This window comes from Condylostylus longicornis, unplaced genomic scaffold (genome assembly GCF_029603195.1).
Source record: "Condylostylus longicornis isolate FDR11 unplaced genomic scaffold, ASM2960319v2 ptg000184l, whole genome shotgun sequence".
In the NCBI taxonomy this organism is placed as follows: Eukaryota; Metazoa; Arthropoda; class Insecta; order Diptera; family Dolichopodidae; genus Condylostylus; species Condylostylus longicornis.
This window is the reverse complement of record NW_026578152.1, coordinates 278,651-422,829: the sequence shown is the minus strand read 5'-3', so window position 1 is coordinate 422,829 and position 144,179 is coordinate 278,651. Positions and strand designations below refer to the sequence as shown.

At 29.4% G+C, this 144,179-nt stretch overlaps 1 protein-coding gene across 1 annotated transcript; it reads right to left on the bottom strand.

Annotated features, from left to right (window-relative positions):
- Nucleotides 1–73,728: 73,728 nt before the first annotated feature.
- LOC129616344 (hybrid signal transduction histidine kinase L) lies at nt 73,729–130,217 on the bottom strand. The gene is made up of 5 exons (XM_055531963.1): nt 129,955–130,217; nt 128,948–129,105; nt 74,205–74,537; nt 74,040–74,147; nt 73,729–73,943 (listed from the first exon to the last, which is right to left on the bottom strand). The coding sequence occupies exons 1-5, from the start codon at nt 130,215–130,217 to the stop codon at nt 73,729–73,731; spliced, it is 1,077 nt and encodes a 358-aa protein (XP_055387938.1).
- Between the last annotated feature and the right edge of the window lie 13,962 nt (nt 130,218–144,179).

Below are 144,179 nucleotides of genomic sequence, written 5' to 3'. Positions count from 1 at the left end.
GCCAAGTTTCATGAATTTATTAATTAGTTTTTGAAATATTTAAAATAAACTCTTTGAGTTGTATGGCAGATCCCCTTATCCGAATTAGTCCAATTACAATAGGGTTCGTCCTTGGCATAAAAGAAAAAACTTGTGAAGGTTTGGTGTCGATTGCATTATTCGTTTTTGAGTTATCGTGCGATCGGACGGACGGACGGACTGACGGACATGTCTAAATTGACGCAGAATTTGACGTTGAGCAAGAATATATATATATGTCCACACCGAAGACAATTAGTTACAAACTCCATACCTAAGTTAATATACCCTTCACGAAGTGCAGGGTATAAAAAAATTAAAACCTCCTTGCAAATCTACGTGTTTAATCTCTACACTTTTGATAATGACTACAGTAAAGAAGTATTCCAAACTTTTTGGCAGTTATGTAAAAAGATGCACATACGACAAGATTTATTTTATTTTTTTTATTTAATACTTTATCCTCTATATCATTACATAGTTTGCTTAAAATAAGAAATTAAGAAATATGGCATTGTTACTTTATTAACGATGAATGTTGCAAATTATTCTAATTACACATTTTTGCAAAATCAATAGTGGATAAATTTTATTTTTATATGTACCACCCCAACAACTTATGCCATATTGTAACTTAGAATGAAAAATACCATAGAGTTTTCTGCTAGCAAATTCTATCCAAACCATAAAAATTACGTAAGGTAGAGCGCAAATAAGATTTTAGAGCATTTGTATGTCCTGACCAATCCAATATACTATCAATAAACACACCTAAATATTTGAATTGATTAACTACTTCTATAGGGAAGCATGCAGAGTTACAACAAACGGAATGTTTATTTTTGTCACTAAAGTTATTATCACTATTCATAAAATCATTTTCATAAAATCATCCAACCAAATGAATGAAAAAAAAGATTAATATCAAAAAGTTCCTTTTGTGTAAGATTAAAAAACATTAATTTTGTTTTATAACTAACAATTAGCCTATGTCGAAAGAACCAATATCTTAACAAGCTAAGATCTTTATTGATCGCACACGATAAATTGAGTGGACTATTGCAAGAATAGGAAATGGCAAGATCATCAGCAAAATCTGTCAAATTACCCTCAAACTCCAGATCAAAATGCGAATAAGAAACAGTATAGGTCCCAAAACTGACCCCTGTGGGACCCCCAACCTAAACATTGAACAATACTAAATTTGCTACCTATTTTGACTCTTTGTGTTATATATTCTAAGTTAGATTTAAACACTAAAATATTTCACCCTATTCTTCAAATGTTCATTTCATGTTTCTTCCACTAATATCTCTGCTTACATAATTTAGTTTGCAGAAAGCTACTACTTACAGTACTAACATGTAATTGCTTACGTTGCGGCGGTTAACTAAGGTTTCTTCAACTCATGAGAAAATAAAACGAAAATTGATAAGTTGTGCAGAAAATTGATATACATTTTATACAGGTATAACGATGCTTACACGCTTAATAAATGCGTGTATAAGGTTTAATTACGTGCCTGACATTTGGAAAGTAGCAGACATAATCATGCTGCACAAACCTGGCAAACCTATAGATAGGCCGACTTCTTAGAGACCAATCTCATTGTAGCCGATGATTTCAAAACTGCTAGTGAAACTTTTATTGAAAAAACTTCAGCCTATAATTGAAAGTAGAAGGTTAATCGCGAATCATCAATTTGATTTTCATTCAACCGATCTATGGATTCATAGAAAAACTGACTTAATAGAAAATTCACTGGAAGAAAAAATAAAATATTCTATCATATTTTTGTATGTAGCCCAGGCCTTCGATAAAGTTTGGCATTGTGGATTAATAAAAACACTTAGGTAGCAGTATGTTAACCTGCTCGAATCTTACCTGACTAATAGGGTATTTCGAGTTAAATAGGAAGAGGAGTACTCTTCGCTTAGGGATATCAGATCGGTGGTATCGCAGGGGAGTATATTGGGTCTGATATTATACTTGCTATACACGTGTAATATTCCTGACTCGGAAGGAGTGACAACAGCTACATTTCCTGATGATGCAGCAGTTATCGCGAGTGACCAGATCTCAGATGAACTAAAAAGTGGAATATAAAACTTAACGAGGTGAAATCAGTACACGTGAATTTCACTAACAGGAAAATTTACAATTCATTTTCGGTTCGGATAGATGGCGTCTTAATTGCGTACGCAAACACGGCGAAGTATTTGGGAATGACGTTGGACCCGCAGCTCAGGTGGAAGGATCACATAAAGAAAAAGAGATCTCAACTCGAAGTGGAATACAAAAAGTTTGAATGGCTTTTGGGAAGGCGTTCTAAGTTGACAATATGCAATAAAGTTTTGATATATAATCAAATATTTAACCCTGTCTGGGCTTACCGTATTCAGTTATGGAGCTGTGCTGCATAGATTCGTATTTAATCTATTCAAAAATTTAAAAATAAGGTATTACGAGACATTGTAAACGCTCCTTCTGTAATGTGTATATGTCTGTAATGCCGATGTACACAGGGATCTAACGATCCTAAGTGTCACAGACGAAATTAAAAAGTAAGCAGCCAATCATAAAATCCAATCATGTCTACTAATTTTATAATTCATTTTGAGGACGCTGTTTTTTAGTGGATTACAGTTCTACACTCTTGCTTTTCGTCTGGCAGTGTCTTTCGAGATTTGTCACCCTTCGGTGAAAAAAAAACATTTTATATACGACATTTTCTCGTTTTATTTTTTTTCTTTTTCTGTATGTTGTTTGTTTTTCGTTTTCTTGTTAAAAAGTGTTTTATTATTTTTATACTTATGTTTACTATTAAATCAAAATGTATATTACTCGTACGAATATATAATATGTGGATATATTTCTTGCTAATGAAATTGATATTTTTAAAATTTATAAAAAATTGCTTAAAAGGCCAACATGCAGAAGCCAAAGCCAAATATCCTGAAGATTTTACCACAAATTTTTAATATTGAGAAAAAAAATATATTTTAATTTAGATAATAACTTAAAATATTCTATAATTTGGTTGCGTTAAAAACCAGACACAAAAGGTGCAAAAAATAAAATTTGAAAATTGTCAATTTGACATAAAGGTTATATGGGAGTGTAATTTATGTTAGCTTCATTTTTTATTAAGAAATAAATGGGCTCTGGCTACCCATGTATTACATCCATGCGAAAAAGCTTGTTTTTTTTTTTTAGTACTTTTCCAAAAAAGTTTTTAAAAAAGTGCTTATTAATTTCACTCCGTCGGTCCGTCTGTCCGTGTGTCTGTTTACAAAACTCCTACATCCTTGAAGATAAAAAGCTGAAATTTTATATGTACCTAAACCTTTACTAGAAACTAGAACAACATTTTCACCTATCTCGCCCCTCTAAAAGTTATACCACCCTTAAATCCTAAAAACGGCATTTTTTAACTATTTATTGCAGTGAAACAATAATTATTTTTCAAATTTTTCAAAAGCAGCAAAATAGATGCTGGCTTCTTCTAATGCAACATATTATTTTTGAACTTTAAAAAAACAAAATGGCCGTTAAAATTTACCATTACCTAAAACCCGTTTTTTCCAAATTTTTAATATTGTTTTTCTTCTATACTGTAGGTTACACCCAAGTAACAATTTCCAAGAGTAATAACCTAAAAAAATTTACCAAAACTCTCATATCACATTCCAATACTCTCATAATTTTTTTTTCTTTTTTTTTGTTTTTATGCAACTCTCGTAAAGTTCTTATAATAAAGGCTTAGCACTTGTAGTGTTAAAAGTTTCTTTCAGCACTTTTAGCAACCCATAAAAAATTTTAATTTTCATAAAGTATTTTTTATAAGATGTCAACTCTTATAGAATTTTGTTCTTAAAAGAATTCCTTTATAAGTCTAGTTGTTATGCACGGCCATTTTAGTATAAATATTTATTGTACAGAAATTAAATTTAAATTAATGAAATGCAAAATTATAGTTTTTTTGAATATAATAAAGCTTTAGTTGTAATTTATGCACATTAGTATATTTAGTTTTTGCTTAACAATTCTTAAATTTAAAAATTTATGTAATTTATGTATAAGATATTATAGGGTCAAAAAATATGTATAAAAATTTGTTAAATTCCAATTGTTTTTAGTTGGCGTTGCTTTTTTCGAAGTATAATATTAATTTTTATTAATAAAATTTTAATGCCAGCAACTCTTTGATTTATAATCATGGCAAGAAAATTATTTTAATATCCCATATCTATAATTATATGATATTAAACTTTTGAAAACAAATATTTATTGATTACATATCATATACGTAAACATATGTATATTTCCTTTCATTTTTGTTAAAATAATAATTATTAAAAGCGGAATAGGTATATTTTCTATAAAGTTCGAAGTAAGACTGATAGAATAAATATACAATGCATTACTTTCTCTTTCTAGTAACACTGTTATAAATGACTTGTGAGAGTTTTTGTATACCAAAACTGGTATGAGAGTTATATGCTTTAAAAACTTTTTTAATGGAAGCTTAACTCTCATGACAAGAATTAATAACTCCAGTAATTGCGCTCTTTTTTTCTTATAAAGATCTCATTAAGGTTTTTAGTGTTCTACAAGAAATTATAAGAGTGATATTCTTAAAGAATTCTTAATATAGCTCCACATGAGTCTTATGAGATAAAAATTGTTACTTGGGCAGGAGTCTGAAATTTTAGCAGCTCTTAAATATTTATAAATAGTTTATATTTTTTCCCATCTCCCCCCTCAAGTTGTCACCACTCAAAATTTGTAAAATTTGAATATTTGGCAACTTATATTTCCGAAACTGCAAGCTTTTTCAAATTTCTATAAAAGCAAAAACCTTACGGTAAACTCCATCACATTAAAAAATATAATTATTTTTCTTAACTCACACAATTACCCTTTAAAACCGAGCATTATGTCAACCCTTTTTCAAATATATTTTTGCTTTACTTCAAAGACTGTATAAATCGTTCATCCTATGTATACATATTCCTAGAAATAGTTTCGTATATGAATGAAAATAGTTCTAATAGTGTGGTAGGAATACATAGATTGTATTTAAAAGCAGTATTCTCATTTGTTGAAGGGAAAAGTGATACAATACAAACCATTGATTTGGTCTACTTTATATTTTATTTTAAAATTGATCTAAAATTTTGCCTTTAGGCACGATATTGCTGGAATTTTTGGTATTGTAATGAGTGTAATGTAAATGTATTTCATCTTGAAAATTAAAGGTCACATGTTGCTAATGCAGAATCTTGAGCAATAAACCTTAAAAGAATTTGTTTTAGTTATTTTTTTACTCAAGGTTTTCGTGAAGCCATATATTATCACACATATTATTAATTATCAACTATAACAATGTAAAAATTAGACGTAAACATAAAATGCTTTATGTTCAAACACGTTATTAAAACGGACATATATAATATTATTAAAAATTTAAATAACTCAAAAATTGGAAGAGTTGTGGCAATATATAAGTCTGGTGAAAAAGAAGACGTAAATAATTACAGAACAATATGCCTTTTACCCCTACTAGTTAAAATTACCGAAAAGGTAGTTTGGAACCAATTTAACCAGTTCCTAGGAGATGCTGATATTTTATCTAAAACACAGTATATAATCAAACAAAAGTCTGCTACCGAGGCTGAACTTTTCGATAAGCAACGTACAAAAGTTAAAAGACAAAGGTAAATTGTGTCCCTTTTGTAAGTCTTTCAAAAAAGCTGTATAGTTTCAAAGTCAGAGGTATGACACATAAATGGTTTAGTTCCTATTTAACTGGATGCTCGCAGTACACAGATATAAATAATGTAAGAGCAGCTTGGAGACCGAAAAGTTTGGTGCACCATAAGCAAGCGTACTAGGTAAGTTACTCTTCATCAAGTCGATCCTTCCCTCTTCGCAAAAGATATATGCATGGTTTTTCACGCTAACAATTTCCAAGATTTAGAAACTAACATGAATAAGGATCAGGGTAGAATTAATGATTGGACTACGCTAATATTGTAATTAGTTAACACTACTGTAATTAGTTAACACTAATATTAACGTATATAGGGTAATGCTTACAGCATACAATTTCTGTGCAAGAAGTCCTAGGTTCGAATCCCGAAAAATACGATTGGCCAAATGAACTTTTATTGTTTTTAAAATGAAATTAAAAAAGCCTCACCCTTGTAGATCAATATCATAGAATTCTTATAAAATTTTGTTCTAAAAATATATTGTAAAACTATTTTATTATCATTAACACATTTTGCAGGCTCATTAACACATTTTGCAGGAGATCGCGAAAAGAATACACAAACAATGTAGATTTTATTAAATCTTTACAATTTTCTTAAGAAAGTGTTTACTTTTTGTTATAACTCACACTTCGAAATATCAATTTACTTTCAATATTTATAGCTCCAAAAGTAAATAAAAATTGACCATGCAGGATGTAGTACCATTTTGTAAAAAGCGGTGACAAAGCATATTGGGCGGGGTGAAGGGGGAGGGTGGGTGGAATTCTTGCTTTTTCTGCGACCCTAGAGGCAAAACCCTATCTAATGCCTTTTGTCCCATGAGAAGCTATATATATATAATGTAAAATATGGTGGTTTTTGATGAGTTATACGAAATATGAATAAAATATAGAATTATAAAGGAAACTTCAAGGTACTGCGTAGACTGGTGGGTAGCGTTATAGTCTTGCCTGGATATTGTCGTATTTTTCTTTTTCTGGATTATTAAAAAAATTTTTTTTTATTTCGTTCAAATTATTTGTTTTGTTTTATTAATATATTACAGATAACTATTATTATAAAAGTTTGCAGAAAATTTTCAAAAACATATTGTTATGGTAGTTTGGAAAAATTCCCAAAAATTTTAAGTACATAAATATATACATATGTATGTATATTTATTTTAAAGCTTCCTAAGTAATTTTTTTAAGCTTTCTTTATGAATTGAATAATACTGAAAACTGTGGTTTGCTTTTTAGAAACAAATTTCAAACCCACAACTACTAAATCATGAGAGTAAACGAATAATTAGAAATAAAACTTTAAGTACAAACATACAAAATTATGAATGTACACCTATGTATTTTTACTGACCGTATTGTGTAAACAATAGGTAGGTTATGTGATGGCAACAAATTTTGCATATCGAGTTTTCGGTGGGAACGTACTTCTCCATAGTAGGGAAGTGTAAATAAACTATTTTTAGCAATCTGTCGGTCTGTCGGTCTGTCGGTCTGTGTGTGCACGCATGTATCTCAAGTTCGGCTGAACCGATTTTGATGAAATTTTATATGTAAGTTCGCTTCCACCATGGCACGGATCGATCAACTTTTGGTATATATCAGGCCTCGGGAACTGCACTCTTTAGCGGGCCTGTTTTACATTTTTGAACATTTTGAAGAAAATATTCAACCGATTTACTTGAAATTCTATATATAAGCGCAGCTCGACCGTCCGCAAAAATTCGTATGCTTTGGAAGAAATCAGGCATCGGCAAGTAGACGTTTACTACGGGCCAAATATACATTTTGTGTATATAAAGAGAAATAATCAACCGATTTCATTGAAATTTAATATATGAACTCCTCGTATTAAAACAATGAACATATAAATTTTTTTAAAAGATCAGGGCTCGAAAACGGATTTGCGGGCCGATTTTACATTTTTCACCATTTTGAAGAAAGTATTCAACCGATTTACTTGAAATTTCATATTTGCTCGATCATACGCAAAAATTCATAACTTTTGGAAGAAATCAGGCATCAGCAACTGGGCGTTTACTACGGGCCAAATATACATTTTTGTGTATATAAAGAGAAATAATCAACCGATTTCATTGAAATTTAATATATGAATTCCCCGTATTAAAACAATGAAAATGTAAATTTTTTGGAAAGATCAGGCATCGGTAACTAGACGTTTACTACGGGCCAAACATACACTTTTGTGTATATAAAGAGAAATGATCAACCGATTTCATTGAAATTTAATATATGAATTCCTCATATTAAAGCAATGAACATATAACTTTTTTGGAAAGATCAGGGCTCGAGAACTGATTTGCGGGCCGATTTTACATTTTTCACCATATCTGCGGAACGAATTGATGAAATTCCTTGAAATTTGATATTTGAGTTCTGGTTGTTACCGAAACTAACTGGCGAGCATTTCAGGGAATTCGGGTAGCACAAAGCGAAACTCTTCTAAGAGCCAAATTTACATTTTTCTAAGTATGTTAACTATAAGCTTACTAATGTCCTAAAAATTGGAAAGAATATTTAACAGACATTTTTATAATATTCTGTAACACTTTCATTTAACTAGACAATACACAATGCGGTCGGTTATGTGCTGACCACATCAGATTTTTTTAAAACTGTGGGTGAACATATAGAAATAAATTTTTCAAATAAAGAAAAGGTTTAGGTAAAAACAAAATAATAATTGTATTCCAATACATGCTCGTATATGTACATATGAATGTAATTTTTCAAATAAAGAAAAGGTTTAGGAAAAAACAAAATAATAATTTTATTAATAAATATATGTACATATGAATGCATTAGAATTTAGCATTTTTCAGTTTTTCGCTTGAACAATAAAAATAAAATTTTAACTACATTCGTACATAAATTCTGTATGCATATTTTTTTAAAGCTTGCTGACAAAGCATAATATTCCAAACAGTAACAAATGAAGCGTTAATATTCAGATGTCACAAAGCATCTGATGTTTTTGATAAAAGCTGACATTTATTTACGTTAAAATTATTTCGATTTTTCGAACTAAAAATATGTGAGATCATTATATTTTCAAATATTATTTATTTCTGGGTTTGTGTTTTTAATAATAACGTAAAACGTATAATTTATTTCTTGGTTTGTGTTTCTAATTATATAAAGTATAAAAGTAAAACGTGCTTTTGTTATACAAAAATTTTTTCAGAAAATCTTAAAATAGAGCTATTTCGGGGCTAAAAAGTTCTAATGTCGAATTTTTCTGGGACCCTAGATTTAAAACCCTATCTAATGCCTTTTGTCCCATGTTTCTAGCCCTTCTAGAACTACCCGTACTTTTTACCACCTGAGAATTAGCTATATATATATATAATGTAAAATAGGATGGTTTTTGAAGAGTTATACGAAATATGAATAAAATGTGGAATTATAAGAGGAAATTCAAGATACTGCGTAGCCGGGTGGGTAGCGTGATAGTCTCATAACCAGAAGGGTATTGGATCGATGCTTGCCTGGATATTGTCGTATTTTTTTTTTGTTTTGGATTAGTTTAAAAATTTTTTAATATATAACAGATAAATGTTATTGCAAAAGTTTAAAGAAAATTTCCAAAAAATGTTGTAATACTAGTTCTGAAAAATTCGTAAAAATTTTGACTTCATAAATATGTATGTATATTTTTTTTGAAGTTTTCTAAGTAATTTTTTTAAGCTTTCTATATGAATTGAATAATATTCAAAAATGTGGTTTGCTATATAGGAATAAATTTTAAACTCATAATTATTAAATCATGGGGGTAAACATACAAAAATTAATTTTTCAAATAAAGAAAAAGTTTAGGCATAAATAAAATAATATTTTTATTCAAATATATGTATCTACATATGAATGTATTCGAATTGAACATTTTGAAATTTTTTGTTGGAACATTTAGAAATAAAATTTTAGTTACAAACAAAGATACATAATTATGAATGTATATTTAATTTTTTACATTTTGTCCAAATATATGTATGTATATATGAATGCAATTTTTGAAATAAAGAAAAATTTTAGGCAAAAACAAAATAATAATTCTATTTAAATACATGTATGTATATATGAATCTATTAGAATTTAGCATTTTAGAGTTTTTCGCTCTAACAATAAAAATGAAATTTTAAGTACATAGTACATAAATTGTGTATCTATGTTTTTTGAAGTTTGCTGACCAAATATAATATTCAAAACTTTAACAAATGCAGCAGTAATATTTAGTTGCCACAAAAAATGTGATGTCTTTGATAAAAGATGACATTATTTTATTTAAGTTTTTTTCGATTTTCGATTATGCGTTTTGCCTTCAGAATGATTTTAACCGCTTCTACGGCTTGAGTTTTCGGTGGGAATGCACTTCTTCATAGTAGGGAAGTATAAGTAAACTATATTTAGGAACCTGTCGGTCTGTCGGTCTGTGTGTGCGCGCCTATTCATATAAATATATTATAAAAATGAATTATATATATTATAAATGAATTATATAAATGAATAATATATATATTATAAAAATAAATATAAATATATTATATAATAAAAACGCTTATTCATTATAAAGGAAGCTTTCATTAGGATAATCCATAAGAAAAACAATAAAAGTGACTTGTCAAACTATCGTCCTATAGCTAAACTGTCGGTAATTCCTAGGGTTTTAGAGCTGGTGGTATATGACAATATTTATTTCCATTGTATGCCATTCATTAGTGCGCGTCAGCATGACTTCTTGAAAAATAAATCCACGGTAACTAGTCCAGTGGAAGCCACAACAGTTTTCTCAAATAATATGGAAAATGGGTATCAGACGGACGTAGTTTACATAGACTTTAGCAAAGCTAAAGAGTAGCACATTTGTGCTACTCTAGGCAAAAACGGCCATTTTTTTTAAACTATACTTTGAATGGCCAAGCTCTTAGTCGAGTTGATTCAATAATGGACCTGGGCGTTTGCTTCGATAGCAAGTTATCATTTATAAACCACTATAATCATGTCATATGCAGATCAAGCTCGATGTTAGGTTTCATTAAACTCTAGTCAAAGGAGTTTAACGATCCTTATGTCTTAAAATCACTGTACACATGCCTGGTCCGTCCTCATTTTGAATATGCTTCGCAAGTATAGTCACCCTATTACGATATACATATTAATATAATGGAGTCAATTCAAAAATATTTTTTGAGGTTCGCACTGAGCCTTCTTTCTTGGGAAGACCCCATCATTCTTCCACCTTACGAGCACAGACTCAAATTAATTGACCTACCCACATTGGGTAAAAGACGTGACGGCGCGGATTTGTTATTTTTCAGCTTATGAAAACTGACTTAATCTCCCCCGACATTTTAAATAAAATATATAATATTTACCTATAGTTAAGTATAACCCTTTGCTTTATTTTAACAAATTCTTGTTTTAGCTTTTCATTGTCTATATTCATATTTAATGAAATATTATTACTAATAAGTTTTATTTTGTATAATTTTTAAATTTAATTTTTAAGTCAAAAATTTGTTTTGTCTAAAAAAATATGTACATATCTGTATATTCATTCTTTAATTTTAAGTTATGTAAAATGTTTGAGCTAAACATAAATAAATAAATAAATAAATAAATTTCAATTTCATATTACATATAAAATTTCATCAAAATCAGCTTAACCGATGCCCAAAAAATTGTGCTTAACAGACACAACATGACGGAAAAAAGTGCTTAACAGACATTTTTATAATATTCTGTAACATTTTCACTTAACTAGACAACACATTGCGATCGGTTAAATGCTGACCACATCAATTTTTTTTTTAATTTCATTCTTTTAATTTTTACAGCTTTTTATTTCATCTCGTGACGTGAAATTCATATAAATACAATGATTCCAGCTGCATATATTGCAGCGAATTTTAGACAATGTGTGCCCGTTATATATCAATTTTGCCTGCTCTTGCTTAAATTTTTGACATGTTTGTCCTATTTAAGATTTTGATCTATATAGATACCAAGATATTAAGAAGATATCTGGGTATCTATATTAATCAAAGAACCAAGATATTAACAAGGTTTATTTTAACGTTATGATACTTTTTTATAGGTCTTTTAAATACCATGTAGCACGTTTTTTGGGCATTTATGCAGAGCTCATTTACCTGCAATCCGTTTTTTACCAATTTTTGATGTCGTTTTTCTTCTAGACCCCAGGTTGTAATAGCCTGAAATTTTTCCAGCTTTTAGACACTAATAAATAGTTTATTTCGTTAGAAGAAAATTTTTTTCCATCGAGGGGTGGCGATGTCAAGTTATCGCCTCTTGAAATTTGTAAAATTTGAGTTTTTGACACCTTATGTTTTCGAAACCGCAAGCTTTTTCTTTAAAATTTTATAAACGCAAAAAGCTAACGGTAAATTCCATGACAATAAAAAATATAATTATTTTTCTTAACTCACGCAACAAACCCTTAAAATTGGGCATTATGTTAACCCCCCTTTATATTATCTTTTGCTTTATTTCAAAGACTGCATAAATCGTTCATCCTTAATATATGTAATAATAGAAATAGTTTCGTTTATGAATGAAAATAATTTTTGTATTTAAAAGCAGTATTTTCACTTGTTGAAGGGAAAAGTGCTACACTACTATCCATTGGTTTGACCCAACTTTATTTATTTGAAATATTGTATTCAAAAGGAGCATTAAGCTCTTTATAAGTCTGTTTATAATACATTTTTTAATTTTTTTCTTTTTTGTTTAATAATTAGCAGAAAAAAGATACAATTTTAATTTAAACTGGAAAATGCGACAGATTTATAGTAAAAGAAAATCTTAACATGATACTAAAAGTAAAATGAAAATTATTTTGTGTATATGTTTTGTTAGCAGTTGTTGAAGTGTCAATTTAACAGGAAGTATGTAATGTTTTTTATGATGTTCTACGTACATAACCATTTTAAGTTTTTTATTGCTTTATTTTGTGCTATTTGTAGCTGGTCTAATACTTGTTAACTGTTACTTGTTACTGCTATTAGTAGTTGGTCTATATACCCAGATTTGTATAGCGTAGTTAGTTGTACTGTGATACATGGAGAAATATACCTGGTATTCCTTCCTTGGATCTCTAAGTTACATCTGATACGTCACCTTTAATATTATTGCAATGACTAAATTGTTTTCTATTTTCTAAATAACTATTTGTGTTCAATTCCTTCAACTACATTTTCATACAGTATTCGGAGTAAGATTTTCTTATCTACGGAGTCAAAAGCCTTTGCCAATTCAAAATATTTAATGGCTATATTTTCTTTATTATTTTAATTCAATTGAATCGAATTTATTAAGTCAAATATTGCAGCATTTGTACTAGATTGTTTTTTGAATCCATGTTGAAATGTATTTGCTAGCATATTCTGTTTTAAATAATGGCCAAATTGAAAATTTACATATGTTTCTATTGTCTTACTGAATATAGGAGATATTACTATTTGCCTAAAATTTTCGATATTGTCTGAGTCTTCGTCTCGTTTGTAGATCGCAACGACTTTGTTAATTTGGAATATATTTGGCCTTTTATGTTGTTTACTTGATCCATAATTAAATCTGCGATGATATTTGCTAGCTCTTCATGAAAATTTTTCATTAATTTTGTTGAAATTTCATCAGCTCCACTTGCATTTGTATTTTTCAATTTATTGACAATACCTATTACATCTACTTTACTAATAGTGTTGAATTTAAACTTGTGGTCGAATTTAAATATATAGTAATTAGAGTTCAAGTTTCTAAATAAAATATGGTCAATACATGTTTTACTTATTGATCTAGTGATTTTATTCATCTTAAACATAAAGTCATTAGAGTGAATTTCAGCTTTATACTAATTTACATGTCAGTCAGTTCCATCTCTAATATTAAAACTATAATTTCCTAAAATTAAGCTATTTTTTGTGGGCAGCGAATCCACATATGCTTCTAGTCGGTCAAAGAAATTGTTTATTTGGTGAATTGAATTTTCCAGTGGTCTATATATTACGCTGATATTATTTGGAATTTTGTTAATTATTATATTAAAGTTTATAAAACTACTGTATTTGTTACAAAATGCACTTGGTAATTTATATGCTATATTTTCATGTACAAATGGACACACACATCCCCACCTATAGAATTCTTCCTGCGAGCAAATACTGGAGTGGAGTGTGGAATTTTAATCGTATAATTATTTTGTTCCAGTATCCAAGTCTCAGTGAAAATTAGAATATAAAAAGTGGATTCTAACGCATCTAAAATGTAAGTTATACTATCTAATTTATACCTGAGGCTTCTCATATTTAAGTACATAATTTTTAAGGAGAAACCACCATCAATTTGTATTTCCTTAACGTTACTTATATTTGTTTTTATATGTGTTTCAAATGACAACGTAATATCATCCATATCTATTTTAAATAACATCACTAAATTGTTTTTCATGCAAAATAGTAATGATTTTGCCCTATGATGTTTTTCTAATTAATAGTTTGCCATTATTTACCCATACATATTGTATAATTCCTACTTTTTTATAATCTTTAGCTTTTTTATATATGAACTAGTCGTGCGTGCTTGCATTGCAGGCCTTGCAAGTATTATCTAGTTTTGAAATTGTGTTCCATTCTATGGCTAAGATATTTTAAGTTTACTTTATTTTTTTCAAAAACACACCCGTAATATACATATAGATATTTTTTTTCCTAATAAATAATAAGATAAAACTTAAAATAAGAAAAGTTCTAAAAATAATTGCAAAAAAATACATAATTAAACAAATAATTAATTCTTTTAAGATCTCATACCTTTTGAGTAATTTATTTTAGAATCTCGCTTTGAGTTATGTCGCATAAAATCGTAAAATACCTTTTACATTAAGCACTTTAAGCGATATACAACTGTATACGCATAAAATAATTCGCTTCTAAAATGCATGCAATTATGAATTTTGAGTTTATAATACATGCGAATAAAACGCGTATTTGTAGAATGAGTTAACACTAATCCTAACGTATATAGGGTAAAGCGTATAGCATACGATTTCTATGCAAAAAGTCCCATGTTCGACCCCTGAAAGATGCCATTTGCCATATGAACTTTTTTTATTGATAATTTTATTTTTTTTAAATTAAAATTGAAAAAACTTCACCCTTACAAATCAATATCAGCGAGTTTCCGTTTCCGTTAAAAGTTTAACGCAATAGAATAACATTTTCTTATAAAATTTTGCCCTAAAAATATATTGTCAAGAAGTTTAATGTACACTTACATATGTTTTGCTTACTAATACATTTTGCAGCAGATCACGAAAAGAATATATAACTAAATGCGCACGTACATACTTATTATAGAACAGTGTAGATTTTATTAAAACTTTACAATTTTCTTAAGAAAGTGATCAATTTTTGTTATAACTCACACTTCCAAATATGAATTTACATACAATATTAATTATATAACCAAAAGTAAATAAAAAATTACCCTACAGGATGTTGTACCATTTTGTAAAAAACGGTTACAAAGCATCTTGGGAGGGGGTGAAGGGAGAGGGCGGGTGGAATTCTTGCTTTTTCTGCAACCCTGGAGGCAAAACCCTATCTAATGCCTTTTGTCCCATGTCTCTAGCCCTTCTAGAAGTACCCGTACTTTTTGATACCTGAGAAGTAGCTATATATATATAATAAAAGAATGTTTAAGTAATATAAAAAGTAATATATAATAAAAATTAAGTAATAATAAAAAGTGATATATAAGAATGTTTTGGCGCGTTAAAAATGTTTTTGATTATTTTTTTGTGATTTTATAGCTTTTAAAAAATTATTTTTACACAATATACCCTGGGCTTCGTGAAAGGTATGTGAAGATAGTAGAATCAAAACCCATACATTTGCAGATTAATAAATTTTGAGTAAAATGGAAAAAACGTTTTGTGGGTAATTCAGCACTCATATTTCAAATTATATTATTTATACTCGTTAAAAAAATCAGCTTAAACCTTTCTGTAAAGAAATATTTAAGATAAACACGACATTTTGAACAAAAAACGTAATTTAAGAAAGCAAATGTGAGGTTTTGTTGCAACTATATACAAATGTTGGGTTTTGTTGCAAGTAAAGTTGCAAATAATGGTTTTTGTTGCAATAATTTTGATCAGAAACAAAAGCCAAAAATTTTTTAAGGTCAATTTTATTCAATTTTATTTAAATTAAACATTATGGTTGTGGTATATAAAAAGCTGTAAAAAATTGTAACTCTTTCTAATGTTGTAAGAGATTCTAAATTTGTTCTGAATTCGTTTGATAAGAAAGAAAGTAAAGTACAAATAATTTATTTTAAACGCTGGTATAGCTTTATTTGGTTAAGTATAGCAGAATTATAAATGAGTAAGTTTTCTGTTGTAAAATAAGCTTAATATTTAGTTCCGTTTCCAACATAATCTACAACTTTTGAAAGTACTATACTGTTACATGAAAAATATTATAGTTTTGTAAGTGTTTTAAAGTCTACAGTGCTTTGGGAACAGGATCTTTGAGTAATTAGTAATTTTAGAAAATTCAGTAGAAAGCTGATAAGAGCTTCAAGAAAAATGTTTAATAAAAAATTTGAAACTCTACATAGTACTCTTTTTCGTATTTTAGGTACTCTTAAAATTTTATACTTATAAAATTTTTAGGAATTTTTTGTAAAAAAATCAAAGTACTTCGAAAACTGAACTCGGCCGACTTTACATTTTTTCACATCTAAAAAAGTAAATAAGCGTAAATAGAATGTAAATAGAACAACGTTCATTCTGATTTCATTGCGATCCAAGATTTAGTTGAGATTCTACGGTTAGTAAAAAGGATTCTAAAATAATCTAAATGTAGGATTCTAAAATAATTGAAATTTTATAATAGAGAAGATTCATTTGCAAAATCCATTGCTAAAGCAGCGTTATTTGATTTGCTGAATAAAATTCAAATTTTTTCCCTGAGTTTCCCTTAGCTGTCTTGCTATATCTATTTTTATCAGATAAGCCCTTTAAAATTTAGCATTTAGTTTCCGAATTCATAATTATTATGACTTAATTTTAATGTTGCAAAATTCATACTATTATTCCTATTCACTTTTCTATAAACATAAAACTATCGAACTTTTCTTAATTATCAAAAATTTTACGTTTAATCACAATCAATCGATTTAATCACAAATTCGAAGGCTTTTCAAAATATTAATTTATCCTGCAGACTTTGCCAATAATTGCTAAATTTTCTGAATGCTAATAATTTCTTAATTGTTTTAGCTGTTTAAAAACTAGAAATAGCATGAACATTTGAAAGTTATGCAGAAGTCATTTTATTAATTTGCTAAGGCCATAAAATGACTTGAGAATAAGTTACATATTCTCAAAAGTCTTATTGATCTTTGAAATATGTCAATTAACATCATGTTTCATGATAAGAATAAATTATGTCAAGTTTTAAATTGACAAATAATGTGTTTTGAAACAATATTTTACATCTACTAATACTACAATCCAAGGAAACATGGGATTTTGTTACATTTTTTGTGTTGCAAATAAAGGGTTTTGATACATTTACTTACATACAAATGTAGGGTTTTGATTCTACTACGACTTTTTAATCGGTTGTTTTTAGTGAAATAGCAAGGTTTAGCAACATGTTTATGATAGAAAAATATGTATTTTCACAAGAGGAATAAAACCCTATCATTAGTTTAATTTTTTAAAATTTTGCAAATATATGGGTTTTGATTCTACTATCAAATTATTAACTTTGGCATGGAGTTTGTAACTACTTGAAGTAGTCATCTGCGGTATGGACATATATATATATATAATCTTTCTCACTGCAAAATTCTTCGTTGATTTAGGCATGTCCGTCCGCCCGTCCGATCGCACGATAACTTAAAAACATATAATGCAATCGACACCAAACTTTCACAAGTTTTTCTTTTGTGCCAAGGACGAAGCCTATTGTAATTGGACTAATTCGAACAACGGGTTCCGACAGCTGCCATACAACTCATAGATTTTATTTTAAATATTTCAAAAACTATTAAAGGTATAAATATGAAATTTTGTATGCATGTGTCCAATATTATTTTGTTTCAGTATTCAAGTCTCAGTAAAAATTAGAATATGAATAGTGGATTCTAATTCATCTAATATGTAAGTTATACTATCTAATTTATATATAAGGCTTCTAATATTTAGGTACATAATTTTTAGCAAGAAACCACCATCAAATTGTATTTCCATAACGATACTTATGCTCTACATATGCTCTAAAAATTTTAATGGTATGTCAGCACCAGTTCGGATGTCTGCCATGCATTTTCAAAAGCAAATTTTTTATATTAAGAAAAATAATAAAGTCAGATTCATGAAAGTTGGCAGTCGTGTGTCCAATTTTAGGTCGGATATATTTCTGAAGTTTTAGTGAAATTGCTTGACAGGTTCAGGTACCTACCATACAACTCCAAAAGTTAATTGTAAATATTTGGAAAAATAAACATGTGTTCAATTATAGGTCAGATATATTTCTGAAGTTTGGTTGAATTGCTTGACAGGTTCGAGTAGCTCTCATGCAAGCTCAGAAGCTTATTCTAAATATTTGGAAAAATAATAAAATCAGATTCATGAAACTTGGTAGTTGGGTGTCCAATTATATGTCAGACATATCCGTGAAGTTTCTATAGAATGGTTTCACAGGTTTGAGGTATTGCTATACAATAACGAAAGTTGCAGGGTATAATTCAATCGGTTTATATCGGCTGAAACGTTTTTACTTGTTTAAATTTTAATTTCTCCTTTGCTTCAATAATTTTTCAGAATTATTAATCAATTTTGCTTTTATTTTTATGTGTGGCTTTTATTTTTATCAACCATTTTGTTGGTGTAATTCTGACGTTGATACAATCAAATTTTTTTTTGCTTTGAATGTGCAGTATAAGTATTAAATCATGATCTTGTTTGATATCAATGTTCTCGAGTTGTAAAGTGTACATATACATACTTACATACTTGTTTATTATATGTCAATAGAAATCATCATCGCCTAACATTTTTCAGTTCAGAAAGTTTTTAAAAAGAGCAAAGTTAAAAATGGTTGTTATGTCAAAAGTTAAAAAAAACAAACCATTAACATCGTTGCACAAAATTTTATGATAGAAGTTCATTTAAATACTTTTATGACTTTTTTAATTTTTTCAAAGAAAAGTAAGAGTAAAAATGCATTTTAATATTCTTTTGTGAGTTTCATTCGAGCTTTTTTCATGAAACATATGCGATGTATCAAGGAAGCATATATCATACAGAATAATATAAAGCAATTTTTAAAGTGGGCACAAACGAGTAAAGAATTAGTATGTTAAAGCACTCAAATAATAATAAATAATTTTCTGTGGTGGTATTGCGTTTAACCACTTGTTTTAACTCTTCCCAAATTGTATTTTTAATAATCATTGTTAGAGTATTTTTACAACAGATGACACATAAATTAGTGCATTTTACTAAAATTGGAATATATGGAATGATTTTGACATTGCTGCATATATTCACATCTGCAAATTTCTGCACCCTTGTATAAATGCATTGAATTTGAGAAATAACACGTTATATATAAGGTATCCAAGAATTTGAAATTTTTGTGAATTTTGTGATAAACTAAATAAACACTCAAAAGCCATTAATCATTTTCCAATTTGTTGTTTAGTAGATAAATATGCACCCACATTGTAAACATGTTGCACTTCACTTAAGTTCGAGTATAATGTTATATGTATTTTTTAAAAACTTGATAAAGCGACAAATCTATATGGAAATAATATACTTATGTTGATTGTTCAGTGCTTTTATTTTAATGTTCTTTTTACTTTATGAACAACTATTCCTCGAGGTATGAAAATGCCAAAAGTTTGGCAACATATGTGCAAATATTTTACAGGTGTTAACAAATGAAATTGTAATATAGTTTTGTTTTAGAAATTTAGAGTTATATTTATATACTCGTAGTTTTAGTCTTTGAATAAACCTGTTATTGCGCGATACTTTATCCTTCTTTTTATGTTAAAAGTTTTGAACATTTTTTCTGCAAATATCAAACGCTAATCTAAAATTCCTTTTTTGTTTCACGTTTTATTGTTTTGAATTTATATATTTCTATTACTACTTTCATTACAATTTATTTTATTTATTTTATTTCTTAATTTAGGTTCAAAATTTTTTTATAAAAATAGTTTTAGGTTTTTCATAAAAAGTTCATATATTGCTTTTTATTTTTAATTTAAAATTAGGGTGAAATTCTTTTAACGGTAATAAAATAATTTAAGTTAAAAATAGTCGAAATAAAACAAATGAAAATGAAAATTACTAAATTACTAACAAAATTCACAAACACGATTTCGCAAACATTATTTCATACTATACAGGGTGATTCAGCAACAAGTTAGGAGCCATATAACATCGTGTAAAGTATAGAAAATGACTAAAATTTTTGTTCGAAAGATAGTGTTAAATCGTAGCTTTAAAACGGTTTTACAATTCATAATTTAGAATCCTCAAGCCCAGGGACACGATAAAATCTAAAATAAATTTGTTTCTCAGAACCAAATTTTCGAAAGTTTGTTTCTCCAAACGTTTAAAGTATTGGTACCTTTTAGGAGTTAATTTTACTTTCTTAATTTAGATATCCTATAATGATAGCTTAGTATGAAAATCTTGCATTACGAAGTTAAATAATAACATCAGATATGTACATATTTTCTTTAGCATTTTTTCACATAATATTGTGTGCAATTTATTAGTATATATTGATCTTTCCATGCAGTAAAACTGAAATATTTATAAAGTAAACTGAAATATATATAAGTGTGAAAAACTGATTGGATCTACTAAATTATTCAACAAAAATCTACTAATCTATTTAACACAATTGGATATTATAACAAGGGAACAAAGATTAAAGGAATTAAAGAGAATATCTACAAAGTTCCAAATAATGTTCTGGTCAAAATCTTTTAAAATGAGCGTGTTGTTACAAATACATAATTTTGAAACATATGAAAAGTAAATATAAGAAAAATAAAAACTTCTAAAATATTTGGAAAGTTCAACTTTGAAATAAGCTGCAAGACTTGTAGTACAAACCAATGCTGAAAAAGCGCGAATGTTCTTGTAAAAGCTAACCAAATACTCATAGAGGCTTGATATCGCAGGAAGATCGAACTAAAACAAGAACTGCTCCGAAAGAATACCCAAGTCAAACTACCGTATCCTCAGCTTTGATGGCTTTTGCAGGGATTAGATAGGTTGCTACGGTTATGGTAATCAAGATCACAAACTGGCAAATTTAGCCAAGGACTACCATGGCCCCATTTACGTTTCTCTTTGTTTTTTACTTTAATGATAAAACTTCTTATGATAAGTTTTATCTAAATTACTGTGTAATTTAAAATCATTTTTACTTTATAATTTACATTATAGACAAATAAAACAATATTTATTTAACTTCATGAGAACTTTTCATAAAAATGTTTCCAATTCAATCCATTAGATTCCACCCGCATAAGATTTTGTATTTACAAAAAGGAAAAAAAATAAATTAATCTTCAGTAAAATTCAATTTCACAAAAAACGTTAAACAATAACTTATTGCCTTGTGAGTTAAGCATGAAATAGTATAAGATTACGAAATGTATTATTAAAAACATTTAATATAAATAAACTTTTTCCTTTTTATAACGCTACATACACTCTAAAACTTTTATTTAATTTTTTTATGGTAAAAGTCACTATTTTTTTACGTCATTCGTTACAGAATTTGTATCTATTTTTATAATATTACAAAAATAAAAAAGTATGACGAGGGGGAGAACAATATTTTGGGAATGGTATAAATTTGTTTAGATTTTACTTTTAACTTCTAAATTGAATTTGGTTTGCTGAAATTTTAGTTTAATGTTTAACAAGAAAAGTGATATTATTTAATATTGTTTTCTATTTCAAATTTAACTCTTAATTATGTACATTACATTAAGAATGATTTCCGTCAATTAACAACATTAATTACACACATAAGACAAAATTTTATAGGATAAAATTACATATGTTAAAATTACATGTAGAACTTTATATATACCATACATTTTAGTAGTATATGAAATAATATATAGAATACAATTATCTCAGTAGAAAAATTACACTTTTATGTCTTTGTTTAAAACCAAATATGTACTAGAATATTTACTAGCAAAGTTGGGTCAAACCAATTGTTTATATTGTAGCGCTTTTCCCTTCAACAAGTGAAAATACTGCTCTTAAATACAATCTATGTATATCTACCACACTATTAATATTATTTTCATTCATAAACGAAACTATTTATAGGATTGCATATATTTAGGATGAACTATTTATGCAGTCTTTGAAATAAAGCAAAAACTAATATGAAGAGGGGTTAACATAATGCTCGATTTTAAGGGTTAATTGTGTTAGTTAAGGAAAATAGTTATATATTTTAATGTCATGGAATTTACCGTTAGCTTTTTGCGTTTATAGAAATTTGAAAAAGCTTGTGGTTTCGGAAATATAAGGTGCCACAAATTCAAATTTTACAAATTTCAAGTGGTGATAACTTGAGAGATGGTGGAGATGGAAAAAAATTTTCTTCTTACGAAATAAAGTATTTATTAGTATCTGAAAGACCTTTTCAGGCTCTTACAGACTGGGGTCAAGAAGAAAACCACATAAGAAATTTGGAAAAAATGGATTGTAGATAACGGTAAATTTTAATGGCCATTTTGTTTTCCTAAAGTTTAACTATAGTATGCCGCGATAAGAGAAGTAAGTCACTGCCTTTTAACGTTTGCAAAATTTGAGAAATGCTTATGGTTTCAATGCAATAAATAGTTAAAACTTGGCATTTTTAGGGTTTCAGAGGGGTACTACTTTTAAAATGAAGGAGATAGATAAAAACTTTCTTCTACAGAAATAAGTTTCTAGTAAAGATCTATGCACACATAAAATTTCAGAAGTTTCGTAAACATGTTCGCGGACGGAAGGACGAACAGAGTGAGACTAATAAGCACTTTTCTTCAAAAATTTTTTGGAAAAGTGCTAAAAATTAGACAAGATAGTTTCGTTAGCTACTTTATTCTCAGTGAACGTTTTTAAAACGTTCTATTATTTTAGTACAAAACGCATTAATTTTTGCGAAAAAGTAATATTGGGATATTGGAATAATTGGAATGGTATTACCATAATATGCTTTAGACTCATTATCAGGTAGAAAGTTGATTGATAGAGCTATAAAATTTAACATTATATATATATAGCTACTTTTCAGATGTCAAAAAGTACGGGTACTTCTAGAAGGGCTAGAGACGTGGGGCAAAAGGCATTATATAGGGTTTTGCTTCTAGGGTCCCAGAAAAATCTGGCATTGGAACGTTTTAGCCACGAAATAGCTCTATTTTAAGATTTTCTGAAAAATTTTTTGTATAACAAAAGCACGTTTTTCTTTGAATATTTAAAAGTAAATAGATAATACTTATTTATTCAAGCACATTTTATTACGGGTTAACATTGAACACCTTTAATTTATAAAGGTGTCAAAAAGTACGGGTACTTTTAGAAGGGCTAGAGACTTGGGACGAAAGGCATTACATAGGGTTTTGCCTCTAGCGTTCCAGAAAAAGTAAGAATTCCACCCACCCTCTCCCTTTAACCCCTCCCAAGATGCTTTGTGATCGCTTTTTACAAAATGCTACTAAATCCTGTGGGGGTAGTTTTTATTTACTTTTGGTGGTATAAATATTGTATGTAAATTCGTATTTGGAAGTGGAAGTTATAACAAAAAGTTATCACTTTTATAAAAAAATTGTAAAGTTTTAATTAAATCTACATTGTTTTATAATAAGTATGTACGTACGCATTTAGTTACGTATTATTTCCGCGATCTGCTGCAAAATGTATTAGTAAGCAAAACATAAGTGTAGATTAAATTTCTTGACAATATATTTTTAGGACAAAATTTTATAAGAAAATGTTATTCTATTGCATTAAACTTTTTACAAATAGGGTATTTTCAAAAAAATATATAGAACCGAAAGTCACTGATGTTAATCTATAAGGGTGAAGCTTTTTTAATTTCATTTTAAAGACAATAAAATTATCAATAAAAAAAGTTCATCAGGCAAATCGCATTTTTGAGGTTTCGAACAAGGGGCTTTTTGCATAGAAATCGTACGCTATACGCATTACCCTATATACGTTAGGATAAGTGTTAACTCATTATACGTTCACGCGTTTTATTCGCATGTATTATAAAATCCAAATACATATGTGCATAGATATTAGTAGAGAATTATTTCATGCGTATATAGTAATTTATCGCTTAAAGTGCTTATTGTCAAAGGTATTTTACGATTTTATGTGACGTAACTCAAAGCGGGGTTCTAAAATAAATTACCCAAAAGATATTAGATCTCAAAGGAACTAATTATTTGTTTAATTATGTACTTTTTCGTAATTTTTTTTAAGAACTTTTCTTATTTTAAGTTTTATCTTACTATTTATTAAAATAACTCACACACAGAATAGAACACAATTTCAAAACTAAAGACATAATACTTCCAAGGCTTGCAATGCAAGCGCACACGACTAGTTTTTAATGAAAATTAAAATAAAATTCTATTAGTAATTTTGTTCATATTATTTTTCATCGTATGGCACTCTTTCCATGTTTAATTTTGTCCATCTTCTTGTTTATAGCCGTATGAACATATGTTCGAAGGATGTACTAAATTTGCCTTACCGATTGTAACGCTAAGAAATAATGGTCCAAGATATAGACTAAAGTATACGTTTTTGATCGGCGTCGAATTCTGAGCTGATTTAACTTTGTCTGTCCGTTCTAACGATAACTCAAAAACTAACTAAACTAAGTGCACTAATTTTAAAAAATGATTTATTATAGTAAATTCTAGAACCTTAGTTAAATTGGTTACGATCGAGATACGGGTTCCGACACATACCATACCAGTTCCAAATTCATTTAGCTGTTGTATTGAAATTTCATGCAAGCAAATAAATAAGTAGGGCCAATGTATTTGATAAAAGTCGTTGGAATTGCTTGGCGTATTTCGGTAGCTGCCATAAAACTTCAATTGTACTTTGGCAATGTCTTCAAAAATTTTGAAAACACAGTATAGAAATTTTGTATAAATTAATATGCTAATACGGCAACTTAAAGTCACAGTGTGTCTCATAGTCAGTTATGTCATATTTACTGGCACGAATTCGTACGGGTATCATACAGAGTTGACACGGTTAACTCTATTTTTCTCGTTTTATTTAAATTTTTTAATAGATTTTTATATAGATAATACTTACATATATTAAAATTGTGTTTTTAAAAATTTCTTTTGAAACTTTCGCAGGCACAGTTAATATTGATAAATTTCATCGATTTACCCAAATGCATTTACCTCTGTAAAACCACCATATCGCTTTCTTTGTACTTAATAGATTTTACTAAATTACAATATTCGAGTTTGATGTGTGTTGTGACCGTCTGTGAACTTGAATGTAATTAACAAATCTGGACGGCGATATGTGAAGGTAAGAAACTGTAAGAACGAAATCATGCACTAAGATCTTCTAATTTCTAAAATTTTTAATTAAATAGGTTTTATGTGTCAAATGGAACTTCATAACTTCTACCGAAGTTAAACTAAAAATCTACTGAATTTTTTTGAAAATTGAACTTTAAATTATTGAAAATTTGAAAAGTTCTTGTTAAATTTTTTTAATTAGAATTTTTTTTAGAATGTTATTTTTAAGCTATTTATTTTTAATAATTAATGTATTTGTTTTTTCTTGTGTTGAATGTTAAATAAATAATGGCTCGGTTCGATTATTTTCTTTATTTGAACGATAGTTAATCACTATAGAACGTTATAACTTTAAGCAAGCAATATATCAGCGCATCTTATGCGTATTCATTCATTTGTCACGGACTTACTGTAAATGTAGTCGGCAAAACAACCATTTTCTCCAATTTATATGGATTCACATTGCCATAATTAACAATTTTATCACGTAAATTAATGTACCCTTATGAATTCCAATTCATTGTATAATGGAAAAACTGTCGAAATATTAAGATATGACTTGCAGCGTTTTTACGAATTATCAATCGATAGGAATAATAATTCATAGCACTGACTTCCATAGGCGTTCGCTCATCTCTTTGTGGATTTCTCAATTTATGTTGAAATAATATAAATCTTTTCTTTCCCAAAATATATTGGTACATTGTACTGCGCTTCAAGTATGACTTAACGGCGGATTGGGCCGCGAAATATCCGGAGTAAGGTATGCTTGTGGTAAGAGTCCACTAAAATCCAATAGAAATCCAGACGCGACGGACTCACAATGAGCAGCCCTCTGGTCTGCGACTGATCCCTGAGGGCAGCAGAAATTATAAAGGCTGCCTTACACGAGGGAATTATTCTCGAAGGCTAGGAGAAGAAAACTCCGAAATAAAACAAATCAGATGCACTGAACAAAACACAAGGATTGTGTACCCCAGGTGGCAATCCAGTAATTATGGAAAATCCACACTCTTCGGAGCCTCGTCTCATGAATTCTGAGGGAGACGGTTCATAGAAGATCGCCATTGATAGCCCAGATCTGCAAATTACAAGCAGAGAATGTAAGTTTAAAAAATCAAATAAAATCTGCATCAACACAAAAGAAGGACAAAGATACGGAAGTTGAGGTATAAGAAACTGACGAGGAAGAACAGGCTAGAGATACTGAGTGGATCCTAAAGTAGAATAACGCAAAGAGGCGAAAAATGGAAAGGTGTCCTGAAATAAATTCAGAGAAAACAGTTAAAAAAATAATGAAACCAACCCTAAAAATCCAACTCCGGTTATATGGAGTAACATTAAAATCTACTTCTACATAGTTAAGATATTAAAAGAAGAAAAAATAAACGTTAGGGTCAACATGATGAACAATGACCAATTAAAAAAAAATGTGGAGAATGACAATGAATACAGATTGCTAACAAAGGCTATAAGTATGGCTAGACTGGAGTGGCACATGTATGAGAATAAACTGACAAGATCAGTTAAAGTTATGGCTAGAAACCTCCATCCATCGTGTGAGTCCGAGGATACAAAAATCTAAAGTGAAAAGCAAATAACCGATCGCAATGTGTATTGTCTAGTTAAGTGAAGTGTGTTACAGAATATTATAAAAATGTCTGTTAAATACTTCTTTCCAATTTTTAGGACGTTAGTAAGCTTATAGTTAACACACCTAGAAAATTGTAAATTTGCTCTTAGTGGAATTCGCTTTGTGCTACCTGAACTCCCTGAAATGCTCGCCAGCTAGTTTGGGTAACAACTAAAACTCAAATATCAAATATTAAGAAATTTCATCAATTCGTTCCGCAGATATGGTGAAAAATGTAAAATTGGCCCTAAGATCAGTTTTAAAGCCCTGATCTTTCCAAAGAATTAATTTAATATAAAATTTCAATGACATCGGTTGATCATTTCTCTTTATATACTCAATTGAACAATGTATATTTGGCCCGTAGTAAACGTCCAGTTGCTGATGCCTGATTTCTTTCAAAAGTTAGGAGGTTTCGCGGACGATCGAGCAAAGCTTTTGTATGAAATTTCAAGTTGAATATTTTCTTCAAAATGGTCAAAAATGTAAAACAGGCGCGTTAAAAAGTGCAGTTTCCGAGGCCTGATATATCCCAAAACTTGACCAATCTGTGCCATGCTCGAAATAAACTTATACATAAAATTTCATGAAAACCGGTTCAGCCGAATTTGAGATACACGCGAGTCATGTCAGTAAACTCAAGTAAAGTCAATTCGAAAGACGACAGCTTATTTCCGTCGTCTTTCTTTTATAAAGTTTAACAAAATTTTCCGTTAACTTAAAATAATAAAATTCTTTCCCATAAATTTCATATTTCTTATTTCATATTATAAATTTGCATAATACAAAAAAACTCATATTCAACAGTAATTACTTTCACATAAAAATAAATTGTTTTCACATAAAAGCTAAAATATCAAATTACTAAAATAAAATTAACACACTTAAAGTAATTACTGCTGACTAAATAATTTTATGCTTCCAAGTACCTTAAGTTAATAAATTCATTTTTAAAATCAATTATTATTAAGTTTACTCTAGAGTAAGTCGGTTAACTGTTATTCCGAAGAATAAAGTTAAATAAAGAAAATAAAGATCGAAATTCAAATTTTCCATTTTATTTTTAAAAAATTAATTTTTTATTACTATGATATAATAACCACATAATTAGCGCAGAACGGTAATTCTGCTATCCAAAGATAGACAGTTTAGTAATCGAACCTCACTAAGTGTTATAAATTTAAATTTATAGACAACTTAACAATTTAAACTAAAGTTTAAACTTTGCCAAATTTTTTTTCAATTTGTAAAATAATTTAAAATTTTAAAATAGTTATACTTAATCATAATAAATTTAAACCTGAAAAAGTTAAAATAAAAAAAAAATCGAATGCCAAAAGAAAAAACAAAAATAAAAAGTGAAAGAATATTAATTTTGGAAACAAAATTGGCGTTAAATAGTGATAACACAAATGATAATAGGAATAATGATAATCAAATTACTCTAACTGCCAGTAATTTATTAAAAGATGCTGAACGTACCCACTAATTTAGAGGAGGTGACGACTACGCTTTGTCGTCATGTCGTCATTTCTAAGAGAGGTTGATACTATATTACCTGTATTTAACAGTAATCATGAGCTAAAGCAATATGTCTTTCAAAGAACTATAATAAATAAGATAAAAGGACCAGCCTTAGAAGTCATAGAAACATGAAAGAAATCTTAGTCAACAACTTCGGGGTCAAGGAGAATTATCATCAGCTGTACCAAGAGGCCCTATCTATAAAGGTTCAATCTGTAAGTTCAGTAAGTGAATTTTTTAATAAGTTAAAAGTTATATTAGGAAAATTAAATGAGAAGTATGAATTCGATGTAAATAAACCTAAGGGAATTCAGCCCTAAAACAAATGAATCTGTAAAACAAATGAATTTTAGGAATTTTCTAAAATAATATAGATGCAAATTTGGTGTCTATAATAATAAATAAAAACATTCAGAGCTTAAGAGAAGTCTACAATACTTTAACTAGTTTAAATTTAATAAGAGAAAGAAATTCCAACAATAACTATGGCAATCGGTTTGATAATAAAAATAAAATTAGTAATATTCCAAAAAATAAAAAAAGCTTTAATTCAAATTCAAATTGTAATCAGAGAAATTTTAATTTTCCAAATAATAATAGATATTTAGGACACTCTAACAACTCAGGACAGAGTAGATTTAATCGTAACAATAACAACAACCATATTAATAATTATAATAATAATAATATTAGTTTCAATAATTCTGGACGAACAAGATTCATTAATAATTATAGAGCTAATCAACAAGAACCGATGGAAGTGAACCATGTTCAGGGTGAGGTAAATTTTCTTGCAGCTGGGCAAAAACGAATTTACCGATAGTAGAACTAACACCATAAATAGAACTATATATGTCAATAAAGAAATAAAAACAAATTTGCCTTTAGAGTTTAATGAAGATGCAGAAATGATCTAGAAACTAGTTAAATTTGACAATAAGGATTTTCATGGCATAATAGGTCAGAATCTTCATAGGTTTCTAAAAGAAATAATTGATATGGAAAATGAGTTCTTACAAATAAATAATATTAAAATTAAATTTTTAAATAGTTGTCCTTATAATATAAATGAAATTCACCAATTAGATTACAGTAGTATAAATAATAATGACTTTGAAAATTTGACAAAATCTCTAAACTCTGAAGAAAAGACTCATTTAAATAAATTACTAAATAACTATAGCGATCTCTTCTTTAGAGAGGGAGACCATTTAACTAACACTACAGAAATTCAACATCAAATCATAACAACTATTGACAGACCGATATATTCTAAAATATACAGATACCCGCAAATACATGAGAAGGAAATATCGAAACAAATATCCGACATGCTTAAGCAAGGAATAATAAAAGAAAGCAACTCACCTTACAATAGTCCCTTATGGATTGTACCGAAAAAAGCCGACAATTGAAGACAGAAGAAGTGGAAAATTGTGATAAACTACCGTAAACTTAATGAAGCGACGGTTAACGACAAATTCCCCATTCCTAACATCGAGACTATATTAGACAAACTTAGCAGGGCACAATATTTCACCACTCTTGATCTTGTCAAGGGCTTTCATCAAATTTTGGTAAGGGAGGAAGATAGAAAGAAAACAGCCTTTTCTCCCCAGGGGCACTATGAGTATATAAGGATGCCCTTTGGCCTGAAAAATGCACCAGCCACTTTTCAGCGCCTAATGAATTCTATTCTTCGAGATTTTATAAATAAAATATGTGTCGTCTATCTCGACGATATATTAATTTTCAGTACAACTCTAGCAGAACAATTAATAGTACAAAGTTGATGTTTAATAAATTACGCGAATTTAATATTAAGATTCAATTCGATAAATGTGATTTTTTTCGAAAGAAAGCGAATATTTGGGCCATATTCTAACACCCGAAGGAGTTAGACAAAATCCCAAGAAGATTGAGGATTTGTAAAGAAAAATGTAAAAGTAGACACAAACGACTCTAACTATATAAGCTCTTTTGAAAAATTAAAAGAACTGGTTACTGAAACACCAATACTCAAGTACCCTGACTTTAACAAAAAATTTAAACTTGAAACAGATGCCAGCCAATATGCTATTGGTGCTGTTCTCCAACAAGACAGCCACCTAATATGTTTCGCCAGTAGGACCCTCAACGAACATGAAAGGAAATACTCGGCAACTGAAAAAGAACTATAAGCATTTGTGTGGTCGACTTACTTACTGACCATCAACCATTAAAATGGTTACACTCGAAAACACAGGGTAAAGACGTTAACCCAAGACTATATCGTTGGCTACTGAAACTAGGGGAATGTAACATTAATATTGATTACATAAAGGGTAAAGAAAACAAAGTGGCTGATTTTCTCAGCAGAATAATTAATGAGACTCATGAAATAAATGCAATCGAGACGATTGACTCGGAAAGGGGGGGTGACGAAGATACAAACTCTTTACACAACAACGTTGACGAAACCGAAACAGTACATTCTCAACAAGAAGACCTTAATGACCACATACCAATACTGGAGACGGTTGTGAACCGATTTAAAACACAACTTATTTTAACAGATCAAAAAATTAGAGAAATGGAGACAATACATAAGAATAGAAAAATTTATATAAATTCGCAAGACTTACAAAACTATCTATCCGACATTCTAAGAGGATACATTAGATTGGGTAAAATAGGAATTTACAAAGGACCTACCTGACCATAAATATAACATTTTGCAACAAAAATTAAGGGAACTGTTTAGAGACATTAAGGGAATAAAATTTGTCAAATGTTCATTCCATGCAAAAGACATGAAGACAGAAGACGAAACTTACAGACAAATATCATGGATTAGAGACTGGACATACCGGAATTTTGGAAAATTACGAGGGCTTAAAACGACATTATACTTTCTGAACCTCAAAGTTCTTATTCAAAAATAAATTAACAATTGTGACACTTGTAATAGAGCAAAGTATATCAGGAATCCAGTAAGAGAAAAATTCTAATTCACTGAAACTCCTGAAAATATCAAACAAATTATACATATGGATGTATACACAAATTCTAAATCAAATTTCCTTACCTTCTTAGACAAATTCTCTAAATTTGCAACCACTTACTATCTCGAGGACAAAAACAACCAAACTATAATTGAAAAATTAAGGGAATACAAATCACAAAGAGGGCATTTTAAAAAATTAGTAACAGAAAATGAATTTCGTAGCATAAATATAAAGGACTTCTTAAGAAAAGAAAATATAGAACTTCATTTAGTTAACCAAATTTTCATATCGGGAATTCTGACATAGAACGATTACACAATACACTTAGCGAAAAAATTAGAATATTAGGAATTGAAAATAAGGACCTTAATATTAAAGAAAAAATTTTTAAGGCTTTGTAATGGTATAATAATAGTTAACATTCTACAACCAAGGAAAAACCAATAAACATTCAGGAAGGTAAATGTGACATAAAAAAAATTTGTAATAATATCCTTAAAGAAAAAGCTAGGTCTCTAAATAAAAATAATGCTAAAAGAGAAAATTACCAAGATGATAGAATAGAAGGTTATATAAAAAATTATAAAAGTGTTAGGCACAAAGAACAACCTAAATATATAAAACATGCTCTTGATAACATTCATTCTTCTAATATTAAGAGAAAATCAAAATTTTCAGGTAAAATTAATCTTCAAAATGCTATTGCTGACAATAATACTGATATTTTTCCAGGGACATCTAACAGTAGAAAAAATTAATAAAGAACTTGGTTACTTAGAAATAAAACTGGACAATGTATAATTAGTTAAAACTTATGATACAATTTTACATATAGTTAATATTGAAGAAATTTCGAATATTTTAAATACTTTTGAAGCAAACATAAATCTTGCTAATTTAAACGAAAGGGAAAACACTTTACAATTCCACGTACAGACAATTCGTACAAAATTAGAAACACTAATTCCACACAGACAAAAACGTGGCTTAATCAATTTCATAGGCACAGTACACAAATGGCTTTATGGAACAATGGACAATACCGACAGATTAGAAATCGAAAACCACTTAAATGTTGTAGCTCAAAATAATCATATGGCAATAACCAACATTAACAAACAAGTAAAGATTAATCAAAATTTTAATGAATCTTTCGTGAAACTTAAAGAAGCAATAGAACAAGGCAGAAATACAATTTCGAGAAAATTTAACATGATTCGAGAACATGACCAACAATTACTTACACAAACAATTTACACTGGCTATTACACTATTAAAATTAAAAATCTTACAAGACAACATAGGACACTTACAAGGTAACATATAATCGGCAAGATCAGGTACAATATACAGTAGTGTACTAACAAATGAGGAAATCATTGAATACGATATTGATTTTGACAAATTACAAAATATTAAATTAGGGGCTCTAATAGATGACAAAAATAACTTAATCTTCGCCATAAATATTCCAAAAGAACTTATAACATTAACAAATTCATAACTAATACCAATGACCGATAAAACTAACAGAGAATTAGAATTTATTCCAGAAAACATTGTAAAATTTAATAATAAAACTTTTACCTATGTAAAAAATACGGATTTGAAAAATTTAAAATTCTCAAGCCATTACCTAGTTTTGGAAATTGAAAAAGGTTTAGTAATTACCAAGAACCAAAATAATGTAAATCTTTCTAGTAATTGTGATGAAAGATCTTTTCTTCTCAAAGGAAATTATCTAATCAATTTTAATAATTGTTCTATAAATATAAATAATTATTCAATAAAAAACGAACAAAAAGAATTTAAACATAGATTTTTATTACTAGATTTAAAAGATAATATTACAAATCTAAACAATGAATTAAATTTTAATATCATTATCCTAAGTCAAATTGAAAATCTTATTAAAATTACAGAAATTAAGTATAAAAGAAAATCATATTATATATATGAAATTATAACATTTATATTTATAATTACTATTTTGATCATAATTGTAGTATTTGTTTGGAAGCACAAAATTTTTAAAATTAAAATTAATATGACGACTCAGCAGAGTCTTCAAACAAGGGAAGGAGGAGTCATGTCAATAAACTCAAGCAAAGTCAATTCGAAAGACGACACCTCATTTCCGTCGTCTTTCTTTTATAAAGTTTAACAAAATTTTCCGTTAACTTAATATAATAAAATTCTTTCCCATAAATTTCATATTTCTTATTTCATATTATAATTTCTTATAATATTTTGTATTATTTGCATAATACAAAAAAAACTCATAATCAACAGTAATTACTTTCACATAAAAAAAAATCTGATGTGATCAGCACATAACCGACCTGTGAAATTGTTACAAAATAAAAATGTCTGTTAAATACTTCTTTAAAATTTTTAATACATTAGTAAGCTTATAGTTAACATACCTAGAAAAATGTAAATTTGGCTCTTAGTACAGTTTCGTTTTGTGCTACCCGAGTTCCCTGAATTGCTCGCCGGTTAGTTTCGGTAACAACCAGAACTCAAATATCAAATTTCAAGAAATTCCATCAATTCCTTCCGTAGATATGGTGAAAAATGTAAAATCGGCCCGCAAATCAGTTTTCGAGCCCTGATCTTTTCAAAAAATTTACATGTTCATTGTTTTAATATGAGGAATTCATATGTTAAATTTCAATGAAATCGATTGATTATTTCTCTTTATATACACAAAAGTGTATGTTTGGCCCGTAGTAAACGTTTAGTTGTCGATGCCTCATCGTTGCAAAAAATTTACATGTTCATTGTTTTAATACTAGACACACGAATGCCAAGTTTCATGAGTCTAACTTTATTATTTTTCCAAACATTCAAAATTACCTTCACGAAGTGCTGGCTATAAATATCATACTAATAAATAAAGTTGGGTCAAACCAATGGTTTGTATTGTAGCACTTTTCCATTCAACAAATAAAAATACTGCTTTGAAAAGCAATCGATGTATACCTACCGTATTATTAAAATTATTTTCATTTATATACGAAACTATTTCTAGGATTGCATATTTTTAGGATGAACTATGTATACAGTTTTTAAAATAAAGCAAAAATTAATTTAAAGAGGGGTTAACATAATGCTTGATTTTAAGGGTTAATTGTGTGAGTTAAGAAGATAATTATATGTTTTAATGTCATGGAATTTACCGTTAGCTTTTTGTGTTTATAGAGATTTGAAAAAGCTTACGGTTTCGGAAATATAAGGGGTCACAAATTAAAATTTTACAAATTTCAAGTGGTGATAACTTGAGAGATGGTGGAGATGGAAAAAAATTTTCTTCTTACGAAATAAAGTATTTATTAGTATCTGAAAGACCTTTTCAGGCTCTTACAGGCTGGGGTCAAGAAGAAAACCACATAAGAAATTTGGAAAAAATGGATTGTAGATAACGGTAAATTTTAATAGCCATTTTGTTTTCCTAAAGTTTAACTATAGTATGCCGCGATAAGAGAAGTAAGTCACTGCCTTTTAACGTTTGCAAAATTTGAGAAATTCTTATGGTTTCACTGCAATAAATAGTTAAAACTTGGCATTTTTAGGGTTTCAGAGGGGTACAACTTTTAAAATGAGGGAGATAGATAAAAACTTTCTTCTACAGAAATAAGTTTCTAGTAAAGATCTATGCACACATAAAATTTCAGAAGTTTCGTAAACATGTTCGCGGACGGAAGGACGAACAGAGTGAGACTAATAAGCACTTTTCTTCAAAAATTTTTTGGAAAAGTGCTAAAAATTAGACAAGATAGTTTCGTTAGCTACTTTATTCTCAGTGAACGTTTTTAAAACGTTCTCTTATTTTAGTAAAAAACGCATTAATTTTTGCAAAAAGTAATATTGGGATATTGGAACAATTGGAATGGTATTACCATAAGATGCTTTAGACCCTTTATCAGGTAGAAAGCTGATTGATAGAGCTATAAAATTTAACATTATATATATATAGCTGCTTTTCAGGTGTCAAAAAGTACGGGTACTTCTAGAAGGGGTAGAGACGTGGGGCAAAAGGCATTATATAGGGTTTTGCTTCTAGGGTCCCAGAAAAATCTGGCATTGGAACGTTTTAGCCACGAAATAGCTCTATTTTAAGATTTTCTGAAAAATTTTTTGTATAACAAAAGCACGTTTTTCTTTGAATATTTAAAAGTAAATAAATAATATTTATTTATTCAAGCACATTTTATTACGGGTTAACATTGTACACCTTTAATTTATAAAGGTGTCAAAAAGTACGGGTACTTTTAGAAGGGCTAGAGACTTGGGACGAAAGGCATTAGATAGGGTTTTGCCTTTAGCGTCCCAGAAAAAGCAAGAATTCCACCCACCCTCTCCCTTTAACCCCTCTCAAGATGCTTTGTGATCGCTTTTTACAAAATGCTTTTAAATCCTGTGGGGGTAATTTTTATTTACTTTTGGTGGTATAAATATTGTATGTAAATTCGTATTTGGAAGTGGAAGTTTTAACAAAAAGTTATCACTTTCAGAAAAAAATTTTCATTCGTGAAGTTTCATACTTTAATGTTCTACTTTAAATTTTATTTTTAAATACGTCGGATGCAGGAATAAAAAAATCTACAAACGGATTTGTATCCACTTCAAAACAATTTCAATATTATCATTTCCACATACTATTTCAATGTTATCATATTATGATATGTAAACTGCGATTTGCTGTTGGGAATACTCCTAAGACCTTTTTATCGACAAGACAGTTTTAAACTCAAAAATTTGGGTTAACTTTAGTATCTATAGAGTTTAGTTGAAGTTAAAATAATTACAAAACTTTTCTGTAAAATGACCCCATAGATTAGATGACTAAGTGAAAAAAAAATCGTCAATAAGCAGATTTGAAATAAATTTTATAAAATCTTGTAAAGTTTCGCATTATAAAATTTGATGAATAATAAAGTTAATGTTTCAAGAAGTGCATTCGATCATTGTAAATTGCCTTCCCTGACTTATTTAATAATGCCTAAATTTTGCTCAAATACGATTTGCAAAATTAAGTACATAGGTATATACGTATGTATATATATACCGCAGTTTTTAAATATTTTTACCCCTTCAACGTGTAAACCCTGAAATTTTTAAAAAGTTTTTTGCATAACTTGTAGTTGTAATTAAATCATAATGAATTTATTCTTTTTCGTTGTTTGTTTTACACAAAACAAAAACAATGTTCTATTACATCCTTATCTTTAAGGATGCTTAACTTGTAAAAAATATTCTATTAGCGAGTTTGCGCATGAAAAAATTTTGGGTGGAGCAATTTCCGCTAGTTAAAAATAAATGCTTGTGCAACATATGTAATTAATGAGGTACCGAAATAACTAAAAAAAATTGAACAACCAAAATTTAACAAATAAAAATTTTAATGGAACAAACCAAGCTTTTTTATAATGTGTCAGTTATTGGATAATAAGAAAAACTAGTACGATGGAATTTTCGGGAAAATCCTTTGAGTTATTGATGCTTATTAATTATGGATATCCCAAATAATTGTAAATTTTTATTTGTCGAAAGAAAATTACCTCTAATTTCATAATACAAATTTTTAAATATGTTATTCAGTTGTTTCGTATCTTTAAAAATTGTAAAATATTTTTTCGTTAATAAGTCACGTACATGGAAAACAGTTCTTGATCAGTTTTTGTTTAAGCAATAAAAATGTTTATGTGTACAGAAATCTCGCGCTTTGTTTATTTTCACATATTAAAATATTGTTATTTATAGATAAAATGAAAATCATTATCATCTTCCATTATTATACCCTGCACTTCGTGAACTCACTTTGGTATGGAGTTTGTAATCACTTGAAGGAGTCATTTCCGGTATGGACATATATATATATACACATATATTCTTACTCAGATATCTTCATATATACAAGCTTTCACAAGTTGTTTCTTTTGCGCAAGCGACGCAATTTTGATATTGTAACTAAGCCAATTCGGATAACGGGTTGTGGTAGCTGTCATACAACTTGGAGAGGTTTTTTTTAAATATTTCAACAACTAATAAAGACAACAATATCAAATTTTGCAAAGATGTGTCCAATTACAATCTACATATGTTCTGATGAAATGGCTGCACTAGTTCAAGTATCTGCCATACAACTCAAAATTCAAGTACTCTGCCATACAGCTAATTTTAAATATTCAAAAAAATAATAGAGTTAGATTCATGAAACTTGGCAGTTGTGTGTCCAATTATAGTTCAGACATATTCGTTCATTTGGTATAAAACAATCAAAACTAATTCTAGATATTTCAAAAACAAATTTCAACGACTTATACCGACTGAAAATGATTTGGTTCAATATTTAAAAATGTTGGTAATTTTAAAGACACACAATGCAGCTGTTAATAATTTCAAATTTAAAATTTAACTTTAAAATTTTTTTCCCCTTAGTTTTTCGCTAAAACTGAACAAAATCAGCCTTCATTTTCAATTTGATTTGAGAAGCTTTTTGATCCAAATCCAAAATTCTTGGCGCATGGATTCAATTTGCATATAATTTCTCTAAAATTTTTTCAGTTAGTTAAAGATCAATGTTCCTCTTCATTGAACATATGTAACTTAAAAAAAAAAAATTTATTTCCTACAGTTTTGGAAATTTTTCCGATTTTGATGTCATTTATAAAAAGAACTTGAGTTTTGTTATATATATGCGTTAAAAATTTGAGTTTCGCTTCTTTACACTATGCAAGGAAACTATCCGCCCTAATGATATTTTAACTATTCATACGTTCACATTATTATCTAACTGCATTTGATTACACGGAAATTAATTTAAAAAATTTTTGATAAAATTTTATACCTACTTTTTGAAAATGGTTTATTCTTCCTGCTTATAAAATACCGTATAGAAATTTTACTATTTTTAAATTTTTGTAAGTCTGAAACAAATTTTTATTAAAATTTTTATTTTTATTTAAAAAGGCCAGTCTTTTGCTATGAGGGTTTCTTCCCACTAAAGGCTATTATAACAAAAGCCTTCCGTTATTAATTCGTTAATTATTTTAATTAACTATTCCTTCATTTCTAATAAAAAAAATAAAGACTCAAACTCTTATTTTTTTTTCAATTCTGAAATATATCACACTTATAATTTTTATCACAGAATTATATAATTATCAAATAATTTAAATAATAATATTGTTATCGTTTCTTGAGAATATCTGAAAAGTTTTGTGCATTGTTTTACATGATTTTTGAACAGATTAATAATTATTTATAGGATGTGAGAAAAAAACTTTTACTGACAAATATAAAGTATACATTTCCTGAAGCAATTTTAAATCGCTTAAACTATCCCATAATTAAATGACACAATCATTTAACAACAAATAAAAATGTTTTCACCCGAATCTGCTAAACTATTTCATAGAAGTTTCTTGGATATATTGAAACTGTGATTGGAAACATGATTTACCTTAAAAAATCTTTGTTTTTAAATAATGAAAAATAACAAAAAAAATATTAATTTTATACAACATTTAACAATACTTTAAACATTTCAAACAATGTTCTTTTAGGGGTGAAAAAATTCGCGGAGGTAAATACAAGGTCTTTTCGCTTCAAAATTGCTTATCTGATTTCCTAAAATTTTTGCAATTTGCATCAGCATCCCTTGATTTTTTTGATCCAAATTATATAAGCATTTTCAGTTTTCTTTGTGAAAGAATCGACAAATATTTAAAAAAGTCCACATTAAATCTATAATTTGAATTAAACATTCTTATAATCTATAATTTGAATTAATTTCTTATTTTCTTTCATTATCTTATTTATTTTAAATTAATGGCAATTATGTATACTTTTAATTAAAAAAAGAAACTAATAAAATCCGCAAGTTTGAAGTTCTTTCCAAATAATATTAAAATGTTCTCCTAACATCCGCATTATGTCTAAATAGAGTAAATATATTCAATTTGCTACTTATGAATATGCATAATAAGAAGAAGTGGCCGTTTTCACGCTCTATTCGCTGTAGTATAATTTTTATTTTTAGTAAGTATATGTATACTTTTTAAAGGTCATAATTTAATTTTATTTTTCAATATGTGACATATTGATATGAACAATATGCGACATATTGCGAGAGCAAAAACCTATGAATTGACCTGTTCAATTTGTCAATTCTTTTGAAACAATAAAAACTAGCAACATGAAAATAATATAGACGCAAGTATATGTTTTCAATCATCGTCAAACTTTGACTTAATTTCGATATGTCTGTCAGTTCGCCCAGCGGTAACACAAAAACTAATTAAGCTTAGTTTACTAATCACAAGTGAATTACTATACTAAAACTTTTTCTATCCTATCTTCGCACTAAAATCCTGTTAATCACATACTACCTCTTTTTCCGAAAACCACGAATAATATCTAGTCTGTTCGGATATGATCGCGATTCGTACTAGATTATCTGTCAAAAATTTAGTATTTTTACACTCACAATAAATCATTGCGCTTCGCACTAAATTTAAAGTAATTAAAGAAGTTGAAGTAAATAAAAAAGTTAAAGAAATATTTAAATAAAAAAACTATAATAAATTAGCATATTTAAGGGCGGCAAAGGCACGCATCTTCGATCATTGCGGCATCTGTGGACGAATTTTTTTATGTAGTTTTTTCTGATTATATTTTAAACTATATTAATTAATTAATCAATGATTAAGTAATTAATCAATGAGTAATAATGTGATATGAGAATGAACTTAAATTTTACAAAGGTCTTGCAGTTCTGTATGTCATGTTGCTTTAATCTAAACCTGTATAACATAATTATCTGGCATGAATATATTAATGCTCTGCAAAAATACATTCTTATTGAATTAAAATACTCGTCGTATGTACATTACATTCTATATGTATAAGTGTAAAAACCCAACCAATGCTGTGAAGAATATCGGCGGACTATTTTCGTTGTTAGCCCATAACTACAACAATCCGACAAAATCAAGTGCCAGTAAAACAACCGCACACTTATGGAAACATATGATGTCAAAAAAAAACGGATAGTGGTAAAATGGGATTTTAGGTTATTTCAACGCTAAAGGTAAACTCCGCGGTGGTCATTCTACTTCATTCTAGACAGTCCCATTTATATATTATTATGCATGTTCTATACGAATTTTGAAATTTCGCCGTGGAAAATCGCTCTTGTTTTGTTTTCAATTTAAATCTTATCAACATGTTATAATGTCGTATTTCGCAAAAATTACGTACACCAAAAAAAAAGTGACCAAATGAAACATGACAATTGTAACAGATAAATAAGTTATTGCCTATTATGTAGTTACGGCGCACATTCGACAGCATGTAGGAAATAGTTCCAATAATGTCAAAATTTGTTATATTCATGTCAAAGTTTGAATTGACTCCGTTTGTCGAGAAAAGGAATGGTAATATGGTATTGAATATCTATCTTTCTCGTTGCTTTACTTAATTTATTAATTATATTATGTGTATAAGAATGTTAAAAAATTTTATGTTCACCTATTCTGCAAAAGAATTAAATGCTATTTACTGTAAACTTGTAATTGTTTTTCTATTCTAACATAATATAAATATAAGTACTTGTAATTAGTGCAGAGCCATTTTGGTTATTTAAGTTCATAAATAAAAACAACAATTAAAAGAAGTAACAGAACTATTTTACTCTATTCTCTTCTTTAAGTGTTCATTTCATGATTCATGCACGAATTTCTCTGCTAATTTAATTAGTTTACAGAAATCTACCATGTATAGCAGGCATATCAAACTCATTTATCATCGCGGAACATTAAATTCTAAATATTCTAATTAGAATATTCTTATTAGAATAGTCGGAAAATTTCGAATTTACTTAACTAGTCTTCTGTTTACAAATATAAGAAAATGGAACTGGTTCAAATATGATGATAGTAGAATCAAACCCCATATATTTGCAAAATTTTAAAAAATTATACTAATGATAATTTTTTATTCTTCTTGTGAAAATACTCATTTTGCTATCATAAACATGTTGCTAAATTTTGCTATTTCTCTAAAAAAAAAACAGATTAAAAAGTCTTAATAAATAAGAAATTTAAAATCGACCCCTGGTTCGAATTTTGAGGTATATTTTACATAAAATACGAAATAAAGTACTTCAAGTTCAAGTTTTTTGTTGAACTTTTTCTTAAGCTCTTATCAGCTTTCTACTGAATTTTCTAAATAGTTCATCAGTCAATGACCCTGTGGGTAAAGCACTGTAGACTTAAAAACACTTACAAAATTATAATATTTTTCATTTAAGGTTGTACTACTTTCAAAAGTTATATATCATGTTGTAAACTGAACTAAAATATACATATTAAACTAAGTTAACAACAGAAAACTTACTCATTTATAATTCTGCTTTACTTAACCAAATAAAGTTATACCGGCAAAAACAAATTACTTGTACTTAACTTTCCCTCTTATAAAACAAGTCCTGGACAAATTTATAATCTCTTACAATATTAGAGAAAGTTAAAATTTTTTACATTTGTTTATATACCATAACTGAAATTAATTTATATTATTTTTCAATTGAAATAAAATTGAGTAAAAGTATTTGATTTACAAAAGAGTTGCTGTTCACTTTTCAAAATTGTGTATTTTTGGCATATGCATAGGTTTGGTCTTTGGATGTGTTACAAACCCCCGCAGAACCTTCATTACAGTTTCAATACTTTCCTGCTGATCTAAATCAATATTTGTAACAAAATTATAAGAATAAAAATTTCACAATATTCAAAAATAGTAACGTTGGCCTCGTGTTTCACTTGCCTGATGTATGGTATATAATTATACATTATACAACAATCAATATTAAAAATAATTATACCACATACACACGTAATCGTTTACGCTGTGTATTAAGCTAATGCTTATTCAACTTATGAGAATATGAAAATAAAACAAAAAAAATCTGATGTGGTCAGCACATAACCGACCGCAATGTGTATTGTCTAGTTTAGTGAAAATGTTACAGAATATTATGAAAATGCCTGTTAAATACTTCTTTCCTATTTTTAGGGCATTTGTAAGCATTATAGTTAACATACCTATAAAAATGTAAATTTGGAACTTAGTAAAATTTTGCTTTGTGCTACCCGAATTCCCTAAAATGCTCGCCAGTTAGTTTGGGTAACAACCAGAACTCAAATATCAAATTTCAAGAAATTCCATCAATTCGCTCCGTGGATATGGTGAAAAATGTAAAATCGACCCGCAGATCATTTTTCAAGCCCTGATCTTTCCAAAAAATTTATATGTTAATTGTTTTAGTACGAAGAATTTATATATTAAATTTCAATGAAATCGCTTGATTATTTTCTTTCAAATGGTCAAAAATGTAAAACAAACCCGCTTAAAATGCAATTGCCGAGGCCTGATAATAAACTTACATATAAAATTTCATCAAAATTCCCACTGAAAACTCGATATGCAAAATTTGTTGCCATCACATAACCTACCTATTGTATACATAATACGGTCTGTAATAAATAAGTTGTACAGAAAATTAGTATATATTTTATACGATATGAATACAATATGATAAGTACAGAATTGAGAATACATATTTTTAGGGGTATGCAATGATTAATATGGTTGTTTTATTGGGTAAAAGTATGCAATATTTAGAATGGGCTGTATGTAATACTAGTGAAGGGATTGTTGTCCTGGTTAAGAGTAGGTAAAATTTTAAGCTTTTAAAAAAGTCAAATGTTTGAAAAATTTGGAAAGCTTGATGTAATATTTAAAGCTTTTTGTCTTGGGTAAAACATTTTAAATTTTAAAAAGTTCTTAAAGCTTGAAAGGTAGGTTTAGAAATAGTTTTTTTTTTAAATATTGATTAAAGTATGCAATATATAAATTGAAGTATACAACATTTGTAGAGGGGTTGTTTACCACATTATGAGACGTAATCGCTTTCTGAAAACAATAGTTTAGGTTTACACTATGTAATTTATTAAAAGCTTTTTTTTCTTTTTAAGGCTTATGTGGTGTAATTGCTTCATCTGAAAACAAAAAGATTTATGATAAAACACAATGCAATATTTTACAACAATCTTATGTGATTTATATTTCATATTTATATTTAAAATACATTTCTTATGATGTAATTTCTACATTTAATTTTGTAAGGCATAATGCCCCCAAGCATATGTATTTGCCTTATCACTTAAAATATATCTTTTTCCACCTGCATTACTTAAAGCTACATTATTAAGATTTTGAGTATAATTAGTGTGTAGTTTAGATGTGAAAACCTTCATATTTCTATATATTATTAAAATGTTTAGTAAAGCGGATTTGTAATGTTCTAAATTTAAATCATCAACCGTATACCTCTTAACTCTTTTCGCTTTTTTAGTATTTTTATTTTGTAGAATTTCAATGAAATACATTTTCGACCTTAAACCTACAAATTCAGTTATTACTTTTCCACCCATTTCATCTTTAAATAGACCTAATACTTTTTTATTTACTTGCGGAAAATTAAATGGGTTATCTTTTTCATAATTTGATGTGTCAAAAAAATCTGTTTAATAGATTTGTATAAATAAATATCTGTTAAATTTACCTTCCTAGGTGCCAAAAAGTACAGGTACTTCTAGAAGGGCTAGAGACATTGCACAAGAGGCATTAGATAGTGTTTTGCCTCTAGGATCCCAGAAAAATCTGACATTGGAACTTTTTAACCCTGAAATAGCCCTATTTTAAGATTTTCTGAAAAAATTTTGTATAACAAGAGCCCCTTTTTCTTTTATACTTTATATTACTAGAAACGCATACCAAGAAATAAATAATACTTTTTATTATTAGAAATAAAAACCAAGAATGAAAAATACATAATATTCGAAAATATAATGACCTCACATATTTTTCGTTCGAAAAATCGAAATAAACTTAAATAAATGTCAGCTTTTATCAAAGACATTCAAGCTTTAAAAAAATGTACATACGGAATATATGTACGTATGTACTTAAAATTTCATTTTTATTGTTCATATGCACATACGTTCATATGTTCGAGCGAAAAACTCTTAAATCCTAAATTCATATATACATAAATATATTTGAATGAAATAATTATTTTGTTTTTGTTTAAATTACATTTTGTTAAATTACATTCATATGTACATACATATCTATATTTGAATACAATTATTATTTTATTTTTGCCTAAAACTTTTATTTATTTTAAAAATTTATTTATTTATATTAACCCCATGATTGAATAATTATGTGTTTCTGTATGCCAAACCACAGTTTTGAATATTATTCAATTCACATAGGAAGCTTAAAAAAATTAGATGGGAAGCTTTAAAAAAAATATACATACATATTTATGTACTTAACTATTATAACAATATTTTTTTGGAAATTTTCTTTAAACTTTTATAATAATATTTAACTGTTATATATTAAAAAAAATAAAACAAAAAATTTAAACAAAATGAAAGAAAAATTTTTAAAATAATCCAAAAAAAAGTAAAACGACAACATCCCATGCAAGCATTGACATAATAACTTTTTGGCTATTATTCTACCACGCTACCCACTAGGCTACGTACTACCTTGAATTTCCCTTTATAATTCAATATTTTATTCATATTTCGTATAATTCTTCAGAAACCATCCTATTTTACATTATATATAACTCGCTGATATTGATTTGTAAGGGTGAAACTTTTTTAATTTTAATTTAAAAAAATAAAATTATCAATAAAACAAAGTTCATCTGGCAAATCGCATTTTTCATGGTTCGAACCTGGGACTTTTCGCATGGAAATTGTATGCCAACGCTTTACCCTATAGTATTAACTAATTATACATTCATGAATTTTATTCGCATGTATTATAAAATCCAAATACATACATGCCTACGTGCATAGTAGTGAATTATTTTATGCATATGCAGTAAATTATCGCTTAAAGTGCTTATTGTCAAAGGTAATTACGATTTTATGCGATATAACAAATGTTCTAAAATAAATTACTCAAAAGATATTAGATCTCAGAGGAACTACTTATTTGTTTAATTAATTATTTTTTAGAGCATTTGTTATTTTAAGTTTTATCTTATTAAATATTAGGAAAGAAACATATTTAAATGTATATTACGGATGTGTTTTTGAAGAAAGAAAATAAACTTAAATATCTCAGACACAGAATGGAACACAATTTGAAAACTACAGACCTAATACTTGCAAGGCTTGCAATGCAAGCAAACACGACTATTATCATTATAAAAATCATCTGTGGTGATTGTGTAAACAAAACTATCAACGTCTATATAATAAAGCTTTAAATTAATTTGAAACCTTAGTTTCATAGAATTATAGGGAAAGTTATACATTAAAATTTTCGATTGATTTAAAATTGTAAAACCTATATAGACTGGTTTATTGTAATTTGTTTTTGTTTTATTTAATTCTACTGCTGATTTCTAGTTTATGATATATTTCTAGCTGATATTTATTATAAATTTAATAAAGTTGGGTCAAACCAATGGTTTGTACTGTAGCACTTTTCCCTTCAACAAGTGAAAATACTTCTTTTAAATACAGTCTATGTATATCTACCACACCATTAAAAATATTTTCATTCATAAACGAAACTATTTCTAGGATTGCATATATTTAGGATGAAAGATTTATGCAGTCTTTGAAATAAAGCAAATATTAATTTTAAGAGGGGTTAACATAATGCTCGATTTTAAGGGTTGATTGTCCGAGTTAAGAAAAATAATTATATTTTTTAATGTCATGGAATTTACCGTTAGCTTTTTGCGTTTATAGAAATTTGAAAAAGCCAAAAATTCAAATTTTACAAATTTCAAGAGGCGATAACTTGAGAGGAGTTGGAAATGGAAAAAAAATTTCTAACGATATAAACCCTTTATTAGTTTCTAACAGCTACTATATTTCAGACTCCTACAACCTAGGTTCTAGATGAAATACGACGAAAAAACGGATTTTAGGTAACGGTAAGTTCAAACGGCCATTTTTTTTTTTTTTAAATTTAACTATAGTATACCGCGATAGGAGAAGCAAGCCACTGCCTTTCTGCCTTTTGCAAAATTTGAAAAATGCTTATGGTTTCACTGCAACAAATAGTTAAAAAATGGCATTTTTAGGGTTTTAGGGGTTGTTGTCCCCCTTCTCTAGAGGGGGGGAGATAGGTAAAAATTTTGTTCTGTGGAAATAAATTTCTAGTAAAGATCTATTTACATATAAAATTTCAGCATTGGAATTGAAATAGCATTAACTTTATTTCGGTGTATTTAAGCATTCTTGTATTTTATATTATTAAGTGCTCTTGTATTTTTAAGATTATGTTTTCTAAAGCGTCCCTTAGATCCTCAATATTTAATACATTAATCATCTGTGTTTGAAATGATTGATTGATATTTGAACATCTTTATTTATTTTGATATATTCAGCAAATAACTCAGCATTCATTTTGAAACATCCATGTTCTACCAAGCAATCTTCTAGCAGTGTAAAAATATTGGAATAATTAGTCAAAAGAAAATCCAAGGGGTATATAGTTGACTCTTCCTTGTTTTCGGAGAACAATGTTTTAACTCTCCCCATGAAACAAGTTTCTGTTAACATTTTCAGAAACTTGAGTTGCAGCATCTTTCTTGTGGAAGAATGAACGCAAAATTGCATTCCTGTTTACTACACTGGTATTACATTTGCTGCTGAAGTGTGATTCCATTTTGGTTTTGTTTTTTTTTTTTTAATAAATTCAGCTTTATTGTACATTAAACTAATTACACTGGTAGCTTTACAAAACAAGAATTCAGTATTAATACTTTTGTTTTCTCAAAATATTTTTTTGCTTTGTCAAAACTGTATGTATCATTAAGGAATTGGAAAATGGTATTATGTGTGAACGTGAAAAATGACGTTAGGAGATTCCCTATTATAATTGCATTTTTGTTTTTATTTAGGAATAATGTGAACATTTTGAAAGTTTCTCAATTATGTAGCGTTTAAAATAAATTTTTTTTCTGATAATGACAGGTATAAAATTTGTTGAGGTTCGATTCGTTGTATACAATTGTGCAGTGCTTGCAGCTTCATTAGATTTTTTAGCTTGATAGCGATCATAATGTTTTGGATTGATTGTCTTAAACATGGTGACAAGTATTGTATTTGTTCACAAAGGCAACAACAATTGAAAATACAGGTGTACGGTAGTGATATTAGCATATCTGGTAAAATTATAATGAATGTAAACCGAAAAAAACCTAAAAATTTTTCATCTGACTGTTCGTTTGCTGATGAAGCAGATTGGGAAATTATTGAAAAAAGTATAACAGATGTAATATTTGATGAAAACAAGACAACAGAACGAAGGTCAAATACACTTGACTCTATGAATAAAATAGTGCAGAACACAAATGAGGAAGATAATAGATCGTTATTAAGAGAGAGATTTGAAAGCTCTATAGATTTATTGATTTCTATAGAGAATTTTAATTCAAAAGCTTGATTACAATTGATGCTGTGTATAAGGAAAATTTGAACTACATAGAGTTTGAAAGTTCTGATAATGAGAAAAAAAGATACATGTCAACTATACTCTTTAATTTCAAATTAGTAGAAAAAATCACAAAAGCACATAAAAGAGAGCAATTGAAGAAAAATCAAGTTGAATTAAGATCTTAACATTTAAAGTTAAAATATAGAGACGTAAACATCATTATCATTAGCTGTACATGAAAAATTTTTCTTAAGCACATGAAATTATTTTATGTATTAAGTTTTCTAACAATTACAATTTACTCTGCACCTACCCCGAATATAAGATTAGATGAGTCAGCTTACGGAAGTGCTGATTTCAATATAGTTCTACCTAATAATGAAACTATAAAAATAAATCTATCAGTGCAATTTCTTAAGTATGTGGCTGATACTAGAGCAATCGACAGCAACAGCAACAACGGAAAAAAATAACACCTAATACATCTTTTCATCCAGAAAATTATCTAAAAGCTGATTCAGTTCCGCAATATGTAACAGTAGCAGAAGCAATCGAAGCTTTTAAAATAGATTTAATTGCAAAATAACTTGCTACCGGTGGATTAATACAAAGTACGCATGTGTTCTACAGACATTTTAGATTAGAATATGGAGAAGATGATGGTATTAATACACAATGTTCATATGATTCCAAACTTTCAACAAGAAACATTAAAAATTAATTGTGAAGAGTATGCCTTTTAATACGGACCATTAATCTTCAGCAGATACTATATTAGATTTACGTAAAGTAAAGCAAACTTATCACATGGAGATATCTTAAATAAAAAAATTATCATTGTGTTTTCTGAAAATATGATTCTAATAAAAAATGTCAAAAAATAAATTATATCTGTTTTATTTATCCAAGAACTATGAGTTGATATTTAAAAATTGATTACATTCCTTGCATGACACTATTCAAAGTTTTATTCTTTATTGGGATAGCCCATGCATGTTTTGGAAAGGTATCAATCACATTTAATAGAAATCTGGATCCATCATTTTCTTTAAATCATCTTTTTCATCTCTTGCATAAGCTCCCATTTCAATTAAATCAGCTTGCCACATATCATCAAGACTTTTCGTCTTGGAAAATCTTTTCTCGCTGGTTTATGCAATTCCTCAACAATCTCTCACTTACGAATTTTTTCAATAAACAAGATATTGAAAGAGAATTCCTTTTTAATTTACTTCCTATTTCTGGAGAATGTAATGAATCAATAGGGAAGGGGTGAGTTTTTTATCGCAAAAATTATAACAAAACAAAATGCCTTTATGTATATCTTTTATACCCTGCACTTCGTGAAGGGTATATTAACTTTGGTATGGAGTTTCTAACTACTTGAAGGAGTCATCTGCGGTATGGACATATATATATATTCTTGCTCAGCGTAAAATTCTGTGTCGATTTAGACATATCCGTCAGTCCGTCCGTCCGTCCGATCGCACGATAATTCAAAAACGAATAATGCAATCGACACCAAACTTTCACAAGTTTTTTCTTTTGTGCCAAGAACAAACCCTATTGTTATTGGACTAAGTCGGACAACGGGTTCGGGTAGCTGCCATAAAACTCAAAGAGTTTATTTTAAATATTTCAAAAACTAATAAAGCTATAAATATAAAATTTTGTATACATGTGTCCAATTATATTCTACACGTGCTCTAAAAATTATAATGGGGTAGCTGCACCAGTTCGGGTGACTGCCATACAACTTCAACAGCAAATTTTTTATATTCGGCAAAATAATAAAGTTAGATTCATAAAACTTGGCAGTTATGTGTCCAATTATAGGTCAAATATATTTCTGAAGTTTTAGAGGAATTGCTTGACAGGTTCGGGTACCTGCCATACAACTCAAAAAGCTAACTTTAAATATTTGGAAAAATAATAAAGTCAGATTCATGAAACTTGGCAGTCTAATGTCCAATTATAGGTCAGACATGTTTGTGAAGTTTCTTTAGAATGATTTCACAGGTTCTAAAACGTTTTTTCTTGTTATAGATTTTAATTGTGTGAATTTTTTAATTGACTCAGTAAACCTTTTATGCGTTTTTAAAGTTCTAATAGAAGCAATATCATAAAACTTTCAAAAGAACTATTTTCTTTTTTTTGGTGTGGTTGTGAAATCGGTTTCCGATTTTTCTTTGATTTCTGGTTTGATATAATCAACCGGGTGTTGGGATTTCATGACATCCGCTAGTTCTTTAATTATTAGAGTTGGTTTAAATGTCTCTTCTAAATTATTCAAAACTTTTTTATCCATATCACTTATAGTAAATTTAACTGCTACTTCTCTAGATTGAACTGATCTGTAGCTGTTCAGTTGCTGATCGATTGCTGTTCGGTTGCTGTTCTGTTGCTGTTTGGATGTTGAATGATTGCTTTTCAGTTGCTGGTCGTTTGCCTTTTTGTTACTTATTTGACGAGCTAATGCTATTCACCATATATTTGTAACCTTATGATGTGATTAAAATTCTTTCTACAGCGGCCGTTATTTAAAGTTTTATCTTTTTTAATACGTAGAAATCGTATGTATCATCCAAACAACTTAAACATAAATTTTTAAAGTTATCAAAAGACATATTTGTGTTAGCATGATCATTATAAATATATCTTAAATTTAAATCATCTTGTTTTAAAGCAATAATAAAATTTGTATTATCTCTTATTAAATGCTAAGGAATTCTGATATAGGACAGACATAAATAAAAATTATCCACATCTTGATGTCGCACTATGCAAAAGTAGTTTCTTATATTATCCTGTTTATCACACTCAACATCATCAAATATAAATATTGAACTTTTTAATGGCTCTTGTGGATCAATTACATCTGAATTATTTAAAAATTTATTATAACTCAGCCCTTTTATAGGTTTTATTATTTTCTTTAAGTGTTCATACTCTGCTTGATGCAATGGTTTTGAGTATAAAGAAGATTGTGAAATTTAAGACCTTTTGTATCTAACAACATACTTAGCATAACATTAGTTTTGCCACAATTAGATGGCCCCACAATTAATGCTCGTACACTAACTGGAAATATTTCTCCATGTTTCCAATTTCTTTAATTTTTTGATTCTTTATCGTAATTCTTTATATAAGATATATCGTACGTACTTTCAAACTTCAAGTTAAGTGCTAATGAAAATTCATATAACTCTATATGATTTATTTAACTTAATCCATTCAGGCTTGAACTGCAAAATATGACTACTTATAAACAAAAGCAGGTCAGTTGTAAAAAATAAATAAATTTCCGTTTGAAGCACATCTACCTGTATATAATTATTGTAGACCACGTACAAAACTTAAAAAGCGATTAAATAGTGGTGACAAAGGTGTTAGTCAATTAGATGAAATATGTAAAGAGTAAGATATTGCATATTCATAAAGTAATACTACAGAAGATCGACATTTTGCTGAAAAAATTTTAGGCGAAAAAGCTTGCTCAAGATTTAAAGCAAATTTTGGTGAACGAGCTAGTGCATTATTAGTTACTAACGCAATGAAGCTAAAGTGAAACTTGGGATGGGTTGTTCACAAAAAATAAGAAAAATAAGAAAGAAGAAACTTTTAAGCAAAGTTATTCAGGAAGCTAAAATAGCTATTAAGGGTTATAAACCTTAAGGATGTATAAACCACTCTTAAAGGATGTATTAAAAATTGTTCTAAAGGCCGCAAAAAACCTAAGCGGGAATCGAAAATCTATTAAGCTCCCAAAACTTTATAGATTTCAGTTTCTAAAACTTCTTTATAGATTTCAGTTTTAGAAACTGAAATCTATAAAGTTTTGGGAGCTCCTGGAGCTCTCATAGGCGGTGTTGCTGGATAGCCAAAGCTATCAATAATGCTAAAAGTGGTACAAAGCTATTAGATGAAAATAAAATATTCGTAATAATAAGACTATGGAGGCTATTACTTTGAGTGAAAGAAGACCATATAAAAATAGGCTTGGATTATACTTAACATCAAAAAACCTATAAGCTTGTTTATAAATAGCATTAACCCAAAAGAGCATTAACACATGTAGATATAAACGATTTTGGAAAAAAATATTTACACTATTCTCGTGCCGTTTTTATGAGAGATAATCTTCCTAAAACCCAACCATGGAAAAGTGAATACGAATTATAAATTTGGATAACTCAATCGGAGATGGTACTCGTTTCGTAGCATATTATAAAAATTTAAATGATATAAAATATATTTATAGTTTTGCGAATTTACAACCACCCATAGAAGTCATACGATATTTAGGTGATAAACTTTCATATAACTACACCATATATCAAAAATTCGATACATATAATTGGGGTCATTTGAGTTTGAATTTCTTATTTTATTCAAAATGTCGTAAACAGTAGAAGAAAAAATAAAAACATATAAAAAATTTTTATGATAAGAAATAAAAAATAATATGATGTAACTCGAAAATCTGCTTTGATAGATGAAGTTATCCTTTCATAGCTATATATAAAGAAGATACAAAATTATTTTTTAATGTATTAATTAAAGTGATATCATGCCATTAACATTAACCTTAAGTGGCACCTTTTCCGTTCTAACAGCTGAGTATTTTGCTGCTATAGAACTAACTCTGTATAATTCTGTGCCAAATATTGATGAGCAAAATAATAAATTTATTTATGGGGATAAGGTTACAATATTCCTACAGGTTCTTATGAAATCGAAGATATCAAAAAATTTCTTAAAAAAGAGTTGGAAATACTTAATAAAAAGGTGGAAAAAAAGAAATTAATAAGAAAACCTAATAATAATACATTAAAATGTGAAATATATTCAAATGAAGATATTGATGTCACACAAGAAGGAACAATTTTTTGGATTGCTAGATTTTGGTAAAAGAAAGCCAAAAGCAAAGAGATGGCATTCGTCAGATGCACCTGTTGACATAAATAAAATTAATATTATACGTGTTGAATGCAATATTATTCAAGGAACATATATTAATAATCAGGAAGCGCAAATTCTTCATGAATTTCCTATCGCTGTAGCTCCTGCCTATAAAATCATTGAAGTTGCTAAAAATCTTATCTATTTACATGTATCCACTAATCGCGTCAGTTCAACCACTGTAAAACTAGTTGATCAGAATAACAATCTAATTTATTTTCAAGGTGAGACTATAACAGTGCGATTACACCTGAAACATAATCAAAATGATACTATATAATAGCATCGGTAAGCAGTCATTATTCAATAACACATCAGCGTTGAGGCATAGCAGACAAACATTAATAACATCAACATTTAAAATCAATCGGACTTAAATTGAAGAAAAATTAAAATGGATAATTTATTTTCGAGTCCTGTAACCGATGAGAGCATGACAAGTGCTGAGTGGTGCACATATTCAAACTCTTTGAATTCATTTAACAAAAGCGATATTATAAGAAACAAATACAGAATCAAAATTTGAATATCTTACCATCCACTAGTATACTTTATATTGAAGGTACACTTCCAAAAGCTGACACAACTGAAACTTCAAGCGCAAAATTTTTCAAGCGAAATAGGATATTAACGGTAAAGAAATTGACAATAATCGAAATATAAGCATAACAACATGTTTGGAAAATTACATTTCACTTAATAGAAATGAAAGTAACCGGCATGAATGCGGTTGCTCACCTGAAAAATCGATTAAATTAGAAAATTTATTTTTCAATTATTGCATTCCATTACGGAAACTTTTGGGATTTGCTGAAAATTATAAAAACATTATACCTAATGCAAAGTATGAATTAATCTTAACACGTTCATGTACTGACATTAATTCTTCAACTTGCATTGAGTTTGCTGAAATTTCTGCAGTACCAACAATTCAATTATTTAATGATCAATGAAAAATAGAGCATATAAATTTGGCAGATGCAATTTGTTCTTTCAGTTATTCTATTTACAATTATCAATATTAAAAACAAAATCAATATGAACAAAATTAAAAATTATTTTTCTAAGAAGGGTAATACTAATGATCAATTAGCAAACACTTCAACTGATTCCACAAATTGATGGAAATAAGATATAAAAAAGCAGATCAATCAACAAGCAAAATATTTATTAAAAATGGGTTATGAATTTTATAAATATCTATCAACAGTAAAACATATTAAAAAATCTGATGTGGTCAGCGCATAACCGACCGCAATGTGTATTGTTTAGTTAAGTGAAAGTGTTACAGAATATTATAAAAATGTGTGTTAAATTCTTCTTTCCAACTTTTAGGACATTAGTAAGCTTATAGTTAACATATCTAGAAAAATGTAAATTTGGCTCTTAGTAGAGTTTCGCTTTGTGCTACCCGAATTAAAACCAAATTTCAAGAAATTCCATCAATTCGTTCCGTAGATATGGTGAAAAATGTAAAATCGGCCCGCAGATCAGTTTTTGAGCCCTGATCTTTCCAAAAAATGTATGTGTTCATTGTTTTAATACGAGGAATTTAAATATTAAATTTCAATGAAATCGGTTGATTATTTCCCTTTATATACACAAAAATGTATATTTGGCCAGTAGTAAATGCCCAGTTGCTGATGCCTGATTTTTTCCAAAACTTAGGAGGATTCGCGGACGGTCGAGCAAAGAAATGAAATATGAAATTTCAAGAAAATCGGTTGAATATTTTCTTCAAAATGTTCAAAAATGTAAAACAGGACAAAAAAGAAGGTCAGTTCCCGAGGCCTGATATATCACAAAAGTTGATCAATCCGTGCCATGATGGAAATAAACTTACATGTAAAATTTCATCAAAATCTGTTCAGCAGAACTTCAGATACACGCGTACACACACAGACCGACAGAGCGACTAAGGTTGCTAAAAATAGTTTATTTACACTTCCCTACTATGGAGAATTGCATTCCCACGGAAAACTTGATATGCAAAATTTGTTGCCATCACATAACCTACCTATTGTTTACACAATACGGTCGGTAAATAGATGATTATATTTTTATTTATGTCATAATAAAAATAAATAATTATGTTTTTTAAAAAACAATAAAAATTATTTCCTTTTCCCTCCCAAATCTACAAAGCATCTAGAAAAAAAACTAAAAAATCATGCAGAAAAATAATTGAAAAGAAATTTTTTTTTGCTTTTTTAATATTAAAAACTTAAACATAATGTTATTTTAGAATAGAATAAAAAGCTGAAAAAAGAAACTGAAAATAGTTGAAAGACATTTTTTATTTTTCAATATTAAAATTTAATTCAAAAAATTTATATTTACAATTTATAATAGTAAAAGAATACCTAAGTTCTTTGTTTTTAATTTTTTTATTTAATTTTTGAGGATGTTTTTCCACATAATATTGTGGCATATAAGTGTAAAATTCCTGAAATTCTATTTTTACTATTTCCTTTTTTTCTCTCCGAGTCCTTGTATAAGGACTTTTGTTTCGATAACTCCAGAATTTGATAGTTCACTCCTGGTTCAAAATCTGTTGTGCTATAATCGCAGCTACAACTACATTCGCTGTCCCTCCTTGTCATTCTTATCCTCTTTAGTTTTTTGTTTTATTTATATTTTATATTTATTTATAATATATGCAGTTCTAATGTCAACTTGTTGAATAATGATTAAATTTTCTAATTTCTTCCTCAATTTATACGTGAAACGAAAATTGATAACAGGAAGAATTTTTTACTTTTTCTTTAAAAATTAATTCTACATCTAACCTTTTGTTTTCAGAAAGCAAAAACGCCTTGTAACGTGGTACTGTGTTACCAGTATTAAAAAACTAATTCCAAACCTGACATTTCGTTTTCAGGAGGCAAATACCTCTCATAACGTAATGTAGTTTTGTCAATGTTTAAAAAAATAATTCTAAAAATTCTGAAGAGATTTTAAATTTAACACTTTCCATTACCTCCCAATATAAAAGACTTAAAGTCTTGCATACTTTTAAATTTAGTAAAAATTTAAATTTAACGGCTTTCCTTTTACCCAAGGCAAAAAGCTAAAAATATTACATCAAGTTTTTCAGATTTCAAAAATATTTTAAATTAAACGTCTTATTTAAAAATCGTTTATATTTTACGTACTTTTATCCAAGACAACTACCCATCTACAAATATTGCATACTTCATTTTACATATTACACACTATATTTTAAGTAGTGCATACTTCATTTTAAAAATTCTATACTTCAATTTAAATATTGGGCACTTTAATTTAAATATTGCATACTTCATTTTAAATATTCCTTACTTCATTTTAAATACTGCATACTTCATTTCAAATATTGCATACTTCATTTAAAAGATTGCATACTTCATTTTTAGTGCTACGAAAAGCTTACTTCAAACCAATACAACAATCCCTTCACTAATATTGCATACTTTTTCGCAATAAAACAACCATATTAATAATTGCATACCCAGTAGGGTCACATTTCAGCTTACTTTTATCCAAGACAACAACCATTTTCGTCATTTTATACCTTTAGAATGACACTTCCGATTACTTTTACTGAAGACAACAGCAGTGTTACCCAAGACAACGACCACATTACTTCGTTGCATATTGCTGGGATGACACTTCCGGTTTAGAACCCCCATATTCTAACTACTAGCATATTAGAAGCGTTAGTGTTTTTACTTAGGGAGTTAGGGTTCTTTATATAGAGTAACTCGAATATGTACTAAAATCGAAGAATGCCTTTGATGTTGTAAACAAATTTTTAGACTTTTTTATGACAAATGTTTCGAAATATATGTAATATGCTGACTACAATTAAATTTCCATATTTCATTTAGGATTTGCAGGCAAGGATATATTGATTTTTTTTTAAAATATAGCATCAAATGTTCGTGACAAATAAACAAAATATAAGAATTTGTTTAGTTTTCAGAAAAACAAAATAAGTGTATGTAACATTATGTAATATGAGATATGCAGTGTGACAATATTTATACAATATACAACAACCTTCTAAAATATAACCGAATAATGCTAAAATAAAAGTTTTTTTCGGCACTTTCACAATAATTTTGACATAAAAATACAATAAAAATATGCACTGATGTAACACTTATTCTTTTCCGAAAGATTTATTAAATGCCACAAATTTTTAGTCTAGAAAATACTTAAATGCAGCCAATAGTGCGTACTAAAAATTTTTCGGAAAGTGCTAGTGAGAATATTGAGATACTTTCGGAAGCAGCCTAAATGTCAAAACAAAATGTAAAATGTGGGCAGCTGTTATAAACCTTCAAAAATTATTTGACTAGATCTCAGGAACTATAAAAGCTATTGTACTGAAATTTTACGCAAACAAAATATACTATTTGGAATGTAAAATTTAATAAACTGGAATCACATATTTAAAGCAATGAAAGAAGCAGCTACATAAGTCGTTGGACATAAACTTAGAGCAAATATAATAATGGTATGATATTGAATGTAAAAGGATTAACGAAGCCAAAAATTAACCCTGGATAAAGCAACTATCACACAATACAAGAAGCAAAACTTGATTATGACAATAAAAGAAAAGAAGCCAAAAATTTATTGAAGAAAAAGAAGAGAAGCTACCTGCGAAAGAAAATTATTCTGTTACATAAAATAATCAGAATCATTCTAAACAATTCCACAAAAATAAAAAAGACCTTACCACTCCATTTCAACCAAGGATAATTATGTGCAAAAATAGACGTCGAAATCTTAGATGTGTAATTAATAAACAACGATATGAGACCAAGACACACTGCTAAGAATTAATCATCCAACCATAGAAGAAATGCAAGTAGCAATTGAGAAAATTAAAAATGGAAAAGTCAGCGGACAAGATTCAATCATAGCTGAACAGATAAAATTGGGTGGAGGTGATCTACATACGAAAATTCATGAACTGATCTCTTCTATATGGAACTAGTCGTGTGTGCTTGGAAGTATTATGTCTGCAGTTTTCAAATTGTGTTCCATTCTGTGTGTGAAATATTTTAAATTTGCTTTTTTTTCTTCAAAAACACACCCGTAATATACATATAGATATGCTTTTTTCCTGATAAATAATAAGATAAAACTTAAAATAAGAAAAGTTCTTAAAAATAAAAACAAAAAAGTACATAACTAAGCAAACAATTAGATCCTTTAAGGTCTAATATCTTTTGAGTAATTTATTTTAGAAACTCGCTTTTGGTTATGTCGGTAAAATCGTAAATTAACTTTGATAATCAGCACTTTAAGCAATGAATTACTGTATACGCATAATAATAATTCTCTACTAAAATCCATGCACGAGTGCATTTGGATTTTATAATGCATGCGAATAAAACGCGTGAATGTTTAATGTGTTAATACTATAATACTATATAGGATCTCAGGTTCGAACCCTGAAAAATGCGATTTGTCAGATGAACCTTGTTTATTGATAATTTAATTTTTTTTGTTCTATTTAAAATGAAATTAAAAATTCTTTACCCTCGCAAATCAATATCAGCGAGTTTCCGTTCTAAATATTTTTTTAAAAATACCCTATTTGTAAAAGTTTAATGCAATAAAATAATATTTTCTTATTAAATTTTGTCCTAAAAAATATTGTCAACAAATTTAATGTACACTCATGTTTTGCTTACTAACACATTTTGCAGTAGATCGCGAAAAGAATACATAACTAAATGCATACGTACATACTAATTATAAAACAATGTAGATTTTATTAACTTTTTAGAGTTTTTTTAAGAAAATTAACTCACAATTCCAAAAATGAATTTATGTACAATATCTATATCACCAAAAGTAAATAAAAATTGCCCCTTCGGGATGTAGTACCATTTCGAAAAAGGCGGTCTTAAAGAATCTTGGGAGGAGATGAAAGGAAGGGGAAAGGTGGAGAAAGATGGAATTCTTGCTTTTTCTGGGACCCTTGAGGCAAAACAATATCTAATGGCTTTTGTCCTAAGTCTCTAGTCGTTCTAGAAATACCCGGACATTTTGACACCTGAGAAGTATCTATATACACACAAAATATGGAATGTCTCCCTCACACCTGGTTTAATAATATAATCTTCCCAGTTCACAAAAAAGGCGATAAAAGAGACTGTAACAATTATTATCGAGGCATCTTTTTGCTCAATGTGGCCTACGAAATGTTCAATGGCCTACGAATGAACGTCTTATACGAACATGTTAATCTATTGGCAGATGAAATTATTGACGAATACCAATGTGGTTTTAGAAGAACAGATCCACAGCTGACCAATACTTTGTACTAAGTCAGATCTTTGAAAAGTCGCAGGAATATTCAAAAGATATTCACTGCCTATTTGTTAATTTTAAACAGCCCTATGATAGAGTCGACAGAGCAAACTGATATGACTTATTGCCGTAACACTGAAAAATAACACTGCGAAGGTATTGATTCAAAGCAAGTTAACCAGCCCGTATGTAACAGAATCTGGTGTAAACCGAGGAGATGTCCTGTTCACACATATTTTTAGCTTAATGCTCCATTATACGATCAGAGAAATTGTCCCCGGTGGTACAGTTTTCATAAAGTCGACATGGGTGATATCGTAATACAAGCAGGTTATATTGTACATCTAAAAGAAACTCTCATTCAATAAGTCGAAAATACTGCAAACATTGGCCTTGAAATAAATGAGTCAAAAACTAAATGTTTTGTCAAAAGTAGAAGGGTGAGAAATTCACGGAATATAAACATAGGAAGTTATACATTTGAAAATTAGCCGCACGTTAATTATTTGGGTGTTTGCTTTTCAAATATAAACGACTCTGCTGTACCAGTTAAAGAACGAACCAATGCGGCTAAAAAATGTTATTTTGACCATACAAAATTATTGAAGTTAAAAATACTGAGGAGGTCCACAATATTATGTCATGTTATGCTAAAGGTTTGAAAATTAAAAGGTGCCGATTGCAATCTGCTCCTAATATTTGAAGGGAAAATATTAAGGAGAATATATGGACCATAAGGTGTATATATAGAATCAGGTTCCACATTATCCGAATACCACGGGAAAATATAATAAAGAAAATAATTGCATATCGTAAGCAGGGAACAAGGGCAAGAGGAAGGCCAAAACGCAGTTGACTAGACATGGAGGAAGCAGATGTAAGAAAAATGGGAGTGATTAACTGCAATACCTTAGGGCTAGAACGTGCGAAATGGAAGAAGTTAGGAGGGGACCCTTTAATTCACAGAGGGCTGTAATGCTAAGAAAGAAGAAGATTTAATAAAATATTTTATTAGAATGTATATGTATGTGAAATATATTATTATCAGTGTTGTTTATTAGTTTATGCGGTAACTGACATTATGTATAAACAAGCAATGTACAAGAAAACAAACGGTTGTTTCATTTAGTGTGGCAATTATCATACAACTATTAAAATCATTATTTGCACGGACAACTCTATCATTTATGATTTAAGGTTGATTTTCTGGTCAAATTTGCAGCGTAAATTGATTAAAAAAAAAATTGTAAAAATTCTAACATTCTTTATCTATGCAGGTATATTTTCGCTTTAGATAATTAGATATAGACCAAATATCGCAAAATTTTTTTTTACTTTCACTCTAACAACTTATTAAGAACAATAGATTATATTTTTAATATATTTTATAAATTTTAATTCACACTCCTTCCTGTACATGGGAAGAAATCAGCAAATAGAATCTCAGCCAAAAAAAGTAGGGCTACTATGATTAGGGCGCATATTGCAAAAAACTTGTCTCGAAAACTGTACAACTTTTTTGACAACAGATTTCGTGAGGCTCAAGGTCCCCTAGAGTAAACTGATGGAAATAGCAGAAATGTGGCGCACCTTGAGCCCAAAATATAAAATTGCTATATTGAGTGACTTTATTGCTTTCAGAAAAACTACTGGAAATGTAAATTTTATTACTTGTAATTCAACAACTTTGTTTATTGTAATCTATTTATTCAGCAAGCATCTTTTCTACCAAAGGAACAGCTTTGTTGCCAGAAATTTGTAGCACTACAACATTATATTCTAGTTTGTTGTCATCGTTTTGCAAACCTTATCCGTCACCATTTATTTAAACTTAAATTTTTACAGCAAAATTTTAATAGACTTATTGTCTAACCTTGAAAATATACAAACATTGTAAATGTACGATTCCTTTGCAAAAATCCTTTCAAGCATGATTTTGCATACGAGCAAAATTAATTTTTCATTCAGTTTGATGGTATCATACCGCAAAAAAAAAAGGAAATTAGAGTGCATTTTACACAACAGATTAAATTTTAGCCTAATCTGAATTTGATGAAAATCTCATATGTAATTGAAATCTGAAATCAGATTAAATCTGATAAAATTGATCGGATTATTATCAGATTGCGATAAGCTGGTCTTTATTAATTTACATATTGTGAAATTACATACTGCAAATATTTAAAATATACCAAAGTGTTTGACATTAAGTCAAACTTATGTCAAGGTGTTTGACATTAGGTTAAACAAATATTTTAATGTGTAAATGCGTATCAAATTTTATGTGATTGGATTGTCTGACGTGAATTGGCCTCTAAAAATCAAATCAAGTATCAATTTCGAAAAGTGGTTGAATATTTATACTTAAAATTAATTGTGAATAAAAAACCGACGAAATCATTTTGCCACTATTCGTCGCATTCGCTTTTGAAAAAGTTGTTTTCGTAGATATGGTGAAAAATACAAAATCGGCCCGCAGATCAGTTCTCAAGCCCTGATCTTTCCAAAAAATTTATATGTTCACTACTTTAATACGAAGAATTTAAATATTAAATTTCAATGAAACCGGTCCATCATTTCTCTTTATATACGCAAAAATGTATATTTGCCCCGCAGTAAACATCCAGTTGATTTCTTCAAAAGACACCTGATTTCTTCAAAAGAAGTTTCGCGGACGGTCGAGCTGAGCTCATATATGAAATTTTAAGTAAATCGGTTGAGTACTTTTTTCAAAATGTTAAAAAGTGTATAACACTTCCACTAAAAACTGCAGTTCCTGAGGCCTGATATGTTCCAAAAGTTGATCAATTCGTGCCATGGTGGAAATAAGCTTACATATAAAATTTTATCAAAATCGGTTCAGCAGCACTTAAGATACACGCGTGCACACACAGATCGACAGGTTGCTAATACCGAAAACTCGATATGCAAAATTTATTGCCATCACATAACCTACTCATTATATACATAATACGGTCGGTAAATATAATGAACAAGTAAAAACGTTTCAGTCGGTCACCTTTCGTTATAGTATAGCAATTACTCGAACTTGTGAAACCATTCTACGGAAACTTCACGGATATGTCTGACCTACAATTGGACACCCGATTGGCAAGTTTCATGAATCTGACTTTATGATTTTTCCAAATATTTAAAATTAGCTTTTAGAGTCGTATAGTAAGTAGCTAAGCCTGTCAAGCAATTCTACTAAAACTTTCCAAATATATCTGATCTATAATTGGACAAATTATTTTTGCAAATATTAAGAATAAGCTTTTGCACTTGTATGAGAGCTACTCGAACCTGTCAAGCAATTCACCCAAAACTTCAGAAATATATCTGTCCTATAACTCGACACACAACTGCCAAGTATCATGAATCTGACTTTATTATTTTTCCAAATATTTAAAATTAGCTTCTGGAGTTGTATGGCAGGTACCCGAACCTGTCAAGCAATTCCAATAAAACTTCAGAAATATATTTGACCTATAATTGGACACATGACTGCCAAGTTTCATGAATCTCACTTTATTATTTTTCTAAATATTTAAAATAAGCTTTTAGACTTGTATGGAAGCTACTCGAACCTGTCAAGCAATTCCACCAAAACTTCAGAAATATATCTGACCTATAACTCGACACACAACTGCCAAGTGTTATGAATCTGACTTTATTATTTTTCCAAATATTTAAAATTAGCTTCTGGAGTTGTATGGCAGGTACCCGAACCTGTGAAGCAATTCCACTAAAACTTCAGAAATATATTTGACCTATAATTGGACACATGACTGCCGAGTTTCATGAATCTGACTTTATTATTTTTCCGAATATAAAAAATTTGCTTTAGGAGTTGCATGGCAGCCACCCGAACCGGTGTAGCTATCCCATTAAAATGTTTAGAGCATGTGTAGAATAAGATTGGACACGTGTATACAAAATTTTATATTTATACCTTTATACCTTTGAGTTTTATGGCAGCTACCCGAACCCGTTGTCCGAATTAGTCCAATTACAATAGGGTTCGTCCTTGGCGCAAAAGAAAAAACTTGTAAAAGTTTGACGTCGATTGCATTATTCTTTTTTGAGTTTCCGACGGACGGATGGACGGACATAGGTAAATCGACGCAGAATTTTACGCTGCGCAAGAATATATATATATATGTACCTTTACGAAGTGCAGGGCATAAAAAGTACTCATAATTTTTTAGTTCATTCGTAAGCTTTAAAATTTTAAATAAAAAAAGCCTACTCGTAACTTAGCTTAATGGCATTCTGCGCAATGCTATGCAACGAAAAGTTAAATAAGAAAACGAAGAGTTAAATTAAAGCCCAAAAAAGTCGAACGCCGCCAGAAATTGATAAAAAGCAAAATAAAATTACATTTTTTACGTGGATAATTAAATCCATACGGTTTGCTGAATATGTATTGAAATGGAGCATATTACATAGTTCTCAGTTATAGATTTATATTATTCTTGATCAAGTTCATAAAAATAATATAGTAATATCTTTGCTACTCTATGCGAAACGACTCAAAGCGAAGCTCATACCTGATTTTTGAGAAAATTTTTTTTTAACCTAATCTTTTTGAAAAAAATGGAATTGACCTTACCAACTACGTAGTACCCGTACGAATATTTTTAAAAAGCTATGTGGCATATTTTAACAAAAAATTTACTGTCCACATTTTTCAAAATTATCAAAACTGGTCTTATTTGGTTTTAATTTAAAGTGAGTAATTTTTAAATTTGAATGGCAGCTATTGTGAGAACTTGAACAGCCACTACCCAATTGTATAGAAAAGTGACCCTAACACAATACACTTCTATGCGAAGTAAAAATTTCAACATGATTTTAGTAAGTTCAGTTGTATGTTTATGGCATAATTCACTTGTAATGTGATTGTTCTTATATTTTTATATACTTAAATATTTTTTAAATAAGCAAATGTATCATTTACCAAGAAAATATTTCACAATATACATAATTTTGCATTTCCTTATTTTATTTATTTAAGTTTATCTCAAAAAGTCAACAAAATTATAAAAGAATAAGAATTTTTTTTAAATAATTGACATAATATTAATTTAAAATTGTACAATAAAAATATTGTTACTACTTAAAGAAAGCAATAAAACAATGACAAAATGAAAGAAACAATTTTTAACTATCATTAAAGAAAAGCTTTTTTGTTAAATCTTTTTTCAGTAAAAAGTCAAGCCCGTGTTTGTACGATGAAAATGATAGTTCCTTTATATTCTAAATATAAAGATCCCATATTTTAGTACTATGAAAATGATAGTTCCTTTTCATAATACAGAAATTTATCTTAACTTAGACAGAGAGATCCGAAAAAGATTTTGGGAGCGAGACCTGCAACTAAGAGTTAGTAATAATTTTATTTAAAATACTAGGAGAAATTTTCAGATTTCACAAGCTGGAAAATAAATAACACATCCGCGATATGAAGTCTTTCTTTCTTGGAAGAAGGATGATCTGGTTTTTCAAAGGAAACACTCCATCCTCATAATATTTTTTTTCTATAGACTTACTCCGAAGTGGAGACCTTACTTGCGAACCATATTCAAGATAACGACGAACAAAAGACAAGTAGAGGGATTTAAAAAAATATCTAAAAATATAAATGATTACTTGTTACCTTGGCCCGAATCGAATCGACTCTACATTGAGTTTGGTCATTTGATTAAACTATAATTTGTTAGAAATGGCTTTTGCTTTGTGATGTAACATATTAGTTCTTAATTATTCATATTGATTTAATTTGTTAATACCATTTTAAAATGAAATCCCGTAATAAATAGAGCTTATTTTTTTGGTGTTTTTCATGTCTTTGGCATAAATTAACATTTCACTCGATTTCATCATGGAAGCAACATCATTAACAGAAATTACGAAGAGCAATGATGCCAAGTGGCTACCCTGACCAACACGATAGACTCCCACAAGGTAGAATGATATTACTGAACGAAAGAGAACTCTATAGTTTCTTCCGGTAAGATATGAATTCATCCAACACAAAAACTTAACGGCTTCCGAAAAGGGGCGTTGAAATTCAACTTAAAAATCTTAGGAATTGTCGCAAGTTTAGAAGTAAAGCGTTGATTCACTACAAAATTTTTAATGTTCTTCTTATGAATAGGTCTTAAAAAAGCTTCTTTCAAAACGAAAGGGAAAATACCACAAGTGCAACAATTATTAAAAATGAAAGCTGAAGGGGGCTCGAAGGAGCATTTACGTACAATTATTTCAATAACATCTGGTCCTGGAGGAAAGCTAGGATCTGATTTAGAAAGATAGTTTTTAACAGAGTTCCTGAGAAATTTGGTAAAGATGCTTTGAAGATATGTAGTTATTAATGGGCCAAAATTATCCGCGTTTATTTGAAAGGAGAAAAAAGTAAGTTCAGGAAAAAAAACTACGAAAAAGACTCAGAAATTGTGTGGGAATTATCAAAGTAATTAACAATTTACTTAAATTTGCAATTGCTTATTTTATTATTTTATACGAAAAAAACTCAGAAATTTTGTGGATTATCGCTCAAAAATCCATTGAAATTTGAAAAAGGTTGGATAATTGTCGCATATCCTCTTATAATTTATAAGCGTTGAAAATAATGTAAGATTATACACAGGGTAACTTTTAAGGCTGTATTAAGAGCCATATGGTATTCTTTGGGCCATTAATTTTGGAAAATATAAAAACAACTCGGTTAGGATGAACATTTGCATAACAGAATAAATACACCATTTTAAACTATTGTTGTGCATTTTTCTAAATCGTTGAAGTTAAAAATTTGTATTAAATAAGACTTGCTGTACTTCAGTTTTCCCAATAACTCAAAAATCAGATCAGATAGCAAGATAACTCTGGCTCAGATAACTTAACCTCAGTTGACAAGTTTTCCAGCTGTGCCAAAATTGAAGAACGGTGCAATGCTACGTCACCAAGACAATTAACGTTTTTTAAAAATGTTAAAATTCCAAATATTTCGAACTTTAAAGTCATGTGGTTCCGAAATCTAGATAGATTATAATTGATGTAGATTTATTTGAAATAAAAGCTTTTCCTATTTACGAGAAAGCCTTTATTCTGAAGTTTCGAAATTCTATTTAAAAATGCGCCTATCTTACACAGACACGGAATTATAGTTAAAATTTCAAAAAGTAAAAAAATTTCTAGAGATGGAATTTAAGTTCCTATAACTCCGAACCTGTTGAACTGTGAACATCGTCTCTATATAGAAGTTGTGTCTACTCATGAGGACCTGTATAATGGTATAAACCATGCTACGAGGCACCTTATATAACGTTATCTGAAATTTTTAGAATATAATAGTCATACCAGTCTTTTTCTACCAGTTTAACTTTATCATAGTATGGCAATTAATAATTTTAGAGGAAAGGTATTTGCACCACAGCCTTTTTTTTTGTTGGGAAGCTTCCTTAATTCCGACCAGAGGTAGTATCTCTACTGGGTTAAATTATTTAAACGCAGCCTATAAAACCCATAAATGGTTTTATAGAACTCTTACTCGTCATTAATTTAATATCTGTAGCATTAAATACTAAAAAGAATTCGTAAGAAAGAAGGAAATATTTTAAGATCGAGAAATTGGCCTTTTTAAAATTAACACGGTAGAAAAATGCTTCTTCAGTAGATGTTTGACTATCAATGCAGTAAGAGAAACGTATCAGGAGATGCAAATATCCATGTTAACCACCAGATCAGGAGTAGTTACAGATAAGCAATTACACCAATTAGCAGAGAAAATTAAATCTTTATATTATTGGACCCAAAAGAAATCCAGAAGAAATGCTGTACGTTTCGAATTTGTTAATGTTTCCATCAACCTTGACACATAACTTGTTGCCATGAAATTTTTTGTTGCAATAACTATTGAACAGAAGCAGCTTATTTTTAGTATTAGATATAGTGCAAATTGAGTTGCCGCATTGGTGATTAGAACTAATCTTTTTTATGAAGGTGTTGTTCAAGGAAACGATTCAAAAATTTAAATAAAAAGTTTATTATTTTATTTACACTATTTTACAATACTATCTTCCTTAGATCTTGTGAGTTCTTTCTTTTCTTTTTCAATAGTAATATACCTTTATGGAAACTTAAAAGAATAATTAGATTTTTTCTTACAATTTATACGAATATTGGCTTGTGGTGTAAATACTATAAAGAATATGTTAATATTAAAAACATTTTTTGATAAATTAAATATTTTAAGAAATTCTTAAAATAACGCATTTACTTCGTTGCTTAAAAGTTCTAATATCAGAATTTATTTATTTTTTTATTTATTTATTACAAAAAAGTTTGAGGGCCCCAGAGATATACATCTTCTTTATTATACTTTAAAAAAGTAAATCATTTAAAAAAACCACAATACATTGTCTGTTGTAGCCCCTTAAAAAGTTAGCAAATAAAAAAATTTACCGCAAGTCCCTATCTCACAGGTGAAATCCTTAAATGTAATAAAACTCAATAATAAACAAGTAAAAACGTTTTAGTCGGTATAAACCGATTGAATTATACCCTGCACCTTTCGTTATTGTGTAACAATTACCTGCACATTCTTGAAATCATTCTATATGTAAAATAAGCTTTTGGAGTTGTATGGCAAGTACCCGAACCTGTCAAGCAATTCAACTAAAACTTCACCAATATATCTGATCTATAATCGGACACACAACTGCCGAGTTTCATGAATCTGACTTTATTATATTTCCAAATATTAAGAATAAGCTTTTTGACTTGTGTGGGAGCTACTCGAACTTGTCAAGCAATTCCTCTAAAACTTTAGAAATATATTAGACCTGTAATTGGACACATAACTGCCAAGTTTCATGAATCTGACTTTATTATTTTGCCGAATATAAAAAATTTTCTGTTGGAGTTGTATGGCAGCCACCCCATTATAATTTTTAAGAGCACGTGTAAAATATAATTGGACACATTTATACAAAATTTTATATTTATAGCTTTATTAGTTTTTGAAATATTTAAAATAAACTCTTTGAGTTGTGTGGCAGCTACCCGAACCCGTTGTCCGACTTAGTCCAATAACAATAGGGTTCGTCCCTGGCACAAAAGAAAAAACTTCTGAAAGTTTGGTGTCGATTGCATTATTCGTTTTTGAGTTATCGCGCGATCGGACGGACGGACGGACATGTCTAAATCGACGCAGAATTTTACGCTGAGCAAGAATATGTATATATATGACCATACCGCAGATGACTCCTTCAAGTAGTTACAAACTCCATACCGAAGTTAATATACCCTTCACGAAGTGCAGGGTATAAAAAAGCTTTAAAATATTAGGTATTTTCTTCTACCAAAGAAATTAAACTTATCTTTCTAGTTATTCAAATTTTAAAAAAATTCGATGCTTCAAAAATGATCAAATTGGAATAAAGTTATTTTTGTGCTCACCGTTAAATATGGACTGATTCATTAGGACTCGCCGTGTTAAAATTATGTACATTAATATACAATTTAATGAAGAAAGGGAAATTAAAAATTAGACGATAGATAAATAGTCATTAAGTTGCAAAATATAAAAATTTCTATCCATATGCCTGCAGTAATTATTCTATGAGTAATAATGTGATATGAAAGTGAACTTAAATTTTACAAAGTTCTTGCAGTTCTGTATGTCATGTTGCTTTAATCTAAACCTGTATAATATACATATTTGGTATGAATATATTAATGTTCTGTAAAAATACATTATTATTGAAATAAAATACTCGTCGTATGTACATTACATTCTCTATGTATAAGTGTAAAAACCCAACTAATGCTGTGAAGAATAGCGGCGGACTATTTCCATTGTAAGCAAATAACTACAACAATCCGGCAAAATTAAGTGCCAGTATTTTGCATATAAAACTGTACACTCATGAAAACAGATGATGTCAAAAAAAAACGGATAGCGGTAAAACAGATTTTAGGCTATTTCAACGCCAAGGGTAAACTCCGCTGTGTTCATTCTGCTTCACTCGAGACAGTCCAATTTATATATTATTATGCATATTCTATATGAGTTTTGAAATTTTGTCGTGGAAAATCGCTCTTGTTAAATATATTACAGTACACTTTCAGCGGTATGTAGGAAGGTGTTCTATTTATGTCAAAATTTAGAAGTTTGCGTTGACTTCATTTGTGAAGAAAAGGAATGTTAATATGGTATTGAATATCTATCTATCGCGTTCTTTTGCTTACTTTATTTACAAAATGTGTATATGAATGTTAAAGATTTTATGTTCAACTATTCTGCAAAAGAATTAAATGCTATTTACTATACGCATGTAAGCATAAACATGCACATCACATAAATAATTTTTACCGACCATATTGTGTGTACAATAAGGTAAATTATGTGATGGAAACGCATTTCTCCATAGTAGGTAAATAAACTATTTTTAGCAACTTGTCGGTCTGGCGATCTGTCGGTCAATGTGTGCACGCGTGTATTTTGATGAAATTTTATATGCAAGTTAATTTCGACTATGGCGCGGATTGATCAACTTTTGGGATATGTCAGGCCTGGGGAACTGCACTTTTTAGAGGGTCTGTTGTACATTTTCGATCATTTTAAAGAAAATATTCAACAGATTTACTTGAAATTTCATATATGAGCTTTGTACGACCGTACGCGAAACCTCCCAACTTATGGAAGAAATCAGGCAACTTCTGCACGTCAGCAACTGCACCAAATTTACTACGGGCCAAATATACGTTTTTGCCTATATAAAGAGAAATAAACAACCGATTTCATTGAAATTTAATATTCAAATTCGAGGTGTTAAAACAATGAATCTATAAATTTTTTGGAAATTTCAGAGCTCAGAAACTGATCTACGGAACGAATTGATGGAATTCCTTGAAATTTAATATTTCAGTTTTGGTTGTTACCAGAAGTTACTCACGAACTTTTCGTATAATTCTGATGGCACAAAATGAAATACTACTAAGAGCTAAATTCACACTTTTCTAGGTATGTTACCTAAAAGGTTATTAGTGTCCTCAAACTTGCAAAACGCATTTGGATAATCTTATGGAATATTTTTTACTAATCTACACAATATACATTGCGGTCGATTATGTGCTGATTACATCAGATTTTTTTCTATTCTATCACCATATAAATATAAGTGATTCCTTTACTTTGTTTTGTCAAGCCAATTAAACTAATAAAATGAATAAATATTACATAGTAAATTCTTTGAAATATACATTTACTAAACATTCAAATTTTTATCTTGAAGTAATTGAAAATCCATATAATATAATTATAATAATATTTTAATTTAGTTCCAAATTTATTTTGGAAAAACTATTAATTTATAATAAAACTAAGTAAAATAAACCCACATTACCTATTCAATAAATTTATATCAGTTTCTGAAGTAAAGGCAGTCAGTTGTAAAATCCAGACATAATTACATATGTATAAAAGTAAATACAAGCACCGTGATATATGGATATATTTTATGAACTTGGTTTAGGAACTATTATCGCTATGACCGAAAAAAAAAATTTTAAAAAATATTGGAATTATAACATTGAACATCGAAGCGAATTAAAAAAAAATCAACCACATTTGAAAATATTACTTTGTACTATCGTATAATTTTTCGCATTTTTTTTTTTATCATTCACATACATACTTACATATGAAATTATGCAACTTCATATATAGATAACACTTGACATAAAAAGCGAGTTGCATGATGAAAAAAGTTAAGAACAAATACCTACATTACTGTGGATATACATAACGTATAATTTCATACATTACTGTGTGTGAAATCATATTGTGCGGGTTCATTTGTTCTTTTTCTTCTCTTTGTTACTCTTTTTCAAAAAATTTTGGAAAAAAATTGATTATTAGTTTCACTCTGTCCGTTCGTCCGGGGACGTGTTCAATTAAAAACTTCTTATTTAAAATGGAAAGCTAAATTTTCATTTGTACATAGATCTTTACTAGAAACTTGTTTTCGTAGAAGAAAATTTTTACCTATTTTCCATTTGAAATACCATTTTTTGATTATTAATTGTAACTAAGCTGTAAGCATTTTTGAAATTATGGCAACGAAAATAAGTGAATTTTAAAAAAATCAAAAATTAATCTTGGCTCTTAGATTTAAACATTAACTTTAGCCCTGTTTCATTTCTTTTTCCTCATTCCGCATAACGTTGTGTGCAATCCTTGAAATATTTCAGTTATGAATTTAAAGCAATTGTAACAATGTAGATTGTTTTTAAAAGCAGTATTTTTACTTACTTACTTACTGAATTAAGAAAGAGGACAAACTTGCAAACCGTTGGTTTTACTCAACTTTATTTATTTCTTTTGCTTTGCTGTGTAACAAAATCAATATCCGGTGCAAATTTCATCGAGGCCATAGTTTGGTATCTAAATTTTAAAAAATTTATGTTTTTTATTATATGTGTGTAAAAACTTGTATTTCATTTATTCATTTACTTCAAGTGCAGCAATATAGGTATAAATGTAAATAAATGCGTTCGTTTTGTATTATTTACTTATTATTTGCTATTTCTTCACATATTTAATTGTGATTTATATTTTATGATTTACAAAGTGTTTCAATCTGCCGGAAAGAAATGCAATCATATTTTGTGATAAGAGATAATTATCTATTTAAAAGCAACAGCTTATATATTAAAAAAATTAAAATTTCTTACTGTTAGTTAAAATTCTGAAACTAACATGAAAATAACACCATATTTATTAGATTCAAATATTTGTTGCCAAATCTAATGTATTAATAAATAAAGTTGGGTCAAACCAATGGTTTGTATTGTAGCACTTTTCCCTTCAACAAGTGAAAATTCTGCTTTTAAATACAGTCTACGAGTATGTATACCTATCACACTATTAAAATTATTTTCATTCATATACAAAACTATTTCTAGGATTGCATATGTTTAGGATAAACGATTTATGCAGTCTTTGAAATAAAGCAAAAATTAATATAAGCAGGGGTTAACATAATGCTCGATTTTAAGGGTTAATTGTGTGAGTTAAGAAAAATAATTATATTTTTTAATATCATAAAATTTACCGTTAACTTTTTGCGTTTATAGAAATTTGAAAAAGCTTGCGGTTTCGGAAATATAAGGTGGCGAAAATGCAAATTTTACAAATTTCAAGAGGCCATAACTTGAGAGGGGGTGGAGATGAAAAAAAATTTTCTTCTAACGAAATGAATTATTTATTAATGTCTAAAAGCCGCTAAAATTTCAAAGTTCTACATTATGGGGTCTAGAAGAAAAATGAGATCAAAAATTTGGAAAAAAAGGACTTTAGATAACGGTAAATTTGAACGGCCATTTTGTTTTTCTAAAGTTTAACTATAGTATATCGCGCTAGGGAAGGCAAGCTACTGCCTTTCTGCGTTTGCAAAATTTCAAAAATGCTTATGGTTTCATTGCAACAAATAGTTAAAATAGGCTATTTTTAGTGCTTTGGGGGGGTATAACTTCTAGAGGGGGGAGATAGGTAAAAATTTTGTTCTACGAAAATAAGTTTCTAGTAAAGATCTATGTACGTATTAAATTTCAGCTTTCTATCTTTAAGAATGTAGAAGTTTTGTAAACAGACACACGGACAGACGGACGGACGGACGGACGGACGGACAGAGTGAAACTAATAAGCACTTTTTTTCAAAAAATTTTTGTTCAATTTAGCACAAAAAGTGCTAAAAAGAACAAAAATCTTAGCAGTCCACAGAAATTTTTGATAAAAAATTAAATATTTTACGACCCAAAACTTTATGAAAATAAAAATCGATAATTTGAGGGACTAACTACATTTAGTAAAATAATACTAGTAATTAAATGAAATAAATGATATAAATTTCAAACAAATTTAAATTTTGGTTAAAAATTCTATGAGACATTTCTCGCTATAAGATTAACTTTGCGAGTGAGTAATATTAAAACTCACCTGACGGATTCGCTTTCACTGTGGCACGAAAACTCAACAAACTTTATTTTTTATTAACAGACAAATAAATAAATATTAATAAATAGTGAGAGTAAATAAGTATATACTCGCATACAGCAGCTTCAATGCAGTACAGGGTGTGAAGAATTGGACACATACGAACTGGAAGTAATAAGCAACATTTTCTTTTTCTTTTCTTCTGAATTAAATCAAAATTTGAAGAAGAAATGAAGCATTTTTTTCCCATCCTGTATACAAAAATAAGTGTATTCCTCATAATGTATTACATATTGCATAATCAATAATTCAATCGACCCAATAAAGAATAAACATAGATATTTAGTTTGTTGGCATAAGGTGTTTTGGTAAACATAAAGTTGGAAAAAATTCGATAATGAAATGAAGCTACCTGGGAATCTTTAAGTCCTAATCTTTCAGCTAATTTCTTTCTGTCCGGTTTACTAATATATTTTTGCTGTTGAAAACGTCTTTCCAAACCTTTTCGCTGAGAGTCTGAAAACAAATTACGTAACAGCGATCATTTAACAATATTTGTGAATTTGAGAATTTTAACCAAAGGTATTTCTAAAACTTGCTAATATACTCTACCTGAAAAAACGGCCCTTCTCATCATACCTCTGCGAGGTTTCCCTCTTGACGAATGTGCCCACGGAAAACCTTGACCTGGAGCTAAGGGGAAAACTTGTGGCCCACCAACTGAAAAAGTATTTGAGATAAAAATTTTTTTTGTGCATTTGTATTTAACACATTTACCATTTAAATAAGGGTTCCTGCAATGTGCGAGAAGTGAATTTAAATTAGTATGACTTAAACCATGAACTATAAATGGTGACGGCCTACTAGGCAATGGTTTTGCAATGATTTGCTTCCGCTTTTGTTGATTGTCATCACTTAAACTATTTCCACTTTCTGCTACGTGTGTGTTTCCAGCGTCAATACTATTATTAATCAAATTACAGCTTGATGGTGCAGTTAATTGTTGACAATTATTGTTATTTGAACTTAAAAAGGCAGGATGAGAAAATTGTGTGTGATGCATGAAACTTTGATGTATATAAGGCCAAATATGTTGTGGTTGAATAATTTCTAAAATAAAAGAAAATTCTTGTTAATAATACAAACACTTATATGTTTTTAAAATTACGATTGTAATGTAATTTTGTGATAATGTTGCGCAAAGTATGCAAATACATAAATGTTATTTAACTTGAACCAATATATGAAGCAGGTAGCTGGAAAGTGCAATTGCGATTCCAGTAGACAAATCAAATGAGAAAAGTAAATGCAATGACTTTTGCTAAGGTATATACATGCTTCAATTAAATTTTTACCGCCGGCATCTTGAAGGCAAACAGATATGAAAGAAGAATTTTTGCTGTCTAACAAAATTACTTCATGCAGAAACAAAAAAGGCCTTGTAAACCATATCCACAATAGACGTTGCAAATTTTAATTTAAATATTATTGTAATATTTTTTCTGTTTAATTATGAATTTTTATGTATGTTATATAAAATAAAAAATATAAAAATCATATTAAATTAAAAACATGGCAGCTGAAAAGTGCAGCTGCGATTCCAGTATGAGACAAAGCGAATGAGAAAAGTTAATGCAATGACTTCTCCTAAGATATATACTCGTAGTTCAATTAAAATTTTATCACCGGCATCGTGAAGGCAAACAGATATGAAAGCAAAATTTCTGCTGTCTAATTAAATTACTTCAAGCAGTAGCAAAAAGCGGCCTTTTTTCTGTTTTATTATGAATTTTTGTGGAGATTAATACCTTAATTACTTTATTTTACTAGAAAAATTATTTTACTTTATTTTAATAAAAGACGATATTTCAATATTATGTAACAATGATTTTATAAAATTTCTATTTTAATTACTGATCACTCTACTTGCGTATCAGCATAATTGTTATAGGTGCAACGTGACCGTTCAAAAAATTTTTGTGTGAACTAATTTTGAAGGTAGATGTGTTCACGATTTCACAATTTTTTTAAATAAATTTTTTTTTGTGAAAAATATGAATTCGTCTGAATAATGTGCAACGTTGTTAGATATTTCCTCTTTAATTAATTTTATTTTGTATTGTAATTTTTGTATGAACAGTTTAGTTGTACTTTGTGTATTGGGCTCTTTATATTTTCTATAATTTGGTTTGTAATTTGTGTTAAGTGCTTGAGCCTATCTTTGAAAGTAGTGTTTATTAGAGTAGATTTGTTCGTTTTCATTTAATCATCACGAAGTCATCGTGATCGGGTGATTTTCATCTATTTCCATGTACTTCGGCGGCAAATATGAGTACACAGTGTGATTCTGTATTGATTTGTTAGAAAGAAGTGTTTCCAGCTGCGTCACAGCCTCCCCAATTACGGTTACATCTGTCACGTAGATTACTCTGCACTTCCCCTCTTCCCTTTTCGCTTCTACGAGTTCTACAGTAAGCACATAAGATCCGGTCTAATCTAAAATTTGCATGTGCGATATGCTTCTGGTCATCAAAAATCTGAAATATAAAGTGGTAAGAAAAGATAACGAAAAATTTGAATTATGGAAGTCACATAAAGAGTGGAATGGAGAAAATAAGAGTTGATTCGCTATATTATCCTGACCTTATATTAGATTTATGCACCATTTTTCTCGATGTTGTAATTACAGTGGTGTTCCTATTTTCTTTTACTTCATGGTGATGTTCTTCTATCTTCCCTTTTATACTTAACCGTTAATTTAGTGTCCAAACTCTTATTATGCCTAACATAATTGATTTCATCTATGTCGTATTGTTGAAAAGGTATCTATTTTCTATTATAATAATTTAAATCAATTTTTTTTCTGCTTATTTTTTTTGATGTTCATCGATGACAAGTCCTTTTGAATTCCTCTGGCGAAATATTTGGTATTCTTCTCAGAAATAATTTCGATCGGTGTTTCCCTTGTAACTGAATGAATAGTATGGTTATAAATAGAATGGTATGGTTCACAGCCCGTTGCAACAGTTCTTAAAATTTTGTTCTGAATTTTCTGCTTTCAGGCAACACATAATTTCTGCAGATGTTGAATGTGCTCCTTTAATTTTCGTCCGTTTGACTCCCTTCTATATGGTGGTACGATGTACACCTTGACTTCAAACTCATCCTTCGTCATTGCTTGATCGAAGCTGAATTCAATAACTTTTAATTTTGGATTATCACAGTCTAATACCAGCTGAACGAGTCGAATATCTTTAGTTGATCGGCTTTTTATAATTTTCATTTGCAGGAACTTGGTGAGTTTATCAATTGCAGTGATGGTTAGCTTTGATTCTGTTGAGAAAATATCGATGTTTAAAGTATGTCCTACGAAGGATGGGGTTGGTGTTTCTGCTATTTCAGGCTTATTGGGGTGCCTATCATATTTATTTTTTTTGCAGATTGTACACATTGCAACTAATTTTTTAATTGTGTTCGTCATTTTAGGAGAATAACAAATCTAGATAATTTATACCCTATTATCTGCGGCATTTCTATGAGCGCGTTTATGATTTGCAATTATAATATCATATTATAATATTTTCGGATTCATCGGTTTTATTTTTCACCATTATTCGAGTGAATCTAATTTTATAGTTTTCAAAGTGTTTGGTGTAAATTCTTTGAACCTGCCCCATAGTGGCCTCATCCGTCTTAATTGCATTTATAATATTTGGATTCAAAAATTTCTTTAAAAAATCTATCAAACCATTTTCTGAAAACTGTATTTGAGGTATGTCTATAGTAGTTTTTTAAAACTTTTTACTAATTTATAGTGATCGTTATTATTATTTGTATATTATATACAAATAATAGTGTAGCTGATTATTATTTGTATATTATATACAAATAATAATATTGTAGTTTAAAAACGTTTGTTGGTGTATCTATTGATTGGATATAGTTGTGAGATTAGCTTTCTGCGCTCTGTTGGTTTGCGGGTAAACTAAATATCTGCGAATCTGGTGCGAGCATAGAGAGTTATCGACCATGACTTTATCCAGTTTATACCTGATTTAATGGTTATACTGTTCTACGATAGCTTGCCATTGCTTTACTTTGCTATTGGAATTCTTATTACTCGGAGCATATGAGGGAGGCTGATGATCGGTTTAGATTATAACTCTCCTTGCTCCATATAGGTAAATCCTGCGAGAAGGCAGAGACCACTCAATTGCTAGATCTCCTCTTAGCAATTGTGTCTCTTAAAAGGTCTCCTCCCCTGAGATAGGACTGCTGCGATCGCATGGTTTGAAGCACCCGTCGTCAACTTAAAATCATTACTGAAATCTGGGTAGTTAAGCATTACTTCCTCCGAGATTAAGGAATTATTTCACTGCATTAATTCTGCCTTTTCTTCGTCGTTTAGAGTAATTAGTGTATTTCTATATTGAGATTTGAACATACGTCCACCTTCTTTTCTTAAAAGAGATATCAGAAATTTGAGATTTTCGCGAAATGTTGTATGAATCTTTTGTAATACCCGGACATTCTTAGAAAGGATCTTACTTCTTTTAAATTTTTGGGTATCGGTATGTCGCATATGCTTGCACTTTCTTCGTATTGGTTTTAAGTTCTTTCTCCGATACGAATAAATCCCAAGAACTTCATTCTTAAGGGATTCAGATTTATCCAGTTGTACTTTCATATTCGCTTTACTCAGTGTATCAAATATGACCTCTAAGCTCTCAAAAAGTTTTTCTTAATTCTCTCCCAGGATGATTATATCGTCTATAGAGACGCAACACCTTTTACCGATGTCTTGTCTACGAATGTCATCGACAGAAGGTTTTCATCGGGATCAGCAAACAAGATGGTATACTTTTTCACGAGAAGATCAAGTCTTTCTTTTTGGATTGAGTTTAAATAGGATGTATGAATTTCTATGTTATTAACTGTTTGTGTATCGTACTGCTTAAAAGGTATTTGTATATTATTTATTAATTTTAGATAGCTTTTGTTAGTATAGATGATTTGGGTTATTACTCTTGTTCGTCATATTATCTAACTTTAAACTTAATTGAAGTGCTTGGAGCAGACCTTGCGATTCCTTGATTCTAAACAATCTAGGTAAATCGCTATGCTAAATACTTCATAGTTAAATATGCCTCTTGTGACAAATCCATGCTTTTCAAGAATAAACGTTAGGTGTTGATATACTAGCATGTAGAATTTCTGTATTATTCTACTCCTTAGCCTAAACCTGTAAGTTGGTGGTCTAGTGTTCCAATATCACTGTTGTAGCAATTGTGTAGATTTATACATTTAGCCATTTTCCCCCAATTTAATAGGGTAATGTGCCCTCAGCACCCTGTCAGCGTTCCCTATTATCTTCTTTCTGATAGCACTCCTTCCTACTCCTTCCTTGTTAAAATCAATTAGGAAATCGTCCTACTCTTCCAATTTTTCATCACTACACTCTTTAATTCATTTGCAATTACAATTTATTTTTACACCCCTCCATTGTAAATTCTTCTTGCTTCATGTTTTATTAGTTCTCTAATAGATTCAGAGATATTTGCGCCTTGCCCATCGAGTACATGTTCCGGTTCATTTTAGTTCACGATTTGGGGTTCTTTGTCAAAATCTGCATTATGCCTGATGCGGCTTAATTTTGGCCTCAAATTTTCGAGAGTGGATGTCATTACAAATGGAGTTGAAAGCGCTCTCGGTTTCATATCAGATGCTTTCGAGGGAAAATAGAAGAGATTGATTTTGATTTTTTATGTTAGAAGAAGCCGAAAGGTATAAAAAATTAGGGACAAAATAATCAAAGACTTAACGGCAATTTGGTTATTGGAAATTCCAAGAGAGATTATGACTCTATTATAATGATTTTTTGTAGTTTAAAAACCTTGAAGACTTTGTTGTAATTTTATTCAGTGCACGTTGTAATAGTTTATTATGGAGATTTAGAAAAAATCTTTGTTTTAGGAACATGCCACACAGTCTAAGGTATGATTCAAAATTTCTCACTTATTCTTTCCTTACAAAATTTTGCTTATTGTTTTTAAATAAGTTACAAATGATTCTGTAAATTGGTAATTAAAATTCTAATTATATTGAAAAAATTATTTGATGCAAAATAAGAATGAGTTGAACGTTTCGTAATTTTGTATTTTATCAAAAATATTTAAAATAATTCAGAAGTAAACGAAAATTTTTTTATTTTCTTGTAAAGTAGTTAATATTTATATATGAAATATTAATTAAAACAAATTGAAAATAGCTGTAAATTTTTCTATTTTTTTCCCATTTAGTTTTTATAAAAATCAAATTCAATTCTGTTGTTAATATTCTGTTTTCTCCTCTTTTTTTATATAATTGTTTCAGTTATTATAAAATTTTATTTCTTCGTTTATTACAATTTTTTATATAATTATTAGCATTTTTAATTATAATTTAAAATTGTATAGAATTGGGTTAAATTTATTTTATAATCAAAAAAAAATTCTTTTGTAATTTTCGTCGGACACTACAGAAGATGTTTCAAATTTTCATGTATTTCATATATTTTTTAATTAATTTTTAGCACTTTTCCAAAAATTTTTGAAAAAAAGTGCTTATTAGTTTCACTCTGTCCGTCCGTCCGTCCGTCCGTCCGTCTGCCCGTGTGTCTGTTTACAAAACTTCTACATTCTTAAAGATAGAAAGCTGAAATTTAATACGTACATAGATCTTTACTAGAAACTTATTTTCGTAGAACAAAATTTTTACCTATCTCCCCCCTCTAGAAGTTATACCCCCCCAAAGCACTAAAAATAGCCTATTTTAACTATTTGTTGCAATGAAACCATAAGCATTTTTGAAATTTTGCAAACGCAGAAAGGCAGTAGCTTGCTTCCCCTAGCGCGATATACTATAGTTAAACTTTAGAAAATCAAAATGGCCGTTCAAATTTACCGTTATCTAAAGTCCTTTTTTTCCAAATTTTTGATCTCGTTTTTCTTCTAGACCCCATAATGTAGAACTTTGAAATTTTAGCGGCTTTTAGACATTAATAAATAATTCATTTCGTTAGAAGAAAATGTTTTTTCATCTCCACCCCCTCTCAAGTTATGGCCTCTTGAAATTTGTAAAATTTGCATTTTCGCCACCTTATATTTCTGAAACCGCAAGCTTTTTCAAATTTCTATAAACGCAAAAAGTTAGCGGTAAATTCCATGATATTAAAAAATATAATTATTTTTCTTAACTCACACAATTAATCCTTAAAATCGAGCATTATGTTAACCCCTGCTTATATTAATTTTTGCTTTATTTCAAAGACTGCATAAATCGTTCATCCTAAACATATGCAATCCTAGAAATAGTTTTGTATATGAATGAAAATAATTTTAATAGTGTGATAGGTATACATACTCGTAGACTGTATTTAAAAGCAGAATTTTCACTTGTTGAAGGGAAAAGTGCTACAATACAAACCATTGGTTTGACCCAACTTTATTATTTAATGAGTTTTAATTTCTACAAAGCATCGGAAATGTTGTGCTCAGTAACGTATTATAAATTTTATATTTTTTGTTCAAAATCTATGCAACTACAAATTTGGAGGATTTTCCTGTCGTTTTTATACCCGGCACTTGAAGGGAACATTCACTTTGGTATGGAGTTTGTAACTACTGGAAGGAGTCGCCTCCGGTATGGACATATATATATTCTTGCTCAGCGTAAAATTCTGCGGGCAGCTGCCATACAACTCAAAGAGGTTTTTTAAATATTTCAAAAACTAATAAAGATATAAATATCAAATTTTACAAAGATGTGTTAAATTACACTCTCCATATGATCTGAAGATTTTAAGGGAATGGTTGCACTAATATCCAATTATATGCCACATATATCCTTAAAGTTTCAATGATATGACTTGACAGGTTCGGGTAGCTGCCATACAACTCCAAAAGCTAATTTTAAATATTTGGAAATATAATAAAGTAAGATTCAATCTATGTCAATAAGTTTTTTTTTATTCTTGTTTCGCTCCTGGGGGGAGCATAAGGCTGGTGCACGATATTGTAGATAATCATGAACACAAGTTTCTTACGTCTTTTAGTTTTACTATGTAGGTGACGAGCCTATCGTAGTTTTATATTAAATATTTATTAAGGTTATTGATATTTACTATTTTATTTTTCTGGTATTTTTAATATTGGATATTATTGAAATATGGCAATTAGTTAATATGTATAGTATCATGTAATTTGTATAAAGCTATATAATATTGAATATAATTTTTAGTGACTTGACTGGGCTTTGAACCCGATACCCTTCTGTTAAAGGACCAGTGCAATAACCACTGCACCATTGGCCAGGCGATGTTAATAAGTGTCCAAATTTAATAGATTTCTTCATAACAAAACAGATTGCGAAAAATTTAACTATGATTTAAACTCCGATCATTCAGTGGTTATTCTTGAACTTAAGGAAAATATTGTAATGAAAAGAGCGAAGCCATCGCTGACAAATGAAATTACAGATTGGTCAAGATTTCGCTTAGAGGTTGAACGACAAATAGATCTAACGAAAAGAATAAGAACGACCCAGCACACAGATGAGGAGGCCGAAAACTTTACTAAAATTATTCAAAATTCGGTTTGGAGTAGTTCGAAAATTAATGCTATTAGAAGGGGAGGCATTAACTATCCCCCACATATACTAGCAAATGTAGGACAAAGCAGGCGGGCGAGAAAGAGGTGGCAGCAAACGCGTGATCCTATTGATAAAACCAGATATAATCGTGAATCGCAGCAACTAAGACGCTGTAGTAGAAAATACAAGGAGGATTCAGTTGCCAATTATGTTCAAAATTTGACGGCGTGTGAGAAAACCAATTACTCACTGTAGAGGGCAACAAAGAAAATGAAGGTACCTATCAAACATCTCGCTAACAAAGGTGTAACGTGGGCAAAAACTGACACGGATAATGCAGATGCGTTTGCGGATCATTTGGCCGATATATTCTGCCGCATAACAGCCAGGGCGTGTATGAAAATGAGGAATCTGCTTTTGTTGAGGATAGAGTGACTATTTCAATTGTCACTGAAAGAAATGTTATAGAAAAAATCGGGTCTCTTAAACCTAAAAAGACCCCGGGATTTGATTAAATAACGGCTGATATTTTGAAAAAATTACCCATAATGTAAAATGACGCTAACGCGCCTAATTAATGCGTGTATAAGGTTTAATTACATGCCTGATATTTGGAAAGTTGCAGAGATAATCCTGCTGCCCAAACCTATAGACAGGCCGACATCTTATAGACCAATCTCATTGTTGCCGATGATTTCAAAACTGCTAGAGTAACTTTTATTGAGAAGACTTCAGCCTATAATTGAAAGTAAAAGGTTAATCACGAATCATCAATTTGGTTTTCGCCGGAACCAATCGACCATAGATCAGATTCATAGAATAACTGACCTAATAGAAAATTCACTGGAGGAAAAAACAATATGTTTTATTATATTTTTGGATGTAGCCCAGGCCTTCGATAAGGTTTGGCATTGTAGATTTATAAAAAAACTTAGGCGATTACTACCAAGGCAGTATATTGACCTGCTCGAATCTTACCTGACTAATAGGGTATTTCGAGTTAAACAGGAAGATTAGTACTCTTCGCTTAGGGATATCATATCGGTGTACCACAGGGGAGTATATTGGGCCTGATATTATACTTGTTATACACGTATGATATTCCTGAATCGGAAGGAGTTACAATAGCTACATTTGCTGAAGATACAGTAGTTATCGCAATAGGACGAAGTATAAATGAATCTACACAAAAATTATAAAAGGCCAGTGACGAGATCTCAAAATGGATTAGAAAGTGGAATATAAAACTTAACGAGGTGAAATCAGTACACGTTAATTTCACTAATAGGAAAATTGACAATTCATGTTCGGTTCGGATAAATGGCGTCTTGATTCCGTCCGCAAACACGGCGAAGTATTTGGGAATGACGTCGGACGCAAAGCTTAGATGAAAGGAGCACATAGAGAAAAAGAGTTCTAAGTTGACAATATGCAACAAAGTTTTGATATATAATCAAATATTTAAGCCTGTCTGGGCTTACGGTATTCAGTTATGGGGCTGCGCAGCGCAGTCTCATATACAATCTATTCAAAGATTTCAAAATAGGGTATTACGGGACATTTTAAAAGCCCCTATTTATGTCCGTAATGCCGATAGTCACAGACGAAATTAAAAAGCAAACAGCCAATCATAAAATGCGTTTATCCAATCATGTCAACATCGAGGCGGCTCGATTGGTTGACAATCAAAACTTTGTTAGGAGACTTAAACATACGAGACCTCTCGAGTTAGTTTAAAGTTTGTTATCTGGAACAATGAGTACTTAGTATGCTATTGTGCCGGCTCAAAAGCTTGTAAATAATCAAAAAGGTTAGAGCAAAATTAATAGTTAGTCGTTTCCGATTAGTTTTATAGTTTATTTTGAGGAGGGTGTTTTTTAGTGGATTAAAGTTCCACCCTATGGCTTTTCGTCTGGCAGTGTCTTTCGAGATTTTTCACCCTTCCTCTGGGTAAAGAAAAAAAAAATAAATTTTATTAGTTCCAAAAAAAAAAAATAAATTTTATTAGTTCTATTAGTAATTCCATATTAGTTGTATTAGTAAATTTAATAAATTTTCTATAAAGTTTAAAGATTCATAAGCACTATTACTCTGTCGATTAGACACTAAATTTTCTGTACTATGATAACAAAATAAATCGTAAGATTATATAACCATTCACATTAAGCACTAAATTTTCTTTATTAAGATTAATAGGATAGATAGTAAGATTTTATTACTACTTAGATTAAGCACACTAAACAGAAAATATTACGATTGATAGATAGATCGTGTAAATAAGAAAATTCTATATTCTACTGTTATTTCATTTATTATTTTTACTATTTTTTTCTCCGGCTGATCGGCAAGTGGCTTTATTTTAGATCTTCAATTTCACGTAATTCAATAATTACTATTGTGTTCGTTTATTCAATTATTACCGACCGTATTGTGTAAACAATAGGTAGGTTATGTGATGGCAACAAATTTTGCATGTCGAGTTTTCGGTGGGAATGCACTTCTCCATAGTAGGGAAGTGTTAATAAACCATTTTTAGCAACCTGTCGGTCGGTCAGTCTGTCGGTTTATCGGTCTGTCGGTCTGTCGCTCTGTCGGTCTGTGTGTGCACGCGTGTATCTCAAGTTCTTCTTAACCGATTTTGATCATCTTTTGATCAACTTTTGGGATACATCAGGCCTCGTTTACTACGGGCCAAATATGCATTTTTGCGTATATAAAGAGAAATAATTGACCGATTTCATTGAAATTTAAAATTTGAATTCCTCGTATTAAAACAATGAACATATAAATTTTTTGGAAAGGTCAGGGCTCGAAAACTGATTTGCGGGCAGATTTTACATTTTTCACCATATCTACGGAACGAATTGATGGAATTTCTTGAAATTTAATATTTGAGATTTAAATAATCTGGTTAACTGGCGAGCATTTCTGGGAATTCGGGTAGCACAAAGCGAAACTCTACTAAGAGCTAAATTTACATTTTTCTAGGTATGTTAACTATAAGCTTACTAATGTTCTAAAAATTGAACATTTTTATAATTTTCTGTAACCCTTTCACTTAAATAGACAATATACAATGCGGTCGGTTATGTGCTGACCACATAAGATTTTTTTTTTTCAATAATGCGACACTTGTTGACGAAAATAAGGTTCACTATAAAAATTCTTATAATATTATTAAAAAGGTTTATTTTCTTTTCTTTTCAAAATTTTTCTTGTCAATTTTTTATAGTTGCAACAAGAATTTTCACTTTGTGAGTATTTATCTAAATTTTTATCAAAATATTTTAAAATATAGGTTTCCTTTTCTCCTCTTATTTGACGGTACTTATTGACCTTAAATCTATATTCGTTTATAAATATTCTTTTTATATTAAAATTCTTTTATTTTATTTAATTTATTTCTTTTTTTTTCTTTTTCAGGTAAGTAGCTGTAAATAAAGGTAAAATGATTGACTACATGAATCCTTACATGAACCAATTGGAAAAATCAGTTGGAGCGCCATCGTATAGGGTTTCACCTGCAGTATTTCACCACAACGAGTGGACCGCTGTTAGCTGCACTTTGCAGAGAGCTTTCGACTCCGTTCACTGAGATTCAAGTGAACTTCAAGCTGCGAAGTCTTTTGCAGTGTTTTCAGCTATTTTTGCGGTAACTCCGTTTTGTTTAGTCATAGACTAATTTGGGGCCACCTTTTCCCTCTCTGATGTTGTAGTAATTTCGTCCTTTGCCTATGTGAAATTTTTAAAATGAACGTATGTTTGTCAAAATTATTAAGGCATTATTGTTATTGGTTGAAGAAAGCATATTTTAAAAATTTTAAGCAAGCATTGTTTCATCGAAGGTATGAAATACTTCTAGAAGAACTAGAAACTTCCAAGAAAACGCATTAGATGAGATTTTGTGACTAGGTTTCCGGAAATTTCTTAAATTTAAATTTCTCAGAACAGAAATAACCCTATTTAAAAATTTTCTGTAAAAATTTTTGTACAATTAAAACCACGTCTTTGTGCCAGAAGAGCGCCAAAAAATTGTGACATTGAATCTTCTCAGTCCGTAATATCCCTGTTTTAAGACTTACTCTAAAAATATTTGCATCACAAAAAATATATATATCTCCTTTTATACATTTTTTTTAATTATTATGACCAGAAATATTCATTTGAAAGATAAACTAAGCATTGTTGTACATTAGAAAGACAAAATTACTATCAATAGCAATGGTAATCTAAATCCCTTTTTTTCAAATTTCTGAGGTTTTTTGCAGACGTCAAATTGAAGAAGCCTGAAATGTTAGCACCTTCTAACTAATAAAAAATTTATTGCACTAGAAAATAAAATTTTTTCCACCTCACAATTTTTTCCTTATTCACTCCTAGAAGGAGCATAGGGCTAGTGCATGATTTCTCATGCACTAGTTTCATAGCGTCATAGAGTTTAACTAGGTAGGTGACTAATCTGCCGTAGTTTTATTTATATTAATTATTTGAGGTTATTAATATTTACTGTTTATTTTTCTTAATATGGAATATTTTTTTAATATGGAATATTACGAATATTTGAAAATTACTTGTATAATATTTATTATTATTGTATATTAAGTTATAATAATATTGAATATAATTTTTATAGTGACCTGACCGGGGTTTGAACCCGAGACCCTTCGGTTAAAGGACCGGTGGTCAGATTTAATTACCTCACAATTAATACTACCAAAAATTTCGTACGATAACATAATTATAAACATTATTATCAAAATTTTTCTCAGTTCCTTAGTACTTAGTCTTATAAGTAATTAAGGAAGATCTTGTTCTTAAATGTTAAAAAACTACCTCTAGTATAATATAACTCTATTTTAATTATATAACTTTTATTTTAAAGGTTTTTTTTATCATAAGAAACCTGAATTTATTCGATCATTCCTATTTAAAAAATATTCTTGGAGTTCAATTATGTTTTTTAAACCGTTTCGCTTCATTTCTTTTCTCCTAAAAGTACATCAATACGATTTCGTAAACTCAACTATAAAAGGTTGCTTACAGCAATGTTATATGCATTGATGGATACAATTCTCAAATAATTACTTTGTACTATTTTACTCTATATGGAAAATTCCTATAATGTTATATACATACATATTTCGCCAATTTGATTTAAAGTGGTTTTAATATTACTATAGATTTATTTTATTAATTTATTTTCCTATCAAATCCAAAGTTTAATTTTTTAATAATATTTTCTAATAATATTTTATTATTGGTTATATTATTTTGATATATTATATTACTACTTGTAACAAGATAATTTACATATTTGTTTTTTTTTTCTTTTATGATATTTGACAATTAGCGGGCTTTGAAACCGATACACTTCATAGCGGCGGGCCGCATACGGGTTAGGCTGAAAAAGCTGCAGAGGTTGGCGTGCCTGAAAATGACCGGGACCAGGCCATAGTGGATACGCAAGCGACAAGGTTGCCGATGAGCTGGCGCGTAGTGACGTTTCAGTGGTCTGCCTCCTTCCGCCGTGGGAGCAAGGCTTGCCTTGCGAATTCATGAAATTGCGAATTTATTCACGGGGCACTGCCCAGGGAGGTATCAATTTCAAAGACTGGAGAAATCGATGAAACTGCCGTGCACCTCCTTTGCGGTATTGGTTATATGGAGTCGCAATTCTTTTGCAGAGCTGATACTTCGTCGGCTGAGTGCTATTTTGATCCATACGTCACTTTTGTAATTTCTGACTTAAGTCCATTTTCATAGGTTTTCAAAGATGATATTTCGGTATATGTAACCAGTTTTTTGCTATCTCATTTAGTTTCGAAGATACGCCCATCTCATTTTGATCCACCTCCACTTAAAATTTGATCTGATAAATTTCGATCATATAAATTTCTCGAAAAATTTTTAATTAAAACATGAACTTTAAAACATAATTAAACAATTCGATTTGCTTATTTACACAGTTCCAAAATTTCTGTATCCGATAAATTATTTTTTAATTTATTAAAAAATAATTTATCGGATTCAACCTTACTTGTTTTTTTCACATAAAACAACAAAAAATATTTTAAAAACTTCTTAAGAGCATTTTTAAGAGATCGCTTTGTTCTTATATTTCTAGGGGTACTTACAAAATATCGTGTAGTAATTTTACTTTTGTCAAATGTTTCTAAACTTGAAACAAATATTTATTATTAAGTGTCCGCTAAAAATTCATATATTAACTAAATTTTGTATTTCTAATTGCAAGAATTTGTTTTCTGATTTAAAATTTCTTTTCTTTGGAATAATTTAAAAAACATGAGTTTTGCTTACAATTCCTCATGAACTACTTGAGTTTATAGACCGTACTTAATATATGATTGAAGTATTTTTTTTATCACTTCTTAAAAGTTTTTAAAAAGCAGTTTAGCACTGTTTTAAAATTGTTTTTTTTTAAACAGGTATAATTGACAGCCTTTCGCTGACAAATTCAAAACATACATAGCCTCCGTTAAGATACACTTTTAAAAACGCCTCAACTCTGCCATACTTTAATGTCCGAATCTCTTAAAAACAAATAAAACTCTTTACATATATGAATTGTAAGTATATCTTAACAATCTTGGACACGTAGCTGCAACCTTTCATGCGCCTTAAAGAGCTTTATTAATTTAAATATTTAAAATTAGTCCTTAAAATAGTATGGCAGTTATCCAAGCCTGCCAAGCTATTTTATAGAAATTTCTGAGACATACCTGAGCTTTGATTGAACACATGACTTTCATTAGTTTTATTAGTTTTTGAAATGTTTAAAATAGTATTCTTGAGTGGCATAGCAGGTAACCGAATCCATGGTTCGAATTGTTTTCCTTAAATTAGCAACAGTCCCTGGCAGAAAAAAAAAAACAATTTTTGAAAGTTTCGTGGTGTGTTGCTCTTTCTTGGACAATTATGCGAAGGAACAAAGTCCTTTATCAAAATCAACGCAAAATCTTACGCTTAGCAGGAATATATGTTTAAACGTCTATACAGCAGAAAACTCTTTCAAGTGATTACGAACTTCGTACCGAATTATTCGTGTAGTAAAAACCATTGTTCAAATTCTTTCAATCTAATTAGGATAAATGTTCATATTATTTTATATATGTTTTAAATTTAAACTTCTTATTCTCGCAATATTTTTTTTTTTTTTTTTTTTTTTTTACAAAGAGGAAGGGTGAAGAATCTCGAAAGACACTGCCAGACTAAAAGCAGTAGTGTGGAACTTTAATCCACTAAAAAACACCCTCCTCAAAATTAACTATAAAACTAGTCGGAAACGACTAACCATTAATTTTGCTCTAACTTTTTTGATTATTTACAAGCTTTTGATCTGACACAATAGCGTACTAAGTGCTCATTGTTCCAGATAAAAAAACTTTAAACTAACTCTAGAGATCTCGTACGTTTAAGTCTCCTAACAAAGTTTTGATTGTCAACCAATCGAGCCGCCTCGATGTTGACATTATTGGATAATCGCATTTTATGATTGGCTGCTTGCTTTTTAATTTCGTGTGTGACACTTAGGATCGTGAGATCCCTGTGTATATCGGCATAATGGACATACCAAGGGGCGTTTACGATGTCCCGTAAGACTCTATTTTGAAATCTTTGTATAGATTGGATATGAGTCTGTGCAGCGGAGCCCCATAACTGTATACCGTAAGCCCAGACAGGCTTAAATATTTGATTATATATCAAAACTTTGTTCTATATTGTCAATTTAGAACGCTTCCCCAAAAGCCACTCAAACTTTCTGTATTCCTCCTCTAGTTGAGATATCTTTTTCTTTATGTGCTCCTTCCATCTGAGCTTCGCGTCCAACATCATTCCCAAATACTTCGCGTGTTTGCGGACGGAATCAAGACGCCATTTATCCGAACCGAACATGAATTGTCAATTTTTCTATTAGTGAAATTCACGTGCTCTGATTTCACCTCGTTAAGTTTTATATTCCACTTTTTAGTCCATTTTGAGATCCCATCACTGGGCCTTTGCAATTTTTGTGTAGATTCATTTTCATTTCGTCCTATTGCGATAACTACTGTATCATCAGCAAATGTAGCTATTGTAACTCCTTCCGATTCAGGAATGTCATACGTGTATAACAAGTATAATATCAGGCCCAATATACTCCCCTGTGGTACACCGATATGATATCCCTAAGCGAAGAGTACTAATCTTCCTGTTCAACTCGAAATACCCTATTAGTCAGGTAAGATTCGAGCAGGTCAATATACTGCCTTGGTAGTACTCGCCTAAGTTTTTTTATTAATCTACAATGTCAAACCTTATCGTAAGCCTGGGCTACATCCAAAAATATGATAAAACATATTGTTTTTTCTTCCAGTGAACTTTCTATTAGGTCAGTTATTCTATGAATCTGATCTATGGTTGAGTGGTTCCGGCGAAAACCAAATTGATGATTCGTGATTAACCTTTTACTTTCAATTATAGGCTGAAGTCTTCTCAATAAAAGTTTCTCTAGCAGTTTTGAAATCATCGTCAACAATGGGTTTGGTGTATAAGAATTCGTCCTGTCCATAGGTTTACTAGGTTTGTGCAGCATGATTATCTCTGCAACTTTCCAAATTTCAGGCACGTAATTGAACCTTATACACGCATTAATTAGGCGCGTAAGCATCGTTACACCCCTTTTGGGTAATTCTTTCAAAATATCGGCCGCTATTAGGTCAAATAAAAATCTTACCGCAAGAACAAGTACATAAAGAAAAATGGAAGCACTTTAAGAACATAGAGCCGACCCTGAGTTTGAAAAACAACAAAAATTGATCGTATATTAGGATCAGATGTCATTGGTGATATATTGCTTCGTGGAATAATGAAAGGGCAATCATACCATGCAAAAGCTGAGCAAACATGAATTGTAACAGGTCCTGGACTAGTAAAAACCCTTAAAAACATCTTGATATGTCATGTTACACTGGATGACATTGATGCACAAGTCACTGTTACCTACGAAACAAAATACTTTCCAGTAGGAGCAAAAATCTTACCCATCGTATGTATGTAAATGGTAAAATATCAGGTAGCGATACAGTTGAACAAGCCGTACAAGGCAAATTACAACTTGTAAACATCTTAAAAAGCGCTAGCTTTAGACTTCAAAAATGGGCAGGTAACAACCCACTCGTAACAATACAATGCCAACACAATGCATTGAAATGGGAAATACACAAACTGAGTCACTTAAAATATTAGGAATACGATGGTACCCAAAATGAAACGAATTTAGAATAATAATCGACCCTCCGAACACACCAAAATATATAACAAAAAGGGTTGCATCCTCCAAAATTTCCAGAATTTTTGACCAACTTGGATGGGTAGCACCAGTTGTAATAACCACAAAAATAAAGTTGGGTCAAACCAATGGTTTGTATTGTAGCACTTTTCCCTTCAACAAGTGAAAATTCTGCTTTTAAATACAGTCTATGTATACCTATCCCACTATTAAAATTATTTTCATTCATATTTAACTATTTCTAGGAGTGCATATATTTAGGATGATGCATTCAAAACTTCTACATCCTTCAAAACTTCTACAGTCTTTGAAATAAAGCAAAAATTAATATAAAGAGGGGTTAACATAATGCTCGATTTTAAGGGTTAATTGTGTGAGTTAAGAAAAATAATTATATTTTTTAATGTCATGGAATTTACCGCTAGCTTTCTATGTTTATAGAAATTTAAAAACGTTTGCGGTTTCGGAAATATAATATAAATATAATAATTTCAAGAGGCCATAACTTGAGAGGGGGTGGAGATGAAAAAAAATTTTCTTCTAACGAAATGAACTATTTATCAATGTCTTAAAGCTCCTAAAATATCAAGCTTCTACAGGCTGGGGTCTAGAAGCAAAAATGACATCAAAAATTTGGAAAAAAAGGACTTTAGATAACGGTAAATTTGAACGGCCATTTTGTTTTTCCAAAGTTTAACTATAGTATATCGCGCTAGGGGAAGCAAGTCGCTGCCTTTATGCGTTTGCAAAATTTCAAAAATGCTTATGGTTTCATTGCAACGAATATTTAAAAAAGGCCATTTTTAGTGTTTTGGTGGGGGTATAACTTCTAGAGGGGGGGAGATAGGTAAAAATTTTGTTCTACGGAAATAAGTTTCTAGTGAAGATCTATGTACGTATGAAATTTCAGCTTTCTATCTTAAAGGATGTAGAAGTTTTGTAAACAAAAAAAGTGTCCATGGACGGACGGACGGACGGACGGACGGACAGAGTGAAACTAATAAGCACTTTTTTCAAAAAATTTTTTGGAAAAGTGCTAATGATTCTACAAAACAAATGGAACAAAAATTTTGATTGCAATAAGCAATTACTGTCGCGTCTACATGATAAATATATCAATTTTCGAAACCAGTTGCAATTTATAGATCATACCAAGTTGAAATGTGGTTTTTCTACACTTCAGCCAAACTACTTAAACTTCACAGGTTCTGTGACGCCTCAGGTAGAGCACATGCCCGAGTAGAAAACTTACGACTGCATCAAAACGGTTATAAATCAATGTTAATCACTGACAAAACAAAGTTAGCATCGTCTTCGCAAAAACTTTCACTTCCGCGATTAGAGCTACGAGGAGCAGAATTACTAATGAAACTGTTTAATAAGGTTGCAGATGATTTAGAAATATCACATATAGTACTGTATGCATGGACTGATTCCCAAGTAGTACTTCTCTGGCTCCAGGAATACACAAGTAAGTGTAAAATCTTCAATGTCAACCGCGTATTTCACAAAAACAATTAATTTTCGATATGTTTTGATAAAATATTTGTACAAATAGACATATTAGTGAAATCACTTTCATATTTTGCAAAAATTTAAGGATGTAATACTACATGAAAATAAAGTTGGGTTAAACCAATGGTTTGTATCGTAGCACTTTTCCCTTCAACAAGTGGAAATACTGCTTTTAAATACAGTCTATATATATCTACCACACTATTAAAAATATTTTCATTGATATACGATACTATTTCTAGGATTGCATATATTTAGGAGAACGATTTATGCAGTCTTTGAACTAAAGCAAAAATAATGCTCGATTTTAAGGGCTAATTGTATGAGTTAAGAGAAACAATTATTCAAAAATTTTTTTTTTTCAATGGTTGATAATTTTTCCGAAATATAATTCTTTTTACCAACCGTATTGTGTAAACAATAGATAGGTTATGTGATGGCAATAAATTTTGCATATCGAGTTTTCGGTGGGAACGTACTTCTCCATAGTAGGGAAGTGCAAATAAACTATTTTCAGCAACCTGTCGGTCTGTCGCTCTGTCGGTCTGTGTTTGCACGCGTGTATCTCAAGTTTGGCACAGATTTTGATGACATTTTATATGTAAGTTTATTTACACCATGGCACGGATTGATCAACTTTTGGTATATATCAGGCGTCGGGAACTGCACTTTTTAGCGGGCCTGTTTCACATTTTTGAACATTTTGAAGAAAATATTCAACCGATTTACTTGAAATTTTATATATAAGCTCAGCTCGACCGTCCGCGAAAATTCCTATGTTTTGGAAGAAATCAGGCATCGTCAACTAGACGTTTACTACGGGCCAAATATACATTTTTGTGTATATAAAGAGAAATAATCAACCGATTTCATTAAAATTTATTATTTGAATTTCTCGTATTAAAATAATGAACATGTAAATTTTTTGGAAAGATCAGGCATCGGCACCTAGACGTTTACTGCGGGCCAATTATACACTTTAAAGTATATAAAGAGAAATAATCAACCGATTTCATTAAAATTTAATATATGAATTCCTCATATTAAAGCAACTAACATATAAATATTTTGGAAAGATCAGGGCTCGAAAACTGATCTGCGGGCCGATTTTACATTTTTCACCATATCTACGGAACGAATTGATGTAATTTCTTGAAATTTCATATTTGAGTTCTGGTTGTTACCGAAACTAACTGGCGAGTATTTCAAAGAATTTGGGTAGCACAAAGCAAAACTCTACAAACAGCCAAGTTTGCATTTTTCTAGGTATGTTAACTATAAGCTTACTAATGTCCTAAAAATTGGAAAGAAGTATTTAACAGACATTTTTTTTAATATTCTGTAACACTTTCACTTAACTAGACAATACACAATGCGGTGTATTGTCTAGTTAAGCGTTAAGTGCTTACCACATCAGATTTTTTTTTTATTGGTATGAAAAGAAAACTTCCCTTTATTCGGAATACAATACTGTTTTATTTTTTGCTAATATATTTCGTGCGCTACATACGCACTTTATCAAAGCTGATTTTCTTCTCTTTGAAAAACTTCTAGAGGGGGGGAGATAGGTAAAAATTTTGGTTCTACGGAAATAAGTTTCTAGTAAAAATCTATGTACGTATTCAATTTCAGCTTTCTATCTTCAAGGGTGTAAAAGTTTAATAAACAAAAAAAGGTGTCCACGGACGGACAGACGGGCAGAGTGAAACTAATAAGCGCTTTTTTTCAAAAAATTTTTGGAAAAGTGCTAAAGAATGATGTTATGGCTACAATAACGGAGTAATTCCAAATTTTAAAATAAAAATTTCTAGGTTTTAACTGAGGACGAGGAGTATATAATAGAATTTCAAATTCCGAGATTTATTTTATTCAGAAGATTACAAAATGTTTAAATAACATTCCGCGAGGGCCGACAGAATTTGTTTCTATATTTTAGTTATTTATATTTCAACGGTTTTTGCTTATGCTTTAAAGTGCATTTATTTTGAGTGCTAAGATCACACTCTTATTTGTATAATGAAATCACTGACCAATTAAGCTGTGGTCATTGCACCGGTTCTGTAACTGAAGGGTCTCGGGTTTAAACTGCGATCATAGAAGTAATTTTCATATCTCCATAATATTCGATATTGAACCAAGAAAAATAAACAATTAGTATCAATTATCTTAAATATTTAACATAAAGAAAAAAATTACAGCAGGCTAGTCCTGTACCTAGTTGAGGCACAATGACGCAATGAAAGTGGAGCATGATTACCTATGACATTATACACTAGTCCTATGTTCGTCTTAGGGGAAAAAGAGGCGCAAAAAAATATTACATACATACTTACATACGTATTTTACATATTAATAAAAAAAATTTTTTTTTTATCAAAGCGGTTAAAAATTTACTTAAAAATCTATTTCTCAATGTTTACACAATTTTTTAGTGAATAAAACCGTGGATATGTAAAATTTTTGCGAAATTTCAGCAAGTTAAAATATGTTTTTTCCACCATAAAAAAAATGTGTTAAAAAAGTAAAAATTCAATAAATTAAAAAAAAAATAAAAAAAAAATTGATAAAAACAAGAATTATTTATGGGAATGAATCGAATACAACGGTTTAATGCTATTTAAACCAACATATCCATTTCTTGATTCTACTTATTTTTATGAGTTATCTAGCCTTAGATTTTTAACCTTTATGAATTATCCGGCTGTAGCGACTATATATTTATAAAAGAATACAATATATTACATGCTTTTTTATTTTATATATTTTTGAAATACCAAACATTTGAACTTTAGAAAAAATCAAATTTTTGCTTTTCGATTTTTATTCGTACGCACAAAGCTTTTTGAAACTTTGAAATTTCTTTTCACAAAATTTTGTCTGCTTGCTGTACTATTTTTGATTTTTATTAATTTTAAGTGCCGTAATTATCAACCATAATTAATTTTTCATCACAATAGTTACTCTTAAAAGCAGCTGAGATTTTTAAGAACCGTTACTTTAGGAAAAAATGAAATTTTAAGATTTTTATTGAAATATAGTAAATTTTAGAGAAAAATCCATAATCTCGAATTCTTTCGAACTTTTTCTCTAAGTAACTTTTCTCAGGGATGCTCCGAGAAAAACTGACCGAAAATTTCCAAAAACCATAAAAATTCTAATATGAACATTCGACGTTTTTTTGGTTTAAAACAATTTATGAAATAATACAAAATATAATTTTTGTATTATTTATTGAGAATCCTCCTATCTCAAACTGTTCTCTGACATTTAGAGAGTTCAAGATATGTAATAACATTTAGGGTAATGCGTACAGCATACAATTTATATGCAAGGGGTCTCAGGTTCGAGCCCTGAAAAATGCGAACGATTTTTTTTTTGTTCGATCGGTGGAAATCATCGACAGAAAAGTCAGTGGCCGCTTACCGAGGTGCGGGTTGAAATACCGTGCCACTTTAAGTCAGTAAAACCTTCGATCGTTGTTTAAACTAAAACTAGTCATTAGACTAACCATTAATATAAATTTGGCCAAAAAACTTTGTTTTTTTTTTTTAAAACTCTATGATCTACCAAAATTCCATTGGAAACATTATTGTAATAGATGTTATCCCGACGCAGTATAAAGGGTTTCGTTCGTTTGAGTTGTCTAACAAAATTTTGATCCTCAGCTAAACGTGCCATTTTTTCGTTGGCGTGTTACCCATTAATGGTAATCTATGAATGCCATTAATAAATATTAAAAATAAAAGAGGTTCTAATATTGATCCCTGCGGTATACCAATATCAACATTCTTAATAGAACTTTTTGTTCCCCTAAAAATTACAAATGGCTTCCGATTTTGCTAGTACCTATTCATTAAAGTAATCGATCTAGCAGAGCAACCAAAATATCTTAGTTTAGTGATAAGAATACCATGGTCAACAGTACCGAACACCTTTCTGAAATCAATAAATACACCTGGGTCTCTAGATTTTTATACATAATCTTTTCAATAATTTTGGCAAACACTGATGGTACACAAATTTACTACCATCCTTAAATATACGTGTTGCCTTCTGAATTTTTAATGCATCCAGGATAGACGCCAGTAGTTACAATTTTATTATACAGAGTTGAGAAAATAGATGCAAAAGTAGTAGAAAAATTTTTTATTACTTATATAGGAATATTCTCATAACCAACTGAATTTTTATTATTAAGATGCTTTAAAATATCAAGTTCCTCAGAAATGTTGCTCTCAGGAAAATCAAAGTTAAATAGTTGTTAAATTTATATCTCCTTCTACAATGTCTTATAGAATGATTTACAAATTTTTTGATTCTTACGTAATCATTAAATAAATCAACATTATTAGGGTTTTTTTTGTATCTTTTCCTCATTTTATCTCTTTCTCTAATTAACTTTTTAAGACTATCATTTAACCATGGAGCAATTTGATCCCTTTTATCATAAGTAACACACTAATATTTGTATTAGCGCTGATAATACTTCCAATATCAGAAATCAAGTGATCACACATATCATTGACATTTAGATCACAATAATTATCTATTGAAGTTGTTGAATTAATTATACCTGCAGCATTAGAAAAACTGGTTCTAGATTTTATAAATTGATGGTTATTAGAAATGTTAACAATCTTGTTCAAAATTACCATTATAATGTTATGATCACTTATATTATTTTCAATTGCACACACATTAATTTTTAAAAGATTGTCATTTGTTAAAACGTGATCAATACAAGAAGAATTTTTTGGCCTGGTGATTAAGTTGTGTTGGTGGTAATAACTAAAAGAAGAGGGAAATGACAAATAGTTGGTCTTTAGCGAATAATTATTATAAAAATCCACATTAGTATCGCCGGACATTATACATAGGAAAGTCGGTATCTTATTTAACAACTTTTTAAGAGTTATTAGAAAAGAATTAATGCAACATTTTAGTGATCTATAATATGTAACTATGCACAAGCTTTTATTATTATACGAAATATCTAGTAGTATTAACGAAATAGCATTGCAATAATTATGGTTAATAACATCAATTACCTCATAATTTAAAGATTCGCGTACTGCGAAATAGTTCGGTACATTATATAATTGAATCAACTTATCATCAAACCAAGTCTCTTGAATCATCAATATTTTTGGTAATAATTCTACAAAAGTGTGTAATATTTCTTTAAATTTATTAAACTTATTAATTGATGCGAGACTTCGTGCATTAAAAGACAATATATTAAGATTATAACTTAAATTATTGGCACAACTATTATAATTTTTATGTTTCTGAAATTCACATATATTTAAGTGCTATTATATTCGTCTTCTGAACTATCATTAGTTGCGTTACTTGCATTGTTTGTTGATTTTTTTTTGATATGATGTACCTGGTGCAGATGTAGATTTACATAAATAAAATTGAATCAACAAACTCTTTATTTTTTATGTTAATTGGTGTCGAATTATCGTTTATTTTCCCAAAAACTTTGCCGCGAGAGGTGAATATTTTTGAGTATCCTATAACTTGTAACTTTTTGGCGTAGTTGAACAGTTGGATCGTATTATCTGTCAAAGCATCGAAAAATGTTACATTTTTGAAACACGGTAAGTTTTTAGTCGCCTTTTATAGGACATAAATGTAATTTTTTTTATTAGTGGCGAATTGAACTTTTGTTAAAGTTTTCTCATATTTTTTACCATCCTTTAATTTAACTTGATAATTTTTAAGCGTTTTCGTATTTACAATGTCATGACTGTTCATTTCAATTTCCATAACTTTTGCAGCTTCAATTATTACTGATATTGTTTCCTCGTGAGTTTTTGCATTATCACTTTTGACTATATTTTGTTTACTTACAATATCACCATGTATATAATCAACTAATTTACGCATACTAATGACTTCATTATTTAACCTTTTATTTTCTTTTTTATTAACTTATTTTCTTCTGCAATTTTGACTAGTTTATCAATTGGTTCATCATACTTGGGATTAATAAAACTTAATAAACAGAATCTTTCAATTCCTGAAACTCATTGGTCAGCATATCTAGTCTGGAAATAATCGTATCATATTGCACATTAATATTGCTTCCTTTGGCTTTTAGGTTAGCTTCTTTTGGCTTTGGGTTAGCAGTATTTTAGTTTTTACGAAAATTACGCACACATATATGACAATGAAATGGAGCAGATTCATTTTCATTTAAAGTATTATATATTTTTTTGCTAATTTTTGAACATTTTAAATGAATCCCCTTGTTGCACGTGTTACACTGTAAACTTGAATCCTCTTATAACTCTTAAAACTCGATACAATATCATGTGTACATATTTTAAACTTCGAAGATTTTGTAGACCGATTTTTCCGCATTACAACGAGAAAAAATTTGAGGGAACCGCGCGTTTTTCAGTACAAAATTTTATTTACCGTGTTGAAAGCCAAGTGGTCGACACTTTCGGTGGTAACTTTAACGCGTTGTGTGAACACGCTCAGATTTTATTCGCTGGAGGCGCTAAGGATTGGTACTATCGGTATCGTCGCGCGTGTTACGTGGCCCAATCTTTGTCAAACTCTGCATACACACTATGGGGGGTGTTACTCCGATGCGGATCTGAGAGAAGCTATGCGTGCGCGGAAGCAAGGCGCGACCTTTCTTTTGATGATTATCGCGATGCAGCTCTTAAGATCTCTGAGAACTTGCAGGACTGTTATATGTACCTATCCATACCTTGCCTCAACTTCGTTCGTTTTGCCTCAAGAGGGAAAAACTTTTGAGGGAGATTGCTGGCTCTAGTTCTAATGCGTTTAACCATGCGAGGCCGCAACCTAATCCTAGTGTGAGACATGTTAGCGAGGTTGAGAGGATTGATATTAGCAGTGACGTTTCGGTAACGGTCTTGCAACCTACGGTTGAGGCTTTGGCAGATTCCGGATCCAAATTGGTATGTTGGGCATAGTTATCGCGATTGTTTGGCTGATAGAAAGGTGTTTTGTTACGAATGCGGTCTTCCTAGCGTGTATAAACCAAATTGTCCAAAGTGTAGGTTAGGAAACTTGCGAGCTCCCGAGGGGACAAACTAATACCCTCGACCGAATTGAAATCGCGAATTCTAGTTCCCAATCCTCCATCCTCGACTTTGCAAGGTATTTCTTCTTATAAACCTATTTTGAAACCGATTATTCCGTACGAAGAAAGACTAAAGTCTTACGAAAAGAAAAGGGCTGAAATTTTTAGATATGTTAATGAAATTCATTTTATTCATAATTTTAAACGTTCGTCCGCCCGAATTCGTAATTTTTGGAATAAGATTATATCTCTCCGTAAAAATATTTGCTCGTGTATATGTGCTTTAACTCGTAATAAATGTGATATGAGACCTTACGCTGAGGTAAGCATCTTGAATAAAATTTTTTTAGGTTCTTTGGACTCTGGCGCACAAGTTTTGTGTATTGGGGGCGATCTCGCAAAAGAGATTCGTAATAATGAAATCTTCGTTGATCGCGAAACTTCCGTTAGAACCGCCGATGGACGTAAGCAGATCGTATTTGGTACTTTTAAAGTTTCGATAACCTTTAAAGGAAAGTCTGATCTTATTGAATTTTATATTGTCCTTAGTTTAATTCAGAATGTGATTTTAAGGAATTGATTTTTGGTCAAAATTTCATCTTCACAACTTCTAAATTTCTTGCATTACAACTTATTTCGCAAGTTTATGATTCCGCCTCAGTCTGCTCGGAGATTGATTCGAGTATGTATACTCTTTCTTTTGTTCAGCGACGCCGCGTAGAAGTTGTGAAGGGCTTATTCCCGTCGTATAATATTGAGGGCTTAGGGAAAACGTCTTTAATGGAACATGAGATTGAACTTGAACACGGTTCCCGTCCTATTAAACAAAGCTATTTTCCAATTTCATCCGCATTTGAAAAGGTCGTGCACCGTGAAGTTGGCGAAATGTTGCGATTAGGCGTGATTGAAGAGGCGCGGAATAGACCGTAGTCGAGTCCGGTAGTGTTGGTTCAAAAATCGAATAAAACACGTTTATGCTTAGATTCGCGAAAAGTAAATAGTCTAAAATTTAAGGACGCGTATCCGCTAACGCATATTGAGGGTATATCAAGTCGTTTGCCGCGTGCGGAGTTTATAAGTTCTTTGGATTTACCTAAGGCTTTCTGGCAAATTCCCTTGGAAGAAATTCCCTCTCGCGATTAAACCTGTTCTACCGTTCCTAATCAACCATTGTATGGATAATGTGTTATGCCTTCGACTTGTGTAATGCGGCTCAGACACTATGAAGATTAATGGACCGCGTTATACCGTCACAGGTTCGCGAAAGTGTTTTCGTTTATTTATGCCATCTCCTAATTATCTCTGAGACTTTCGAATCGCTGATAGAGGTAGCGCATCGGTAAAGACTTTCTGGTTTGACCGTAAATGTCGAAAAAAGTAAATTTTTTCTGTCCGAAGTCAAGCATCTGGGTTACATCGTCGGGAAGGATACCTTGCGCACTGATCCGGATAAGGTTTCGCCGATTGCAGACTATCCATCGCCGAAAACAATTAAACAACTTCGTCGCTTCTTGGGTACTCGAGTCGAATGGTGAGGTGCTGAGTGCTTCGACACTTTGCATAATATTTTGTAAGATTTCACTATTATCACGGATCATGCGAGTCTGGAATGGCTGATGCGTCAAACCGATTTGAGCGGCAGATTGGAGAGGTGGTCTCCCAAACTTCAGGGTTTCAGATTTAAAATAGAACACCGCCGGGGCTCGCAAAACGTCGTACCAGATGCACTTTCAAGGCAGAATTGTGAGGATATATTGCAAATTGACTTGGCTCCAATGGTAGACTTAAGTGCGGATGCTTTCAAAGCTGAGACGACATAAAACTTATGCAACACATTCTAGACAATGCTTCCTGATCTTAAGATTATGGATGATAAAATCTGCAAGCGTACAGAATTTGCCGATGGCAATCAGCTTCGTGAATCATATGACTGGAAACTTTGGATTCCTGAGACCGAAACTATTGGTAATGCTCACATCCCGCCGAATAAGTGTCATGGAGGAATTGCAAAGACGCTGCAGAGATTACAAACATATTGCTTTTGGCCGTCAATGACGAGCGATGCGTCCGACTATGTCTTCTCAAATTGTGGTTCAGCGTCCATTTCAGAAACTTTATATTGATTTACTTGGTCCTTACCCCCGATCTAAATCTGGTAATATAGGCGTAATTATTGTTCTTGACCATTTGTCTAAATTTCCATTTTTGAAGCCTATTAAACGATTCGATTCTTTTATAATTTGTATCTACCTTAAGGAAAATCGTTTTGCTGTTTGGTACCCCGGAGATGATCTTGTCGGATAATGGCAAACAGTTTAAGTCGGAGCAATTCGCGAATTTCATGGCCGAGCTAGGCTTTCGCCACATTACTACTGCCTTGCACAGTCCACAAGCGAACGCGAGCGGGAGAGTCAACCGTTCCGTAATAGCAGTGATTCGTTCGTACTTGGACAGGGATCAAAGGAATTGAGACAAAAACATCAAAAACAGCTGGGGCGGTGAGAAGTTCTTACCATCAAACCATAGGATTGCCTCCGTATCACGCATTATTTGGCTTGCACATGGCGAACCACGCGAAGGATTACGAATTGTTACGCAAATTGGAAGCGCTGAAAGGTGAGAATATTGAGTTTGGTACTGTAGATGGATTGCAATTAATTCGGTCTGAGATCTTGGAGAATATAAATATTGCCTTCGAGCGTTCGGCTAAGCGTTATAATTTGCGGTCCAGGTTGCCAAAAATTGCGGTAGATGACATAGTGACATTGTATTTCGACGAAACTTTGTTTTCAACTTTGAGTAAGAAGTATTGTGCTAAATTTGCACCAACCTTTATTAAGGCTAAGGTTTTGACGATGCGGGAGATTTGCATGTACGAGCTGCAGCATGATAATTCTTTGCTAACCCATATATGTCACATACCATTCTAATGCGAATTATAGGTATGTGTATGATCATGTTGGTGTTAGATAGGAACAAATTGTATTAAATATTAGGTGGAATTCTGTGTAGGGTTAAAATGTCGGATCATGTAAATTTTTTTGTAATGATCTCATTTATTGTTGTTGGGTTTTTTTATATTAAAATTTTTAAAATCGAAATTTCTAGTTATATACCGTACGATGCTACCGTTAGGAATTTTCTAGTTTTTTGATGTGATAACTTGTAAATCGGTTCAAACGAAACGTTTTCGTTAATAAAAAAACATAAGACTTCAATACGTAATTCAAAAAAAAAATCTGATGTAGTCAGCGCATAACCGACCGCAATGTATATTGTCTAGTTAAGTGAAAGTGTTACAGAATATTATAAAAATGTCTGCTAAATACTTCTTTCCAATTTTTAGGACATTAGTAAGCTTATAGTTAACATATCTAGAGAAATGTAAGTTTGGCTCTTAGTAGAGTTTCGCTTTGTGCTACCCGAATTCCCTGAAATGATCGCCAGTTAGTTTCGCTAACAACCAGAACTCAAATAACAAATTTCAAGAAATTCCATCAATTCGTTCCGTAGATATGGTGAAAAATGTAAAATCGGCCTGCAGATCAGTTTTCGAGTCCTGATCTTTCCAAAAAATTTATATGGTCATTGTTTTAACACGAAGAATTTATATATTAAGTCAACTTAAGATGGTGCTGACATAGGAATACTTTTGAGTTTCAGAATAATTAATTTTAACAATATTTTAATAGATTATGTACGTATTAGTACACTTTGTTTTAAGTAATATTTTTTCAAAGTTTTTTGGGGATAACTCAGATTAAATTTTGAGAGGTTTTATTCAAATCATTTGAATCATTTATTCAAATCATTTACATATATTGAAACATTTTTAGTTAGATGTCCCTGCGTACACCGAAATCAAATTTTTCAGAAAGTGAAAAATTAGAAAGCTATTAGAGTTTCAGACTGCTACAACATATTTTACAGAAAATAAATGGAACTGGCTTTAGCTAACGGTTAATTTTAGCAGACATTTCTTTTTAATATTTGGTTATGCTGCCCCGCTGTAAAAAATTTCAGCCGCAACTTTTTTGCATTTGCGTTTTTATGGTTTCTTTAAAAAGGTTGTTTTAGAGATTACAATTTTTACAAGAAAAGGGGAGAAAGCTAATACTTTTCTTCTACAGAAAAAAAGTTTCTAGTAAAGATCCATTTATATATTATGAAATTTCAGCTTTCTTTCTTCACGAGTGTAAGAGTTTTGCAAACGGCAACACGGACAGACGAAAACTATAAGCGCTTATTGTACAAAATGATCAACATCATTAGCATCAAGTTTATCAACATCATTTTTAAAATTATTCAAATATTTTTTTAAAATCCTCAAAATATTAAAATTTCAATTTTTTTACGTTTTGGTTTTATTGTTTTTATATTTATTATGTGTCCAATAGAAGAAAAGTTCCTTCTTAATTTTCAGTTTCAGAAACATTTGATTTCGGTTTACATAGCGACATACAAGTATAAGCAAAAAATATTCAAATTCAGAATCTCTTACTCATTTCTGATACTACACTATTAATATTACTTTTATTCTTATACGAAACTATTTCATTAAGGATTACCCATTGAAATAAAGCAAAAATAAATTGACGATCCCGGCTACAACTATTGTATCTCCTATGTTAGGTTTTCAGGAGAGCAAAAAAACTTCTCATTTTGTTATAAATAAAGATATTGCAATAAAATTAAAAATATTGGAAATAGTTTTCATAATAGATCCTGCTATAATTTTTTTTATTTTAAATAAACTGTTTAAAAATTAACCAAAAAATGGTAATATACACTGTAAGTCAGCGTTCAAACGCGAAGTGAATAACGTTTTTAACGTATTTATACTTACAATAAAAAACATTCAACAAAACTCTGTGCGATATTAGTCTACGTCGATTTGCAACATTTATTGTAAAATATTATGGTATGATTATTATTGTATGTACAAATACAATATAATGAAAAGCAATGTTTTCAAATGTAGGAAGTATTGTAACTCTTTATGTTTTACGAAAGTATTATAGCAATGTTTTATGAATGTATTGTAACTCTTTTTACAAAAACTTAATATTTTGTAATTATTATTGCAACTTTAGTTAAAACATATATTTTTCAAGCAATGTAAATGTAAGTCAACAAATAATAGAAGTTTTACGACCTCTAATTAATGTAAGTCACTTTAGAATAATGCTCCAGAAACTCAGCTTAGCAAGTGGAAATACAATATTTGAAAGCCTCTTGAGCAACTTACAACAAAAGTTTTTTTATTTTGTAAAAGTTTTTTGTATTTGTATAAGTTTTTTTATATTTATTTTTCAAAAATTAACATAATGCTCGACTTTAATGGGTAATTGTGTGAGATAAGAAAAATAATTATTTTTTTTAATGGCCTGGAATTTACTTTTAGTTTGCTGCGTTTAAAGAAATTTGAAAAAGCCTGCGGTTTCGGAAATATCAGGTACCGAAAATTCAAATTGAACAAATTTCAATCGGTGATAACTTGAAAGGGGGGGGGGGGGAATTTCTTCTAACGAAATGAGCTATTTATTAGTTTCTAAAAGCTGTAGGAATTTCAGACCTTCACAATCTAGGTGTGAAAAACGTGTTTTTAAAAAACGTGTCTTAGATAACGGTAAATTTTAAAATTCCACCTTTCTGTCTTCAAGGGTGTCAGACGGACGGGCAGAGTGAAACTAATAAGCTATTTTAAAAAGTCTTTGAAATATTGAAACTAATCTCAAAAATTTTTTGGAAAAGTGCTTAAAAAGAAACAAAAGAAATTATAATTGAATATACATAAATATGTATAAAAAATTCTATAATAAATATTAAATATGTTTTTTATTTTTAAACATATTCAAAACTAAATTACTATTAAATACATTACAATTGCTGGAAATATCATCTTACATGTCACTGAGAATCAAAAAGGAAAAGTAAAAAGCTTTTGTCAGTCAGTTGTATGTAATCTTATAAGAAAAAGCTAAACACTTTTTAAGACAGGTTCTAAAATCTTACATAAGTCAAAAAACTTGTCAAATACTTACAATTTTGACATAATGTTAAATCTTTAATTCAACAAAAATAATAAACAAATTTAAGGAATCTCCTTTTTTGTTCAAAATATCGATCCTCTAATTACTTTTTACCGACCGTATTGTGTAAACAATAGATAGGTTATGTGATGGCAACAAACTTTGCATATCGAGTTTTCGGTGGAAATGCACTTCTCCATAGTAGGGAAGTGTAAGTAAACTCCTTTTAGCAACCTGTCGGTCTGTGTGTGCATGTATATTTATTTATGTGCATGTATATGTAATTTTATATGTAAGATTATTTCCACCATGGCACGGATTGATCAACTTTTGGGATATTTCAGGCCTCGGGAACTGCATTTTTTAGGGGGCCTGTTTTACATTTTTGAACATTTTGAAGAATGTATTAAACCGATTTACTTGAAATTTCATATATAAGCTTTGCTCGATCGTCCGCAAAAATTCCTATGTTTTGGAAGAAATCAGGCATCGGCACTAGGCGTTTACTACGGGCAAAATATTAATTTTTGTGTTTAAAAAGAGAAAGAACCACCCGATTTCATTGAAATTTAATATATTAATTCCTCGTATCAAAACAGTGAACATATAAATTTTTTGGAAAGATCAGGGCTCGAAAACTGATTTGCGGGTCGATTTCACATTTTTCACCATTTTGAAGAAAATATTTCACCGATTTACTTGAAATTTTATATATGACCTTTGATCGACCGTCCGCGAAAATTCCTAACTTTTGGAAGAAATCAGGCATCAGCAACTGGACGTTTACTACGGGCCAAATATACATTTTTGTGTATATAAAGAGAAATAATCAACCAATTTCATTGAAATTTAATATTTGAATTGCTCGTATTAAAACAATGAACATATAAATTTTTTGGAAACATCAGGGCTCGAAAACTGATTTGCGGGCCGATTTTACATTTTTCACCATATCTACGGAACGAATTGATGGGATTTCATGAAATTTGATATTTGAGTTCTGGCCATTACCAAACCTAACTGGTGGGCATTTCAGGGAATTCGGATAGCACAAAGCGAAACTGTACTAAGAGCCAAATTTACATTTTTCTAGATATGTTAACTATAAGCTTACACATGTCCTTAAAATTGAAAAGAAGTACTTAACAGACATTTTTTTAATATTCTGTATCACTTTCACTCAACTAGACAATACACAATGCGGTACACAATAAATTTGATCTTAAATTTCCTCGTAGGCCCGATATTCCTGAATCTTTTAGAAATATTTTGTAGAAAAATAAAGGTAATGCAATTGTCTTTCATTTTGGAAAACAGAAAGTTCATGTTAATAATGCATAATACTGCGTAGTAAAGATTAAAAAAATTTGTTTTTGTTTGAAAAATACTTTGTTTTACTTTATTTTCGAAGGTTTTAACCTCAATTTTTTGCCTGATAGACATGTTGTTTTTAAATTTTTCTTACATTATGTTGTATCACAATGAAGGTTATAACATAGGGTTCTTCTTCCTAAAAAAGGATAGCATAATGACGTAGAATTAGGAGTATATGACTGTTAAACGAAAATTTTGAAAAAAAATTTTGACTTTGCACTTGAATATCTCTGAAACTAAGAGGTCCTTACAACCACTGGTTTACCGTTAGAAGAATTTCATTAGCTTTAAAATTAGTACATATTGTTTAATTTACCTGTTATATTTCCTAAGTTATAAATAAAAATGAGAAAATTAGACGGTTTTTGCATGTTCTAACTTTGAGGCCCCATAAGTCAAGAACAAGGGCTAAAAAAGAAAATGTCACTAGGTGTTTTCTGTTCGCCTGAATGCATTCTATCACCTTCTAGATTTGGGAGACACCCTTACATGATATGTTACCCGGTTTTTTCTATCTTTTTTGGTTACAACATTATAGAATTGCAACTTTGATCCATAACCATAATTTTTATTAAATTTAAATGCATTCTGTCCATACTCACAAATTATAGAGAATGGATCAAAATGCCTAACATTTTTTCGAACTTATTTATTGATATATGTACGTTTCCCTTAAAGAATTAAAATTTGCTTAATCGTGCGTGGAAGTGTTGAGATGTGTCTGCGTACAAAAATGTTCAATTGAAGAAGAACGACAAAATAAATTACATATCTACATAATATTCTATAAAATTTTACTAAAGTTCAGTATTTCAGTTATCCCATTACCTTCAATTCCAACTGTTTCTGATGTAAATTTATAGTACACTTTTTGCAAAATTGTTATTTCCAAATTTTAGTATGTAATACTAGACTTTTGACAATGACTCAAGTTTTTAATCTGGCAATCTAATATGTGATTCTAGTTAATTTTATTTTTTATTTATATTCATTTATACGTGGGGTTCATCTAATTTTAATGAGGTTCCGCGGACGGTCGAATGGAGCTTATATATGAAATTTCAATAAAATCAGTTGCATATTTTCTTCAAAATGGTCAAAAATATAAAACAGGCACGCTAAAAAGTGCCTGATATATTCCAAAAGTTGATCAATCCTTGCCATGGTCGAAATAAACTTACATATAAAATTAGTTTAATTTCATCTTACATCTATGCATCTGCTTAATATTTCGGTACCTACAAACGTCTTAAGTCAACTTAAGATGGTGCTGACATAGCAATACATTTGAGTTTCAGAATAATTAATTTTAACAACATTTTAATAGATTATGTATAAATTTAGTACACTTTGTTTTAAGTAATATTTTTTCAAAGTTTTTTGGGGATAACTCAGATTAAATTTTGAGAGGTTTTATTCAAATCATTTGAATCATTTATTCGAATCATTTATATCGATACATTTTTAGTTAGATGTCCCTGCGTACACCGAAATCAAATTTTTCAGAAACTGAAAAATTAGAAAGCTATTAGAGTTTCAGACTGCTACAACATATTTTACAGAAAATAAATGGAACTGGCTTTAGCTAACGGTTAATTTTAGCAGACATTTCTTTTTAATATTTGGTTATGCTGCCCCGCTGTAAAAAATTTCAGCCGCAACTTTTTTGCATTTGCGTTTTTATGGTTTCTTTAAAAAGGTTGTTTTAGAGATTACAATTTTTACAAGAAAAGGGGAGAAAGCCAATACTTTTCTTCTACAGAAAAAAAGTTTCTAGTAAAGATCCATTTATATATTATGAAATTTCAGCTTTCTTTCTTCACGAGTGTAAGAGTTTTGCAAACGGCAACACGGACAGACGAAAACTATAAGCGCTTATTGTACAAAATGATCAACATCATTAGCATCAAGTTTATCAACATCATTTTTAAAATTATTCAAATATTTTTTTAAAATCCTCAAAATATTAAAATTTCAATTTTTTTACGTTTTGGTTTTATTGTTTTTATATTTATTATGTGTCCAATAGAAGAAAAGTTCCTTCTTAATTTTCAGTTTCAGAAACATTTGATTTCGGTTTACATAGCGACATACAAGTATAAGCAAAAAATATTCAAATTCAGAATCTCTTACTCATTTCTGATACTACACTATTAATATTACTTTTATTCTTATACGAAACTATTTCATTAAGGATTACCCATTGAAATAAAGCAAAAATAAATTGACGATCCCGGCTACAACTATTGTATCTCCTATGTTAGGTTTTCAGGAGAGCAAAAAAACTTCTCATTTTGTTATAAATAAAGATATTGCAATAAAATTAAAAATATTGGAAATAGTTTTCATAATAGATCCTGCTATAATTTTTTTTATTTTAAATAAACTGTTTAAAAATTAACCAAAAAATGGTAATATACACTGTAAGTCAGCGTTCAAACGCGAAGTGAATAACGTTTTTAACGTATTTATACTTACAATAAAAAACATTCAACAAAACTCTGTGCGATATTAGTCTACGTCGATTTGCAACATTTATTGTAAAATATTATGGTATGATTATTATTGTATGTACAAATACAATATAATGAAAAGCAATGTTTTCAAATGTAGGAAGTATTGTAACTCTTTATGTTTTACGAAAGTATTATAGCAATGTTTTATGAATGTATTGTAACTCTTTTTACAAAAACTTAATATTTTGTAATTATTATTGCAACTTTAGTTAAAACATATATTTTTCAAGCAATGTAAATGTAAGTCAACAAATAATAGAAGTTTTACGACCTCTAATTAATGTAAGTCACTTTAGAATAATGCTCCAGAAACTCAGCTTAGCAAGTGGAAATACAATATTTGAAAGCCTCTTGAGCAACTTACAACAAAAGTTTTTTTATTTTGTAAAAGTTTTTTGTATTTGTATAAGTTTTTTTATATTTATTTTTCAAAAATTAACATAATGCTCGACTTTAATGGGTAATTGTGTGAGATAAGAAAAATAATTATTTTTTTTAATGGCCTGGAATTTACTTTTAGTTTGCTGCGTTTAAAGAAATTTGAAAAAGCCTGCGGTTTCGGAAATATCAGGTACCGAAAATTCAAATTGAACAAATTTCAATCGGTGATAACTTGAAAGGGGGGGGGGGGGGGAATTTCTTCTAACGAAATGAGCTATTTATTAGTTTCTAAAAGCTGTAGGAATTTCAGACCTTCACAATCTAGGTGTGAAAAACGTGTTTTGAAAAAACGTGTCTTAGATAACGGTAAATTTTAAAATTCCACCTTTCTGTCTTCAAGGGTGTCAGACGGACGGGCAGAGTGAAACTAATAAGCTATTTTAAAAAGTCTTTGAAATATTGAAACTAATCTCAAAAATTTTTTGGAAAAGTGCTTAAAAAGAAACAAAAGAAATTATAATTGAATATACATAAATATGTATAAAAAATTCTATAATAAATATTAAATATGTTTTTTATTTTTAAACATATTCAAAACTAAATTACTATTAAATATATTACAATTGCTGGAAATATCATCTTACATGTCACTGAGAATCAAAAAGGAAAAGTAAAAAGCTTTTGTCAGTCAGTTGCATGTAATCTTATAAGAAAAAGGTAAACACTTTTTAAGACAGGTTCTAAAATCTTACATAAGTCAAAAAACTTGTCAAATACTTACAATTTTGACATAATGTTAAATCTTTAATTCAACAAAAATAATAAACAAATTTAAGGAATCTCCTTTTTTGTTCAAAATATCGATCCTCTAATTACTTTTTACCGACCGTATTGTGTAAACAATAGGTAGGTTATGTGATGGCAACAAACTTTGCATATCGAGTTTTCGGTGGAAATGCACTTCTCCATAGTAGGGAAGTGTAAGTAAACTCCTTTTAGCAACCTGTCGGTCTGTGTGTGCATGTATATTTATTTATGTGCATGTATATGTAATTTTATATGTAAGATTATTTCCACCATGGCACGGATTGATCAACTTTTGGGATATTTCAGGCCTCGGGAACTGCATTTTTTAGGGGGCCTGTTTTACTTTTTTGAACATTTTGAAGAATGTATTAAACCGATTTACTTGAAATATCATATATAAGCTTTGCTCGATCGTAAGCGAAAATTCCTATGTTTTGGAAGAAATCAGGCATCAGCAACTGGACGTTTACTACGGGCCAAATATACATTTTTGTGTATATAAAGAGAAATAATCAACCAATTTCATTGAAATTTAATATTTGAATTGCTCGTATTAAAACAATGAACATATAAATTTTTTGGAAACATCAGGGCTCGAAAACTGATTTGCGGGCCGATTTTACATTTTTCACCATATCTACGGAACGAATTGATGGGATTTCATGAAATTTGATATTTGAGTTCTGGCCATTACCAAACCTAACTGGTGGGCATTTCAGGGAATTCGGATAGCACAAAGCGAAACTGTACTAAGAGCCAAATTTACATTTTTCTAGATATGTTAACTATAAGCTTACACATGTCCTTAAAATTGAAAAGAAGTACTTAACAGACATTTTTTTAATATTCTGTATCACTTTCACTCAACTAGACAATACACAATGCGGTACACAATAAATTTGATCTTAAATTTCCTCGTAGGCCCGATATTCCTGAATCTTTTAGAAATATTTTGTAGAAAAATAAAGGTAATGCAATTGTCTTTCATTTTGGAAAACAGAAAGTTCATGTTAATAATGCATAATACTGCGTAGTAAAGATTAAAAAAATTTGTTTTTGTTTGAAAAATACTTTGTTTTACTTTATTTTCGAAGGTTTTAACCTCAATTTTTTGCCTGATAGACATGTTGTTTTTAAATTTTTATGTTGTATCACAATGAAGGTTATAACATAGGGTTCTTTTTCCTAAAAAAGGATAGCATAATGACGTAGAATTAGGAGTATATGACTGTTAAACGAAAATTTTGAAAAAAAATTTTGACTTTGCACTTGAATATCTCTGAAACTAAGAAAGTCCTTACAACCACTGGTTTACCGTTAGAAGAATTTCATTAGCTTTAAAATTAGTACATATTGTTTAATTTACCTGTTATATTTCCTAAGTTATAAATAAAAATGAGAAAATTAGACGGTTTTTGCATGTTCTAACTTTGAGGCCCCATAAGTCAAGAACAAGGGCTAAAAAAGAAAATGTCACTAGGTGTTTTCTGTTCGCCTGAATGCATTCTATCACCTTCTAGATTTGGGAGACACCCTTACATGATATGTTACCCGGTTTTTTCTATCTTTTTTGGTTACAACATTATAGAATTGCAACTTTGATCCATAACCATAATTTTTATTAAATTTAAATGCATTCTGTCCATACTCACAAATTATAGAGAATGGATCAAAATGCCTAACATTTTTTCGAACTTATTTATTGATATATGTACGTTTCCCTTAAAGAATTAAAATTTGCTTAATCGTGCGTGGAAGTGTTGAGATGTGTCTGCGTACAAAAATGTTCAATTGAAGAAGAACGACAAAATAAATTACATATCTACATAATATTCTATAAAATTTTCTAAAGTTCAGTATTTCAGTTATCCCGTTACCTTCAATTCCAACTGTCTCTGACGTAATTTTATAGTACACTTTCTGTAAAATTGTTATTTCCAAATTTTAGTATTTAATACTAGACTTTTGACAATGACTCAAGTTTTTAATCTGGCAATCTAATATGTGATTCTAGTTAATTTTATTTTTTATTTATATTCATTTATACGTGGGGTTTATAACCACGTTCATCTAATTCGGTTTTTCATAAAATATATATGCAGCGATAAGCTGAAGTTTAATATTATACAATTGAAGGTAAGTGACTTCAAAATCTTTTCCGTACCAGCTGGAAAATTCGATTTTATTAAAATAAAATAAAATTTTTGGAAAAATAACATCCATAAGCAATTTTTTCGTTAGATTTATTGTATGAAACTTGCAGCTTGTCTAAAAAGGAACATATTGTTTTGAAACAACTGGAAATTTATTCTTTAATTCCCTCAACATTTTATTTCCAAAGATACTGATGACTTAAAAGATTTAAAACTGTTTCGGCCAAAATAACACCAGACATATTTTGAAGCTACATTAAATATTATTTTAAAAGTACTTAAAATATAATTTTTAAAATATGAAATGCATATGTATGTATTTAATAAATTTTTAGCAAACTAATTTCTTCTTACATTCTTTGATAAGCTACGAGTTTTGTAATCTAAATCTTAAAACAGTTCAGTTATTCACGGGCGCCATTTTTAATGAAAAATTTCATTTTAACTTTAATAAAATCTAATTTCTCAGTTAGCACGGAAGAGCTTTCATAGTCAATTACGCTTAAGCTTTAAACGAAACGAAATATAGCGCATGAATTATATATTAACCGAAGAAAATATATTTTTTATCCTTAAATTTATTATAAGGGAATTTTCATTTAGTGCATCTAAAAAAATTTTTTGATATTTCGGAAAAGTATCAATATTTTCAAAAAAAAAAATACGTTTTTAACACTTTTCCAAAAATTTTTTGAAAAAATGAGCTTATTAGTTTCACTCTGTCCGTCCGTCCGTCTGTCCATTCGTCCGTCCGTGGACATGTTTACAAAACTTCTACACCCTTGAAGATAAAAAGCAATTTGAAATTTAGGATGTACATAGATCTTTGCCAGAAACTTATTTCCGTAAAAGATAATTTTTATCTATCTCACCCCCACTAGAAGTCATACCCCCAAAACCCTAAAATAGAAATTTTTTAACTATTTATTGCAGTGAAACCATAAGTATTTTCTAAATTTTGCAAGGGAAGAAAGGCAGTGTATTGCTTCTCCTATCGCGGCACACTATGGTTAAAATTTAAAAAAACCAAATGGCTCTTAAAATTTACTGTTATCTTAAATTCGTTTTTTTTCTAATTTTGATGTTCCCTTCTTCTAGACCCTAGTTGTGGGAGCCAGAAATTTTAGTAGCTTTTTGGCACTAACAAATAGTTCACTTCGTTAGAAGAACATTTTTTTCCATCTCCACCTCCTCTCAAGTTATCGCCTCTTAAAATTTGTAAAATTTGAATTTTTGAAACCGCAACCTTTTTCAAATTTCTATAAACGCAAAAAACTAACTGTAAATTCCGTCACATTAAAAAATATAATTATTTTTAACTTAACGGAAATTTCTTCATGCAACTGCAGAACAGATGGATGACGTAATCAAAGGAACGAGTTAAAGGCAGAAAAATTAATTAAAAAATTTTTCTCCTCGAACGGGAGTCGAACCAGTGACCTACCGCTTTCTAGGCAGACGCTCTACCAACTGAGCTACAGAGGCATGAAGAAATTGCCGACGAAATGTTCTCTACATTGCTTTATACTGTAATCCACATGATTACTAAGTATTCGTTTTTGTTTACATTGACTGCTACATACAATCTACTATTGAAACACACAATAACAAGAATATATATATTTATAGAATTGTGCCTATTACACTAATTATATAATAAATTTTACTAATACAACATCATAGTTGTGAAATTAACCCTTAAAATCAAGTATTATGTTAAGCCCTTTTTATATAAGTTTTTGCTTTATTTCAAAGGCTGCATAAGTCGTTCATCCTAAAATATATGCAATTCTAAAAATGGTTCGTATATGAATGAAAATAATTTTAATAGTGTGGTAAGTATACATAGATTGTTTTTAAAAAGCAATATTTTCACATGCTGAAGGGTAAAGTGCTATAATATAAACCATTGATTTGACCCACCTTTATTTTTCTTTATTTTTATATGTTATATCCACAAATAATGTGGTTCACATCATACAGACTACGAAATTTCAAAGTGAAAATTTAGGTATGGTTCAATTTTTATAAATTCAGCTATATAACTCGCTTAATTCTGTCTCATTTTGTTTTAAGTTTTGTAGACATAAAACATGGTGTATAGATCACATCAGCATTGAACTGACGATTTAGCTTAAAAAGCCACTAAATAAATAGGGAATAAATAACAATCAATTCCATCATCTGTATTGTATTGACATATTATTACCATATACGTACAATTCATATAGTACACTGACAAAATTTGGGCAAATTTTAACAATTCGGTTATTAAAGCGGTTATAAAAAAGTTCAATAACCAAATTTATTAAAATAATAGATTTTTTTTTTAATGTAACAAATTGGGTTATTAATTTAATTACAAACGATTTTGACGATTGTTAAAACTACTACGGTTATTTTATTAAGAGTTTGATTTATTAAAATAATATTTTTTGATTATTAATACAACAAAGTCATTGTAAATGTAATAACACTTGTGGTAAGTTGGTAGTTGTGACAGTATTTTTACTGGCTGTGAAAATAATAACAATAATTATTGAATTTACAACTGAAATAACAACCATTTTGGTTTATTTAAGCACACTAATTGTTAAAAAAATCCACTAATTTAAGATTTTATAATCATTGTTATTAAAATAATAGTAGATTTGTTATTTTAGTAACATGCATAATAAAAATAACAACCAATAATTTTTTAAACAATTTTTATATTAATTTCATTGGTACTTTATAAAAATGAGAATTAGGAAATTGAGAGAGAATAAGGAATATTACAAAAAGACAAAAAATAATTACTCATACTATTAAAATACCAATAAATGATTATTTCAACAATTTCAAACTAAAAGAATAACTGCTACTATTGAAATTACTACAAATATGAATTTTGATAATCACATTTGTTCAAGTAAAAACAAAATTATTAATTTAATAACAAGTGTAGTAAATAACGTTGGTTTAAACCAATGGTTTGTATTGTAGCACTTTTCCTTCAATAAGCGAAAATACTGCTTTAAATAACAATCTATGTAATATATGTACCTATTACACTATTAAAATTATTTTCATTCATATACGAAACTATTTCTAGGATTGAATATATTTAGGATGAATGATTTATGCTGTCTTTGAAATAAACAAAAAATAAATTTATAGAAGGGTTAACATAATGCTCTATTTTAGCGGTTAATTGTGTGAGTTAAGAAAAATAATTATATTTTTTAATGGCATGGAATTTGCGTTTACAGAAATTTGAAAAAGCTCTCGGTTTAGCAAATATAAGGTGCCAAATTTTAAATTCTACAAATTTCAAGAGGTGATAACTTGAGAGGGGTTGGAGATGGGAAAAAATTTTCTTCCAACGAAATAAACTATTCACAAATATTTAAGAGGTTTTGAAGAAAAACAACATCAAAAGTTTGGAAAAAACGGGTTTTAAATAACGGTAAATTTTAGCAGCCATTATGTTCAGAAATGGAATGCCGCGATAGAAGCAACCAAACTAGAATTTGAAAAGTGCTTATGGTTTCATTGTAATGAATAGTTTAAAAATACAGCTATGGTATATTTATTCGCACATAGGATAACAAATTCGTACGGCTATCACAGAGTTTATTTAACTCTAACTTTATTTTTTATTGTTTTTATAATAATAATTTACAGTGCTTTAGACAATACATCGTAAAGGTGTTTGGTGGCGTAGTGGTAAACTACTTGTGCTTGCAATCAAAATATCAAGGTTTGAATCCCAACGAATGCAGAAAACAATTTTAAATTAATTTGAATTTAAAAAAAGTTAAATATTAATGAAACAACTTTAGCAAATTAAAACTGAAAACAAAAAAAATGTAAAAATATATGAAAATTGTAGCAATTTTTTATTTTACATAAATAAATATATTTATTTCTCCAAAGATCCCTTAAATAAAAAATATATGCAGCGATAAGGATTTTAAAATATCTCTATAAATTTTTACTTCTTTGATTTTTTAAGATTTCTTTAAACCATTAATTTCTGCATCTATATAAATTTCGACATCTATTGCTGTGTTCAAATACCAAGGGGATGATGTCGTTCTTTAACAACAGCTATTAAAAGTTCTACAAAAGCTATAAAGGTAATCAAGGTAAGTTATTCGCGACACCTCTTACATGAATTTAGTACAAAAAGTTCAAAACAAAGCAATTAAAAACTTATTTTGCTATAGTAGCAGGACGTCGACATCTGTAGATCATAAAAATAATAAACTTATGTGGCTAGATTCGTATATTTAGAGTAAGCTGTTCACTTAAATTAACTTGATTCTGACAAATAATGTAACACAAATACTGAATTAATTTTTAATAGAAATACTCACAACTGCAATACAAGGACATCAAATAACATCAGAATGTGTTCTTTACGTTAAATTTCAACAATTTTGATTCTGATCAATTTTGATTTTGATATATAATTGTTTGCCGAATAATGTAATAAACATAAAAAAATCTGATGTGCTCAGCACATAGCCGACCGCAATGTGTATTGTCTAGTTAAGTGAAAGTGTTACAGAATATTTTAAAAATGCCTGTTAAATACTTTTTTCGAATTTTTAGGGCATTAGTAGAGTTATAGTTAACATATCTAGAAAAAAGTAATTTTGGCTATTAGATAGTTTCGCTTAGCGCTACCGGAATTCCCTGAAATGCTCGCCAGTTAGTTTCGCCGACAACCAGATTTCAGATACCAAGTTTCCAGAAAATCCATCAATTCGTTTCGTATGTTAGATATGGTAAAAAATCTAAAATCGGCCCTCAAATCAGTTTCCAAGACCTGATCTTTCCAAAAATTATATACATATGTTCATTGTTTTAATACGAAAAATTTCAATATTAAATTTCAATGAAATCGGTTTGATTATTTTTCTTTATATATGCAAAAATGTATATTATTCCCGTGTTAAACGTTCAGTTGCTGACGCCTGATTTCTTTCAAAAGTTAGGAGGTTTCGTGGACGGTCGAGCGAAGCTTTTATGTGAAATTTCAAGTAAATCTGTAAAATATTTTGTTCATAATAATCAAAAATGTAAAACAGGCCCGCTAAAAAGAGCAGTTCCTGAGGCCTGATATATTCCAAAAGTTTAATTAATCCGTGCCATAGTCCGAATAAACTTACATGTAAAATCCCATCAATATTGAATGAAAAGAAATGTTTAAATTTAAAAAGAAAAGAAATGTTTAAATTTAAAACAGCTAAGAATAAGTTAGCTTTAGTTAAGAAGCACCGCAAAATTAGTTTAGTAGTGGGACTAAGTTTTATTTCCTTATTAGTGACTTATTCTCTTCAAATCTTACCATAAATCTTGTATATGTTATATAGATTGAACTTTTTTGTATATCAATATAATTTATTACATGAATTGCTGACTAAATCGTAAGTGTAACAATCTTATCTTTTTTTAGCAGGATTTCAACATTCTTTAAATTAATAGGGGACATTACTTGAAAGAAGCTGTTCTTTTAGTTTCCCAGCAATATTCTAGAAAAAACTACTTAGTAGTTGAACTAGAACCACCCGTCTATTTGTCCGAACGTGTGCCTGTTTACCAAATTTTTACACACTTTAATATAAGAAGCTCAAGTTTTGCACATAAATGGATCTTGCTGCCAAAGAGATTTCTCTAGAATCCAGAAGAAAATTAAGGTCTCTATATCTTAAAAATACAAATTTTGAAAACTTATTAAAGTAAATTTAAACTTTAAATGTTTTTAATTCTCAAAATACGTTAATTATTTTTCTATTCATTAATTAATAATTATTTTTTCGAAAATGTGGGCTCTTTAAATTAAATAATTAAATTATGAATTTTACTAATGCAACATCACTGTTGCGAAATTAATAAGAATGTGCTTATTACACTACTAATTTAACTTAATGGAAATTTCTTCATGCAACTGCAGAACAGATGGATGACGTAATCAAAGGAACGAATTAAAGGCAGAAAAATTCATTAAAAAATTTTTCTCCTCGAACTGGACTCGAACTAGTGACCTACCGCTTTCTAGGCGGACGCTCTACCAACTGAGCTACAGAGGCATGGAGAAATTGCCGACGAAATGTTCTCTACATTGCTTTATACTGTAATTCAAACTGTTGATATGTTATCAAAATAAACTGAACCTGAAGGCTTTAGCAATTTGATAGTATTATGAAAGGGTCAGTTATCAGCAAATCAATTTCATAAATAGCAATATCCAGAATTAAATTATTTTAATAAAAAATCTCGTTAACATGTTACAATGCAACAGTTCACCTTCATAATATTTCCAATACATTTTCATAATTTTGGAAATGTTAATTTTGTTTCTATTCAGAAATGCCTCCTTTGAATTCTCTACAGTCTTCCTGTAATACAATTTTTAGTCTGCCATTGGTAGGACGCTTTGTTATCCTCGCACTACTGTCTTAATCTTAGTTTTATTTTAGGAAGGAAGAAATCATACATCCTTTTTGGTGCCCAAATTTATTACTCTTCGAATTATAATTTCTATTGCAATAAGATATAAGAAATTTTTATTTTATATCACAATTCAGATTTAAAACTAAAAGAAAATTAAAGAGCAAGAAAAGAATGAACCTCAAAAGAACTCAATAATATAAAAGTGCTAAAGTCATCCATGAGAATCAAATTTTTACAGTCATATTTAATAAGAAAATCAGAAAATATTAACTTAATGGAAATTTCTTCATACAACTGCAGAATAGGTGGATGACGAGTTAAAGGCAGAAAGGAAAAAGTTACAGGCATTTTTCTGCCTTTAACTGGTTCAAATTCATTAAAAATTTTCCTCCTCGAACTGGACTCGAACTAGTGACCTACCGCTTTCTAGGCGGACGCTGTAGAAACTGAGCTACAGAGGTAGAAAAAATTGCCGACGAAATGTTCTTCACATTGCTTTATACTGTAATCCACATGATTACTAAGTATTGTTAACATTGAGTTATGCAATCTACAGTTTAAAACTCACAATCACAAGAACATATTATATAAATAGGTACTGTGCGTATTACACTAACATTTTATGAATTTACTAATACAGCGTGTAGTTGTTAAATTAATAAGTAACTAAAGATAACTACACAACTATCAATAAAAAATTGTTTTCAAAAAAGCTTTATAAAAAATTATAAAATTATTTTATTTTTAAAGAAATTATTCTTTCAAGTCTTTTAATACTAAACATTTTGACTTTCATGTAAGTTGGCAAGCATTATAGCGGGTAGTTACTGTTCATAGTATTAATTAATACTATGTGTGTATTACTAAGCTGTGTATTAATTAATACAGTGGCATTATTAACCATCGAACTACTTATATATAAAGGGTATCCGTGGCTGTAAGTAACCACCAAGCGAGATGCTAGAATGCCTCTGGACCAACCAAGAACACAAATTTTTGAAAAGAAAGTGCTTATTAGTTTCACTTTGTCCGTCCGTACAAAACTCTAAACACTTGAAGATAGAAATCTGAAATTATATATGCACATAGATCTTTACTAGAAACTTATTTCCGTAGAAAAACATTTTTACCCATCCCCCCTTTCCCCTAATATAAAAGTTATACCCCTAAAAATCTAAGACTGCCATTAACTGTTTATTGCAATGAACCTATAATAATTTTTTAAATTTTGCAAAACACAGAAAAGAGGTTGGTTAAAAAAACAAAATGGCCGTTAAAACTTACCGTTATCTAAAATCCATTTTTGCGAAATTTTTCTTGTTAGCTTTTTCTAGGTTGTAGGAGCCTGAAATTTTAACAGCTTTAAGACGCTAGTAAATAATTCATTTCGTTAGAAGAAAATTTTTTTCCATCAACATCCCTCTCAAGTTATCGTCTCTTGAAATTTGTAATATTTGAATTTTGGTACCTCTTCTTTCCGAAAACTCAAGCTTTTTAAAATTTCTATAAACATAAAAAACTAACGGTAAATTCCGTGTCATTAAAAAGTCTATTATAAGCTACTTTTGTCTGTCGGTTTGTCGGTATGTGTGTGCACGTGTGTAACAGATTGAAATTTCATATATAAGTTCCATTCGACCGTATGCGAAAACTACAAACGTTGGAGGAAATCAGGTGTGAGCAACTGGACGTTTACTAACAACTCAGGAGTGAGCAACTGGAGGTTTATATAACAATAAATAATCAACAAATTTCATTGGAATTTAATATTTAAATTCAAGGTGTTAAAATAATGAATCTGTTTCATATGATACTTTGGAAATATCAGGGCTCGGAAAGTGAGCTCTTCTGGGTTCTTACCAGAAGTTATTGACGAACTTTTCGTATAATTCGGACTGTCCAAAATAAAACTCTACTAAGAGTAAAATTCACATTTTCCTACGTATGTTAACTAAAAGCTTATTTGTGTCCTTAAAATTGTAAAGAAGACGTATTTTCATAATCTTATGGAATACTTTTACTAATCTAGACATTGGGGTCGGTTATGTTCTGACCACATCAGATTTTTTATTATAGTTGTAACGTACCACAGAAATTGCATATTTTTGCATAAATTGATTAAAACAAAAGTAAAAAGCGATTGGTATAATAGGCAGTGTAGCCTTAAAAAAATCTGATATGGTCAGCACATAACTGACCGCAATGTATATTACCCAGTTTAGTGATGGTGTTGCAGAAGATTATGTTGTAGAATGTCTTTTGAAAACTTTCTTTCAATGTTAAGGAATATAGCAAAGTTTTAGTTAAGTAATGTTAAGGTTTTAGTTTACATATCTGGAAAAGTCTTAATTTGGCTCTCAATAGAATTTTGCTTTGTACCACCCGAGTTCCATGAAAAGTCTACCAATCAGTTTCGTTAGCTACAAAAACTTAAATATCAAATTCAAAAAATTCCATCAATCCATTACGTAGATATTACAAAAATGTAGAATCGGCCCTTATTTCGGTTTTCGAGCTCTGATCTTTCTAGAAAATTTATAAATATATTATTTTAGCGTCCCGAATTTGAGTATTAAATTTCGAGCAAATTGGTTGATTAATTTCTCTTTAAATACGCAAAAATTTAAAATCGCCCCGCAAAAAACTCCGGTTCCCGACGTCTGATATATAACAAAAGTTAATCAAACCATGTCGCATCCAAATTAAATTCACATATAAAATTTCATGAAAATCGGTTCAGCCGAGCTAAAGGTATACGCGTACACACATGAAAGATAGACCGACATCTTTCTAAATATAGTTTATTTACGCTTCCCTACTATGGAGAAGTGCGTTCCCACCGAAAAATCAACAACCGAAATTTGGTGCCATCACAAAACCTCCCATATTGCATGCAATGCGGTCGGTAAAAAAATGTGTTTTCCTACTTAGAAAAGATTTTGTAAATAAAAATCAAAATAAAAATCTTGTTGCATTGGCATCAATCATGAAAGACACGTATAACGGTGTTCTGGCAAGATCCAAACGTAAACAATAATTTAAATTGCTTTATGGTAGCATAAGTTTAATCTTTTTAAGTTTATATTTTACCCTTATAGCGCCCCAAATTCATTTAAGGCGTGAACCTAAATTGCTTGTAAACTACTCCATAACAGCGATTAAAGAAACTGACCTAAAGTGTCAGTTTCTCAAATCGCAACAAGTAGTTTTCTACAATATTATTATTTCAGGTATTAATTACCAAAATTAACAATTTAGTTAATACCTATCACCTTATTATATAAATTGCTGAAAAAAGACTTGGTTAGAATAACATACTTAGAATGAATATTCGTGAAATATAAATGAATTTTAAGACCTCATTTTATTAAAAATTTCTTATTAAAATTTCAACGAAAATAAAGTTGGATCAAATCAAAGGTTTGCCTTGCAGCACTTTTCTTTTCAACAAGTGAAAAAACTGCTTATAAAAACAATCTAGCTATACCTACTACACTATTAAAATTACTTTTTACCGACCGTATACAATAGGTAGGTTATATGATGGCAACAAATTTTGTATATCTTCATGGTAGGGAAGTGTCAGTCCGTGTGTGCATGCGTGTATCTCAAGTTCAGCTGAACCGATTTGGATGAAATTTTATATGTAAGTTTATTTCGACCATGGCAAGGATTGAATATATCTGGAACTTTTGGAATATATCTGCCCTCGGGAGCTGCCCTTTTGAGCAGGTCTGTTTTATATTTTTGACCATATCTACGGAACGAATTGATGGAATTTCTTGAAATTTGATATTTGAGTTCTGGTAGCTAGAAACTAGCTGGCGAGCATTTCAGGGAGTTCGGGTTGCACAAAGCGAAACTGTACTAAGACCCAAATTTCCATTTTTCTAGGTGCTTACTAATGTCCTAAAAATTGGAAACAAGTATTTAACAGACTTTTTATAATATTCTGCAATACTTTCACTTAACTAGACAATACACATTGCGGTCGATTATGTGCCGACCAAATTAGATTTTTTTATTTTTTTTTTTATATACGAAACTATTTCATTAAGGGTTTCATATATTTAGGATGAGCAATTTATGCGGTCTTTGAAATAAACCAAAAATAAATTTAAAGAGACGTTAATATAATGCTCAATTTTAAGGATTAATAGCATGAGCTAAGAAAAATAATTTTAGTTTTTAATGGCATGGAATTTACCGATAGTTTTCTGCGTTTGTAGAAATTTGAAAAAGTTTTCGGTTTCGGAAATATAAGGAGCCAAAAATTCAAATTTTACAAATTTCGAGAGACGATAACTCAAGAGAAGGTGGAGGTGAAAATTTTCTTCAAGAAAATTTTCACCTCCACCAAAAGAAAAGAGCTATTTATTAGTATCTAAAAGTTTCTAAAATTTCAAACTTTTATAACCTGTGGTCTAGAAGAAAAACGACATCAAAAATTTGAAAAAAATGGATTTTAGAAAACGATAAATTTGAACGGCCATTTTGTTTTCCTTAAGTTCAATTATAGGACGCCGTGGTGGAAGAATACAGTCACTATATTTCTGCGATTGCAAAATTTGAGAAATGATTATGTTTTCCCTGCAATTAAAAGTTAAAAAATGCCGTTTTTTCGATCTTAGGGGGGTATAATATTTAAAGAAGGGGAGATAGGTAAAAATTTTGTTCCACGGAAATAAGTTTCTAGTAAAGATCTATGTTCATATAAAATTTCAGCTTTCCATCTTCAAGGGTTTAGAAGTTTTGTAAACATGTCCACGGACGGACAGGCGGATGGACGGACGGACAGAGTGAAACTAATAAGCACTTTTTTGAAAAGTTTTTGGAAAAGTGCTTAAAAAACTCAAATACTTAATTTGTTCAAGAATTAAAGTTTTAAAGCAGATAAAGTAAATTTAAGAATATTATTAATATTCTGGTAAAAGTTCGGTTGTGATACTGGTAAATCTAGTAAAAACGCCAAAAATATTCTTACCGAAATTTGCAGACAATAACAATTTATTATAAATTTTTAAAAAATTTTGAAACACGATTTTTTCCTAAATTTTTTCATGATAGAATATCTTTGTATTCAACTTTGCCTAACTCCAGGAGAAATATGTAACAATATATATGAAATAATACTTTTGGTGTTAGTTCATGGTTCAATTTTTTCTTGGTCATGAAAATTAACTTATTAAATTTACGCTTAGCATTAAGCGCTATAAAAAGGAACATTTGCTATGATGAAAACATTTATGAGGACATTTTCTTGTAGCAATGTTTTGATGTTCATTATGCGCTTAATATTAGCTGTGGTAATACGACTTTCGGAAATGTTTCAAAACGTCTGATCCAACAGATCTAACATTTCCTAATTATTTTAAATATTTTTCAAAATTGCTCTTGTTACACTCTTCATAAGAAGTGCTTTGAAATATATCTTTGATGGGCGGTAGTAGGAGTATAAGTCAAAAATATCAACTTTTCACTAGAGCAAAAAAACTTAATAAAACTGTTCACTTTTGCTTTGAACAATATATTTAAATGCATTTGTTTCAAAGGTTTGTAAGTGTCGTAGCGCTATGAATTTTTGATAGAAGATGTATTTTGAGCTCTAGATTACATTGGTGTACTTTTCAGGTTTTTGCAAAAAATTGACTTATACTCCTACTACCGCCCATCAAAGATATATTGTTATTGAATATAAAAACATATAAAAGAAAATTAAAATAAAGTTTTTTGTAACACAAAATAAGAGTTTTGCACTAAAAACACACTAAAAACGCTAAAAAAAACGCATATCTAATGTGACTGTAAACCTTTTCGATGGTCATATTTCTGCTTTGAAAATAAAATATTTCATAACTCGCAATAAATTGTCCAAAACTAGATTAAGGTATATTTTTTGCTACAAAATACGTGCAAAATTATTGTTGAACTTTGTTCATACTTATTTAGAAACAATTCAATGATGCAGTATTCGTAATATCATATAACCGAGGGTTTGTAGAACTTCTTAAGTTTTGTTTTTAATTTAATAGTTATCGAAAAATAAACATGAAAAAAAATTTAATTTCATATAATCTCAAATCAATGATTCTTAACCTTTAGATGTACAGCACTGTTTCCAACGTGAAAATGTACTTTCGCACCCCAAAAACCAATTCATTTTTCACAGAGAAAACAAATATTAATTCAAAATTTTGAAGTTTGGTCAAACCAACAGTTTGTATTGTAGAACTTTTCGCTTCAACAACTGAAAATACTGATTTGAAAAACAATCGATGTATACCATACTTATATTAAAATTTTTTTCATTCACATACGAAAATTACATATTTCTAGGATCGCAAATTTTTAGGATGAACAATTTATGCAGTTTTTGAAACAAAGAAAAAATTATTTTAAAGAGGGGTCAACACAATGCTTGTTTTTAATGGTTACTTACGTGAGTTAAAAAAAAGTAATTATATTTTTTAATATCATGGAGTTTACCGTTAGCTTTCTGCGTTTATAGAAATTAAAGCTTGCGGTTTCGGAAATATAAGGAGTCAAAAATTCAAATTTTATAAATTTCAAAAGGCGAAGTTATGAGAGGGGTTCGGAGCTGGAAAAAATTTTTTTCTAACGAAATGAACTATTTGTTAGTGCTAAAGCTACTAAAATATCAGGCTCCCACAACCTGGGGTCTAGAAGAAAAAAGACATCAAAAATTTGGAAAAAACAGATTTTATCTAACGGTAAATTTTAACGGCCATTTTGCTTTTTTAAATAGAAGAAGCAACCCACTGCTTTTCTGCATTTGTAAAATTTGAAAAACGCATATAGTTCTTCATATAGTGTTTAGAAAGTTTATATCTTTTAGAGGAGTGGAGATAGCTAAAAATTATGTTTTACGAAAATTAGTTTCTAGTAAAGATGTATGTACATATAAAATTTCAGGTTTCTTTCTTCAAGGGTGTAGAAGTTTTGTAAACAGACACACGGATAAACGGACGGACTGAAACTAAAACACTTTTTTCAAAAATTTGTTGGAGAAGTGCTAAGAAGAACACAAAAAGGCTATTTGATGTCATCATCACACAACCGACCGCAATGTGCATTGTCTAGTTAAGTGAAAATGTTACAGAAGATTATAAAAATTCCTTTTAAACACTTCTTTTAAATTTTTAGGGTGTTAGTAAGCTTTTAGTTAACATAGCTGGAAAAATTTAAATTTGGCTCTTAGTAAAGTTTCGCTTTGTATCTGCAGTAGTAATACATTTACATGGATTCCTTACATAAATTTCAGTTAATCGTTTAGTTTTTAATTAGAATTTGAAATAAGTAAACAGTTTGCAATACCACATTACTTTATTGCCTTCTCAGCTACAACTAATCCAACATATCCTTTTGATATCTTCAGGCTTAAATTTTTTATGGAAATTCGTGAAAAAATTAAACTGCATTAAATTGTTTTTTGGGGTTTGTTTTGCGTGCTTTTTATGTAATTTTGATTAGGATAATTTGTTAATATATTTTTATGTTTTGGACCATTTCTCATTATTTGTTTTCCATGGGAAAAAATGAATTCAAGAATACAGTTAAAATAGCGACATTATTTAATCTAAATCCAGACTGAGTACCATATGGTTAGCTATACTATTGGGCATTATTATTGACCAAAAACTAGTTGCTCAAAAACAGAATCTTTCGAAAAAAATTAATCAATATTAAAATTAAATAAAATTCAAATATGTATGTACAAACGGAAAACAACGCTATAAGGTCCTTTCACGAGATCGTATTAAATTTTAACTCAGTCATCTTATTAAAAAGTAATAAGGACAAACTTATAAACATGAACCTTTTTTCTCAGCCAGAACTATTATTTAACTTCTTCGCAAGTCTTTTTAATTTTAACTTATACAACTTTGAAGTATATTTTAACTTATACTTCGACGTGGTCAAAAAATAACTAAGTTATTTTCTAATCAAGCTTTTTAAAACAACCTTCGAGGCTTAGTATTTATTGATTTTAAGTGAATTACGTCTTGTTAATTTTTGTCTAAATAGACACATCATCAAAATTTTATGACTTCATACAGTTACATGTAACTGAAATAATTCAATGAAGTATAAATAGATGAATTTGGTGTTGGAACATAAGAAAGTAGGCAAACAACAATAAAGGGTTGCCACAATTTTAAAAGCTTAATCAAAATAAATTTTTAGCACTTTTCCAAAAATTTTTTGAAAAAAAGTGCTTATTAGTTTCACTCTGTCCGTCCGTCCGTGGACACTCTTTTTGTTTACAAAACTTCTACATCCTTGAAGATAGAAAGCTGAAATTTAATACGCACATATATCTTTAATAGAAACTTATTTTCGTAGAACAAAATTTTTACCTATCTCCCCCCTCTGAAGTTATAGCCCCCCAAAACCCTAAAAATGGCCTTTTTCAACTATTTGTTGCAATGAAACCATAAGCATTTTTCAAATTTTGCAAACACAAAAAAGCAGCTGCTTGCTTCCCCTAGCGCGGTATACTATAGTTAAACTTTATAAAAATAAAATGACCGTTCAAATTTACCGTTATCTAAGGTCCGTTTTTTCCAAATTTTTGATGTCGTTTTTCTTCTAGACCCCAGCCTGTGCAAGCTTTAAATTTCAGAAACTTTTAGACATTAACCAATAGTTCATTTCGTTAAAAGAAAATTTTTTTCCATGTCCACCCCCTCTCAAGTTATCGCCTCTTGATATTTGTAAAATTTGAATTTTTGACACCTTATAATTCCGAAACCACAAGCTTTTTCAAATTTCTATAAACGCAAAAAGCTAACGGTAAATTCCATGACATTAAAAAATATAATTATTTTTCTTAACTCACACAATTAACCTTTAAAATCGAGCATTATGTTAACCCCACTTTATATTAATTTTTGCTTTATTTCAAAGACTGCGTAAATCGCTCATCCTAAATATATGCAATCCTAGAAATAGTTTTGTAAATGAATGAAAATAATTTTAATAGTGTGATAGGTATACATAGACTGTATTTAAAAGCAGAATTTTCATTTGTTGAAAGGAAAAGTGCTACAATACAAACCATTGGTTTGACCCAACTTTATTTGTTTTATTGTTCCTTTTGAACCGCCCAATTTGTCAATAAAAATTGCACAATACTAAACAACATAAAGCTTTAGTTTTTTATATATTTTGCTTCCTAAATTAAGAGACGCATCTAATAAAATAAACAATATATTTGACTGGTTGGCTTGATTATTATTGATTAATTACGAAATGCCTAACCTGATTCATTTGTTTTTAAGAGGAAATTACCATTTCTCATTTTAACGCCATCTTTTGTATCACCTAATATTGCCGATACGCTAAATTTTAAAATCGGTTTTGATATTTGAGTATCCTTTAATAATGTTGTTTCTTTTGTGTTTAAATCACAAATCATTGTCATATTATCGTCACTATCAACAACAACGCTACAGCATTTATCACATTTAAATTCATTTAATTTTTTATCAATATTATTTTTTAAAATATTTTTAGTATTTGTGTTGGTTAACGCATAAAAATTTCCACAGTCACTACAACATAATTCATTAGTTTTTTGAAAATTTTTTAAAATTATGCTAGTGTTGTTGCTAATTGAATTTAAGGGTGATAATGAAGAATATTGTCTTTTATATAAATTGTTGTTATTGAAACTTCCACAATTGTTGCTGCCACTAGTATTATTATTATTATTGGAATTATTATTGCTATTATCATTAAAATTGTTATTATTATAATTATTATTATTATTACTATCATTATTATTATTATTATTATTGTTATTATTATTATTAATATTATTAATATTATTGTTATTACTATTATTATTATTATCATAATTATTATTATTATTATTATTATTATTATTATTATTATTATTATTATTATTATTATTATTATTATTATTATTATTATTATTATTATTATTATTATTATTATTATTATTATTATTATTCTTATTATTTTTATTATAATTATTATTAATGTTATTATTATTATTTTTATTATTACTATTATTATTATTATTATTATTATTATTATTATTATTATTATTATTATTATTATTATTATTATTATTATTATTGTTATTATTCTTAGCATTACTTATATCATTGTTGTTTTTTTTAATTGATGGCAGGTACATGTTATACTCCCGGATATTCTTCAAAAGCTTCTCACTGTCTGAAATGTTATCAACAGTCATTTTTTTCATATTAAATTGATTTAAATCATATTTAGAATGTTTCTTTTGTTTTTCTAATGTAGATTCGTCAAACAAATTATCATTCATATCTTGATCAGAATAGTTTAAAATTTCCTCAACATCTGGTGATGAGCTCGCAGATAAGTTATTGTTATCATCATGTAATGTTGTATTGTTATTATTATTTTTAACGTTAGTTGGGGAATATGTGGAAACTGAATATTTTGAGTCTAATGAGCTAGTTGTATCCCTTGATTCTTCACAATCTGATAATATTAAGTCTGCATTATCATTTTTATCATTTAAAATATTATCTACCAAAAATGCTGTAGACATTGTTTTTTAATTATTATAATTGAATCAAACAAAGTTTCTTAGTTAAAATTGCAAAATAAATTGAATAAAAATAAATTTTTCTTTTATGAATTTTAGAAATACATAATTCACTGCTTTTAAAATGTGTCATACAAATTACTGAACTATTAATTATTTGATTATGAAAAAATCGACTTATGAATAAAACTTTCTTTTATAATATTATAATTATTAGCTAGATTGTAAATACACTTGCCGTAACAAAATAGATATGTTTTTTTGGCACAAGTTTCGCAATCCACGATATTTCACGGAACTGAGTTTCAGTATGTAAACGTTTACAAAATACTATTGATCTATAATAATATTTATTCATTCAAAATAGATGTACTCTGCTGAATATTTGAACACGCGCAGTTCGAAAAAATTTATTCGTCTTGACTTTATTTGTTTGTATACATAAACTTATTAAACATTCGTTGCTTCCTCTGTTTGTATTAAAAAAACAAAAATACATTGCAAATTTAATTTATGGTCTTTGCTTCAATGTATACAATTAACTTATGTGCTGTGCATCGCATATTTTCGGCATATTCGTAATATAAAAATAAAGTACAATAATGCTATTATAAATAAAGACATTTACTAAAAAAATAAAAGAAACATAAACAAATCTTAATACTCAATTACTTGATTTTTGTCATACATATATATGAAAACCCATCCCATTATGTGAGAGTAAATAAAAAAGGATGTGCGCTTGCCAGCACAAAAATATTATGTACTGTGCTAAGTAGTGAAGTGTTGTTTTACGAAGAGAAATAGCAATAAAATGGGCCATTTTTATTCGTCATAATTTTATTTAAATTCAAATATAACTAAAAATGAATAAAACACGTGGAAGTAAAAAAATGTACATAATTGAAACACATATTAATATGTACGTGCTTGTATGATATTTATATACATATGGGCGGGTTATTATTTTATTTGAGAGTGTTTGCTATATCTTAAAGTTTTGTTATTAATTTTGAAATAACATATAAGACACTGTCTGTTTGAATTTTAAAATATTACTTGTCTGTTTCTTTTAGTTCTTTATTTATATTAGTATATATCTAATATTTTAGTACATATTTACCGACCGTATTGTGTAAACAACAGGTAGGTTATGTGATAGCAACAAATTTTGCATATCGAGTTTTCGGTGGGAATGCACTTCTCCATAGTAGGGAAGTGTAAGTAAACTATTTTTAGCAACCTGTCGGGCAATCGGTCTGTCGGTCTGTTGGTCTGTCGGTCTGTGTGTGGACGCGTGTATCTCAAGTTCTGCTGAACCGATTTTGATGAAATTTTATATGTAAATTTATTTCCACCATGGCACGGATTGATCAACTTTTGGAATATATCAGGCATCAGGAACTGCACTTTTTAGCGGGCCTGTTTTACATTTTTGAACATTTTGAAGAAAGTATTCATCAGATTTATTGAAATTTCATATATGAGCTTTGCTCGATCGTCCGCAAAAATTGCTAACTTTTGAAAGAATTCAGGCATCAGCAACTGGACGTTTACTACGGGCCAAATGTACATTTTTGCGTATATAAAGAAAAATAATCAACCGATTTCATTGAAATTTAATATATGAATTCCTCATATTAAAGCAATGAACATATAAATTTTTTGGAAAGATCAGGGCTCGAAAACTGATTTGCGGGCCGATTTTACATTTTTCACCATATCTACGGAACGAATTGATGGAATTTCTTGCAATTTGATATTTGAGTTCTGGTTGTTACCGAAACTAACTGGCGAGCATTTCAGGAAATTCGAGTAGCGCAAAGCGAAACTCTACTAAGAGCCAAAATTTACATTTTTCTAGGCATGTTAACTATAAGTTTACTAATGTCCTAAAAATTGGGAAGAAGTATTTAAAAGACATTTTTATAATATTCTGTAACCCTTTCGCTTAACTAGACAATATACAATGCGGTCAGTTATGTGCTGACCACATCAGATTTTTTCTATTATATTATACGAAGTTCATATAACTACAAATTATGACTTGATTAGTGTTAAAAAAGCTGTATAATATATAAGATATTGAACTTTATAAACCATATTAATTAGGCAATAAATAAAACTCAATAGTTTGTTATTAAAGTGGCTAAACAAGTTTCATATTGGAGTTCAATTACTTGCAGTCCCTATTATAAAAAGGATTAAAATAAAGGTAGTTTATCGTATGAAACAATTGTTTCATACGTTAGTTCATACGTTCAGTTTGCAAGCTTTCAAAATTTAAGAAAGCTTTAAGAAAAGGCTAAGCTTCATATTTTTATTTATTTCAAAAATCTGTTAGTTATAATATACATTAGCATAAAATAAAAGAAAGAATAATTATAAAAGCACTAACCTATACTTAAGTTAAATTAAAATAAAGTTGAAAGTGAAAATGTAGTAAAAAAAAGAAAGAGAAAAAGGATAAAAAATAGAAAATAAAGAAAGTAATTTTGCTTAGAAAATATTAGAAAACGAAAAAAAATCAAAATTTTACAATTAAGTACCAAGAGAAAACAAATATCACCGAACAAATAATTAATTCGTCAAAAAATAGGCCTGCAATTTTCTACAGCAATTGTTTTTTCTCCTAATGTATAATGGAAGGCTTTTCTATACAAAAGTTTTACTCATGAAGAATGATAAGTTCCTTTTCTGAGCTGATTGACGGGCTATATGATATACTGTAGAACTAATCCTCTTAAGCTTATTTGTAAGAAAAACTTTTTCAATGATACAGTCAAAAAATTTGATGAAACATACGTTGAAAAAGTTCAAACGTTATTCTTACAAATACTTTCAATAGTTTCAATTTTCATCTATTAAATTTGTCTGAGACATACTACTGCCTATAGGCCGAAGACAATTAAGAATGGGATCATTCTGTTTGGGAATAGAAATGTTATTTGAGTATTCACAACCAGTGAGAAAAGAGGAAGCTGAAACAAGAGCAGTAAAAAGCGGGTTAAGATCGGAATTCTAATGACTTTAATCAAGTTTTAATCGAAACCCACAGGATTTTATCACGTCTTCGAATTGGTATCCACGTATGTAACAAGAAGAAGAAGCATAGATTTTTCCCTAGAAACGCCTTTTAACCCAATTTTTTTACGCTGCTTCAAAAACTCTTAGATCCGTGGGAATGCCTAACCACATAATTCGTAGCTTTAGCCTATCTACAAGGAGTGTAGCTTCATTACAGGAAGTACGGTAAAATGAATCCTTGTTAGCCCGTCTCTACGCTACCAAACAGAGCAGGCTTCAGCAGCTTTGTAAGATCAATAATTTCCCGAGTAAAGTTTGAAAAATGGTTAGCCAATGAACACTGATGTATAAGGGAAGGGAACAAGTTTTTTGCAAAATATTGTTGCTCACGAGACAAAATTTATTATTAACATCAACAACAAAATGCAGAAAGTGCTCTGTAAAATGAGTTGGATTATTAGAAATCGTATTGCATAATTTTCGTAAATCCTGAACCAAAATACTGAATCAGTAGGTGAGTTAACAGGAACATTGTACAACAGATAAATGAAATCATGGTTAAAAATTCCAATCCGATAAACCGTTTGGGATTTCATATTTTAACAATAATTATAATATTAATAATAATAATCAAACCTTATTTTCATTAACTTAAACTAGTAAGTAATGTACGAACAAACAGAATTCAAAATAGACTTGCAAATATAAAATATATAAAAATTCAAGATAACTACAAATTCATAAAATTTATGTATTCTACAAAACTAAAACTAGACTTAACATTTAGATGAAAACAGTTAGCAGAACTTTAATATCAAAAGGAAATGAGTTGAACACACCACCGCAATGTAAAAATTTGAAAATATTTGAAAAACATTGTGTACCAAATAAATTGAAATTAAAAATAGTGATAATGAATACAAGACAAATTAAAAATAAATTGATATTATAATAATATTCAAAATTGTAAAATAATAGTTATATTAAAAATAAGCATCAAATTACTAGAACCAGAATAGATTCAGTTGAGTCATGCTTAGAAGCACAGAACCAATTCTTAAGAAGCTTAATAACAGATCCTAGTCTCATTTCACATCTGTCTTCAAAGGGTAAACTATTAAACAACCGTAGAGCCGTTGATAAATAAAAATTATCACAGTGAGACAGCTTCTGAGTACCGTTACCAGGTGACTAGAATTAAAACGCAAAGTGTAGTTTGCATAAGTTCCAGTGGAAAAAGTCCTTAAAGAACTTTACCAATACCTTGTAAAAGTACAAATTTCGTGAAGGAAGCAGACCAAGTTGTTTCAATGAATGAAAGCTAGACGGACGTCTACTGCACTTGCATATAAAACGAACAGCATGTTTACGTAAAATTAATAAGGGTTGCAGTATACTGAAATGTGTACCACCACAACAACACAGACCATGTTGCAACTTAGACTAAAAAACCCGGTGTTTTCCAAAGCTGAAATCGAACGGGCACAGTACAATTTTAGGTGATATAATTTACGAATAACTATGTTCAAGTAGCATTATACTGGATATTCCAATTGAATCTCGAATCCACGAAGTGACACACAAATTCCTAAAAGTGTCCTCAATATCAAAACAACTATCTTTAAAAGTCGCTTGCATACTAAAGCAAAATCGAACGAGAACAATACAAATTTGGGTGATATAATTGCCGAATAACAAAAAAAAATATATTTTACTCCTGTATGAGGTAGCAACATCATCAGCAAAAGCTATTATTCCATCCATAAAGTTTTGTTATAAAGAATGAATTAATCTATATTTAAAATATACATTAATTCCTAGCCGCTTGCTATTTTACTATTCAAGAGTTGGGGCAAACAAATAATATTATTAATTTTACCTGCATGCGATTCTTTAAACAAAACACAAACCTCTAAGCGTTATGCGATAAAATTTCACAGAGGAGTAAGTTTTACTAAAAAATTTCATAACAGCATTCTCAGTATATCTCGTACTTCAAAAAACAAATTGAGATATGACGAATAGGATGATAATTATCTACAAGTTATTTGTCATCAGTCTTATGAAGCGACAATACTACACCTATTTTTAAAGATTCAGAAAATATACCTTTTCTTATACTATAATATTAATAATAAACCACAAAATATTCTTAATCACGTTACTTGAAATGTTTCTAACCTCTAAGCTTTATGTGATAAAATTTCACAGAGGAGTAAATTTTACTAAAAAATTTCAAAACAGCATTCTCAGTATATCTCGCACTTCAAAAAACAAATTGAGATATGACGAATAGGATAATAATTATCTACAAGTTATTTGTCATCTGTCTTATGAAGCGGCAATACCACGCCTATTTTTAAAGATTCAGAAAATGTACCTTTTTTTATACTAAATATTAATAATAAACCACACAATATTCTTAATCACGTTACTTGAAATATTATCAGTAGAAACAAAATTAGCTACCTGAAACTGGTCATTAATTATTACGTCAACGCCGTAGATAGAACCACAATCAGAATTACTGTTTCTATTAAGTATTTTATTTACTACCTGTCATTCTTTCTTCGTGTATTGCCTATGTTATTTCTTAATTTTTTACTATAATGATTGTTTTTAGATTCACTAATTTCATGTTAAGCTCGCCTGTATACTTTAATAAACTGATTTCTAAATATTCAAATGAATTATTTGGCTAGCTAACGAAATATGATGCTGCAATTCAAAAAATTCTTTAATGGCTGATAGTTTTTCCGAAATATAATTTTTTTTAGGTGTATGAAAATAAAACTCAATTTTATTCGGAATAAAATACTTTTTATTTTTGCTCTCTCGGAAGAAAATGAGAAGAAAATCAGCTTTGATAAAGTGCGTATGTAGCGCATGAAATATATTAGCAAAAATAAAAAGTATTTTATTCCGAATGCTGCAATTATTCAAGAAGATTTTCAAATTAAATTCAAGGGTCAGCTGCATTATATAAAACACTCCAAGATTCAAAAATCAAATACCCTCTTAATATATTAAAATAAAGATCCCCTTAGTATATTAAAATCCTCAGAATACACTCAAGTTAGATTGAATGTTTTTTAGATCACCATTGTCAAGATGAATACCGACACTGAAAAAAAATATGGCTATCTAATGTGGCTATAAACCATTTCGAAGGTCATATTTCTGCTTTGAAAATAAAATATCTTATAACTCAAACTAATATATTTACTCAAAGTAGAAATAATTTTTATCTTTCTATGATATAAAAATAAATTTCAATTATATGGATAAAATAAAGCTAGAAGGGATATAATACGTATCAAATTCGTAGATAATCCAATTTTCATATATATATGTTGTAATACGATATAATAAAAGCTCTTTTCAAAATAAAATTTAGCTGAATAAAAAATGTTTTGATCAACACAAGTTTATCGGTATTCAAATAAGACATTAGCAAAATGGGAACTTATTTATTTTTATTGTACCATGGATTGATGTCAAGCTTGTTGCAATATACCAATATGTACACATTAAATGTTAGTAATAAAATACTTTTCACAGGTTCCTCTAAATAGTAAATGTATGTATACCTAATTCTCTTTTTAAACGATAGAATGGTGTAAAAATAGATACTGGCTAAGTACAAAAACAATAGATTGGATCTAGACCTCAAAAGACAAGTTAAAAATACACTAAATTATATAACAACAAAAATCTGATGTGATCAGCACATAACTGACCGCATTGTATATTGTCTAGTTAAATGAAAGGGTTACAGAATATTATAAAAATCTCTGTTAAATACTTATTTCCAATTTTTAGGACATTAGTAAGCTTAAAGTTTACATACCCAGAAAAATGAAAATTTGGCTCTTATTTCTTAAATTTTAAGAAATTCCATCAATTCGTTCCGTAGATATGGTGAAAAATGTAAAATCGGCCCGCAAATCAGTTTTCGAGCCCTGATCTTTCCAAAAAATTTATATGTTCATTGTTTTAATACGAGGAATTCAAATATTAAATTTCAATGAAATCGGTCAATTATTTCCCTTTTTATACGCAAAAATGCATATTTGGCCCGTAATAAACGTCCAGTTTCTGATGCCTGATTTCTTCCAAAGGTTAGGAATTTTTGCGGACGCTGGAGAAAAGCTCATATATGAAATTACAAGTAAATCAGTTGAATACTTTCTTCAAAATGTTATATATATCCCAAAAGTAGATCAATCCGTGCCATGGTGGAAGTAAACTTACATATAAAATTTCATCAAAATCGGTTTAGCAGAACTTGAGATACACGCGTCCACACACAGACCGACAGACCGACAGACCGACAGACCGACAGACCAACAGACCGACAGACCGACGGACCGACAGGTTGCTAAAAATAGTTTACTTAGACTTACTCCTACTATGGAGAAGTGCATTCCCACCGAAAACTCGATATGCAAAATTTGTTGCCCTCTCATAACCTACCTATTGTTTACCCAATACGTTCGGTAATTATTATTGTAGTTATATTAATTAATTATTATTGTAGTTATATAAAAATTTATTTTCGTCTTCATTTATTAAATAAAACAAATTAAAATTTATATTTTAGAAAAAAATACGTACATATTATATCAGAAATTCATTGATAAAAAACTTAAATAACACACGAGTCAAACCCTAACAAAAATTTATACATTAAACAATTTTATTTATTATCACTGCCTGATAATGCATTCGTTTGCGAAAGACTACAAAACCACTGAAAGCAGTTCAATTGTATAGTAAACATAATTATTAGAACAGTTGCTGTTACTTCTGGTCCAATAAGAATACCAGCCTTATTTTATGTAGAAAAATTTTTTTTTGTATTCGTGTTATTTCAAATTCGTGTAAAAACAGAATTGGATGTATATGTACATACATATATCATAAAAAAATCTATATTATATTATATATATATAGCTACTTCTCAGGTAGCAAAGGTACGGCCACTTCTAGAAGGGCTAGAGACATGGGACAAAAGTCATTAGGTAGAGTTTTGCCTCCAGGGTCCCAGAAAAATCTGACATTGGAACTTTTTAGCCCCGAAATAGCTCTATTTTGAGATTTTCTGAAAAAATTTTTGTATAACAAAAGCACGTTTTTCTTTTATACTTTTTATAATTAGAAACACAAACCAAGAAATAAATGATACGTTTTACGTTATTAACATATTAGAAGCACAAACCGGGAAATAAATAATATTTGAAAATATAATGATCTCACATATTTTTGGTTCGCATAATCGAATTAATCTTAACGTAAATAAATGTCAGCTCTTATCAGACATCAGATGTTTTGTGGCATCTGAATATCAATATTTCATTTGTTGTTGTTTTGAACATTACGTTTCGTCAGCAAGCTTTAAAAAAATATACATACAGAATATATGTACGTATGTAGTTAGAATTTTATTATTATTGTTCCAAACGAAAAACTGTAAAATGCTAAATTTTAATACATTCATATGTACATACATATATTTGAATAAAATTATTATTTTTTTTTTGCCTAAACTTTTTCTTTATTTGAAAAACTACATTCATATGTACATACATATATTTGAATACAATTATTATTTTATTTTAATCTAAACCTTTTCCCTATTTGAAAAACTTATTTCTATATGTTCACCCGCAGTTTTAAAAAAATAGGTACACATTCATAATTATGTACGTTTTTGCTTAAAATTTTATTTCAAATTTTTTGAACAAAAAATTTTAAAATGTTCAATTCTAATACATTAATGTTCATACATATATTTGAATAAAAATATTATTTTATTTATGCATAAATTTTTTCTTTATTTGAAAAATTTATTTCTTATGTTTCCACCATTATTTAATAATTATGTGTTTCTATATGGCAAAACACAAATTTGAATATTATTCAATTCATATAGAAAGCTTAAAAAAATTAGTTAGGAAGCTTTAAAAAAATATATACATACATATTTATGTACTTAACTATTGTAACAATTTTTTTTTGGAAATTTTCTTTAAATTTTTATAATAATATTTATCTGATATAAATTTAAAAAAAAAAGTAAAACAAAAAATTTAAACAAAATAAAAAAAAATTTTTAAAATAATCCAAAAAAAGAAAAATATAAAGCATTGATCCAATAACCTTCTGACTATCAGACTACCACGCTACCCACTAGGCGACGCAGTACCTTGAATTAACCTTTATAATTCTATATTTTATTCATATTTCGTACAACTCTTCAAAAACCATCCTATTTTACATTACATATATATAGCTACTTCTCAGGTGGTAAAAAGTACGGGTACGGGCTAGAGACATGGGACAAATGGCATTAGATAGAGTTTTGCCTCTAGGGTCCCAGAAAAAGTAAGAATTCTGCCCGCCCTCCCCCTTCACCCCCTCCCAAGATGCTTTGTAACCATTTTTTACAAAATGGTACTACATCCTGTATGGGTAATTTTTTGTTTACTTTTGGTAGTATTAATATTGTATATGAATTCATTTTTGGAAGTGTGAGTTATAACAAAAAGTGAACACTTTCTTAAGAAAATTGTAAAGTTTTAATTATCAATAAAAAAAAGTTCATCTGGCAAATCGCATTTTTCAGGGTTCGAACCTGGGACTTTTTGCATAGAAATCGTATGCCATACGCATTACCCTATATACTTTAGTATTGGTGGTAACTCATTTCACATACACGCGTTTTATTCGCATGTATTAAAACTGCAAATACACACATGCATGCATTTTAATAGCGAATTATTTTATGCGTATATAGTAAATTATCTCTTAAAGTATGCGATATAACTCAAATCGAGGTTCTAAAATAAATTATTCAAAGGTATTAGATCTCAAAGGAACTAATTATTTGCTTAATTATGTATTTTTTGGTAATTATTTTTCAGAACTTCTCTTATTTTAGGTTTTATCTTATTATTTATTAGAAAAAAACATATCTACATGTATCTATATTACGGGTGTGTTTTTGAAGAAATAAAGTAAACTTAAAATATCTCAGCCACAGAATGGAACACAATTTCAAAACTACAGGCATAATACTTGAAAGGCTTACAATGCAAGCACACACGACTAGTTATATATATAGCTACTTATCAGGTGTCAAAAAGTACGGGTACTTCTAGAAGGGCTAGAGACATGGGACAAAAGGCATTAGATAGGGTTTTGCCTCCAGGGTCCCAGAAAAATCTGACATTGGAACTTTTTAGCCCCGAAATTGCTCTATTTTAATTGCTCTATTTTCTGAAAAAATTTTTGTATAAGAAAAGCACGTTTTTCTTTTATACTTTTTATAATTAGAAACACAAACCAAGAAATAAATTATACGTTTTACGTTATTATTAATCTGACCATTGGTGCAGTGGTTATGGCACCGGTCCTTTAACCGAAGGGTCTCGGGTTCAAACCCCGGTCAGGTCACTATAAAAATTATATTCAATATTATTATAACTTAATATACAATACTAATAAAAATATCATACAAGTAATTTTCAAATATTCCTAATATTCGATATTAAAAAAAACTAAGAAAAATAAAGAAATATTAATAACCTCAAAATAATTAATATATAAATAAAAAAAAAAAAAAACTACGGCAGGCTAGTCACCTACCTAGTTAAAGCCCTATGACGCTATGAAACTAGTGCATGAGAAATCATGCACTAGCCCTATGCTCCTTCTAGGAGTGAACAAAGGAAAAAAAAAAAAAAAAAAACGTTATTATTAGAAACACAAACCGAGAAGTAAATAAAATTTGACAATATAATGATCTCACATATTTTTGGTTCGAAAAATCGAATTAATCTTAACGTAAATAAATGTCAGCTTTTATCAAAGACATTAGATGTTTTGTGGCATCTGAATATTAATGATTTAATTATTATTGTTTTACACATTATTTCGTCAGAAATCTTTAAAAAACTATACATACAGAGTTTATGTACGTATGTACTTAAAATTTTATTTTTATTGTTCCAAGCGAAAAACTTTATAATGCTAAATTTAAATACATTCATATGTACATACATGTATTTGAATAAAATTATTATTTTGTTTTTGCCTAAACCTTTTCTTTATTTGAAAAATTACATTCATATGTACATACATGTATTTGAATACAATTATTATTTTGTTTTTGCCTAAACCTTTTCTTTATTTGAAAAATTTAATTCTATATGTTCACCCGCAGTTTTAAAAAAATAGGTATACATTCATAATTATGTATGTTTGTGCTTAAAATTTTATTTCTAATTTTTTTTAACAAAAAATTTTAAAATGTTCAGTTCTAATTCATGTATGTACATTCATATGTACATACATATATTTGAATAAAAATATTATTTTATTTATGCCTAAACCTTTTCTTTATTTGAAAAATTTATTTCTGTATGTTACCCCCATGATTTTATAATAATTATTTGTTTAAATTTATTTCATGATTTTATAATAATTATTGTTGTTTTCTGTATAGCAAACCACAGTTTTCTATGTTACTCAATTCATATAGAAAGCTTAAAAAAAATTAGATGGGAAGCTTTACAAAAAAATAAGCATAAATGCTTATGTACTTAAAATTTTAGCGAATTTTTCCAAACTATCATAACAATATTTTTTTGGAAATTTTTCTTAAGCTTTTATAACTATATTTATTTGTTATATATTACAAGACTACCACGCTACTTACCAGGCTACGCAGTACTTTGAATTTTCCTTTATAATTCTATATTTTATTCATATTTCGTATAACTCTTCAAAAACCATCCTATTTTACATTAAATATATATAGCTGTGTCAAAAAGCATGGGTGCTTCTAAAGGGCTAAAGATATGGGACAAAAGGCATTAGTTTGGGTTTTGCCTCTAGGGTCCCATCACCCCTTTCAAAGATGTTTTAAGATCGTTTTTCACAAAATGGCACTACATCCTGTAGGGGTAATTTTTTATTTACTTTTGGTGATATCTATGTTGTATGTAAATTTATATTTGAAAGTGTGAGTTATAACAACAAAGTTGGGTCAAACCAATGGTTTATATTGTAGTACTTTTCCCTTCAACAAGTGAAAATTCTGCTTTTAAATACAGTCTATGTATACCTATCACACTATTTAAATTATTTTCATTCATTTACAAAACTATTTCTAGGATTGCATATATTTAGGATGATGCATATATGCAGTCTTTGAAATAAAGCAAAAATTAATATAAAGTGGGGTTAACATAATGCTCGATTTTAAGTGTTAATTGTGTGAGTTAAGAAAAATAATTATATTTCTTAGTGTCATGGAATTTACCGTTAGCTTTTTGCGTTTATAAAAATTTGAAAAAGCTTACGGTTTCGGAAATATAAGGTGTCAGAAATTCAAGTTTTACAAATTTCATGAGGCGATAACTTAAGAGGGGAGAAGAAACTTGAAGATAGAAAAAAATTTTCTTCTAACAAAATGAACTATTTGTTAATGTCTAAAAGTCCCTATTTCAAGCTTCTACAGGCTGGGGTCTAGAAGAAAAACGAAATCAAAAATTTGGAAAAAAAGGACTTTAGATAACAATAAATTTGAACGGCCATTTTGTTTTTCTAAAGTTTAACTATAGTATACCGCGCTAGGGGAAGCAACCCATTGCCTTTCTGCGTTTGAAAAATTTCAAAAATGCTTATAGTTTCATTGCAACAAATATTAAAAAAGGCCATAAGTTTCTAGTAAAGATCTATGTACGTATTAAATTTCAGCTTTCTATCTTCAAGGATGTAGAAGTATTGTAAACAAAAAAGTTTCGGACAGAGTGAAACTAATAAGCACTTTTTTTCAAAAAATTTTTGGAAAAGTGCTAAAAAGTGATCACTTTCTTAAGAAAATTGTAGTTTTAATAAAATCTACATTGTTTTACTTATTGTATGTACGTACGAATTTTGATATGTATTTTTTGCGCGATCTGCTGCAAAATGTATTAGCAAGCAAAACATAAGTGTACATTAAATTTCTTGACAATATATTTTTAGAACAAAATTTTATAAAAAAATGTGATTCTATTTCATTAAATTTTTTAATTTAATGTAATGGGTATTTTCAAAAAAATATTTAGAACGGAAACTCGCTGATATTGGTTTGTAAGGGTGAAGCTTTTTTAATTTGTTTTAAAAAAAAAATTATCTTTAAAAAAATGTTCATCTATCAAATGTTCATCGCATTTTCTAGGGTTCAAACCTGGGACTTTTTGCGTAGAAATCGTATGGTATATTATCCTATGTACTTTGGTATTAATTCTACATTCACGCGTTTTATTCGCATGTATTATAAACTCCAAACACATACGTGCATGCATTTTAGTAATGAATTATTTCATGCGTATACAGTAATTTATCGCTTAAAATGCTTATTGTCAAAGGTATTTTACGATTATATGCGACATAACTCAAAGATAAGTTTTAAAATAAATTACTCAAAAGATATTAGATCTCAACTAATTATTTATTTATGTACTTTTTCGTAATTATTTTTAAGAACTTTTCTTATTTTAAGTTTTGTTTTACTATTTATTAAGAAAAAAACGTACCTATGTATATGCATATTACGGGTGTGTTTATGAAGGAAAGAAGTAAACTTAAAATAATTCGCACACAGAATAGAACACAATTTCAAAACTACATACATAATACATGCAAAGCTTGCAGTGCAAGCACACGACTGGTTATATTATACGAGCCAAATCCGACAGCGCAACAAAAAAAAAACAAAAAATTAATTCTGAATTCTGCAAACATTTTAGGTATGGATATCATAATTCATATTATAAATTGTGTACAGATTTGTTGCAGAACTTTTTTATTTTCATAAGTTTAATAAGTCTGTTACGCAGCGCAGAGGTGTTAACATTGGTTTCGGTATAATTTATTCTTAATATT

Excerpts from the sequence above, each read along its gene's own strand:
- LOC129616344 (XM_055531963.1), bottom strand. The coding sequence starts at position 130,217 with ATGTCTACAGCATTTTTGGTAGATAATATTTTAAATGATAAAAATGAT. Across the intron at positions 74,538-128,947 it reads TGGCGTTAAAATGAGAAATG|AAATTATTCAACCACAACAT; the intron begins GTAATTTCCTCT and ends CTTTTATTTTAG. Across the intron at positions 74,148-74,204 it reads CAGGAACCCTTATTTAAATG|TTGGTGGGCCACAAGTTTTC; the intron begins GTAAATGTGTTA and ends ATACTTTTTCAG.